Source organism: Psittacula echo (genome assembly GCF_963264785.1).
Source record: "Psittacula echo genome assembly, chromosome: Z".
Lineage (NCBI taxonomy): Eukaryota > Metazoa > Chordata > Aves > Psittaciformes > Psittacidae > Psittacula > Psittacula echo.
In genome coordinates, this window is record NC_137742.1 from 76,247,328 (window position 1) to 76,387,963 (window position 140,636).

General features: G+C 38.9%; 1 protein-coding gene across 1 annotated transcript; it reads left to right on the forward strand.

The window, feature by feature from the left end:
* Positions 1-805: 805 nt before the first annotated feature.
* Positions 806-99,657, forward strand: VCAN (versican; the record flags this gene model as incomplete). Its single annotated transcript, XM_080638136.1, has 14 exons — positions 806-875; positions 6,896-7,267; positions 19,827-20,001; positions 20,112-20,239; positions 30,857-31,150; positions 42,668-45,847; positions 65,801-71,296; positions 73,473-73,586; positions 74,354-74,467; positions 80,153-80,311; positions 81,072-81,154; positions 97,588-97,732; positions 98,875-99,057; positions 99,527-99,657. The coding sequence occupies 14 exons, from the start codon at positions 806-808 to the stop codon at positions 99,655-99,657; spliced, it is 10,644 nt and encodes a 3,547-aa protein (XP_080494262.1).
* Positions 99,658-140,636: the final 40,979 nt, after the last annotated feature.

A 140,636-nucleotide genomic window follows, 5' to 3' on the forward strand; every position in this document is an offset into this window, starting at 1 on the left:
ATTTATAAACCCCTTACAGTAGTTGACATTTATTAGACTTGCAATACTTTTGTTAGCATACTGAAATTTTCAGGGTATTTACAGATTCAACATATGTAACTAAGAAGTGGAATAAAAATGAAGATACACTGTTATGAACATGCAAGATATTGTTATGTACATACGATATACATGGAGAACTCTTCAGCTGTTAGAAGGTGGAGCCTGTAAAGGAAGTGAGAAGCAAACCCAAAGGAAACTGACATGTCTGAGTGTCACTCTGGATTCGATAACCTGAAACACATTATGAATTCGTATTTGATAGGCACACATTGTCATTCTAACAAGTTCCTACTGTAAAATATTATATGGAGAAATCTTGATAGCAGGAAGTTATCTGGCAACTTGCAGTGGGAAGGGTCATACTGTGGATGTCGACTCACCATCGAAATTCGTGAAAAGTTTGTAATGGGAAATCCCTTCTGACATGAACCAGGTTGTTAGCTCTTGACAAATGACTGGGTAATTTGTGTGACAGACATATAACTACCCAGAGGTTGGATCTGAACTAGTAACACCACATCAGGAAAAAGTAATCAGATTGTACTCATACATTGCCACCACTATATGGGAATAAATTAGAAACAGTGAATAAAATGGCAAAAGATCAATATATTAAGAATTATTCTCTGTCCCAATGAGCTTCTTTTTTAAGAAGATGAATGATTTTAATATCAGTGACAAATACTGAGGTACTGAGTTACAACGTTTGGTAAGGACACAATACAACATTAACTATGTCTTTGTTCTTTATTTGTAGGTCAAGATGTTGTTAAGTATAAAAACTATCTTATGGATGTACTCTACGTTAGTTATAACGTGTATGCTACCTAAAGGTAAGTCTGTTATACATTGAACCTTTTATTCAAATCTCTTTTAGTGGCCTAATCCGTAGGGTATTTTCCAGGATGTGGCAGATAACCAGAAGTCAGGAGATTTAGTTTCTGGTCTTTCCTCTGCCACTCTTTTTGCTGCACTGTGTAACTGACTTTGTTTCTGTGTTCCATATTGATATATTTAGAAAACTCTTGGTGTGTGGGTATGTATTTGACAAGGTTTTATGTAACTGTCTGGTGTCTCCTGAAGGTTTTTAAGGGTTGTTACTACAATTCAAGTAAAAATAAATTTCCATAGGCTTACATTGTGTAAAGCAAAATAAATTGCTTTCTCCAAATATTCAAGACTGCATTTTAATCCTTTTACTTGTGTTTCTGAAATGTGGGATCTGTTGGCCAAGCTGCTTCATGCCTTCATTTTCTATCATCCACCAAGGATCTCCTTGGACTAGATGAGGTGAGGGGTGGTGGGAGGGCGAAATTTAGTGTAGGCCAACACCTTCCATGGGAGCTTCAGCCTGGTGCCACAGAGGAGACAGTGCCAGCAACACAGGAGCAGAGCAGGTTCCTGGAAGAGACCTAGCAAGAGGTGAATGAAATGGGGGAGCTTCTGGGCTACAGGAATACAGGTTTGGCATACCTCCCAGGAAGATCCAATGTGTATGCTCATGTATGTCATGCCACAGCAGTCTTTTGGGTCTATAGGTCATCACTTGCACCCCTTCTGTGTTCAGGGTGAAACCAGTAGCCTTAGTTTATGCTTTGCTCTGTGATCTGTCAAGGAGCAACTGGGGACATGTCTCTGGAATAGGCGGTCTGGCTGCCAGCCCCCTGTTGGGGTCTGCCATGAGCTAACCTGGTGGCAGGTCGCTTGGTTGCTGAGGTCTGTAGCAAGGACATGTTAGGGCGGCTCCTGGCCTTCAGTTTGGGTGGAAAGGAAGAGCCCTTACTACTTCTTTTGGCGGTTACATGCTAACACTGAAGTATGTATTCATATGTGGTTGCCATGGCTATTTGAAAGTTTGAGTCAAACCTTCAGTAAGGAAGAGATCCACACAGCAGCTGAGACTCACAAAATTGGGATAATAGCTTTCCCAAGCCTCAGAGCAAGATTTTTCTTGATTTCCCCCCCCCACCCTTTCCATTTTCTTTTTTTTTTTTTTTTCCCCCAGAAACTCCTCAAACTGACTTTAGCCTTTGGGAAAATCAAACGCACTCATTTTTCTCCCCCCTGTTCAGTTACCAACAGTTACCAACAAAGTCTAGGTCATCCTGTAAGATGAAGAAAAACTCTGCTGTGCTTGGTTGAGCCAACTAAAAAGAAGTGTGTTGTTTTTCTTTGCTTTTTCCCGCATCAGGTTGGGAGCACCATCCATTACTGTTTCTTACCATCACCTCTTCTTTAGAACAAGTAAGGCAAAGGATTCTGACAAGAAATTTATACTTAATGTTTCTCTTAGGACCCATTGAAAGTCTCTTCATGTTTACTTAGGGCCTAGTTCCGTGGTCTGTCTAATAGCACATGTATTTCAGCACTAGATGTGATAGACCTGCCCCTTTTCCATCCCCTGGTGCTAGTTCTCACGCTTTTCTGTATGCTGATACTGGTAATTATGTGGGTATATGGCCAGCCGAAATAGGTAAGTGACTTGTCTGAAAGAGCATATGGCATTTCTTAAAGGTTATTTTTCCACTGGATCAGACCTTTGACTCAATGCCTTGATTTGAGGCAGAATTCAGGGACTGGATCAGTGGAGTGGAGTGGGGTGGATCTGTAGAGTGCTAGAAAATGGGATGGCACCTTTAGATGTCCACTGACTTACTCCACCTTTTATCACCTCTTAAATGGCTTGTGTAGTCTCCAATGTAGAATCTTTAGCCCTTAAGTAAGTTCCATATGAACATGTTGGTAAAATCTTCTCAGTAATATAGACCAGGTTCTGACTGGTTCTTATTTGCCTGAATCTTTTGGAATACATTCAGAAGACCCTTATGTTCCTAGAGTACACTGTGAGCTTTGTGGGTTTATTTTTGGAGTTAAGGGACATACTTTTGCTATACAGAGTCTTAAATATGTTCAAAGTATGGCCATGGTGAAGAAGATGAAGATGAAAAACTTTTTTGTGGATTGATCCCATAGAGTCTGTAGGATCAACTCATACCTTTCTGTTTTGTACAAATGTCAGTCAGTTTGTGTATTAACATTTTTCAGGTTTAGTGTTATGAGATTACAGACACTCTTTACAAGTACAGCTTTTGTTTAAAAAATAAATAAATAAAATGTATGTCTGCACTTCTAAGAGTTACACATTTTAAGTTTCATTTTTTTTCTTTTTAAATTCTCAATTTCAGTATAAAATTGAAGCCTTGAAAACTTTTATGAAACACAAATTCCCATGCTTGCATTCCCACAGTGTATTTGACTTAATTAAATTTAGTCACACAGTCACTTCAATCTGATGTATTGCAATATTTCCTTTAAAAAGTTTTCGGGTGAAATTGCTCTGAAAAGTTTCAAATTTTTCTTTCAAGGGTCGTGTGAGAAATTTTTCAAAATCAGCAATTATATTCAAACTGTAAATCCTGGAGTCAGTGAGTCTTAATGTTAAGTCACAGCAAAACTGAAGCTTAATTTAGAACCTCTAACCATTATTCCTGACTTTTTTTTTTTCCCTCCCTCTTCCACTCTCATCTTTGTGAATGGTCCCATTCATAAATACCTAGCATGTTTGCATGGCATGTTCATTAGATTGTAGCAACAAAAGTATTTTTTCCTTTGAGGGTAAATTGAGAATGGATTTGTGTGGTTTCTTTGAGACTTTTAATTGTCAGAAGATATGTGTCAGGAAAGCAGCAGGAAATACGGTGTAAGCTCCTGGGGTCACAAGTGTGCCCCTCTGGAAGACTTTTGCTGTTTGCTCTGGTTCATGTGAAGGACCAGTGACACAAGTTCGTGAGCAAGGTTTGCACTTACTGTTAGTGTGGCATTTACTCATTTTGAGCTAGCTGGTGTTAAGATATTTTAGCTTGCTAGCTGGACATTGTGATTATGATTAACGTTGGAGTTTATCTTACCTGTTTTAAGTGACTATTTGTCATGCCTTTAGTGAGTATGCTTTCTTGAAAGCCCTCTAATCCCAAAGACAGTAAAAATGCTCCAAAATGCAGAGTGTGATAATGTCTTTTTAAATGTATATGAATAATATATCAGTTTAAGCATCAGTTTATGTGATCATGTTTATGTTCTGTATGTGCTATAAAATACACGTATGTATGCCTATGATGTCTGCATGTTACGGTATTCTGTCATGGCTTTTTTTGTTAGTTTGTTTGCTCTATTTTCCCTCCTTAGACCTCCATTTTAAGAGTTTTGTAACATTTACGACAGAAAAATGTAAAAATTCTAGGGAAAAAAGATTTTGTTCTCAAGCAAGAAGTTCTTCAGATGCTAAACTGGTGCCAACCAGCTGAGTAATTTCAAAACTATCTTTTTGTTTAAGGGTACATGATATTACAAGTATTGTAGGTCCTGTATAATGAGATGAAGTTATGGTATAAAACAAGGTTGCCAAATGCCTGCTTTTCTCAGCTTGTGTTCCAGTTTACAAAGAGTTAAAAAATGTTTTGTTCATATTTTTGCCTGCTATGTCTGTTTTAAGAAATAGTCTATCACATACCGTTGATAGTGGGTGAAAGGGAGATGTAATGTGGGGTGTAAGCATTGAGAAAATGCTAAAGGAACAAAACGGCAATATGGATTCCTAGAAGATATTGATGCTTTCTGTGTTGGCCAGTAAATTCTGCTTGACTAACTCAGACTGCTGCAAGAAATCAAGCTTTTTGGAGCTGTTCAGGATCATCACATAATTTTATGTTTCAGTGGCAAATATTATTATTTTTTTCAATAGGGAAAAGTTTCTCCTCTTTTCTTTTTCTTTTCCCCTCTTTTTCCCCTCCTCTTGTCAAAACAGAAGGTGCTTTTATATAGTGTTTTAGAATGCTTTCTAAACATAGATGGGCATGTGTGCAGCTACATGATCTCCTATTCTTGGATGTAGCCCAATTTAGGCTAGATTTGTTTGCATATCATGATCATATGTGATGTTTGCCAAGGATTTCAGTCTGCTGATGTGAAGACAGATTTTAAAGAGAGGAAATTTCCTGAGGGTTAGTGCTGATATTCCAGATCACTCATAACCAGAAACAGTGTTCTCAAAAGTTTATTAAAATTCTGTCAGTCAGGATAATTATAACTAGGTCATTTTTCATTTAAGAAGTTCCTGTAATGTATATAAGATGACAAGGGATCATACTAAATACTAAATATTTTGAGACTGATTTTAATCTCCCACCTGTGCAATTTGGCATTAATTCCATTGCAACTGATAAGAGTGAGCGTTCATTCTGTTTCTTTATCGCTACCCCACTGTAACTTCGTGAAATTTCAAGAAACTGAAAGTGATATAAAAGGCAGTGGTGTTTCCATACTGTACATCTTCAGGATAAACACAGTTCTTTCTAGTTTTTAGCAGTCAATTGATTTGCAGGGAGTTGAGTTTTTATTTCCTTATGAACATGAAAATCCACCCCTCTGTCAATAGATTATCTTTTTTTCTCCTGAAAGTATATTCAGTCAAAGCTATTGAGCTAGTCTTTAGTCTGTACTAACTTCAGCAGGCTTGTCTTCAAACCTTGTGAATTCTCTAGTCTTCAGTTTTATATTGGATCTCCTTTTGTCTTTCCCTGTTTTACATACATATTCAACCTAATGAGCAATTTTCCTTTTCTCCCTGCTCTTCTTTTTTCTTTTTGTCTCTTTCTTCTCAAACCTTTTTGTCTTTATGGAAAGATTATATTTGTGATGATAGGTAAATAGCTAGATAATTTTCATGTGTTGGTTTCCTGTATTTAATGAATCACTCCATTGGTGGTTAGTACTTGAAATTACTGTATTTCTAAACTTTACTAAGCCTAGCTCATGTCAAATTAAGGCTCAGCATGTTCCATCTTTCAAAAAATGTTAGAGTGCAGGACAATGAAAGAGGTAAGTTAAATACTGTTATGCATCAGCTTTTAATCTTCATTAAGGCATTATATGTGATGAAATAATGTACAAAAAAAATAAATCTAACAGAAATCCTCTCTTCAGAGAGCTGCTGTGTGCAAGTTGGATGAACAGTAGTCAACTTCCCCCTCAGGATATTGTCAGATGGAAACATTTCACTGTAAAATGTTTGCAGCTGGCGATGTCATGAAAAATGATAAAGGTCCTATCATGTCAAGTCTGAGCCGACTAGGGACTTTCTGTGTGCTTTGCTTCCTTTTTTGCTTAACGTCCCGGAATACTTTATTTCTGCAATGTGTTAAAGTCCCTGAGGCCACAAGGAAATAATTTTAAAAGAATGACTCCGTGGGAGGATCTCTCTGGAAAGGCTTTTGTTTCAGCATGTATGCAATAAAAACAGTTAACCCTTGAAAGAATAATGGAGTAAGGGTTATCATGTATGCAAAGTCATGGTCTAGCTTTTACTTTTAGGACAGGAGCAAATGAACAAGCTACTGTGAGGTAAGGCAAAGTCTAAACATCAATAGCTCCCCTGTATGCATGCTTTTGGCCAACAATAGGTGTGAGGTAACTCATCATCATTCAACTCAGAATGGTCTTCCTTCTATGAAGTAAAACTCCATGACTCTTACAGTTCATCTGTCATCTGAAATATCAAAACAGTTTCTGAAGAAGGTCAATAACTTGGTGGCTATAACAAATGGAGAGAATAAGTCAGAGAACAGTGAATTAAATTTGCCCAAACACAAAAGGGCTTCATCAGCAGCCTAGGATATTGATGCAAACCTTTTTAAGCTTATACTAATCAATCCTGTTACAAATCATGTAAGGTTCATGAATTTCAGTTATTGCATGCTTTGTATTATTAAATAACTATATCTGCTTCCAATTTTGCTGTTCCACTAATGTGATTTCTCCTTTCTCTGCTTTCTCCTCCTCTCTCCCCTTTTTCTAGTTAAAGCAGAAAAAACCACCATGATAAAGGGATCCCTCTCTGGAACTTCAGTCCTGCCATGCCTCTTTTCAACCACACCCACCATATCTTCCAGCTACGCAGCTGAGTATCTTCGAATCAAATGGTCAAAGGTTGAACTGGATAAAAGTGGAAAAGATGCAAAAGAAACCACAGTCCTGGTGGCCCAGAATGGCAACATCAAAATAGGTCAAAGCTACAAAGACAGAGTGTCTGTTCCAACCCATTCAGAGGAGACCGGTGATGCTTCACTGACTTTCTCTAAGCTGCGTGCAAGTGATGCTGGAGTGTATCGCTGTGATGTTATGTATGGAGTTGAAGACACTCAAGGCATTGTATCACTGGCTGTTGAGGGTAAGGATTTGTCTATCTCATTCATAGTCAAAAGTGATTCCAGTTAAAACCGTAAAAGTTAGTAATTAAACATATAACTAGGAATGTCAAGCACAAGGGAAGAGTTTCTTTTGTTCAAGTAATAAAGCTTTGATAGATAGGAGGAAACCCATATAGCAGAAGCTGCAGGAAAACAAGCAGGGAGGTGACTGCTTATGTTCTTCCATGTGCTAAGAGTTTGCTTGACGGAGCTATAAGGAAATAGCCTTCAAAACTTTGAGGGCATGAATTGTACATGTAAAGAGACAGAAGAGGCAGGACTTTCAGAAGCATGTAAGGGGCAAAAGGAGCATCTGAGCTGTAGGTGTTTCTCTCCTGCTTATATAGCACATTAAGTACAGTGTGGAGACTGCTTCAGAGCCTGGTGCTCTATAACCCTGTCAGTCTGGTGCTGAGCCTGAGCTAACAAACTGTGCTGAAATGCAGGACATATTAGCCCAGGCTCTGTGCCATGTAAATGCCAAATCTGGACCCAAATTACTCTCTGTGCTTAGAACAACACTGTGCTGTGTGGATGTACCAGCTCTCCTGAGCCTTAGTTTGGACTCTGTCTTGCACTTCTTTGCACTTAGGTGTTTTTTGAAAGTTCAGTATTTACTCAAGTGACTGAATCCCAAAACAAACATTAATTGCTGCTGGAAATTATGGCTTTGGCTAAGATTTTTTTTTACTGTGAGTTTAATACTGCATTGTTCTTCCAATGTGCTTAAGCTAACTTGAACAGTCTTATGGCATTGATTCAACAAAAGCTTTTGAAGGTGTGGTCTTAATTTGGAAATACAATAAATTGGTGTAACCATTAATGTCTGTATAACTTCATAAACTCTTTAGTCCTAATGGCAAAAGCAAAAGAAATCCTGTTTTAAACATTACTTTTCAGTAACTAGCGTACCTGGCATTCCTTGCTCCTTTTCAAGTGCTCACTTGACTACACATATATGTATCTGCAGGAGCAGCAGATGTTTACTGCAATAAAATATGTGATGATTTATGACAATACTTTGACTTCTGTAGTTAGTGTTTCTGCAAAATGCTGACATGAGATAAGATAATCAGATTTTTATTTTTTTTTTAAATTGAAAGAAAATTTCGTACACTCCATTTTCTTTCTGCAATTGTTCTTTTCAGGAGAGTAAAAAAGCCAGATCTTGACCAAAATGAAAAATAACATTGTTAGACTGTAATTTGTGCTCTCCGTTCTCCATTTTCTGCATTAAGTAAGCAAGTGCCATTTGTCACACTCATAAGAATTTCATATGAATGTTGCTGCTCAAATCTTCTACCCTCATTTCAGTTAGGCTTTATAGTTTTTTGTGATTACAGCTTCTATTTTAAAACAAAATCACCCCCCCCAAAAAAAAATGTTAGTCCCAAATATAATTTATTTCTATTACATTAGTTTTATGAATCTGCACCCCAAATTCATAACAGTTGGAGGGACCTACACTTTTTGTAACCTCAGAGCTGAAGGCCAGCATGGTTCAGCACTGCACTTTTGTCAGTTCTCCAGTGTAGAGCAGGTGCTTGCAGGACGACCCATGAAGTAGTGCTAGAATCATCACCAGTTTTGCTAGTCTGCAAGTTTCTTGTTTATCACTAATGAAACATAAAAGGCATTTGTGTAGCACCCTCTTGAGGACTGAGCAGGTGTGTTGCTTTAGCTTTTCAGTCAATTGAAAGTATGCAGAAAAAGTGGCAACTCTGGCTCAGGTAATACTTGTTTGATCACACAGCTTAACTCTGGAGAGAAGCAGAATTGCCTTATTAAAGATAGGAAGCTTCTGCAAAATTCCCATGTGTGGCAATTTAGATATGAGAAGAAATTTTGCTAGTGCTTTAGAAAGCAACATTCTTCTGTTTAATTGCCAACACTGTTCTGTGTGTTAAGCCTAATTTAATGAACTTCTTAAAAACGGCCAAATGAAGTAGGCCAAATTTTGTCTTCAATATTCTCATGAAGTAGGTGAAATTGCTCTTTTGTTATCATAGTTATCATAATAACTTTACAGGCTTTGTATGCTGGTGGGTTTTTTGGGTATTTTGAAAGCAATTCAGGACCTGATTTCTAGATATTGTCAGTATTTCCATTTCTCATGGAAATTCCCTCACTTGAAACTTTCAAACAAAAAGCATATTCCAGCATTAATGAAGCCTAGCAGATAAGTTTAGACAGCTGTGCTGTTTGTTTTTCAAATCAACCTTTGCAAACAAGAGAATAAATAAGCTAACATGAATGAGAAAAAAAGTACTGTAATTTCTATTTCTATCCTTTCATTTAGGTATCCTAGGAATATAAAACTGCTACTGAACCCATTGTACATTAAATGACTGTATTTTACCAGTGATTGAATGTATTGTGAATGAAAAATATGATTTCTAAGAATCTTTTTCTCTGTAGCATAGTTTTTTCCAGGTTAAGCTGTACGAGCTGAACAGCTGGTATCAGTCATTGAAAGTAAACAGTAATACTTTTAATGCCTTTTTTTTGGCCTGAGCCTCAAGACCAAGACTGTCCACAGAAGATATGTATTATTGCGCGTCTATTTTTGTCTGTGTAGCTATCACAACAAATAAATTTGATAATTTGCATGTAAATGTCCAGCTAATTTGCTATGTTTACATGCCAGATGAACTGCTGAAGTTCAGAAGTCAGATTTATATATTATTAACAGCAGTGTAAATACTAGCTTTACCACGAAGATGGAATGTAAATGCAAAACTGCCCCCTTTGACCATGACAAGCCCATATTTCAGTGCTTTGACTCAGTGATTTAGCATTGAATCCTACCTTGCCATAAATATAATCAACTGTTGCCTAATTTATGGTCCTTAGAGATTAGGCCAAAACCAAACTCATGTCTTTATCATTTCAGACAAAATGTCTGTCTGTCCCAGTATCTTGTTCCAATGAAAGCAGCCACAGCTGATACCAAAAGGCAAACTTAACCATTTTTCCTTCGTATTCTATTGTTTTCAGAGACTTGTAACCCATGAACTTCCTGAGGCAGAGGCTTTATAATAGACCACAGCTAGATAAGTTAGTTATTATTCACAAGGAAGATGTGTGTATTTAATCACCCACTTTGCCTTTGTCTCTACATTGCATATTTCTACTACATCCTTTTTTTTTTTTGGCAGGTAAAATCTTTCTAAAGAATGGTAGGATCTTGGTAACTGCCATAATTCTATGCTTTTGCTTTGATTATATGCACATCCTTCACCAACCACTTCGGTATCAACAGCTGCTTATATATTGTTCATGAGGAGATAACAAACATCACCAGAATACTGTGGCTTAACATGGTATCTTATATCTGCTGAGCAGTGCTAACTTGTGTGAGCAGCAGTAGCTTGTGATAGAGGTGAAATAATTTGCTTTTAACACTGTTTAAACTGCTGAACCTAAAGCTACATCTGAACTGCCTTGTTTTTACTAAGCATTTGTGTTTGTGACTGTTGTGTGTTCAGTCCTGGGGATCTAATCTGGGAAAAGCCAGAGCAATGTAGGACTAGACAGACATGCTGGGTCACTTATTCTAGTTCTTTTGGTTTTCCAAGTGAGCATGTTACATACTGTGCTATATGACTTTATTAATCCTGAAATCAAGCGAGAGCACACATTCACACGGGTTATCTGGCTCTTTTCAGATGTCACCTCTAAGGTCAGTGGGGTTAGATTGAATTGTACCCTATATGGTGCTATTTTCATTTTACTGCTTATGAAAGTGTAAAAAGTAGGTGAGAAACACTTAATTTTAGCCCACACAGAAAGTTTCAGGGCAGCCAGATGCCTGCCCCACTTATTAGTCTCAACTGCAGTGCTGGCCCTTGAGGCAGGGGACAACACTAGTGCTGACAGGTCTACAGCCTCATGCAGAGGCAGTTTCAGCACAACAGATACGTTCTTTCCTGATACTAATAGTGGGAAATGATTTCCTTACACACTGGTTGCTGCTGAAATTGCATCGACCTCTTGGGGATATTTTACATTCAAAATGGATCTAACAGTATTGCAGTGTTATATGCTCCAACTTCTTATAAGAAGAGAAATACGGAGAACAAGTCATTAATATTCATTTTTCCTTCCGTGAATTGTCTTCCCTTCGTGTCTCTCTGAAATTTTCCCTTTTCCTCAGAAGCAACTTTTCCTTTGTCAGTTCTTGTAATTTCACCATTCTTACAGTGTTTTGAGTGTTTTATTCTGACCTTTCTTGATGTTACTAAACCCACAAGTCATGCTATCTTATGTTAGAAGTCCTTGGCCTCACAGTGTTTGAATGCTGAATGTCATAACCATTCTATGATTCAATGGTCTAGTCGGAGGTGTCCTTGCCCATTGCACAGGCGCTGGAACTGGATGATCTTAAAGTCCTTTCCAACCCAAACCATTCTATGATTCTATGATTTTGTCTTTATTCTTAGTCATTTCCTTACCACTGTGTCTTGAAAATGTCAGGTCTCAGGAGACTTCAAGTACTTGGGAGATGGTTTTATCGTCTCAGTAGTTAACACTGAGCTGCCACTTTCTTCCCACCTTAAGCTGCTTTTGAACACTGTTGGATTTTCACTGTTGGGTTTTCATTGTATCCCAGTAGAAACACTTGGGAACAAGGTGAAGGTTGATGACCTTCTGAAGATGATCCCCAAGTGTTCGCTTGCCTGCTAATAATTTACCAAGTGCTGTTTCACAATCTTCACTTGGATGCCAGGTCTGAAATCAGGAAACCTGAAGTGAGGGTGGGATTTATTTCACCTCTGATAATTTAAGGTTCCCTGCTTAGTTTAAGCTGAACGCACAGGCTGGTGCTACCTTCAGTTCCTCTGATGAGAATCTTGGGTGAAATATACTCTCTGCCAATCCATATCCCTGGTCACCAGTTAGAGAGGTCTAAATGACTAGCTTAGACTAGACTTCTAACCTTCAGGCAAATCAAACTTTGGTAAGTTGAACATCAGAAAGGATTTTATAAAAGTATTGCTATTGTCCACACTTATTTCCTCTTTCTGCTTATAACAAATCCCACTTACATAAAATAGTATTGAGATATGTTGTGAAAAGCTGACCTACAAATGCAACGTAACAGTGCTCTTCATTCTGGAACGTAATTGGATATTTAATGAAATTCTCATTTTGTGTGGTGCTATGATATTGGGCTATAAAAAATAGCATGCATGATCAAGTGTAATCAAAAAGAAAAAAATCTGAAAAACCATTCATTTAAGCTGACTTTTTGCTATTCTCCTTGGAGATTACTTGATTTAAAGAGATCAAAGTAGCAAATGGGATGCCTTCTGTTTTGCTTCTTTTTTTTTTTTTTTTTTCCATATCTTGCTAGTGAATATATTTTAAAGAGCACTTTATCCTTTTCTTACTGTTGTTTTGGGAGATCACTGTTTTCATGGGTCTCATTTTGGTAGTTTGTGTTTGACTTTGCTGCAAACCTGAGAGACTATTTTAGTCTTTATCCTTTTTTTAAAAAGACAATAAAGAAAATCCTAGACTTAAAATAGTGACCTTGTTAATGGAAACAAACCACAATTAAGGAAGCAGAGTAGATGGTAATTCGCATTTTCATTTTTATGCAAGCTCTTCTTTCTTACAAGCATTATAATGGTAATAAATGAGAGTTGTTTGCAGTGTGGGAAGCTGCCACTTGCTTGTGCTGTTAGCCCTGAGAGATTGTGTTGACAACCTAATTGATTTGTTCTCTCTACAGCCATAACTTCCCTTCATTATCTCTGACCCCATTAGAAGAGATGCTTTTATTTAATCTTTTAGATTTATCTATCCTGAAACCTTACTGCCTCTTAATGCTAAACTTCCGTACTTCTTTGCTAATGACATTAACGTGGGCTGCTGCATTTTAAGCCTGTGTTTTACTCTCCTGCATCATAGATCCCAAGGAATCTCTGACTGTAGCTGGGAAGAAGAGAGCACAATGGGTAGCAGCCATCAAACGATGGGTGAGGGAAATTGCTTCTGGGTGAGAAAGTCCCAGTGTCTATGTATGACACACAGAAACAGGGAAGCAAATGTTCTGATCAAGCTGCTGTGTCCCTCATAGAACTACAGAGTAATGTGGTTGAAAGGGACCTTCAAATGTCATCTAGTCCAACTCCACTGCAATGAGCAGGGACATCTTCAACTAGATCAGGTTGCCAGAACCACATCCAGCCTGGCCTGGAATGTCTAATGTCAGCTAATGGGCAGGCTAGTGGGATTTCTGCATCAAGTTAGGCTGAGGACCTTTGGTCCATGCAGCACATGGCATGGCTTCACATGCAGGATGCTAGAGCAGAGGCCAGTGCTAATGGCCAAACTGGTTTTATGTTGTTTCCCACCCACAAGTATGGGAACAGTTCTAAGAGACTGTGTATTTCTACATTTGTTTTTTTTTTTTTGTTTTTTTTTTTTTTTTTTTTTAAGTGATTTTTATTTAAGTAGCCTTAGCGTCAGTGAACACTTGTGTGACCTGATTTCCTTTTATGATCAGGTGACCCGCCTGGTGGATGTGAGAAGGGCTGTGGATGTTGTCTGTTTGGATTTCAGCAAGGCTTTTGATACTGTCCCCCATAACATACTCCTGGAAAAGCTAGCAGCTCACGGCTTGGACAGGAGCACTCTTTGCTGGGTCAGTAACTGGTTGGATGGCCGGGCCCAGAGGGTGATGGTGAACGGTTTTGCATCCAGCTGGCAACCAGTCACCAGTGGTGTCCCTCAGGGGTCTGTGCTGGCACCGGTGTTGTTCAATATTTTTATTGATGACATGGATGAGGGTATTGAGTCTTTCATCAGTAAGTTTGCAGATGACACTAAGCTGGGAGCTTGTGTCGATCTTCTGGAAGGAAGGAGGGCTCTGCAGAGAGACCTGGATAGGTTGGATAGATGGGCAGAATCCAATAAGATGAAATCTAATAAGTCTAAGTGCCGAGACCTACGTTTTGACCATAAAAACCCCTTGCAATGTTACAAGCTGGGGACAGTGTGGCTGGATAGTGTCCAGGTAGAAAGGGACCTGGGGGTATTGGTGGATGGCCAGCTGAATATGAGCCGGCAGTGGCCAAGAAGGCCAATGGCATCCTAGCCCGCATTAGGAATGGTGTGGCCAGCAGAAACAGGGAGGTTATTCTTCCCCTGTACTCAGCACTGGTGAGGCCACACCTTGAGTACTGTGTCCAGTTCTGGGCTCCTCAGTTTAAGAAGGACGTGGAAATGATTGAGCGCATCCAAAGGAGGGCAGCGAGGCTGGTGAGGGGCTTGGACCACAAGCCCTACGAGGAGCGACTGAGAGAGTTGGAGTTTAGCCTGGAGAAAAAGAGACTCAGAGGTGACCTTATCACTCTCTACAACTTCCTGAAAGGAGGTTGTAGACAGGTGGGAGTTGGTCTCTTTCACCAGGCAGCAACTGACAGAAAGAGAACACAGTCTCAAACTGCGCCAAGGAAGGTACAGGTTGGATATTAGGAAGAAATTTTTCACAGAAAGAATAATAAAATATTGGAACGGTCTGCCCAGGGTGGTGGTGGAGTCACCGTCCCTGGATGTGTTTAAAAAGAGATTGGATGTGGCACTTGGTGACATGGTTTAGTTGAGGTGTAGGGCATGGGTTGGACTCGATGATCTTGAAGGTCCCTTCCAACCTGGTAATTCTGACTCTGATTCTGACCTAGTATGTTGCAGTGCAGAGGCAACGGGCTGGGGCAGGTGGTCCTGCTGTGTATTCAGGGATTAATATAGATGTAGTGAAGAAGTCATCCCTCTGAGAAAAATATATATAAGTCTCAATATTAATCACTTTTCTTATCTGGATCAACTTTGCCAGAGGAGCTTGCATACACCTGCACTCAGCTGCTTTGCTCTGTGAGGGTGGACGCAAAGATTTTGCATGGAAGAGCATGGTGCGGGTTGATCTCTGAGCCCGGAGAGCGGGAGGGTTGGGACTGGCAGAGTAGAATGGTTGGTATGCACTTTCTCCACAAGCAGGAGTTCCCTGAGGCGTTTAGCAAAGGAGCTCCCGCCAAAGCCCAAGACAGGGGTCAGAAGGTGGGTGCAAAACCTCAAATGAGGGACTCAAATGAATTATTCATGCAGGAAGACGAAAATTGTGCCTTCTTGCTTCCTTTCATACAGTGCTCAGTCCTGTAGTGTTTATGTTAGCATGTATTTGTAATGTAAATTATCTTCTGCATTGAATTTGAAGAGGATCACCAAACTGTGTAGTAGCTTTGGCAGTGGGTTGGGAGTTATTTCATGGGTCTGCACCACAGTAGCTAAGGCTTGAACGTAAAAATAATCAGAATAACAACCACAACCATCATAGTATTTTTTCTTTAGATTTTCTCAGCTGTGTGAGACAACTTCTGAAATTCAGGCTGTATGTGACACCAAGAATTCATGTTGCAGCAGTGTGAGCTCAGTAGTGAAATAGCTAGTGTTATTTCTGTATAAATGTAATTTATTAGCCATACCAGGAGCCCTTCGCCTGCAGCTCCATGACATTTTGTTGCACAATATCCTGGCAAGTAATAAAGCAAAGTTGCAACCCTAAGGTTGTGAAACCACGGAACCAGGAAACCCTAGTTTTTTGAAAGTGAAATACTTTGCTTTCATTTTCTGGTCTAAGAGATAAATGATTAAAAGACATTCTCTTTGCTCTGACAGAAGTGAATTTTGGATGTTACAAATTACTTTCCTGTGAGTGCTATTTCTTGCAGAGGCTGTTACTCCTTCCTGTAATTATACTGACTTTGTTTGCCAGATGTTCAGAGACAACATTATACTGCCGTAGTCTGTTTTCCAGTTGCTTTATTTGTTCCTAAGACAGCTTCTTTCTTGCCTTTTCATTCAGAGAGGAAATAGACAAAGGGGGAAAAAACCCCTTTACAAATGTTTTAAAGTGCAAAAACTTGGAGAATGGATTTTGCCCCTTTCTCTCTGTCTAACTGAAACAATGAAAGTCCTGCACTTTAATCTTCTTAGCCCCAGGGGGTCTTCTAATTATTGCAGTTGTTGCACAGGCTTATACATACTGATGTCCTCCTTCTCATTCATCTTGGAGGCTCTTTTATGTCCATTAGCTCCTCACTGGAAATGGAAAAGTCTTCAACTCTTAAGAATAGGTGAAGTTTACCTTCTGGATCAGAATAAGGAGAACAAAGCATTCTCCAAGTTCCTTTCCAGGATTTACAAATGACCAAAGGCTATTTTCAGCACTGCAAAAGCTACTTTAAATTGTCAGTGAAATCAGCTCTTTAGTCTTGCCTTACTGAGGTATCACAGGGATACCAAACATACACCAGCTAAGAAGGGCAGTGGTTGTTTCCAATGTGGAAGAAGTGAGAGGTGAGATGATTGTTTGTGGAGAATTCTCTCATATATATAAGTAGTAGGAAGCTTTACAAAAAATACAAGTTCAGAGAAATATGTTGCCATCTCCTACTAAGTTAATTAAGCTTTTTGTGGTTGTACTGAGAAACTCTGCTCTTGTGCCCAGTTGGAGCCATATAACTTCAGTTAAGCAATCTCACAACAACAACAACAAAATCAACAAAAAAGAGGCAAATAATCTAATGTAAAATGCATTTTAATTAAGATTAAAACCACAAATGAAATCAACAAATTGCTTCACATACTTGAGGATTTGACCCTGAGTTAGTGGTGAATATTGTATACTACAGAAACACCAATGTTACCAAAAAATGTTTAAGATGTTTGCATATTTTCAACAATAACATGTAGTAAAGCTGGATGCCCATCTTGTGATTATTATTATAGGTTCATACTTATAATTCAGGGCAGATGTTTTATCTGCTTCTGTTGTAAGCCCTGTGAAGTTTGCCCATTTCTTATTTCTGGACCCAAAACACCAAGCAGGTCACGTGAACTCATGTAGTACTGTACTACTGAAATTAATAATGCTCATTTATACCAACAGGTAACTTGTTAGTGGTGTCAACCAATGTTACTAAATTCTGTATATGTCCAACATGTGCCACGTGTCCAACATATATGTCCAACAGGCATGTTGGACATGTGGTCCAGTACTGTGTTGTGTAGGGCACACAAAGCCAAAATATGTGTAAGCACACACAACCCATATAAATAAATATATATATATATATATATATATTTGCAATATATATATAAGTTTTGCACATCTTAATCCAGTGTAAAAGATATGTAAATTTGCCCTCACCAGGCAATGCAGGATGCCTTGTAACAGAGAAAGTGCAGGGATATAAGAGCTAGGTAAAGCTGTCTCTCTGATACTCCCTTTCAATCTAGCCTGATACAAATAGCCCACATTAACAAGAAAACATGCTTGGGGCTCTGCTTTGACACTGAGGCTGTCTGAAGCAGTGTGGCCCCCTCCATGCTGTTATGCTCATTTGCCTTCCAGCACACCTGAAGATGCTCACTGGAAGCAGCACACGTTAAGATGCCCGCTGGAAGCTGATCCTGGTCTTTGCTTGCTCCTGCAGTCTGTCTGCAAATTGTTTGGAATAGTGTCATGGGATCTTGGCCAAATAATAAAGTGAACTAAACTAACAGTCTAACAGTCCTGATGACTGAATTTCAGGCACCTGGTATATTTTATTTAGCTGTATTTAACATAACCACAACTTTTCAGGGTATATTCTTCACTTGTCACTTTTGCTAAGCAATGGTTGTGTCCTTTTGAAGCTAAAATTACACTGTTCTTGGAAGAAGTACTGCTTGTAATGGGTTCTCTCAGTGGTCTGAAAAGGCATTTTATGGGGACATTAGTGGTCTGTAAGCTTCCAGTTAGAGAATTCAGCTGGTCTATGACTCCATATTAAATAAGGAAATACGGGGAATCCCAGTATTTCTTCTTCCAGTTCCTGTTTCTCTTCCAGTAGATTTGATAAAACAGATGACGACTGAGGTCTACCTGTGATTAGTTTTCAGATAATGTATTCTATTCTAATTTCAGAAACTTTCTTAGTGAATCATGACAAGAACAAAAATATGTATTTTCAATTTATTGGCCATATCCAGACCTTTGACAGTTGGCAAAACTCTACTGAATTTTCCTGTATGGGAAAAAGTATTTATAATTATGTTGGAAGCCCTTGAATCAACATTTTATTATTACCTGTGTTTCTGTTTACTTGTAAATTAGCAGACTTCTTCCATCTTTCAACAACATGCTAATAACAAGGACTTGTTGCCACCATTTTCCCAAGCTGTGTTACAGTATGTTATTTCCTCATCATTAAGTACTCCAATAAAATCAGCAGAGAAAATGAATGTTTTATGGTTTATTTTTCTTGCTTTGTAGCAGTTCTGTGCAGTGGCATTATGTTCTGTAATGTTTTATGGTGCTTCAATGCTTCTGAGGCAATTAAAGTGCAATAAATGAGATTGAATGTTATTTTTTAGAGATCAAGGGACATCCTTTTGATGCTAAACTTTAAAAGACACAATAGAGGTGTGATTTTGCAAGGTGGAATATCTGTTTTCTGCCACTTAGGAGTCCATGCCCTTTATGGTTTTAGGTGTGCATGTGCAGCTGCGGCTGAATTCAGTGGGAATTATATGTAGATAGAAAACAGAATGTAGCTTCTAGGCAGATCCTGTCTTAACTAAAATCATCTTAACTCTAGGCCTTGAGCTCCAAATGTCTGATGTGCTCAAGTAACTTCTGAAATTGTCGAGATTCTTTCCAGAACCAGAAAGGTCCCAAATAAAAACAAACTTTGTTTTGTCTGTTTTTTTGTCATTTGTAGTGTTCGCAGGAAAAGATGACTGTGAAAAATGGGCCAAGAACAGCCATGTATTTATAAATGTTATATTTGTAGTAGGCTTTGATGCATAGGAGCAGGCATCTGGGACATCACTTATTAACAAATTGGCATCAAAAAGTACAATTATTTTGGTGTTCAGGTTGGTTGCATGTCTCAGTGCAGCTAGCAGACCTCAAGCACTCAGGGATCCCCCATTCCTTGGTGGCACTCCTGCATACAGTTATAGCAGAGTACTCTGGAAAGCCTATTTTTAAGCCCACTTTTTCTGAAGTCTAGATGTGCTTAGTCTTGTTGGGTCATGCAGTTTGACTCACAGTTGGATGTAAGCCAATAAGCCAACACGTCAGGTAGCGCTGTTGTCATAAACAGCCTGCAGTACAATTAGCTGACCAGCACTTGGAACTGGAGGTGTCTGGGTAACTGTGTAATGACATTGACAGATTTCAGCATTCATTCTCCCTTTTAATCACCATTTTATGTAATGCAGGAGTGAAAATACATGTATGGTTTAATAACCTTTTTTATACATGTACAGTGAATATAATTTCACTCACTATTAATAGCATGAGGTATTATAGAGTTACTGGTAGCAGCCACTAGAGGGAGAGACATCACGTATATGCCTTTTGCTATTTTCATTCTACCCATCTGTTTTCAGCATTGTAAGAATACCTAGGTAAAGTTACAGTATGATGATAGCTGCAGAAACAATGCAAAATGTGTCCCTAATGTAACGGTTTTGCCTTTTCAGGTGTTGTATTTCACTATCGTGCAGCAACCAGCAGGTATACTCTGAATTTTACACAAGCTCAGCAGACTTGTCTGGACAATGGTGCTGTCATAGCAAGCCCAGAACAACTGAAAGCAGCCTACGAAGATGGATTTGAGCAATGTGATGCTGGCTGGTTGTCTGATCAGACAGTTAGGTGAGACATTTAAAAGGCCACTTGACTCAGTTTCTCAAAATTAATATGCTTAGCCTGTACTGACTTAAGATGCTGAATTATCATAACAAATATGACATGTTCCATTTCAGGTACCCAATTAGACATCCAAGAATTGGCTGCTTTGGAGATAAAATGGGAAAGAAAGGAGTCAGAACATATGGGCGCCGTTTTCCTAATGAAACTTACGATGTGTACTGCTATGTTGAACGCATGGAAGGTAAGATAGGCCCATATTTACTATGCACTGCAAAATTTAAAAATGACTGGAGATTCTGATATGGAAAGGCAAAGAAATATGAAATTCAGTGTAAAATAAGTTTTTGGCTGTTTTGAATCTGAAGAGAATTGCTGAATGAAGTGAACATAATTTGGGGCCTGGCTGGCTTTGATTAAAGGCAAACGTGGAGTCTACAAAAAGGTTTAAAGCTGCTTTAGTTAGTGCAGTAGATCTCACAAAAGCTTCTGTTGAAGCATCTTGTTTTTTGAATGTTATGAAAGCTTTTTCAAAGAAACACATTTAAAGTTTAAGAAACTATACATACTATATATATCAAGATGTATATAGTATATATATATATCAAGATATACATATCAAGATGGATATAGTACTTGTGCTAACTGTATTATAGCTCATAAAGTATACAATAAAAGTTTTTATATGTCCATGGCATAAAATTAGACAGATCTTTAATTACAATCCAAATTTAATAATATTTAATTAAAAAGCAGGCATCTCAACATCATAAAGAAACAATCAAGCAAGAACTTTCTAGTGAAGAATCTGGATCTTCTTTAGTAAGTCTTTGCAAAAGCTGTTAATTAAATGGCTCTAATGCAGCAGAGTGATTATGATTCTGCCATGTGGTGACCTTGCATCATGGATCATATTGTGAACCACACGTTACCTTGTGATCCACGGTTAGGCTCTGTGATCAGTTTGTCGGTAAGAAGAAATATTTTCTGTGATTGGGCAATTCTAGCATGCACAAATCTCTGTATTACAGGTGTCATGTTGTAATTGTTTCTTATAATCTCTCTTCAGGAAGTGAATTTAAATGTATCTTTCAGTGATCTTATAGAGGTGTTCCAGACACCAGAAACCCTTTAGACATTACTGTAACTAGTTAAATACGTATACTTAAAATATAAACGTAGAAATGGCCTTTCCTGTGCCATAGCCTTTTTTTTTTTTTTTTTTTTTTTCTTCCATTTACGCGTTTGGTGCTGTGGTCTGATTGTGTGACACTGCTTCTGTCTTGAAGATTTTACTTCATACCAATTTTACTGTTATTTTCTAAAATAATGTTCCTAATAATAATAATGTTTCTAAAATAATTTTCCAGTTCTTTTGAGCTGATCTTTGACTGATATGCATTTAGTTTACTGCTCTTGAAGTTAGTAGAACAATAAACCAACCATGGCTCTGAGCAGGCCTCCCTTTGTATGTATACATATTTGTAAGGAACAATTGCAAATTTAAGGTGCTTATTTTGTATTCTATTTTACAGCAGAAACAACTCAGATCATGCAAAGTTTTCTCCTGCTAATGACTTAGAGAGACTTTAGTCACTGAAATCAGTAAACTTTTTTTCACTTGATCGCTGAGGATCTCCCTCAGATCATGCTCACCTTGGAAAGTTATAAAATACAAGCCATAAAAGTCTTGCAAAGACTCAAAAAACATATAAGCTTGGAAATTCTTAAAATTAAGTGACAGAATTTTGTTAGTGCTCAAAATTTTCCTAAATTTATTTATGTTCCTGCTATATCTGTCATTGAGCAGCAGTGAACCTTGAGTTCATAATATCAATCCCTGATGGAATTCAATTCTGAATCATCTCTGAATCAAGGCTCTTGAATTCAGTTTGGGTCTTTTCCTAGCTTACTAAAAGAAGTTTTGACTAATTTGTATCATTCCCGGATGAAGAGCAATGGCTTGCTCCTTTACCTCTTAAGAACAGAGAAGTGTAACTATTATGGACAAGATATGAAGAAGCTTATCCTGGATGCATGTGAGCCAGCAGTTTCTCAGGTTCTCACTGAGCTTTTAAAAATAAAAATTAATAAAAGTCAAAACTGAAGCCTTTGTCAGACTGATGCTCATGTTCTGTGCTCAGAACAGTTTGGACTCAGACCATAAGGTTCAAAGAGGTTGCAGCTACTGTGCAGTCGTCTTTGGTGAAGATGCACATGCATCATGTTTGTTTCTCATGAACATTGATTGATTCTTCTTTCTTACAAAAATTCATTACCAAGATTTATGAGCTGGCTTTCTTTCTCTGAATAGATATATGTTTCTGTCTTATTATTACAGGTGACATCCCTGTCCATGGCAGGAGGGTGGAACTAGATGATCTTAAGGTCCTTTCTAACCCTAGCCATTCTATGATTCTATTATTTTATGATACGTTTAAACATATGCATGTCTTTATGGCCTGTCAGCTGGACTGTGGTAATGTGAACTGCTTAGATATGAAAACTTCAGCATTTAAAAAATACAAGATAGTATAGAATATTGGAGAGATTTGGTCTATCAGACCCGGTAGCAATAAGCATGCTTATTTTACTTTCTTTCTTGCACAGTAATTTCCTGTGGAGAACTGATTAAAGCAAATGCCCAGTTTCAGCCTGTACCTTAGAGGCTCAAAAGAGATTGTAGTTCTGGCATGAAGACTATGACTGACTACTTCACCTTTGGATCCATTTAAACTCTCCAAGCTACCTTTGTATAGTAACAGGATATAGAGATAGGTACAGATTCAGAATGGAACTCTGCAGGAGTCAAAGATGCCTGTGAGCTTCACTGCTGTACTTCCCAAAGACTAAAGGATAAAAAGCCTTTTTCCAAATAATTCTCAGAGTATGCATTTATAAAAATGCTCTAGGATCTTCCATATTAGGGAAATAGCACTCCATCTTAGGCTTGGTACATACTGCAGTCTTTTTGCCTTTGAAGTGGTGTGAAACAAAACAATGTGATACATGATGGCTGCATGTTTTGTAATGTTAATAGAAAATGGCATTGCTACTAGAAGTACTTTACTGTGGTCTTAAGCTGAATCTGAGAAGAGAGGAGAATTCTTCTAACATTTACAATTGGCTTCAAGAAAGTAGGGCCAGGTAAACACTGAGCACATAGGATAACTCATCCTTAAGCTATTTACGTAGTAGGAAGGTCCCTTTATGAGCTGTGAAGAGATGACTGCAGTGAATGAGGTAGTTGCTAATTAGCTCTACAGCCTCAACCTACTGTATGGGGATTTTTTTTCTTATTATATTGATCAGTTTTAGTGCCAGATAATTATGATAGCTATCCAAAGATGCTCCCGTCTCTTCTTTATTATTTTTTTTTTCTTTTTCCTATTTTTTCAGAGCTGGTGTCTGAAAATTACTTCTTAAAGTCAGAAGGAGTGATGGTTTTATAAATACAGAATATAGGCATCTTATACTGACATGCAGAGATGTTAATTTATTCTGTTTGAATGAAGAGAAACAGATGCATGCTAGAAAGACACAGTACAACATCATGGTATAGTGCAGGATAAATTATTCTTCAGTGCCTCCACAGAAATCTGAGCCTATGAGCCAGATTTCATTTTTAAGATGGATCTAAGGAGCCAGGTTGTCTTTGTCTATATAACAGAAACAGTTTCTGTAACAACAAAGGTTATCTTCAAATACAGGGCTTGTTTGAAGTTACATAGCATCAGTGAGATTACACTTTGGAACCACTCATCCACAGAAGACAGAAAATTAGATAAAATGTCAATGGAAGTTATTGGAAAATGAATACTGCAGTAAACCAGATCCCATGTTTTGTTTGCTGCACTGTAACATGTTCACACATTGGTAGAAGACTTGTAGTTCAAGATTGAAGGTTATGCCAAATTTCTGATTGCCTCTGTCCAGCAAAAGCTGATTCTGCAAGATATGTTTCTCTTATAATGAGAGCTCTCAACACTACCTTAACAACAAATGACATTCATGGTACATAATACGCTGTAGAAATGTGCTTAAGCATGACCTTTTTCCATGTGAATTTGAAAATTCATATCTGCATAGCCTATTCTGATTCAATGCCAAATCTATTAGACTGACTTGCACTAAACAGGTCCTTATTTGGAGAGCCTGTGTTGATGGGATGACTATTCATGGAAGAAGATGATGCTCGATTAATGATATCAAAATCTGGGCCATAATGAGAAAATCATCATGGAAGTCATAGAACAGTTATTGGCCTGTTGGCCGCTATTAGCGTGTTACCCCAGAAGGCAATAAATGGTGGTAGGAATTCCTGTAATACATTTTTAAAGGAATGCGTATTGAATTTACAGTACTAATGTGGGTACTTGCACTGAGGATTTGTAGGAGCAGCACCATTTCAGTTTTCTTCCTTTCTGGCCATATGAAATCACAAAGCCAGAGACATGGAGTTCTCCTTGAAAAAAAAAATTATTAGCTTAAATTAAAACCAGTTATCTAGGCTAACTCTTACCATTATAAGTTAAATATTCTGAGTTCTGCTAATACACATAGAATAATAATGGGAATGATTCAAAATTTTTGAGCTCCTAGTGATAAAAATAAGATTCTGGAGTCAAAATATCATTAAATGGGTACTGGCCATGGTCTCTTATTACAAACTGATTTACGTTCCTCATATTTCATCACATATATCAGTGTACCAAGCATTAACAAAAACATTTAGGATATGTTTAACTGTGGAAAATTATTTACTAATAGAGAGTTTAATGTAAAGTGATTTGAATATGACTTTGAAATTCTCTTGACACCTCCAGCTGATGCAGTGTCTGCACCAGTGTCTTCTGTGGAATAATCTCTTGAATGGAAATGGGTGATGAGGATGGAGGGACTTCCATTGTGTTTTCAGATCAACGTGCATGTGATTGATTTGACAGTGCTGTGGTGCCAAAGTAAGATCCACTCGCCAAAGCCCACTGATGAAGTGAGGGGCTCTGAGTGTGTAGTGCAAAGCCAAAACACAAACTGCTCCATGCAGTGTTGTCTTCTAGCCAAAGCCAGTTAGAAGCCATATATGTCAAGCAAGCATATGTAATATGCAGATAGGAAATAAGAAAGTTATTTTGGGGTGGCTATGGGGAAGATTATACAGTCTGCCTTCTATGCACCTTTTCCCCCCCACAGTGAATGCAGAGAAGAAAAAGAAAAAAACAAAACCAGATGTCCTTTAAATACTTTCCACCCAGTCTTATGCAGCTTTGCTATTACGGAAATTTCTGTGAGAATGATTATTAAATAATTAATAGTCTAAAATATGGCTTCAGGTGAGAAGATTATTCTGTGTTGTAGGCAGGTAAAGATCTCCTCCAGAGCCCATTCTGTTCCTAGAGCAACAGTTAGATTTTAAAAGAGAGACACAGAACACAGAAAAAAGGGTCTTTTCTCTTAATTCCTAGTTCAAGGCCTGTGGTAGAGTCACAGCCTTTGCATTGTTTTATACTGAGTACTTCTCTAGCCTTGAATTGTGTGATCTAATGCAAGGTTGTGGATCCAAGAATTCTCAAGAGGGGTACAGAGCCCAGATAGAGTAAACAAAAAATGAAATAATACCATGGTGGTTATCAAGCTTGACATTGTATTTGAGATCACAGCATAATAAAGCTCATCTTTGGGAAGATCTGAAAACCCTGACATCTAAAGGAGTTTTGTAAGAGTAAAGCACAAAAAAAATGAAGAATCATATAGAATGTGAAGTTCATTTCATCCGCTGTATATGTAAAAGCCAGTGACACTTTCCGACTACAGCAGAGCTCTCCGAGGGTGCAGCAGTTGCCATGCTATTCTTCATGCTTGAGAGCAAGACCATGGGAAAAGTTTTGTCAAATTTAGTAAATTCCTGTTCACCTATGGTTTTGCATAGAACAGATCTAAGACATTCAGGAGAGCTTAACTACAGCATTACTGATGTGAATCAAAAGGAATCAACTAACTTGTTCTAACATGTAAGAAAAAGACTTCTTCAGCTTATCTAGCCTTCTGCTTTAAATTGGAACCCAGCTGCTCAGGTCTTTGTGGTTTTCCAGCCCTGGAAAGTGCTTCGCAGTAAGTTCTGACTTTGTTAAGTATACCTTTTTATAAGTCTGGTATGTCAGAGAACCAGCTCTTAACAGCAGCAGGATAGAGGAAGAGAATTGCAACTGGGACAAGACATTTTGTTTGTGAAGTCTGGAAAGGGCGAAGTCTGCAGCATGAGTTGTGTTTATAAGTGGCATAATTATATGAAGGCATCTGACTATGCTGAAGACAGATGAAACTTTTCAGGTCTGTCTTGGCCAAAATGTATCTATATGTTTTTTTCCAGAGTATTCAAGACAAGAGTAGTGGTCTCCATCTCAGTGGAGGGATAGATCCTCTCCGCATATGCTTGTGGAGTAGTATCTCTTCCCTCATTGGTGTACAAGCAGTCTAGTAGTCCTGTTGGTGGCTGCTGCTCCCTGTTTGTGTGGGCCTTTTAACCAAAGAGAGAAAGAGAGGAGAAGAAAATGGAAAATCCTGGGACATGTGGTCCTCAGCGTGCAAGAGTAAACATTTTAGTTTCCAAAGCACTGATAGTATTCTCGCTTCCTTGAACACTTGATCACATCCTAGAAATTAAGGTTTGGACAGATTCTATGTTTCTGAAGAAAGTAGTGATTGCAGGGTGTCATGACTGTTTGAACTTTGAACTACCACCCATCTGGCCATGACCAGATGTTTATGAGGAGCAGTAACACCAGGCTACAGCTGCAGGTGGGGAAGTGTCATTAGAATGTTCCATATAACATCAGAAAAGATATTTTCTCTCTTCTAGCCATCTTTCATACCCGACTTGCAACTGTAGTCATGGAACCCTGGAGCTCTAGCATCTCCATAAGTGCATCATTGCTCGATGAGCTTGGTGGGTTCCACTACCTCTCAGAACAATTAGTGAACAGGTCAGGAGTTCACCACAGACCCATTATGCTCAAAAAAAGAGAGCTGCCAAATTCTTTGTGAAGAATGATGTTTCTTCTCCTCAAACAAGAACACCACCAAGAACAAAAGATGGAAAGTTATTGGAGCCTTTTTGTCTTTTTTTTCTTTAAAATTATTTAAGTTGAGCATTTCCATCTATGGGAACCATTATCTTTTTGTGTATTTAATATCCCTTTTGGATATTTTTAAATCTTTCTCTAGTTGGTTCTGATGGTAGTGTAGAATCTGTGCACTCAAGCTCAAGTTAAAGCTTGTGAGTACCAGATTCTGGATGGGACAGTGGTAATGAAGGCTCTTTTGGCTCTGGAAATGTAAAATGGGTAAAAGGACTAAAAATATTACAACCAAATAAATGTATCTCCTTAGTATATGTCATTCCCTCACAGGGACTGGTAAGGACATTTTGTGGGTGGTTGACTAGCCACAATCTACAGCTGCTGGTATGTTAAGAAATGTACTAAAAGCATTCAATAGGAGACCGACAGTTTACCTCCTCCCTGCAGTTTAAGAGAATCCTTCAGACATTTGTAAAGCTGTTTTCATGGACTTGTAGCTTATTTTGTTGTGCTTGGCATGATGGGTGATGTGATATGAAGTTGAGGAGATGACGCTGTTCTCTGGAAGAAGAGTCCCACATAGTCAGGCTCAAAGATCTCCTCTAGGAAGCAGCAGCCCACCAACTCTTTGATTGTGGTTTCATTTATGGAAAAAGAAATTACTAATGAGTTCTGTGCTGGAGGACTTACATGTAGATTCACTACTTCTACCCTAGTCCACACATGTTGTGTAGTGACCCCCAGCTATGGGTATAGCCTGCCCTTATTTCTGTGCTTGCTTTTAAGATGTGTGATTCATGAAATTCACATCTACAAACATGCCCAGCTCAGTGAGATGTCTCCTGATGAGAGACAATAAGTGAATTAACCTTCAAAGGGATGAAGCTTGCTATAAAACCAGTTGATAAAACCAGTAGATCTTAAGAGTTTTCCTTGGGGGTTGTAATGAATGAGCTTTTGTCTTCAAGAAAAAAACCTGGCTTCTTCATCTGGCATGATGGTATATTTGAAAGAGAGGGAAAAAACATGACTTTCATTAGGTGTCTGTTTTAACCAAGCAAAACAAACACATATAACAGGAATTTCCTGGAGATTCATCAAGCGCTCTGACCACTGAGGCCGGATAATCAATGCGAAGCCTGATTTTAAAAAGGAGCCAGCAATAATATACATTACATTGTTGTCTGTAGTCTAAACGCTGTCATGGTCTCCATTTCATCCTCTGTTACTGTAAGACTAGTTTATCTTAATCTGCTGCTCTAGGCCCTGAGGTTTGCCTTCATAATATTGCTAAGTTATTTGGAGTGTACTCCATCTATAAAAACATTGCACATGGCTTTTAACACACACACACACACACACACACACACAGAGACACACACAAAAAACTGAATCTGCCCTGCTTTGGTGTTGGTGGCTATGTCATTTGTTTCTCATCCAGAGAGACTTTCTCTCTTAATTTCCTTGTTTCCAATGTTTTGGCTGGGAAATTAAAGTGCTTTCAGGTATTATCATAAAGACACTGTAAGAGTGTGATAGGATGAGTTCTGCTAAATATGGAACTCACTGTGCTTCCAAAAGTAGCAGTTAACTTTTAGAGACTGCATGGATTCTCTTAACTTCATCCTTAATTTTGGGGGGTTTTTGAGAAAGTTTCTGTGCAGGGGTTTCTTAGGTACTTCAAAAGTACTTAAGGATGTTTCAGCTATATCAATCAACATGCTGGAAGTCAGGATTGGGGTAAAAGTTCTTTTTCCGTGGCCTCTTGAAAGCCTCTGTCTGTTTTGAGTTTGAGTCTATGAGAGAGCTCAGCAGAACCTGAGCTGCGTTGTATGATTTTTCCCGAAGTGCTTAGTTTTGGTTTTCATATTTTATTCCAACAGTTATTATGTATAGTAAGTGTACACTCAATGACTCAGAATTTTAATTTATTTAGAGACTGGAGAGACGCACTGTGGAGTCATATCTCCTAGAATGAATGGCTGCTATTTGGAGTCTGATTTTTGCACTTTACTGGATATTTTTAAAATAAGAATTCTGGAATCATAGAAAAACATTCTTTAATACAGCAACTGCAAGCTGCCATGTTTTAATATCTTTTTACTCTTTATTTTATCACCATCATTCCTGAAATAAATTAGTATTTAGTTGGTATAAGATGGAATGCCAGTAAGGGCACTTTGCTGATTGCTCTGGCACTTTTCTGACTTCTTTGTGAATATATCATCACAAAGCCTTTAATATACTAAATAGGTGGCAAAGACTGTGAATTTGGACTTCACTTATTGGGCTGTTCTGGATAGCATGCGCTTTTCCTTAAACACATGTGGTTTTGATCATTTAGTTTTTCTGGTAAAAAAAACAAACCAAAACCATCTTTGGTAAAGATGGTATGAATATCACAGCAGCTGACTTTAAGAATTAACTGAATAGATACCGGATCAGTAAACCAGATTCAATACAAAGAAAGATATTACACCCATATTTTAAATGTTCAGTATTATATTGCACATATGACACATTCCAAGGGGAACTTAAGGCAGATTTTCATATAGAAATGTTCCTTTGCAATTTGAATAATTCTCTGCAAAGTGACCTCTCTTACACAAGTAGTGATTCAACACTGGGTTTTGAAGTCTTACAGTAAGACATAACTGTTCACTGAGTTGCTTTAACAGAGTGCAATGACAGCTCTGAAGAATTAATAAGCATAACTTTAATGAAGTTATGCATAAGCTCCTTTTGGAGGCAGTGATTCAGATCAGTTGATGGAAAAATTGCTCTGCATGTCCCATGTCAATAAACAGTGCTTTCCTGCAGCAGTGATTGTTGTGTTCTGACCTACTGTAGCTGGGGAAGAGAATTACTCTTTTGTAACATATTTTGAATTTGCACTGTTTTCTACAGCTGAACTTGTTGATTTTAGGTTTCATCAGTTTTATCTGAGCAAAAACTAGAATGAAATCAGTTTGTATTTTCATTCCCAGGACTTGAACATTAGAGCCTTGATTTTGTTATAGTGTTTGGGTGAATGAGGTAACCAAGCTGACTGTATAATGGTGATTTAGCTTGGAAGTAAAATATTAGATGTGCTATTTGTTTTGTTTCACTTTCCCACCGGAAGGCTATTATTTACAAATTGTTATTCTATGGAAACTAAACCATACTTCCAACATTCTAGGTTAATTCAGCTTTGTCACACAAAAGGGTTTTTTTTACACACAAAGGGGATATGACATGTCTGTAGCACTCCCTCACCTTTGTTTCCCCATGGGGCAAGATGAGAACTGATGGAAATATGACATTTGAAGCTGCTGTGAAGCAGCCGGTAAGGAAAACTTTCTTTTACTGTGTGTCTCAAGTGACATTCTTGTGATGACTAAACAGGTCAGGTAAGAGGCTTGCAGATGTAAAAGATTTGCTTTACTGAGAGTAAATTCTGTTGGACTTAGTGCAGTTGAGTTGTAGTGTACTCCAACAGAGGTCACAGAGGTGCTTAAAGGCTGCTGTTTTCTCTGCCTGGAGACTGAGAGAGGGACTCAATCTCCAACCACGTGCACTTCATGGTATTAGTTTTGCATATAAATGCTCATGCTTTGTGGTAGATTGATTTTTATATTCAAATCTGGGAAATTTGATTTGCTAATTTTTATTTATTTTTTTTTTTAGGAAAAAAATATTCAAGAAAATTTTGTAAAAGCCATGCAGGATGTTGACTCAAAGAAGGACTTAATGGTGAAATGTGATACTCAGTCTTTGTTATCTGTGTTTTGTTCCTCTAGATGAAGTGGTTCATGTCTCAGGCCCTGAGAAGCTCACGTTTGAGGAAGCTAAAGAGCTGTGTCGGAAAAGAGATGGCGTTCTTGCTTCTGTTGGGAACCTGTATGTGGCTTGGAGGAATGGCTTTGACCAGTGTGACTATGGCTGGCTGGCAGATGGCAGCGTTCGTTACCCAGCCTCAGTGGCAAGGCCCCAGTGTGGTGGAGGTTTACTTGGGGTGAGAACCCTGTATCGCTATGAGAACCAAACAGGCTTTCCTTACCCAGATAGCAAGTTTGATGCCTACTGCTATGAACGTAAGCTTTTTTTTCTTAGTTATAATTTTCAGTATGCTCATCATTCTAACCCTCAAAAGTGTTTCCTTTAATATGTATTTTGTTCCAGTTCTTGCAGAGAGCATGAGTTTTCAAAAAAAAAAAAAAAAAAATTATCGCTATGGCTTTACAAAAAAAAAAAGAAAAAACCAACTAAAAAGATGTCTTAAAATAATACTGGCAGTTAAAGATAGGCAAAGTTTTCAGGTAAGAGTTCAGTCTGGGTGGTGTTTTTACACAGAGTTTCACACTGTGCCTACAGTCACCCCAAGTCTGTGGACGCTACATATTTTGGTGCCCTTGGTATATTTGCATCATGTCAATGAACATAAGAACAGAAGAAATGTCCTACTTGAGTAGGTGAATAACTGTCATCTAACTTGATATTCTGTCTCCAGTGATTGCAGTAAGAGAGACTGTCTGCAGACTGCACACAAGCATGGTCGTTTTTAGGTCTCTGAGATACTAGTAATTTGAGGGCTACCTCTGGATTCCAGGCATTTTGTCCCATCATAATTTTTAGCATTCTAAAGCAGCTGTAAGTTCTGAAGCAGTTGTAAATTCTCTTCTCACTCACCAAGAGTTGTGTGTGCCAGTCAGCTGGTGCTGTGAATGGTCTAAATTGCCATATCTCCTTCACAATTGTAGCTTTCCTTTGGCTTTCTGATTACATATTCCTCTGTAACCCCTTCCATCTTCAGTGCCAGCAACCTAGCTCTGCTGTTACTATGGTGCAGCCTATCCTGGCATAAGTTCTTTTTGTCCCAAAAGGTTTCACCAGCTTCCAGTGTACCTGAGTTTCTCTTCCCTATTATGTTGTGTGTTCCAGATCCCTGCCTGTCTCCGAGACCTTCCTCAAACTGGTCACTTCATAGGCCATCACCATGGAGGTCCTGGTCTCATTTGCCTGGCCTTTTCCAGAACATCCCTCCTACATTTCCCTCTGTCATTAGTGAGGAGTACTTACTCTTTCCTTACACCTCCAGAAACCCATCCATATATCTTACGATGCTCAACATGCAATTTCTGCGTAACTCACAGATAACTGTGCCTCTTAAGAGAGGATCCATCACCTTACTTCTATTCTTTAAGTTCCTCTCCATCACAGGACTGTTCTTTGTGCAAGAGGACACTGATACTGTTCGAAGGTACATCACATCTAAGACATTAGAGTGCCTCTACCCAGCTGAAAATCTTGCTTCCCTGAGACTTGCAGCCTGCTCAGCAGCACAGAGAGGCTGGACTGCTCAGCAGTTTTCCTGCAGGACTCTCTGTTCAAGGAGACTCCTGTGGTTGCAAATAGTACAATTGACACTAACATGTAAAGGCTACTTGTGTTGAGTTAAAAGTTCAGAACTTGGTTTTTAAATATGAATATCTAGCTTTTTTGACTCAGTCCTATGACTGTAAGTCAGAACTACTTGAAATGGGCAGCTTGTACTGTCCCCATTTTTGTGGATGATGAAAAAACTGCAGCTGCAGATCTTTCCAACTTGGGCACTGAAGGCTCATTTATGAACAAACCTTACTGTTTTGAGAACAAATCCCAACATCTGGTGTAAGGTTACAGTCTGGCTGTTCTCAGACACTCTGCAATGTCTTAAAATAAGAATGTTTTTTTCCTTTATTGCTTGTGGGTAAGACGTTCCAAAACTTTGCATGTGGAAGTAGTCCTAATGGACTTCAAGGGAACAGGAATAAGGATTAGGTAAGTTCAAGAGTGTGTGCTCTAATTTGCAGAGTAGAGCTTTGTCATATCACTCATTCTGTGCCTCCCCCAAATAGTTTATGAACAGTTTTAATTGTTGTGGGTAAAACTGATTTCAATAGAGACAAAATTAATCAGTCCTTCTAAAAAGACTGAAATAATGACTGTACATTTTGCCTGTATCTACACTTTTGTTAGGACAAATTCCAATTTTCTGTTTGTGTGAATTTCACCCCTTTGAAAGTGTTCTTTCCAGAAGTTCTATTTAACTAATTCTAGTGACATACTATTTGTTCTAAAAACATCCTTGATAACTATTGGGTTGTTGCCTTTTGTATCTTGCCCTTGATACACAGAGAATAAATATTTCATCAGTTTGGAGCCCAGGAAGTATACAGTCTATGACTATCAGCCCTTTTACAAGAAAAACAAAAAAAGGCTAAATAGAACCAGCACAGTTTGGTAAGGATTGGGCTACTCTCTAGCAATTTTAATTGCAATTCACATTACATCAGAATTAATTAAACTCTACAAGCTAGGTCACTCAAGTTTTGTCAGAGACATTGGGTTTTGTGCAGGGAAATGCAGGAGTGTAATGCTGAACCAGATACCCTACATCAGGGTGCCTGTTGGACACATATTTCAGCAGTTACTGAAAGCTGGATCTCTCTCTCAGAAGGTGCTTGGGATCTCACAGGAACCAGCTGTAATTCTTTTTGTAATTCTTTTGTAATTCTAATTGGTGTCCCTGCCCATGGCAGGGGGGTTGGAACTAGATGATCTTAAGGTCCTTTCCAACCCTAACTATTCTATTTATTATTTATTATTTATCTTTTATTTATCTATCTAGTTTATTAACTATAACTATTTATGATCAATTCCAACCTTTTAATAGATATTAATGTGTCAATCTCAGGTTTTTTACAGTATCCCTGTAAAATTTCTTCTGCCTCCTGTGTAAAAACTAGTGAAGTTCCCGTTCACTCAGCTCCAAGGATAATGGCCACATGTTTCATGTTTAGTCTGAAGTGAAATGGCAGTGATGAAAGACCTGTGTCTGCCACTTTTACTCGTGCTGAGTAACAATATACTCCCTGAGTAAGGCCACCAAAACAAATGGCTTCCAGCCACAGGAAGGATGAGTTCAGTGCTTGTATTTGCTCATACTCCGAAGCAATAGATTTGTGGCAGAGCAGGCATCTGTTTTAGTCATTACAAAGACAAATTGTATATTTAAGAAAAGATATATCTCTTCCTTCAACACTGCTTAGAATCTTTTATCCTATGATTAAAAGTTTTTGATAGAAACCCTCAAAATATTAATTTTAAATTGCAGTTATAAGACATCTCAGTCAATATTTTGAACATTTTGCTTACTTCTAAGAATGAATCACATTTATTAAAATACACGAAAAACGGTAACCAGAGTGGTAACTTAAAAATGAGATGCACTAGTTTCAATAAAACAGCCAACCTGGACAACATTTAACAGTAAAGTTAAGTTCAGGATTCTAACTTCAGCAGTGTTTTGGCTAAATATTACATTATACCATGTGCCTTGACTTTATGAAAATAAAAGTGGCCTAGACTAATCACTAAATACATGATTTAAAATCTGGAAATTTTGTTAAAAAAAAACCCAAATCCTTCATCACATTGATCGCAAGTGTTTTTCACTCTATAGAAACCCCATGGCTCTGGGTTTCTGAAACATTATCTGTGTCTTTCATCTCAACCCTCCAAGACATTTTCTAGGCTTTTTTTTATGTATTTGTTTTTTGGATTGGTGTTTTTTTGTTTTTTTTTTTTTGGTTTTTTTTGTGTTTTTTTTTTTTTTTTTTGTGTTTTTTTTTTTTTTTCCCCTGAGAGGTCCCTAATCACAAATCTGGTAGGACTTGAAAAAGTTTCAGGTTAGACACTTGATTAAGTATTTGAGGATTCTTGGAGACCATCATTAGAGAAAAAGTTTTTCAGGTGTTAATATATAGAATTCATGCCATATTAACGTATTTACAAATAAAAGAAGAAAAAAGAGATCAACTGTTGCTGGAGAATTATTTTTATTTGTAAGAGAATAAAACATTACATCAGGAAAAAAAATTTTTTTTTAATGTGTACCTATTTAATAGTTCTTGCATAAAGCTATAGGGTGTTTAATTCCATCCTTCATCCCCCTAGTCTCACCAGATCTAATCCACTGCAGTTTGTGGGAAATTTGCCACAGACTTCTGCTGACTTTGGATAGGCATTTTATCTTACAGCATCTACAGAATAAATTCCACCCCCTAAGTGCACTAATCAAAATGCATACAGATTTTGTCTTGCATTCCTGCAGCAAAACTAATTTTGATGAGCTTCATACATAGAGGTGGTTGAGTGTTTGAAACATAAATCTGTTTTTTTGGTGAGAAATGCTGATATATTTAAGCTGATTTTTTTCATGGAACTGTATTGATTTAGGAGAATCTTTCAGCAAAATGTTTTTTGCTTGACTCAAAACACATGTTGACCATTTTGTTCCAGATTTGACCATTTTACTTCTGATTTTCTCTTTTGTTTTGACTTTGTTTCATGCACCCTTGTTGTTTCTCTCTGGTTACGCCACATTGGTTTGGCATTATGATTTCATTTTAGCTGAAGATCGGAAAATTTCAGTTCTGAGGCAGTGTTGCCATATGTGTTCATCAGGAATGGAGTCTACATTGTTTTAATTGTTTCAATTGTTTCAATATAGCCTCATCAGGAGTGTATCCAAGTCAATTACTGCTTGTGACTAAGGGCTTCTTTGAAGCTGCATCCTCCTAAAGCTTAAAATCAGAGTGCACTTTATAGAAGAAATACTGAAGTAGCAACCTTCATAGAATGTAGCAAGACAGGATTTTGTAAGGTGAAAGTGGAGAATGATTGTTCCTCTGCAAACCTCTCCTGTCCCCACCCCAAGAATTCTCCAACCAAACCATCTGTTTATTGGTCCAAGGCCACTTGCACACAGTGTTCCTCTATGGAGCACATTAGAGCAGGGAAAGAGGGAAAGAAAGCCCCTTCTTTGGGAGGTCCTACAGCACAAGTGACCATGATTGCAGGCTCAGAAAACATCAACTGTGCTTCACTTGTCCAGCGGCAGCAGAAAGCGTAAGATCTTTAGACATAGCCCAAAAGCTGGCAGAAGAAGTGTTGTCTTCCCTTTTGCTGCATGTGACTTAATTTGGAAAACTCTGAATAACTAAGCAGTTCTGTCCTCCACAGCAACCGCTGGTAGCTGCATATCCCAGCTATTTCCTGGATGAGGGAATTATTTCCAGCCTGATGTCAGGGACTGTATTACGGGAGATCTGTAGATTTTTTAACAGTTTGTGAATGACCTCAAATACTGAAAACATGAGGCATGGTGACACCCAGGGGCAAAAAATTGTCAATCTGAAGAAAAAGAACAACAAAAAAAGTTAACTTAGATGAAACAAAATATTGTGCTGAATGTAAGAAAGCCAACGTCCTCCATCATTTTACAGTCCAGTATCAGAATGAATAAAATGCCTTTGAGCAGCCAAACATCTCAAGGTCATGGCACTGGCCACAGTGTATACACTGTTGGTATCTCTTCATACAATTGTCTGTGTTCATGCTTCCTTCCCACTCTGTGAAGGTGAAGCTATCCAAAGGGCTTAAGCTGCCTTACTGAGGCTGCTACCACCAGAGAACAGTTCTCTAGCTTTAATTGCTTTTCTAAGAAAGCAGATCTCTCTGCTTTTCTGAGATAATGCAGTTTACCATGACCTGCATATCTGCAGAGATCTCCAGTAATATCTTGGACCAGGTGTGGGAGGAATAAATCCTTGAAGCACTCTGTTGGCTTTATAGCAGCAGGCAAAAATCACAGAGGCTGTGCATGCTAACAGCTTGCTGAATGTTTCTTATCCCACCCTGCTTCAGTGTCATGGTGAAGGAATTTTGAGAAAGGTCAGTCAGACCATGCTGAAAGTGACAGGAAGATCTCAGTCCACTTCAGTCAGTCCTATGCCATAGACATCACTAGTGTATCACACCGAGGAGGAAGAGGTGGTGGTTGGGTGCAGCTTGGCCTTGTAATGCTGTGTAAATTATGAACAGAGAGAAACTGATTTATCAATCTAACTGATGTATGTGGAGCAACTGTTTGGATCCTCAGGAAGTGGGGCTTCAGGAGGAGATGCTTTTTTTGCCAGAGAATGTGAACTTGCTTTTGTCTGAGTTATTCAAAACCACATTCCTTAACAATAGTCCCTAAGTGCAAACACTGTGCATGGACAGAGGGAAAAAGGAAAGAAGACACAGTTGAAGGCATTTTCCTTTCATTCCATCAGATCACTGAAAGGGTCAGGCAACAAGGACAGGATTAGGAGCAACAAAGTAGAGAAGTAAAAGATCCATCCCGTTAGGTGTTCAAGTACAGGAAAGATAAATTGGTTTTACTCTTTATTGCCTTTGATCACCATGGGAACTTTGATTGCAGTGGGAACTGAGTACCACTCATGGGGCATAATATGGGTAATTTGTCTCCTTTCACCCTAAGTGAGAAGAGCAAAGCAGAAAGAATTGTGTTGTCAGTTTCTGATCCAAGTTGCAATCTTGTCTCTCTTTGTTCTTCAGTTGCTTTTTGCAGTCAGGAAGCAAAGATTATTCCTTTTATTTGGTCCTGGGATAATGATTTCATTAGGAAGAACTGACTAATGAGGCTCATTGATTTCTTGTCCTCTGGCAGATCTATTATAAACAATGTGGGAAGAGAAATGTTTTTGCTATTGTTCTTTGTGGATAGATTGACAGGTTACAATTTGTTCACAGAACTACAGTTACATGGTGGGAAACCAGGAGAGAACATATCTTGCCCCCTTAAACATCTGACCTAAGAAGTTATGAAATAGCAAGTGGTTTTACTGAAGAGTGTGTTCACAGAGCTAATATAGCTACTGTCTCTGCTGTTTTGCTACCTGGAAGAAAAGGACCTTGGGCAAGGGTTTGAAAAGGATACATGACCTTTCATCATGTTTTAAGCTTTTCCTTATAAATAAGATTGACTAATAGCTTTCAAATTGTTCTTTTTTTTTTTTTTTTCAAGAATCCCATTCATTTTTTCTAATATTGCATATGTTTTGTAAGTGAAAATGGATACTTCATTTAGATTTTCAAATTATTTTTATTATTACATTTGTCTTGCATTTTGATGTCAAAATGCATTGTAGGTAAGTGGAAGTATGCACTTGGAGTTATAGAAAAACTCTTACAGCTGCAGTATCAGAGTTTGAATCCTCCTTATGCTGCCATGTGTCTCATAAGTAATGAATGACACTCCACATCCCCTGCCCATCTTTCTGCTACCTGAAAGAGTGAGAGTGGGTACTGAATCAGTGTCATAATGAGAGGTTTCTGGCTTAGGCTGTAGGCCAGAGTACCAAGTTGGGGGTTTTTTGATCTGGTTCTTTTTTTTTTTTTTTTACTGTTACACTTGTCCAGTTTGGAAGGTTCTGATAACTATTTAAACTCTAGCTGGCATAACTCTTGGAGCCAGGGGAACATTCTAGACTGTCCCCTCTGCCAGGATTGCTAGCAGGAAAGAACAGACATACGGAACAAACTCCACAAAGCAGCAAAGGAATTAACACACAAAAACATGTAAAAATTAAGCAAAGCAACCTCATGCTCTAAGTGTGCTGGAAGACGTCAAACCATTTATTTTGACTGTCTCCACACTACTGATATTTTGGAATAGTTTAATTTGGCTGTTATTCACAGAAAGAATACATTATTTCCAGGTTTTGTCCTGAGTTAAATAATTTTCTATTGTTTTGGATACTGGCAATGACTCAAACTGAAATTCTTTTTCTAACTGTAAAGTCTATGCTCTTCCAGGTTCTTAAATACATACCTAAATGTAAATATACAATCAATATTTCTGAGTGCAGTGGTTCGAGTTAGACACATGGTTAAAAACATTGTGGAACCGGTTACGCTGAAAATGCATACACATAAATTGTAATATATATATATATATATATATATATATATATATATATATAATCCTTATTTGTAAATCACAAAGTTAAACCAAGTCTAAAGTTGTGATTTCCTAGAAAAACTATTAAGTTTTAGTATTGTTCCTTTATTTTGAATCCTTATTTAAACAATGGTAGGAGAGAAGATAAATAAAATGCTGTATAGTGAAAACATACTATAAATCACCAGGGAGTGAAAAAATACAGTGAAAAGTTGTATACTCCATCCAAAATAAACTTCATGCAGGTTGTTAAATACAAAAGGAATTGATTAAAATATGACAGTATAGTCTTTGATATGAGCAGCTGTTGGTGAGATAATTTGCTTTCTTGCTGCTAATATGTTCATGAATTTTATTAGGAAAATCTGCCTCATGTCTTGCATTCAGAGAAAGGACAAAGGAGATAGCATATGCATGGATGATGCAAGGAGTACAGTAATACAAAACATCTGGGTGGAGTGGATGACAGTTGAAACTGATGTTCCATCTATTAAAAGAGCAATCTTCTTTTGGTCTAGTTTTGTGTTTTTTCTTTTTCACAGTAAAAAAAAAAAAAAAAAAAAAAAAAGCATTGATAGATTTCTCCTTGAAGAAGCAACTTCTTTTTGATCCATTCAAATAAGTCTGCAAACCTGAATGATCTGTATGAAAAATCTTATACATCATATTTATGACAAAGCAAGTTTAGAGGCACTGTATTTTGATTCTAACCAGAACTGTTTTTTGCACGCTAGTAACCCTATGTCAGTTTCCACAGGAGAAAATTTGTCTGTTTATTGATAAATTCTGAAAAAATATGTGATTTTCTGACACTAGCATATGAATTTAATATTTATTGATTCACTTATTAATAGAAGTGAATCAAATACAGTTGGTGGTTTTTTCAGGTTTACTTCAAAAATGAGTACCTATTTTATTAAGTAACTATCAGATAAACAATAAATAGCCACATCTCAGGCATAAATATATGAACTTTTGGGACTTTCAAACATTTCTTGGAAACTGGAAAGCTACATAAATGATAATGAGTAAGTGCATACAATTTCCCAGCAGTGATGAAACAAAGTTAATTCCCCCTCCCTGCCTCTGATTTTAAAATCCATTCTCGTGCCTTGATTTTTGTCTAGCTTTAGTAGAGGGTATTACTTGTTTGTATTTTAGCCAGTGATCTCTATAGTTACTTAAAGTACGGTAACTGGGGTCTGAACAAATACCTGATGTTGGCTGCGAAACGAATTCAACCTCCATTAAGGAAACTCATCGTACTGTTAGAAGGGAGAACATCACATTATGCTGTCTCCTTTCTATTTTGCCATAAAAAAAGAGCTGTTAAGACAAATTGGTGGATTCTTTGGTACAAATTTAACAACTACCAACTATCGCTCAGGAAGGATGGTGCTAATTCACTTGTGTGCACTCTTCACTCCCTAGTTGTGAAGTAAAAATCTGGAGGTTTTTTTCCAACCATCCTCTTCTAAGCAGAGAGGGAGAATAATTGTAAGCATTTGTTGATTCTTGATTGCACAAACAGCATCTCACACCTGAATCACATAGGCATTGGAAAGAGCAATAAACTCCAGGTTGTAGGACCCTAGAATACAAAAATCACTTCTGTTAAGGCTGTGTTTTGCTTAGTAGTATTTCAAGAACTGTACTCCTTGCTCCACTGAATGTTTTGGCCCACCAAAAGAGAGTATAGCCAAGTCTTTTTTTTTGTAAAACCACAGAAAGATTTAACTAACAGTAGGGAAAATAGTCCATTCCTTTTTCTGCTGCCAAAGAATGCCACCACTTCTAAACATAGCGATGTCATATTTTCTTACCCTCAGAATTTCCATTTCACTTTCACTTCCTATTCAGGAAAGCTGAAATATCAACTCTTTTCCTCTTTTCCCTACTCTGTCAATCTACTTGTTCTTTTAGAAATCCTAAGCAGACGTCATCTAGCAAAACTGCCTACTTCAAAGTAGATCAAATAGGTCTCTTGCAAAGATGGCATTTTCAAAGCTTGATGTGTGCAACTAAACAAATATTTGTGTGACCCTGACACATGCAAAATTCGTATCTACAAATATCAAAAGGGTACCTAATTAGATTTTGGTGTGTGAAAAAGACCAATTTGTGCATGCATATTGTGCACAAATATATGACTAATTTAAGTCTGAATTTTTCACTTCTTTTCTTCCTCTTGTTTGCTTATGCTGTTAGCTCCTGCGAGTCAGGATTCAGACAGAGGCTGCACCATCATCTAGAAGATCTTCTTCCTCATATACCAGGCAAAACTCTATCTCTGATATTACCTTTTTTCCTGACAACTGGTATTTGTATCTTAATTCAGTAAAGGTTCCTGATCTCTTTTAGTAACTCACAACTATAATGATGAGGCTTTAGTTTCAATATTTTCTCGTAAAATAACTGGTTTGATTTCTGCATGTTAGAGGAATATACTTTGCCTTGTTAGAAGCTGAGCAATATTTTCTTTTGGAAGAATTTATACATGTAGTTTTGTCTGTCTGGTAGGCAGTTAGTCCTCATATACACAATCTGTTTAATGCATTCTTCATATTCTTTGTGTCATTCAAAGGGCCATGTTTTGCTTTTGTATGCCTATAAGGTTTTTGACTCTCAGTCACTTAGCAATAACAGCACTGATTTAAGATATTTGCATCATTCACATGTCTGCTCCCATTGTCTTTCTGAAGATAACCAACTTGGTAGAACTGGCAGAAGGGAAGATGTTTCCACCCTGGGCTTATCCTGAGCAAATCTTGTTTTCTGAGCACAAACTCACCTTTCCATCTCAAAATCCAGTATCAAGACTCTGTAGTATCATGATTGTCAGGATGCATTTCCTTCTCAGAAAGGATGAAAATCTGGGGCTGAAGGAGCAGAGGAAGCATAAGGCAGAAGGATTCTTTAAAACATTGCAATTTGGTTCACTTGAAAGGCCTTTCTTTGTGCCTCTTTTGAATCTAGGATAGCTACCCCCTTACCCTTTCCATCATGCATTACTCTGCCTTTTCATGTTCAACACTCCCATAGAAACACTTCTGTGTGTGGAGGAGATTCAGATGTATACCTTTGAAGTGTTTTCCAAAGATCAACATCATTATAGTATTAAGTTTGCCATCTTATGGTTTGCTGTTCTCACCTTTCTCCATAATAAATTTCTCTTAGTATAATTTAAATGCAGGGCAGCAGCTTTCAGGGCATTGTAAAACAGTGCTTTCTGATGGCATGTTTATTCCTGTTGCTTCAGAATGCTCCACTCCAGTGAGGGCTCCTTTTTACAATTTGTAATTACTTGCTGAAAATAAATTACAGTGGTATTTCACTACCTTTAAATATTTGAGTGGTATGCTACAGTAAGCTTTGAAGAAAACCCACAGGTTTGCAGTACCAGTCATTCATGACATTATGAAATAAACTTTTATATTCCTTGATCAGTACTTAGCTCTCTGATGGGTACTTGTATCTTGTGAGGACTTGTAGGGGCAATTATATATACAATGAATATGAAGAATATTGCTGTTCTTCTCATGTCATCTGACTTTGTTAGGTGTTCTGCAGCTTTATAACGTGTTATTTTATGTAATATTATGTCACTCTGTTGTATGCTAAACAACTATGTAAAGCCGTTGACCTTTATACTCTTTTCTTGGTGTAGCATCTAGATTTTGTCAGGAACATTCAAACTGAAGTAACATTAGTTTGTGTTCTGACTGATTGACTCCTGAATTTTTTTTTTTTTTTTTTTAAGGTAAAAAAGTCATAACAGAGACTACAACTGTCAAGCTGATGACATCTCTGAAAACTGACAGTGTGAAATTACCACCTGCCAAAGTTACTCTTAAACCTCCTGTTACTGAGACTTCAATTACTGAAGTGATTGTCACCAAAACAGAGGTTCCTGCTTTTGAGGAAACAACCCTAGAGCCTGAAGAAGATACACAAATGACTACTGACATGGCTGAGGAAAAAAAGGAAATGGAGGTGCTCATGGAGAACATTCAGTTAACCACCCTTCTACCTCAGACTGTCACAGATGGTGAAATAAGCACTTACGATACACTGGGAAGGACTGAATATGATGTTTCACCTGCAGAGAGCACATCTGCAGCTTTGGAACTGGAGCACACTTACTCTGAAGCAGAATTGTCCGAGGAACAAGGTAGGTCTGAAAGCATTGAGGACGCTTTCTTGACCTCTATAATTTTTCAGGATAGCACAGCTGTAGCTAAGAGTTCCACTGGTTTGTGGGAAGATACTGAAACAGGAAATAAACAAAACCATGATGCTGATAATCAGACTGAACAAATAGAAGTGGGTCCCATGATGACAGCTACAGATAGCCTGTTACCAACCTCTCGGAGAGAGTTTCCCAGGACAGGGACTTCAGTTTCTCTAACAAAAGAGAGTATGTATCTTGGTGCCCACTCAACAAAAGAACCCACAAAAAAATCAATGGAGGCGAAATCTGACAAGGAATTTACAACTGTTGTAATCCCTAAAGCTTTGTTCACTGATCAGTATGATCTCACTACAGAGAGGGAGGGCAGAGAGGGCATGTACACCATTATGCCTGATAGAGTTTCTCTTGTGGTTACTGGTAGCGTCCCAGAATCAGATGTGCCTGCTGCATCAGAGACACTTGTAGATGAGAATGCAGTAACCACTGGACAATTTTCTACAGCAGATGAGTCAACTCTATTCATTAAACTTAGTTCTGCAACATTGTTCGATAATGAGGCATCAGCTCAAGGAAGCAGAGAGGACCTGAGAGATGTGCAACCTACAGTGTCATCTGGAGTACCTGTATCCTTTTCTGTGTCAGCTGTTAATCAAACAGGATCTGAGGCCATCACTCTCTTTGGAAGTACTGTTCCCCCACAAAACCTTGGAGAAGGCACCACATCTGTTATCCACTCATCTCAGCGAACGGAAGGATCAGCTGCTTTAGAGGAGCAGGATAAAACAAAGGAGGCAGAAATGAGAACAACAGGTGTTAAGATCACTCATGCCACAGCCATCATTCCTACTTCTGTTACAGCAGAATCTGAGGGACATGCTGCAAGTGAAGAGTTCACACAGGCTCCTTCAGTTTCTGGCATGTGGCTGCTGACCGATAAACATCAGGGGTATATGACAGAAGAGTCTTCTCATACTGAGAGTGCACATGAGCTAGATACAGAAGATGGTATCTCTGGAATGGAGAGTACATCATCTCCAGGGCAAATTACAGAGCATCCAGGAGCTCTGATTTCAACACTTATAGATGAAACCAAGACAAGCATGGAGACAGTGGAAGCAAAAAGTGATGAAGAAGCTGTATCAGCCAATTTTGATCAGAGTAAACATACTACAGGTGTCTCCTACACAAGCAGTTCTTCAGATTTGGAAATGATCGCAGTATCCAAACTATCAGTGGGTGAAAGCAGTGCAACAATGAAGTCTTTTAGCTCCTCAAGTGTTACTGTATTACCAACTGCTGTGCCCACAGTCATGGAGGTAACTGAACATGAAGGAGATGAAATATCAGGGTATGTTTTGGAAATATCCATTCCTACCACAGAAGCTGGACAAAGAGAGGGTACTGTGATGTTGGTGGCAACACCTACTGAAGAAGTCTTTACTGAAATGGAAGTCTCAAAATACACAGTGATAGAGGAAGGCCAGACAAGCACTGCAATGTCAACTGAGGAGTCAGTGACAACACTTCAAGACAGAAAAGGAACACCACCAGCTGGCATTGGAGAGACAAAGGAATTTATTGTATTTACAGATGTAACAGAGGTAGATACTACAGTTCCACAGAAAGAATATGATGCTTCCCCAGTTCCAGCTACTACCGAAAGTGAGATCACTAGAGATATGCCAGTTACTACTCAGAATCATTTTGTTGACATCTTTCATACAGAAGCACCAGAAGCAACTGCAAAAGGCAGTGACGTCTTCCCAGAGGACTCATCCACGAAAGATCAAGATAAGGAAGAAGATGCTGCCAGAGAGTCTACTTTATCTGTGACAACTGTGCAAATACCTGAACAAAAGACAGCACAAGGATCAGAACCCTCTCAAACAGCTGTTCAGGAAAAACAGGATGAGGCAGGTTCGGCTTATGATGAGACATATCTAGTGACAGAATTATCAGTGCCAGCAGTGAAGGTCACAGATTATGGAAGAGTCCTGGGATCTAATGAAACTAGCACCAGGACCTTGCATCTCACAGTGGCTCCAAAAGCTGAAACTGTTACTGATCAAGAAGAGGAGGTAACTGAAGTGATGCCTATAACAGTGGGTACCCAAGCGAAAACATACGAAAGCAGAGGAACCCCTGCCAGAGAAGCAGACAGTGATGTAGTGAGCTGGGAATCTGTGTTGCCCCCCTATAGGATGCCAACAGGTCATCCTACTGTGGAAGCCATTACTCATCTAACTTTGGGATCTTCTCCAAGCCAAACTCTGGAAGGTTCAGGAATATCAGAAGAACCTGGAGAAATCAAGACAGCTATATTTCCAGCTCATGCAACAGATAAGGCAACAATTCTCAGTGATGTAAAAACACCTTCTGTTAGTGCTGTAGACAAAATTCAACCTACATCAGCATCCAAACCTTCTGTTACTCCAAAGTCACCACGTATCATTCCTGAGGAAGAAGAGGAGGTAACAAGCAATGACATCATCATAATTGGTGAATCTATTTCTCCCAGTCAAGCCCCTGCTGATGACGATCTGACAGGAAAGATGTTAGAACCAGAAATTGATAAGGAATATTTCAAAGCATCAACTGCTACTGCAGTCGCACGAGCTACTGCACCACCCAAAGTAAAGGAGACCACAGAGGCTTTACAGCCTCGAGAGGTGTCTCCTTCTACTTCACATCCTGATAGTGGAAATGACATAAAATTGTACGTTATTCAAATCAGAGGCAATGATACAGGTAAGATTTTGCCTTTTAGACCTGCAGTCCAAAAGAATGGACAATTTATCATAACAAACTGGTGTACTTTAGAATATACTGCAGATGTTTCTTGGATCACTGAAGGATGTAAAGTGCAAGTTTTATTTATACAGCAACTTACTAAATATTGGTAGGTCTATTTTTCTATCCATTAAGAAAACCTCTGAAATGTGTTAAATATATGGTTTGGGGAAAGATTAATTTCTATGCAAAAGTGAGTATGAAACTGATGCATTTCCACTTATAAGTCATCATGTCTAAAGTCCAGTTTTTTTTATTTAATGCTGTCAAGTCACTGATTTAACTTCAGCTACCTGTGAAACAAGCATTTTAATTTCACAGCTTCCATTTCATGCATTACTAGCCCTAAACAAAGCACTGAATTATTTTAACATTCCATTAGTCTGTAGCAATTAACAATGCCATGTACAGTGTAGTCAGCTAAAGAAGGTTAAGGCACACTACTCTGTCTATAAGTGGACCTCCTGTGATTTGGGGGAAGGGGTTTTGCACAATTTTGTAGCATAACTTAATTTTTTTAAGCTGTTTTACAGTATCTGTGATGCAAATTGACATAGTTTTTAGTTTCATTACATTTTTTTAGCTGATGGCATTGTACATGTGTATGTTGCTTCTGTTCCATGGGTATTCAGAACAGAATATGAATATGTCTCCATAATGAAATAGCCGAAGGCTATAGATTTTTATGTTAAAGAAGCCTGTCAACTGACTATTTTTTGAGGTGTCTTGATAAAACCTTATATTTTGAAATGAAATGTAAAAGGACCGACAAAAAGGATAAAGCTGAAAATATTTATTAGGTTTGAGGGTACATTCTGTTTAATTATTTTATGGCTATTTTTAAATTATTTTATTTTTTTGAAAGAACATAGTAAAAATTCTTGTAATGTTCTATATGCCTTAACTATACACAATGCTTTTGGGTGGTTATATAAAACCCCATTTTCTCATTGTTTTTTGGCCATAATATCCATATCTTTGGAGAACTCATCCAACAGAATCTATAATTTATGGAAGTCTTTTGGTTGGTTTTGTCAGGTTTGTGCTTAGTAGAATTTAAATCAAAAATCTAAAGGCAGAAGTAGTTCCTTTGAGATGTGCCATATCAGTGTTGGACTTTTCATACAGTGATTTTTATATCTTTACTTACTTTATGCTTATTTTCCTACTTTATATTTAAAAAACTACAAAGTCGTATCGGTGACATCTTGACCTTCTATTTCAGAAAATAATAGCTCTATTATTTTAGTATTTATACACTACTTCTGTTTCTGTAGTACATTATATTTTTTTTTGAAACTTTAGATGTTGCCAGTGTCTTGGAAGTCTCAATTAAATGAGACAAGTCTGGTAAGTCAGAACAGAATGGTAATTTCTGAAGATTAGAGTGAAACAACATGTTCAGTACTTCTCTACCTATGAAAATTTGGTCAATTCAGCTTAGTAATTAATGGCTGGACTGTGTAGTAGTGAACTGGTTTTCCCAGTTACATTGTTCAGTTCTATTACAGTTTATTGCTTGTGGGAGAGTGGGTTGTTCTGGGCGGTGACATGTTCCAGGCAAATGGAAAGAAGCAGGATGGTTTGGAAGGGTGTGGAAAATTGGTGTTTTATTCAGATAGTGCAAAAAGTATATGATGCAGTATTTCTCTGCATATAGATCAAGGAGAGTCTTCTTTCACACTTTATTCAGAATGGTGTGGGTACTGTGATTCATTAAATTAGGAATTAGTTCAAGCTGGATTACCTAAAGGATGGTGAATCGATGCAGAGATGCTCTTCATTGCTACTCTTGCTTTTACTTGGATGATCAGGTCCTTTAGGATTTTCTTTCTGCATCTTCAACAGCTACGTAAAGCTGTGCATACATTTCCCAAGTATATATGAGCATACGTGTGTGTGGGGTGTTTGTATCAGAGTGAAAGCTCTACATCCTTAAAAGTCTACCTTTCAGAATGATTTAGTCTGTTGGCATAGAAAACAAAAAAAATCTTTTTCTTAAAGTATTATGAAATTATTCATATGGCAGTATCTGTATTCTATTTAACCATAAAAGGATTTATCATGCATTTAGTGTAAGGCCAAAAAGGAGTTTTCTTTATTTTCATGTGTTCAGAATCTGACAGTGGAAATTCCTCCATTTAGCTGTCCACAGAGAAAAGGCACCTTATACCTACTTACTCCAAGTTAAATTACAGCTGCCAAAGATTTATCCTGTTTGGGAATTAGGATTAGTGTTTTCTTTTCTTTATCCAGAAATGAAAAACCAGTCAAACCCAGTTTTGCTTCTCTGTTCCTCGGTCCATAAAGTTTTCTTTGTGCTGAGGAAAATGTACATAGAAAGTGCAGAAGAGGAGTGAATTTGGCAGATATCATTAATATATGCTTTTCACTAGGATATAGTTCAACTTCTTATTCTATCACTCTTTGTTTGAAAATTGATCTGCAATCATACAGGAGCTACCTATATTGTATCTTTGACTTTTTGTTGTCACCTAAGTGGGAGCAAGAAATGAAGCATTCATCATTGCATCTCTCTGATCAAACAAAGTTTTTTCCTCCCTCTGTGTTTTCAAGGCAACATGGTTTACCATTTTTAAGTAAAGTAGTCAATGGTGATTATAAGCAGAGACCTTCATGACTTTTAAGTCAAGAGTCCAAAAGTGTCTCCTAAGAAATGACAATTTGTTTACCAAAGCCCTTCAAATAATAGCTGTTTCAAACAGGAATAATAATGAGAGATTTGCTGTATAAGCAGAACTGAGTATAAATTAATGTAATATCTTTCTTTTCATGTATGCAAAAGTGTTGCAAATATATATGAGATTTAATTTCTTTTTTCATCTTTCTTTACTTCCTTGTTATTCAGATTTTTCTAGAAGAAACAGTTTAATAGTGAAGCTGTGTTCAGCAGAAATATGGTACCATGTTTTGTTTCCTATCAGCCATACCACCTAATTACAGTAAAAACTTGCTATTACACTAACACAGCTGAATATTGCTCTCTGCAACTCCATTTACCATGTAAATGTAGGCATAATAATATTTAAATGCTCTGTGGAGATGCTATTAGGCTTTGTTAGTTATGTGTAACATCTTATGCTCCATGTAGAAGAGAAGGATCCAAATGAATGGAGTTTTGACAGACTGAGACTTTTTTAGCAGTTCACATAAAGCAGGACAGAGCATATCCCTTGTAGAACAGAAGTCTCTTTGTCATCAGTGGGTGTCCTACTTCCTGTTGCTGCTCTGGGTCTGATGAGTTCACCTGTGGGCATTTTGATGGCTATGTGGAGTGGATCCACAGAAGGGCAATGGAGCTGGTGAAGGGCATGGACCACAAGTCTGATAAGAAACAGCTGAGGGAACTGAGGGGGTTTAATCTGGAGAAGAGAAGGCTCAGGGGGACTTTATCGCTCTCTACAGCTACCTGAAAGGAGGATGGAGCCAGAAGGTGGCTGGTCTCCGCTCCCAAGAGCAACTGGCAGGATGAGGAAACGGCCTCAAGCTGCACCGGGGAAGGTTTAGACTGAATATTAGGAACAATTTCTTCCCCAAAAGGGTGGTCAGGCTTTGGAACAGACTGCCCAGGGCAGTGATGGAATCACTGTTCCTTGAAGGGTTCAAACACCGTGTAGACAAGGCTCTTAGTGACATGGTTTAGTGGTGGACTTGGCAATGCTGGCGGTAAAGGTTGGACTTGATGACCTTAAAGGCCTTTAACAACATGGTTTATTGTGTGATTCTGTGATTTTATGCACTGATAGAATGAGAAATGGGAAGGATTTCTTGCACCTTTGTCAATCTCAAACCCTTGCTAAACTGGCACCAACTTCATTGGAGCGCTTTGAAGTCTTTGGCAGGAATGTGCTGTCAATATATGGAATGTGTTATGGATGTATGGAATGTGGTGGATCTTATTCTTCATTATTATTGTAGACACAAGCTGCACTTGAAAGACATTGAATGTTGCCTGGGTTAAACTCAATTAAATATAGTGAGAAGGACCTTAGGCTGTCTTACACACCCCTCACACCCCAACCTACAATATCGCAGTATACAGAACATATAACTGGAAGATATTGTTAAATAAATTCAGGGGTTTTTTAAACAATAAGCCTTTAGATTTATTAGAACAGAAAAAGCTTCTCCTAGGGGATTCATAGCTTTTAAAATGCATGCTTGCAATCAATGAAAACTTTGATAAAGGAAGTTTCAGTTACTTTTATCTAAAACCTTTACCCATGGAAACAGAAGCAATTTGGGGGCCTGGTGGAAGATCAAGCTCATTAGCTTAAGTTCTGGAAAATGTGCTCTAGTGCTGATAAGAAAGAGCACTCCGCTGAAGCTGAATGGATTAAGCTGCTTATTTGTATCAGAATACAGCAGTTTTCATTGAGAAAATGTATTGCACAACCGCCATACTTCCATGTGAGCAAATGTGTGGCAGGTGCACCAGTTAATGAGGGATCTAAGTCATGTTTTTACTGGCAGCCTGTGGCACACGGGCAGGTCTGGGGCAGGTGCTTAAATTCGTGAGGAAAATAAATGGGGAAACATCCCTTTTTATGTTACAGAAAGGCTACACACATTTCATAAAGAAGGAACTTGGGACTTCATTCACTTGAGTGGAACAACAGGCTGTTCCCTTGGGATTGTTACCATGTTGTGAAAGTGAGAAAGCAAAACAGTCCTGCACTGTGATACGTTATTGCATTAGCAGCTTTTCGTTGTATCAGATAAGATGGAAGGGTTTCTTTTTCACTGGAAAGGTGCAAAACTTGCCATCGCATGCTCTTTTATGTTCACATAGGTCCTATATATTGTAGTGGTGAGGGCTGATGCTGTTACTGGAAGGTAATGGATTAGCAGCTGAAAAAAAAACCCCAACCCAAACCTGAAGTAACTTTTCAGCTCATAAAGCTTTATGAGCTGAAAAATGCTTGTGGGGGTGTTAGTTAACAGTGGTTGAGGGGCTGCTGGAAACATAACTCCTGTCTATATCAGGAGTAATTTGCACACCTGCATTTTTTGGAGACATTTGAAAGTCTTTACTTGTAAGTTTCAAAGCGCTTATTGGACCCTGGGACTCACACCAGCTCTGTCTGGTTTCTTGTCCCCTCCAGCTTTGAACAGAATGAAATTGCAGGAACTTGTGCTTTGTAGATGTGGAATTTTATAGAAAGAGGTTACAAACCTTTGTGTTTCAACATGCAATTCTCTGACATGCATGTTTCTGTCTTAGCAGTGTAAGAGGGCATGTGGAATTTGAAAGAAATGCAGAATGGTAATGAGTCATAGTCATAAACCTTAACAAAGAAGGCAGAATAGAGTCTTTTCAGGTCTGTCTTGGGCCTTGTCTTAAAATTCACACAATCCTGTTGTTTTCACAGATCCTTCTGGAGGGCTGTCTCAGATCATCATGGCTCTCTAAGTCTGATTCTAGTATCGAGCCTGAATTGCTTCTTGGCCAGTTTATACTTATGTTTATTCTTGCCAGTATTGTCTTTTGCTTGAATAGGTCTTTTTTATTTCTGACATTTATCCCTTGATACTTTAATTTCTCTGTTAAGTTATAGAGAATAACCATGTCGTTTTAGCCTTCATTTTGCTAACTTCTGAGGGATGGGCAAGTGAAAATGTGCTGGGAGGAAAGACACTGACTCTGTTCTGGAGACTGTGAGTATCAGGATGGTGCTCTAACCAGACCAGATGATGGGGTGGAGGAAGAGGAGTGGCATGCCTTGCAACACCATTTCCAGGCAGCCTTTCACTTGCAAGAGAGCCAGTTTAAATGCATGCATCATGTAGGCTTGTATCTGTCTGCACCTGTACCCACATTATTCTCTGTTATTTTACTTATGCCCACTGGCAAATATCTATCTGGACAGTCTTTGTAATATACACACATGTGCTATGTGCAATTTTTTTTGTGTACCTTTCAAAAATTGCGTTAGAGAGACTTCTGATAAGGTGAGGAGACTTTGTCTTTTATGCACTGAAATCACCATTTGTTTTCACTTAAATGAAAAGTATATGCTACTGAAACCAATTTTTTATTCATAGGACCTATTTCAAACCAAAGTCTGTTGTAAAGGAAAGTTGCTGTGTTGTATTCACTGCATTCTGCTGCTTTATGCAGTGTCTTATAACATGCCCAAGTGGATGTGTAAGAAAAGGACTCTCCCGCTTATGCAAACTATTCAGCTCTCCCAGCAAATGTTTAGTTCTTGATATCGCTATCAGCTATTTAAGACAAGAAGAGTTACAAATTTAACTAAGCATTGTGCTGAGCCATTTAATTTCTAAGGGCATTTCAACTTGCATGCATTTGGATGTGGTGATCCTGTCCCGTCCCAAACCGTGGCCATAGTTTATTGGTACTGTGTAAACAAACTGACCTGAATTAGTTTCTGGTGGGATGATGAAGCAACAGTCAGTGGCCTGACATGGGTTGAATGAAGTTTCCATCTTATTTAATGGAAAATCTCCTATTTATTTAATGCAGGGCTGAGTATATTTCCTTATCAACTGTAATGTTCCAGCTGACATTAAAAGTATGGCAGCTCCTCATCAGCTTTGGAGGAAAACCACATTGCCTGCTGGCCTGAGTGTGCTGCAGTCACTGCACTGTGCTGCAGTGCCCAATAAGACCATATGAACATGGTCTTGTTTCAGTGTTTGGATTAGTAATGCCATCCTTCCTGGTAGTGTTTTGTTTTGAGCCCTGGGCTTCTGTGTTCAGCTAAGACAGCAAGCCACCTAGTAGTTTGGAAAGGGAGCTGACAAAAAATCTGGAGAGGGGCTTTTGACAAGGGCCTGTAAGGACAAGACAAAGGGAATGGCTTTAACTTGACAGAGGGGAGACTGAGATGAGATCTTAGGCAGAAGTTCTTCCCTGTGAGAGTGGTGGGGCCCTGGCACAGGTTGCCCAGAGAAGCTGTGGCTGCCCCATCCCTGGCAGTGTTCAAGGCCAAGTTGGACAGAGCTTGGAGCAACCTGATCTAGTGGAAGGTGTCCCTGCCTGTGGCAGGGGTTTGGAACTGTATGAGCTTTAAGGTCCCTTCCAACCCAAACCAGTCTGTGATTCTATAGTTTCAAATGAAACTGCTTTGTCAGTGTCCTATCACTACTCAAGTAATTTTCATGCCCTGAATGACCAAAATCTCTGTGTTTTCATAAAACGTGGCATAGGGAGCTACAAGTTCTTGTTTTGTCTAGAGTAACGGAAGTGTTAAATACTAAGTAACATGGCCAGGTTCTGATGTCATCTTCCCCAGTGTAATTACACCATAATAATTCCAATGATGTGATTGAGAGCAGAATTATTATGGGGATGTGGGAATGGTAGGTATCAGAATTTCTTCATAATGGTTATAACTTCTGGTTCATTCAATAACTAGATGATTTTTTGATTCAGAAGAAGTTTGTCTCATATATTTAACCCAAACTGATAGACTTATTTCTTAATTGAACTGGTTGGAATTTTCCTATATTAGAATACTCATGTTGTACTGACACTGTTTAGGGCTTTTTAAAATAGGTTGGACACCATCACATATAAATCATATTTAAAATACAATAGCAGCAATTCCCTGTTTGGATGCAAGCGCCAACAAACAAATAATTGTAATAAATTCAAGGTTTTGGTACATTGCTTTCCCAAAACAAAGGAAAAATATTCAACCCCATATCCAAAAGAACTAAAATTTGAGGCTTAGAAAGTTTCACAAGAAGGTAAGACTATGAATTAATAGGTAGTCTTTAGGCCACTATTGCTGGTTCTTCCTGAAGGCTTATTATAGAACAATAATTTATTTTTTTTCACATTCCTTTATAGGCTTCCATAGATACAAGGAACAACACTCTCACATTAAATGCTGTTCAGAAGATGCCTACATATTTCCTGCTGGTTTTGCATTGTTTCCAAGGAAACATCTCAGTTCTAGACTAGGGATTACACATTTCTAGCTTTCTTATAGCTTTTTGTTTATTCATGAGAGAAATGAAGGGATTTTACTCATAGGTACAATGTAGTTTTTCATACTTCCGTTGTGAAGGAGGGAAATCTTTTTAGAAGTTTTGTTTACACATGGATCAAGTCTTAAGAAATCCTGTTGTAGAAAAGATAAGCTGTCTTGCAGATAGAAACACATTCTGATTTAATTTTTCTTGAGGAAAGTGGTTTTCTATACCAAAGTTTTTTGGTGTCCAGAATGTAAAATATCTTACTACTTATGATGAGAATATAATCTTTTATGCCTCTTTCAGAAAACATTATCTATACCATTTTACTTTACATGAAATGATTCATTGGAGATAGTGAACCTCTGATTGAATACAGAATGTGGTCCTGGAAATGTAAATAAAAGGATATATGTAAGTGGCTCAAAGGCAAAAGATCTTAATAGAAAGGCATTCTTTTAAGATGGGTCACTTGATAATTGTTCTAAAAGCACTTCAAAAGTATCTGTAGGCTATTCTTTTTGAATATGTTTTTTAAGGGTGTCTTTTTTTGCAGCTGTGTTTTGCATGTTTTAGATTTAATTAAATTAATCATTGTTAATCCATCTAGGTTTTTTTCTATCTTTCTTTTTTTGGAAGTGTTTAGATGATAAATCCGATTAATAATATACATAAAATCCACTGGTGTCCTTCAAGATACTTGTGAATTATTTCCTGGCACAAGTCAAGATGTGTTCAGAGTGAGGGCTGCATGTTTTGTGTCACCTTAGGGAACACGGAGCTGAAGTTATCTATTTTTTGCCTATAGATTAATTCACACTTTAAAAAAAAATAACCTGCTTAATGAATTGTACTAGGACTTGTTTGACCACTCATCTATTACCAATATGTTTAAATGAGTACAAGTCAGTTAAAAAAATTACATCAAAATTTCTCTTCATTAATGATTAAAGCTAAAATCCCTAAGGAGAAGAAACACAGTTGGAATTTTGTTCTTCATCAGGGGCAATCTCATCTACCAGCTGTCTATGCCTGCTTTGGTATTACCTCTGTTGTACTTCATTACTTTTTTTAAAATCAACATTAGGTCAAATAGTGCATAAGAAACACTATTTTTTAACTTTTTTAACCATAAACTTGGATTTCCCTCATCAAGAAAGAGTTCCATAGTTTCAGTGGGAAGTTTTGGGCATTAGGAAAAGAATTTCTATATGTGTGATGATTTTTTTTTTGTTTCTCAAAATAACAGCAAAGAATATGCTTGTATGTACACAGACTAGCACCAGGATTTTTTATATGTTGTCATGAGACTTCTTACAAGGGCCTGTAGGGACAGCACAAAGAGGAATGTCTTTAACCTGACAGAGGGGAGACTGAGGTGAGATCTTAGGCAGAAGTTCTTCCCTGTGAGGGTGGTGAGGCCCTGGCACAAGGTGCCCAGAGAAGCTGTGGCTGCCTCATCCCTGACAGAGTTCAAGGCCAAGTTGGACGGAGCTTGGAGCAACCTGATCTAGTGGAAGGTGTCCCTGCCTGTGGCAGGGGGTTGGAACTGTATGAGCTTTAAGGTCCCTTCCAACCCAAACCAGTCTGTGATTCTATAGTTTCAAATGAAACTGCTTTGTCAGTATCCAATCACTTTCACTTTTTTTTTACTTTTTTCATGCCCTGAATGATCAAAAGCTCTGTGTTGGAACTTGATGAGATTGTAGATCTCTTCTAACACAAGCCAGTCTGTGATTCTACCATTCTATGATTTTATTGTGGGATTTTGTCTAAACTGTCTTATCCTTTATTAGAAATAGTGAGTGAAATGCTTCTTGGGTTATTCATGTATTTACTGCTCAGGGTTGTAGCACATTTTCAATGACATATTTGGATAAATATTAAATATTACAAGCAGAATTCTTGAATCCTTTAGAAATGATGTGTACACTTGATACAACTGACAGACAAGGGTAAAGACCACAGGTGGTTTCACGTCTGGTGAAACCAGATAGTGGTAATGGGGTTGCAATGGTAAGTGAACCTAGAAGAAGTTGTCACAGTGTCTTTTACCTTAGTTCAATTACTCCTATTCATGCTTGAAGAAAACAAAGTTAGTGTAAGCTTCCACAGAATTTCTTGGACTAATCGTCTGCACAACTAAATTTGCTTGATTTCATGTCATGAGGGAGAAAGGCATTGTCAAACTCACCATAGTTTGGAAATTACTAAATTGCAGTAGGCAATAGCTTCATTTTGCTGATTGTGGGTGCTGGATGCAGAAGTTCGGCATTGCTATGTGATAAGCACTGTTGAGCATAGTAGTGCACAGAACGGATAACAATTTAGCATAGTATGGCATAATCAGGATTACCAGATGACCTAAGAGAACATAAACTAGTTGCATACTCTACCCTACATGAAATAGGAAAACTATGAAAATCAATGAAACTGAAGTATTTCTGAGTCTCCAAAATGTTACTCAAGCATTTATCTGTTCTTACCTTAATTTAATTATTTGGCTTCTTGGGCTATTCAGCTTTTCTTATCAGCTTATTCTGTCCACATTCAGAGCCTGTCAAATGTGTGCTAATTCTGAGTCAGTAACCATATGACCAGTCTCAGTAAAGGATGGAGTTTGTGCTAATAGGTCCATAGTCAAAAGTTTGCCCTCCTGCTGTGTTTTTAGTGCTGCACCAAGCTTGCCACAGCTAGGCATCTGTTTGCAGCTGTAGTTGGGTGAAAACTTCTGTTGTCATGTATTGTCCAACAAAAATGTCTTTTTAATACATCAAGTGTTTCTAAAACTGGATTCATAATTTTCCAAAACAAATGTCACATTTTCCCAAGGGAAAACAAAACAAAATAAAATAAAACAAAACACCTAGATGGAAAACCTTCTTCTAAAAGACAAATGGAACCATTCCTCATTTTTATGTATCTGATTATATTGTAAAAAAAAAAGAAGCTCATGCTCTGTATGCATTATACAGACTTTTTCCCAGCTCTGAGCAATGGTTAAATATTTGCAGGTTAACTACAGCTTGCTCTCAGATGAGTCTTCTCCAGTTATAAGCTGATTCTAGAGTATTTTCTGCACTAGGCTTCTTTTTCTGCTCTGCTTTTCTTTCTATTTCATCTGCTGTTCACAAGTCTCTGCAGAATTTGGGAAAGTATGAGGATCAAAAGCACCCCAGAAGTTGATCCAGGTAGATATTATGTGTCAAAATACTGTTTAGCACTTAATTTTTGAAAGGCTTTCAAGCACATGGGTCTGCTCTGCTTTCCCTAATATTGTGCCTGAAAGGAGGAGTCACACTTCAGTCATTCCTCCTGTAGCAGTGGGGTTTTACAGCCTTACATTTGTTTATCTGAGAATCTGGTCTATTTCTAGGATGTTTAATTTCTGGGATGTTCTATTTCTTGGATGTTTAATACCCAAAGTAATCATGTTTGTTAACCTCTATACCTAAATTTATACCGAAATTTGCCCTCACTTCCTCCTTCCCTTCCTTGGTCTTTCCTCTTTCTTCATCTCTTTCTCTCTTTCCTCCTTTCATCCCAGATTTTTGTTGTGATCATTTTTTGTTCTCATAGGAGTGGACGTTTTTCCCATGTTAGTAGGGCCAGAACTGGTTTCTTCTTGTTCTGTCTATGCAATGGCAGAAGTATTTCAGTTTGCCTCAGTGTAACAATGGTGTAAATGTAACCAAGGGATGGTGGTGAAGTGGGATAAGAAAGGGCAAGACCTGCTGACATCTCACTCTTTCTACCTTAGTCATGGAATACCACACTGAAATAATTTTGGTGAGAAGTTGCTTTACTTCCCAGCCAGGTCTTCTGTTTACCAGCTAACCTGGTGAGTTGTCCTTGGAGTTGGACTTTTCTATATAAATATCCAAGCAGACCTGCTCATGCAGATACTGTGTGACTGTAGAATCTATTGAATCTGTCTTTTTGCATTGCTTAGGAATTCAGCTGAAGAAAATTATTTATTACTTGCCAGTTGTTTGTTTGTGGTTTTTAGCCCTGCAGAGCTTTAGGGTTGTCTTCTTGTAGGCAGTGAGTAAAAAGTTGTCATTAAGATGGTCATGTCACAAGCAGCTTAGGAGGAGCTACTGCTGCTTGGAGTGTCATTTTGTTAATGATATGTTGGAATAGGAAGGAAGTGCGAATTGCTGTGTCCTTAGAATATTGTATGACAAATATTCAGTCATTATCTAGGGAACAATATCCTGCATTTGCTGAGGCTCAGACATGACACTGCAAGGCTGCCATTTTTAACAACTTGACATTTTGCTCAATCTGGTTTTTCTTAAGAAGTTCACTGCTGCGTCAGGGAGATGAGCACAGGAAGTATTGAGTCTGAAGGAAACACCAGGGGTTGCCAGCAGTCTTCACGATATGCTTTTATAACAACACACTTCCTCAATTCCTGTCATGGTTTTCACATCATCATGTCTATCACTTTAGAATTCAGCAGGGATGTTTAAGGCCAGCCACAAAGGCCAGAGCCCTGTGCAAAGCAGATGTCTACATCAGCAACATCCACTTCCCACAGGTGTTTCTGATTATAGCCAACAACTTTGTCAAGATGGAACTTGAGGGAATGGTATAGCTGTAAAAAGGCTGCAGTTTAGGAACATGCCAGCAATTGATACGCAGGGTTTCCATGGGCCTGTATCTTGCATAGAAACAGAGACACTCAAATATGCTAAAGCAGGCTGGAAAAGCGAATTGGAGTAGGCAAGGCTGACCACCCACCTTGAATTGCTTTCAACTCCTACCCAGCCAGGTGCACAAAAATTGTTCTTTTCAAGTACTTCCTTTCAGAAATCTACTTGGGTAGTTGAGATTTTTATGCAGGGTCAATTTATATACAGGTTTTTAATTATTATTTTTACTGCTGATGAGATTTTAGAAATTCAGACTTCTCTTTTGACTGTCAGAGGGAGAAAAATACATAAAGTTTGATAAAATTTAGAATGTTAAAAAGAAAATAAAAGGCTGTTGAAATGTGTCCTGCATTGTTAAGCATTTCTAAAGGGAGCCAAAGTTAACAGAAATTTTAGAAATATATATCCAGCTGGGGAATTTTGAAGTTAACTAAATAAAACGTTTTGTTTATTTAGACTCAAAAGTAATCAAGAACTATATTTTACTACACCTCATCATACATTCTAGTCATGTTAACATGAGGTAGAAGGATTAAAATAATCAAGAATTTAATTATTTCTGGATCTTTCTTTGTTGCCTTTTTCTTAAGTGTGTATAATAGTAGCTATGTTTCTTTAATACCTTAGACCAGATCTTTGGCAATATTCCCACCTTTTCCTGACTGGGGATATGGGGTATGCCTGAAGCACTGTTGCACTTTGACTGTGCTTAGTAGGCTAATGATATTACAAGATGGCACAAGTTAGAAGAACTGTATGTACTGAAGGCTGACACTTGGAATTTTCCTTCAGCAGGAAATATCTGTATTTCAAAATCTTATTTCTTTTGAAATGAGATGAAAAGAGCAATTAAAAAATCTCTTTTCTATGAAACAAAATGGCCCAAAAGATGTTATCAGAATGTTTTATTTCTGTAAAAGTGAAGCTTTCTGTTCCAATTTAAATATAATATTTTAAGGAGGAAAAAGCCTCTAAATACAAAGATTTCAAAACAACAGCAACAGAAAAAAATTCTTTTTTTTTCAATTTGGCATGGAGACCATCCTGCCAGATCACTACTTCTTCAGTATTCTTTTAAAACAACATCTATTCAATAAGACTGGCACGTTCCTAGGGAATTGGTTGGGTTTTGTTTTGCTGGAAGAGTTTCAGCAACCTGTAGTCATAAAACTGCTTGAATCCACAAAGACTGCAAATCTGGTCCCTGGCAGAACTTAGGTTTAGAGGAGTCAGTATGTGACATAAAGCTGTTAAAGACTTTCCTTGTGCTAGTTCCTCTCACAAGCCAGATACGAGACGTTACTGGAATTTCAGAGGGTTTAAATAAAATATTTTAAACTTCTTCTATTTAGAGGACTCTTAAATATTTTCCAGATGAAACGGAGACACCTGTTGGCTTAATTTAAGTCAGCTAAATTGAAGTCAGCTGGCTGTAGCCTCGCTCTTTAGAAGTCACAAAACCCATCAAGAGTGCTCCACAGATGTGCACAGATTTTGAGATGACACATTAAAGACATTGATTTATGTTATTCAAAAAGTCTTAATCAAACACAGTGTCTGTTATTCTGTGGATTGTCTTTTTGGATGTGCTTTTCATAGCAGCTTCAACCTGCAGCAAATCGTAGAATCCTAGAGTGGTTTGTGTTGGAAGAGACCTTAAAGCTCATCCAGTTCCAAACCCCTGCCATGGGCAGGGACACCTTCCATTAGACCAGGTTGCTCCAAGCCCTGTCCAACCTGGCCTTGAACACTGCCAGGGATGGGGCAGCCAGAGCTTCTCTGGGCAACCTGTGCCAGGGCCTCACCATGTTCGTAGTGTACAAAAATAAGTAAGATAATGAATTGTGTCTTCCTTCAGTCTTCATTGCTGTCTATCTGCTTTTCATAGCATATTTTTACAATCTGTTCCTGCAACAACTTTCTCAGAGTAATGTTTTTTGAATGAGTAGGGGTCTGATCAATAGCTGTTTATGAAGCTTGAGACATCTGACTTGATTGTGCCAAGTGTTAATTATTAGGTATTTTTTACATATCTGTACAAGATATATACAGGAAAGAAAGGAAAAGAAATAAGGTGACACAATATGGAAAACAGAGTAGTTAACGTATATGCACAGGGGAAAACCCCTTGGATTTTCTCTTTTTTTTACTTAAATTATTTTTTGCTTTTCTGTCTGAACCAAACTTTTTTGTTTTCATTGCAAGTTACTGCTTTACCTTCATCAGTCACTGAATTTGCAGAAATTTGATAGAAACCCACGCATATACGATATTTTAATGTCATATATAATATATACTGTACTTTTGTTGTACCATTGTCTAAATTAACCCTGATATAATTCAGTTAAAGCTCAAACTCAAATATTTCAGTTATTGAGTGCAGGAAGAAATTTGATTAATGCAAACTATTCTGTTTTTTCATTTTAACCTGTGTTGTGGTTACCAGTTCTTGGTAGTGAATGTCATGAAGCCTGTGATAGTGTCACATTATGCAAGAAATGGATGTTTTTGAAAAGAACAGTCCAAAATGTTTTTGGCTTTTTTTTTTTTTCCTTTTTTAGATCTATTCTAATCAAAATATGCAGCCTGATTCGAAGTCTATAGAACATTTTATGAATCTTTCTGTGAATTTCAGGAGTTTATTATACTTCTAGTCCTAAAAAAGACTGAACTCTGTTACTTGTCAGAAACAGCTCACCATGTTGCTCTGAAGCAATGAATGGACAAATTGCAGGAATTTATTCTGTTACATGTAGGATGCCAAATTAGATGTTATCAGTCCCAATTTCAATGAGACTTCACGAAACTGTCCTAAATCAGTAAGTCTTTTAAATGGAATAATTTAGTTTTTGAAAGTTTTGAAAGCATCATAATCTGTGCTCTATTTAATTCTCTGTTAATTCTTCTACAGCTGCTTCTCCGAATATTTTTTTTTTTTTTTTTTTTTTTTTTTTTGTGAAAAAATGGTCTTTACTGCTTACCCTCTCAAAAATGATCTTTCTCAAGAAAGAACGTTGCTACGCATTACACTTTCTTCGGGTGTTGAGAAGTTAGCTTGTTCATCAGTAGCACAGACACAACTTCTGTATTTGACCCAGTGACAAATTAATGTGAGTTTAGAACTAACTGCCTCTATAAAGTTTGTAATGGAAATTAGTGACAAATCAGTCAGTCTCTCTGTGATGATATGTAGTAGCAGTAAAGTCTTCTTGCAGCTAAAAAGCACCCTGTAGCCAGAAGGATTTCCATTTCTTGCACATAGTTGACTGTTATTGAGATAGATGCCTATTCCATACAGGTAATTTAAGACATTTAGACATATTAAATAGATTAAGGAACACTCTAGGCTGCATATACACTCCTCCACCTATCTATTTAATTTTTTAGTGTGTGCCACATCACTTTCCTCAATAAGAGGCTTTACAGATAAATCCCCTTTCGAACTTGTTTGAATTGGCAGTCTGAAATGGCAGCCCTTGCTTTTACTACTTTTTAGCTACTTCTGTTTTACTTTCTTTTTCTTGGAGTCATAATAATAAAACATCTCTTTAAACAAGTGCTCCTTTTTGCTCGTTTGCCATGATAATTTGTGAACTATTGATAAACATATTTAGAAACCAAACTCCTTCCTGTTAAAGTCCTCATTTCATCTCTTATTAAAAATCTCAAGTCTGCATGTTTTTACCCACAGTTAGAATGGACATGAATATAATAAGGGGCAACATGTGTCAGCTGCATCCAGACAGCTTAAAACTGCTGCAAATTTTCTTGTGTCTGCCCTAAGGTCTAACAGACCAGTTCAACAGATAAGACGTTTCCCTCCTGTATTCATATTTTACAGTAGCACTTAGGTTTTTATCCTCGTGTCTTACTTATTCTTAAAGGACCAGATAATATGAGCTATATTGTTGCATAGATTCTTGGCCATCTCTGGGGTTTAGGAAATTTTCCACAACTGTTATTCCTGAGCACTGCAAACTTGATTACTAACACTGAATAATCAAAGCTCTAGAAAGGAGAAGAAATTCTAATTAAAGGAAAAAAAAAATCTATTTTTTTCATTACTACTTTTAAAAAGCTGATGGTGTGTGTTTCTTTTTTTCTTTTTTTTTTTTTTTGTTTGAAAAAGAGCCCAAACAAAAATGCTTAGTATTTAATGAAAGAGCCTTCTGAAAGTTAATTATTGGAATATCATACCTTTAGCTAATTTTCTTTAATGTGGATCTTTGTGGCATGTGAGATCTTGAAAAAGCTAACAAAGTAAAAGTAAGGTCTGATAGAGATCTTTGCGTATGTAAGAATTTGTATATGTCTTCTAAGTGAATTTTGAACAGATGTTGTTCAGTAAATTTACTACCTACCATAAATGACTTAGCGTGAGCTAGTAATTTGAGGGACTCCCAGGTGTGCACTGTTACAAAAATAATACACTGGTCAGAACTTGTTAGTCATGGTACCCTCCTACAAATTACAGCCTATTCAGATCCATCCAGGTTTTATATATTTTTTTAATATCTACTTCTGTGCAAAAGCATGCTACATGCGTTGTTCACACAATCCTAACAGCTGTGTATGAAATCATAGTTAATTCTTATGCTACATTAGCCTATATAGCAGGTTAGTTACACATATTTCCTTCTTAAGTTGTGCACACAGTAAGCCATCTTTCTTGTCCATGCACATTTCGATATATAGTACTTTGGTTCTGAATGTTGGTGCAATTATTCTATAGTGGATTTACTGAGAATCACAAGCTCTCAAAGCTGCCTAGCAGCTCTGACTTGCCATCCCCCTTTCAGTTAGTGAATTTCCATTTATTTTTGCATACACTGTTTTGAAAAGTGTATACAGTTTTCTGTATACAATATTTCTGTATACAATATTTCTGTACAGTTTTCTGTATACTGTATACAGAAAAGTGGATACATGAAAAGTGGATACATAAACAGTGTTTACAACTCTGTGTTGATTACAGCTTCTACTTCTATGAAAATATGATTCTTCAGTATGCTATTTGTTAGAATTTGTGGATTCTGAAAGTGATGTTATTAGACATACCTCCTCATATCATATTGCAGATCTTGGACAAATAACCAAATTCTTGCTTTTATGCTTGAATGAAATTTTAAAAGGAGATCTGGGCAGAATCAAGTAAATGGCTGCAGAAGATATATTTTTTTCTGCGGCATTGGGCAGCCTCTGTAAATATTTCTAACCTACTGGAGAAAGGAGCAGGGAGAAATTCTCTCTTACAAGCATTGCATAAAACAACTTACAAAACAAGCACTTGTGAGGGAGATTGTAGCTGTTTCTAGTCTATAATAGAGCTGTCATAGCACAAAGTGAACCCTAGGCTTTATTGGGGTAATATGGAATAGCCAGCCAGAAATGAGGTTAAAACCAGGTTTTTTGTATTGTGCTGGGAACACTGAACTGAGTGCCATACATACTGAATATTTTAGTGGAAATACACAATGTTGAAGGTGATTTATTCTCTGCAAGACTGGAACAGGTCTTAATTTTTCACCAAGTTGTTTAGAAATTAGATCAAACCCTTGCATTCAGAGAACCTCATTGCATGTTCTTTGTAAAACAGGTCTGAAGTTGCCATTTACTCTTCAGCGGGAGGTTTAGCAGAATGAACATTTGGTAATACTTCATGAGTTTAGCTGTAAACACAACCTAAGATATTAGAACATCAATTCTCAATAGAGTTGCAATGACCTTTTCAAGACCCACTTTGCAGCCAATTTGCACACACAAAACACCGTAAGTAAGCCAAGCCGTTCACAGTGCTGTGTGTCAGTTTAAGGTGATTTAATACATTCTTTTCCAGAGTGATCACCTGATTACTCTATCTCTGGGGGCTCAGTTGTCATAGAGGTTAAACAATGTTCTTACGTGGGGGACTTACTTCAAACTACTGAAATAGTTTACCTGTCAGCTTCTCATAATTTTATGTATTGTAAACAGTTTTAATGAGGCTGATTTGCTTACAGACGTGTGTTCTGTCATATACAGCAAATGTTCTTTGGGGAGCAATCATTGCTGACAGTGGTCTAAGAGTTCTATTGGTTTAGATTCTCTACTGACAAATGTAGACAGAGCTCCATTGGTGACATCAGTTTATACCAGCAAACAGTAATTTTCTTTTGGGAAAATGACTGTAAACATAAACCCAGAAGAAAGATATATTAATGGAATAAAGTTTCAGCACAAAGTTTCCAGCTTCAAGTCAGTTGGCCAAGCCTGAAATTTGGCCTTTTGCTGAGTCTTGTATCCTCATTCTAGTAAGGGTAGCAGCTATTGTCTAGAACAGATGGTTTGAAGTGATGTTTGTGCTGAGATATTTGAACAGTGTCTATGGAATTTGAGATCATTACTTTTGGAGGAAATTTACAAGGGCTTCTGCTGATAAAACCTTGTCTACTTAAAACTTCCTTCGTCTTCTTTACCATCTTGGCCACCTAGAAAATAATTTGAGAGCTTTGCATTCTGTGGGACTGCATAAATCGTTCAAACGGAGTAATAAGCAGAAGAAAATAGTTGGGCTTTACTCATATTACTATCTGAAAGGCAACTGATTTTGGATCTGAAATATTTTTTCTTATTTGCTTTATAATGTTTTACAGTGCCAAGTAGCAACAACTTTACAAAGTGAGACTTTATTTACTGACCTAGTGTAAACAGTAGAGCAACTGATGTACTTTTTATGGTGTTCCTAGGAATTTAAGTTACTTTATACTGACAAAAATTAGAGTTGCAGAGGCATCTTCTATAGGTCTGAATTTATTTTTTTATTTGCATTGCTTAGCTTTGTCTAAGTTGGATTTCTGGTAAATGTTAGTGAGTGTCTCATATCCATGGACGTAGTTGCTGCAGACTGGGGCCAGAGTCTTTTGGTCTTCATGTGATTTTCATCTTGTCTATTTCTTACCTCCGCTGAACAGCAAGGTAATTAGCTTATATGTGGGTTCAGGATTAAACATGCATAGCAATGGACAACATTATATGAGCAATATATTCAGTATTCACAAAGGTTTTAATTAGAAAGTTAAACACTGTGGTGGAATTTAACTTGGTGTGAATAGAGGAACCTGCTGAGTTTACTGTATTTCACTTTGAATTTTTTGGTTTTTGGTTGGTTTTGATTTTGTTGGGTTTTTGGTTTTTTGGTTTGGGGTTTTTTTTTTTTTCTCCGATGGATTGCTTGTACTTCATATACCTATTATAATGCACAACTTTTGCTGTCACTTAGGGATTATGAAAAGCTCTTTTTTTTTTGCAGATCATCCGGTGAATGAATTTTTGGATCTGTTCAGTCGCCACATGCTTCCTCACGCAGTAGATGAATCCCACATTGATGCAGAATCAGCTCAGACTGAACCCTGTACTTCAGACTCTGTGCAGGATTCATCTGAATATATAATATTGGATCCTTTCTTTCCAAATTTTGTAGAGTTTGAAGAAGAGGAAGACTGTGAAAATACTACTGATGTTACAACTCCTCCAGCTTTGCAGTTCATCAATGGAAAGCAACAAGTTACTAGCGCACCTAAGAGCACAAAAGCTGAGGAAGCGAGAAGTGATCAAATCGAAAGTGTTGCACATTCCAAAAATGTAACCTTTTCTCAAATCAATGAAACAAACACATTTATAATACCTGAAAATGAAGCATCTGGTACTATGCAACCAAGCAAAGCTGGAGAAGTGATAGGGGCATTTGAAGTTACACAACCAACAGCAGATGTTGCAATTTTAGAACCTGTTTATAGTGGTGAGTTAGAAGTTGCTACAACTGACAAATCAATAGCCATTACTTTTTCGTATGAACAGTCTCTGCAAAAAAATAAAGAGACCATAACATGGCATGGAACTGAGGAGATGTCTACTAAAGATACAAAAAACTTGCTTCTGATTACTAATGAATCTTCTGGAGATGGCTCCACTGAACCTGATTTACCCAGATCTGTCTTCTCAGAAATTGTGACAATGTCAAGAAAGCAAGACAGTGCAAAAAATTCTGGCATAACTTCTGTTCCTACTGTATTTGCTGTGGAAGGTTCTGCTGTAACTGCTTCTCTAGATACAGTTTTTAATACTGCTACAGTAGGCATAGGTATGAAAGACCTTATTTCAGAAGAGGCATCCCCAACTCCAGGAAATCATTATAAATCAACTATTAAACTTACTGCAAACTCCCCTGTTGAAAGTCTTATGGAAACAAGCAGTCATACAGCAAAGCCTGAGATGGGTGCTGCTTCTTTTATGGTTCTAGAAGGATCTGGAGATGTAGAAAAGGGCATCACTATAACTTCAACCATCAAAACGGAAACAGCAGTAACAGAAGCACTTTCAAGGCAAGATATTTCTTTGGGTTTTGAAACAGTATTGCCAACAGAAATTTCTATAACAACTTCAGGAATAACTTCTGCTTTGCCCGAAGGAATCAGCACTCTGTATTCTGCTTTTGATCAAAGTCCTGAATTAACTGTTGTCACCAATTCTGTTTATGAGTTTATTACAGAAAAAGAAGTTGCCAGATCTTTTGTAACTGAAAAGAATATAAAAAGTGAAAAAGAAGTGCAAACCACTGTTTATTCAAGTCAGGAAAACTTAGCTACTGCTGCAGAGGGAAATTCAGAGTTGAATGAGCTTGGGAGCACTACTAGTGAAGTCAGAACTGTAAGTCAAGAGCCCACCCCCATCAGAAAAACAGTGCTGGTAACAGGTACCCTGAGTTCTGAAATAAAAAAGGTCACCACCATTCCTCTGTTGAGAGAGAAACACCTTCTTATAAATGAAGGATCAGCAGAAGAACCAGCAGACATATTTTCAGGGAGTCCCACAAGAAAAGTAGTAAGTACTGACTCATCATTTACTGAGCCAGGTTCTGGAGACATAGATGTTATCGAGTCTGCTACTTTGACTTCAGTTCCAATAAGACCTATCACTGAAACACAAACAGAAAAGCATGAAGGAAAAGTTTACGGTATATATGACACTTTACTGAAGAATGCAACAACAGAATATGAAGAACATGAAAGACCAGATGAATCAGCAATATCAATTTCAAGTACTAGGTCAGACGGCTTGACAAAGGAGCCTGAATTAACAAGTCAAATGCCTCAGGATGTGTTTAGTACAGGAAACCTGGGAGAACAAAAGCAGGAAACAGAACCAGCTTACACAGCTCTTTCTGAAGTAAAATCTAGTCCTGATTCTAGAAAAGAAGTAATATCTCATGTTGCATCAGGAGTTAAAACTGAAGATTTAGAAACAACTGAGATCACACCATCTCCAGAATCAGTGGTTAGTAACAGCCCTTATGAAATGGCGACACATGGTACTGGCAGTGCAGAAGGAGTAGCAGTATCTACAGAAAGCAGAAATGCAGAAGTTAGTTCTTCAGCTGTCTCATTAGGAAAGATTCTCCTGATTGAGCATGGCTCTGGAGAAGAATTCAAAGGTGGCAGCAGCACCACAGAACTAATGTCTAATGGATCCACTAAAGAAATACTTGGAAGTCATTTCCCATTTATTGATCAGGGATCTGGGGAAGCAGACACATTCAATGAATCATTTACAAAACCAGCAGTTTCACCCCCTGGGGAACAAGAAACACAAGAAAAGTATGACAAAAAAGTTGTCAGCACACCACCTATGAATCATGCCTTCACTACTGAACCTGGCAAGCTAGTCAAAAGTCCTGAACATGAATCAACCACAATGGAAACTATAACTGACATGAGAATGGAAGAGAAAAAAATTGATGAACTGATAGTGAGAGATTATTCTACGAAGACTCCTTTGGTGGAAGATATATATTCTGGAAAAGATTTGCCACAGAAAATTTCAGCAAAAGCTGTAGAATCTTCTGAAGAAACAACAACAGACCCTTTATTTAAAAATACACAGGCTACTCATGAACATCTAGGATTTTTAAATGTTCCTACTGTCAGTCTGTATTCAGAAGAAAAGGAATTAGAAACTGAATCTGTTAAAAAAATACTTTTGCCATTTAATGATGACAGAGTAACTGAACCTGCAAAGATTGAAAGGAAATACATAAGCTCTCCAGGTACAGATACAGAGCAAAAGGAGGAGTTGGTACACAATATTTTCCCTACGAAAGATATTCCCAGTTTGTCCCTGACACCTAAAGAAGAAAAGCTATCAAATAATGAGCTCATTGGTGATGCATTATTCTCAGGACAAGGGTCAGGAGATGACCTTGCCATTATTTCTGCTGTAGTGCCATTAGCTGTCAAAGAAATCACAAGTACTTTAAGTCCTCATACATCTCATCCTGCAAATTTGGGACCCAAACTATCAACTGACAGGACACAAGACTTTGACAGAGGAAGCACTGAATCAAATGCTGAAGTTAATGAAGAAGTTACAAGTGCTGTAGCTGGGCTGCTGTTAAAAACAGAAAACCAGTTTCCCAGCTCAGTGATCACCAGTTCCTCAGCTTTAGCAGAAAAGAGTTCCAATAGCTTCACCTCTGAAGAGATTAAAGAGATGACACATTATTTTGTTGCAACTGAAAAACCTCACGAAAAGGAAACTAAATACAGGAAAGGAGAAAATGAAAGAAGTGGGACAACATCTACTTCTAAAGCTGTTTCTCGAGAGGAAACTTTACATTTACTGATTAAACATGGTGTAACTCCCATTTCCGTAATACTGAGTGGAACTCCTAATCTTGAAACAGAAAGATCGCTTGTAACCTCAACAACAAAAATGCCAGGCAGAGTGTTACCTGAAAGCTCTGGAGAAGGGTCTGGCTGGGTTGGTGATTTGGATTCGTCTTCGGATACGTTTACTGATTTGTCAATACCCCCTGTGTCAAAGGTAGAACTAAATGCTTCATCTAGTGTTCCTGGGGAAGTTTATTCTGAAGTTACAACAGAGGCACCAATAGATGGACCACAGACTGTCATCACAGGACTGGCATCCCTTTTTACAGAAGATAAAGAGATTGTGGCAAATCCATCTGCTGTTCAACCAAAGACAGCCGCATCAGAAGAGCTAACAAGTGATACTGGGATATATGAGAAAATTATCCCAGTGATTGATGATAAAAGAAGTGTTATATTGAACGTCTCTGTTTATGGTGATATTACACTAATTGAAGAGAGACTTCAAATCCCATCAGAAGAAACAATTATTATAGACATGGATCACTCTAAATCAATGCCTGAAGATATAATAAGTGTGCAGACAACGCCAAATCTTGTTATACAATCAACATATGGTGATGATGACAGCGTGACAGCTGAAGAGGAGAAATATGAATCAACACCTAAAATTTCCATAACCAAAGAGAAGACACTTGGATCTGGTGATAGTCTTCCTTCAACTACATCCAGTCAGCCAAGCAGTGAATCAATAACAGCTGGGCACAGATCAAAATCAGATGACAAGGATCTGGGTTCAGGGAATGCAAGGAAGTTTGCCTCAGAAACTCTCATTGCTACTAAAGTCTCTGAACTGGGCATTTTCCTTCCTACAGTGCCATCACTGACAAACCCTCATGTGCTTCATGAGTCTAAACATGTTGTAACAAGCACAATAGATGACAACTACAAGCTAAATACTTCAGCAAACAACCAAGCAGATCAGAGTGAAACAGTCTCTGTCTCTGGCTTTTCTGGAATGGGACAAGAAGAACTGGATGATAAGCTGCCTGTGATTCCTTCTCTTACACCAGTTTTTACTACTGAGACAGAAAGGGCTTTGGCAACTGACACGCTTGATGTAAGTATTGTCACCACACAGCGTACGTCCCAACTGACATCTGCATCATCTAGCAAAAATGATGAAAAACATCCCACAGTATACACAAACACAAAATCGGCATTGGCAGAGTATGAAGAAACAGATTCAGGCTTTTATTCAGTACATCAAACTCCTAAATCTTCAGTGACTGTTCAGCTGGTTAACGGAGTATCTGAGTACTCTGATGTAATCATTCCAAGTACATCATCTTCGAAGGATTCAGATTATCCTGATCATTCATCAGACGGAACTTTCAAAGAAGTCAGTTCTGATACTGCAGCGGCAACATATAAACCTCCCACCACTGACCTTCTCAACAGGACAGAATATTCTCTGCTGGGGTTTTCCCCCAAGCCTGTTTCAGAAAGCACAACTACAGAAAGTACTCCTCACTTTAACAGTTTTGTAACAGACAGAGCAGAAGAGACAGAAACCTCTGTAACTGATTTGGTTGTTGAGGAAGAAGCTACCGTTTCTGGAGATTCTCCATCACTACATGTCTTGCCTACTGCTTTTCTGAATTTCAGAGAAAGTGTGAGCACAGATGTTCCAAATGTTAGGACAGTAAAAGTTGAAGATTCCTCAGAGAGAGTGGGCAATCCTCATCAAGAAGATGACAGAAGTACTGAGAGAGAGATTCCATGGCTTTTTTCCACACCTGTTTCAAATTCACCCAATAGCATTGAAAGTGAAGTATTTAAGCCTGACCAGGAATCAGTTACAATGCTAGCTTCATCTTCACAATCTTCAGATGTAAGCACAGAAACACAATCAGCTTTGTTTGGGCAAGAGGAGATCACAACTATTTCTTCGAACATTGTAACAAACAGCCCTGGAAAGAGTCCATACCAAAATGAGCAGTCTACAATAAGCTCCGAGGAGCCAAACACTATTGAACTTGTAACTTCATCGTTTTTCCTTCGGGAGGTCACTAATGGATCAGATTTCCTGATTGGCACCAGTGTGGGTTCAGTTGAAGGCACAGCAGTGCAAATTCCAGGTAACTTCCAAATACAATCACTGTTGTATATGTTTGTTGTGATACATGTAAATGTGTGTCTTAACTCTGATAAGAGGTATGACAATCAGAGCACTGTGTGAAATAACAGCACAACTCGTGAGGCTCAAGCTTTGAAATCCACATGATTATCACCCTTACAAAATGAAGGAAGATGGGAGGACCAAATCTCAAGCTCACTGACTTTCCTGAGTTTTCTTTTCTCCTGAGCATTGTGGAGCTTTGGATCAGACTTGAGGTGACCAGCCACTTCTAAAAGACAGGAAGGTAACATTGATTGTGGTAGAGAATTCAGCTGTAAGTATTTAATTTTCCAATTTCAGAAAATTTTGTCTGATAGCTTTTCTGTGTGGGCATGGCAACAGTACTTACACAATTGGTTTATAGTTAGGATCGGTTTATAACATCTTGAAGTCGACTAAGACAGTGGATCTACTGTGTATTTTAGGATCAGAATTTTCTATAAAAAGTAATTTCTCTTAGCCTGCAAGATGACTTTTCAGACAAGAGAAAACCGAGACTTCATGTTTTCAGCCTGCCTGTAACTTTCAATGGTTGATACAGTGTCTGACTTATAAATTGAAGATCTTTTAGTTAAATGTTATTTGCCACAGTGTTTTGTTTTACGTAATGGTTATTAGGCAGCATTTCGCCAAATACACAGATGATGCAGGTAGGGTCACTTCAATTGCTTCAATTCATATTTTACCTAGATATTGTTGACAAAAGAATTGAACCAGCTTAATTTCATGTGGTTTTCTATTATTTTTCGTCAAATAATCCAGGAAGCTCTTAATTTGAAAATGTTAACTGGGAAAATATCCAGTCCATAGGAGGACAAGCAGACAGTAAATGCACAAGAAACATCCTTGGGTGCTTAACATAGCATTGTGTTTGGAACTTTCAGGAAGCAGTCCTATAGCAAACACCCTGTTTTATAGATATGATTAGAATAATTCCAAAACTTCCAAAGCAAAATCCTGGCCACTAAATTACAATTCCAAAATTACGTAGACAGGATTTTCATGTGTAGGCTTCTAATTGAACCTCTGCTCTCCCGTGACTAGATAGAGAACTTAGTACTTTAAGAAGATGTCTTTGAATGTCTAATTTGTCAAGGGTAAAATAGATGTTACTTGTCATTTATTTCGTAAACCATAGTCAGATTGTTTTGGAAAAATGTAACCAAAAATCTAAAGTTTTCTCATGTTTCTAAATTAATTTAGGGTACAGAACTCACCCATTTTTTTAAGTTTCCAAAGCCAAGGCTTTCCTTTTGTATCCCAGAAGGGCTGTCTTCCTGTCTTTTCCTCCTATCCTCTGACTCTGAGATACTCAGAAATGGTTACCTAGTGCAAACTTGTTAATAGCTCCTACGCATTCAATAAAATGCAAATACCTAGGTTTCTAAACTCAGCTGATATAAGCATCACTACAAGGCATAAAGCTCTTTAAGGAAAAACTGTTTAAATGGTAACTCCCATAACAACTGAGGATTTCACAGCAGGTAAGCATTTATCTTAGTGTTTAGTTCAGTTATGGATGTATTCTGTACCTTTGTTTGTGTTCTTGAGATGTGTTTTGAAGAAAGGTGAGAAATATGCATGTGTGAAAGTATTCTTTCAAAGAAATAAGACCTTTTGGGCGTTGATTGATTAAATATAAACAAGTGAAACAACAGCAACCAGCTAGTATGTTCTGTGTACCCAATCATTCCATATAAACTAACCCTGCTCAAAAAAAAAAAAAAAAAAAAAGGCATTTTCCATTCATTTTGCATATGTTTAACTATTTTCAGCTATAATTAATTACCACATCATACAAACTAAATCCTCAATATAATACTATATCTTTCAAATATAGTTCAAATTGCTATGAAAAAATGTAATTCTAAAAGTTATTTATACTGGTTCATAGTAAATGCCATGGTGTTAAAGTTGTTAAAGTTGAAAATAGCAATGCCTGAATATAAGTTTTACTACTATATAAAATGATCTTATTCTCCTTAGCCTATTATGTTAATAGAGTTTCTGTAACTACAGTAAAGCCTGATACATCCATGCAGAAATGAAGAACTATTTTTTCTTCCAAAAAAATCAAAAAGACACCAGTTTATTGAATCTACAGAGTCAATTTCTTTTTTCTACTCATTCAACAGGCCAAGACCCATGCAAAAGCAATCCCTGCCTTAATGGTGGCACGTGCTATCCACGTGGTTCATTTTACATCTGCACATGTTTGCCAGGTTTCAACGGCGAGCAGTGTGAATTAGGTAAGCTGATGCAATCTGGGCACTTACTGAGTATAAAACCTTCATACATGAGATCTGCAGAAGTGCAGTGTTTTGAAGTTAAAGAATACATAGACATTTGAAAAATTCTAGAGTGAGGTCTTATTAAGAAGAGAACAATAAAGTGAAGGAGGTCCACGTTTACCCCTTTTCTCTCTTCCCTTAGACTGGACAAATATGTACACACACAAATGTAAGAGTTGTAAATGAACTACATGACCTAGAATTCATTGCATTTAATTCGTTAATACATCACATAAAGCCAGATAAACATTAATATTTGGGATAGTTTTTGGGATAGTTTTTAAGAAGTCAGGAGTCAGAGTGCAGGATATAAAATTGTGGATCAGTAATGTCACATTTCCTAAGGAAACTGCTGCTTGGCTTGTGGATGAAGGTGAAGGAAGATTAGGCATAGTGAAATCAGTTATCATGCAAATGAACCATTTCCTTGGATCTTTTGCAATAATTCTGGATTATCATAGAATCATAGAATACTTAGGGCTGGAATGGACCTTAATATCATCTAGTTCCAACCCCCCTGCCATGGCCAGGGACACCTCATGCTAAACCATGTCACCCAAGGCTCTGTCCAACCTGGCTTTGAACACCACCAGGGGTGGAGGGATTGAACTGGTCCTAGTATGACTAGGTCCAGTCCTAGTCATGACTGTAGGACTAGGTCTGAAGAACATATACCTTCTAGGAAGGAGGTGGATTATGAAAACACTTTTATCTTTATGTTGTAGATATTGATGAATGCCAGTCTAACCCATGCCGGAATGGAGCCACGTGTATAGACGGCCTCAATATCTTTACTTGCTTGTGTCTGCCAAGCTATATAGGTGCTCTTTGTGAACAAGGTAAGGTGTATTCTTTAATCTATGGTGATTGAGGTCATCCCTTTCCATTTCAACACTCTTCGGGAGAAACTAGGCAAACCCTTCTGAAAATTAGAGGATGGAAGAAACAGTAAAAATGTGGTGAGTCATCAGTGGTGAGGAGAGATTACAATTTTTGAGTATGTTAGACTCCCATGATTTGTGGCTCAGGAATTTTTGCTTAGGGTTGCAACTGCACCATCTTTTGCAGATGGGTGGCAGCAAACTCTATCTAAGTGCTAACCTGACTGGAAGTAACATTACTGTTGTACCAAATATAAATGGTTGTAGTGGGGAGTTTCTGTGCCAAAATAACAGCCACACAGTTTTCAGGCGGCTCCAAGGCAAGCACAGCGTACCTCTGTTGGCTTGCACATTACAGGGAAGTCACATAACAACATTCTCTCATTACTATAGTGATGCTTGTGGGATAATGTGTGGGAGTAGAATTACTCTTTGATCAAGCTTCTCTCTTAAAAAATAATATGCGGTGTGCAAGACACATCAGAACCCATCACTTCCAACAAGCTTTACTGAAAAGTAGGAATAGTCTCTTGAATATGCTAGACTATATACTCATCCACTGGGGACCATAGCCTTGATAACTTCATCCCAGAATTTTCAAACTGATTTGTTCTGTGATTATTTTAGGGAAAGCAGGTAGAGAATCACAATTGCGAGGAAGTTGTAAAAGGCTTTCTAACTAGACATCAGAAATCAGATTAAATATCCAAGTTTCTGTAATTGTTAGAACATTACCTGTAAGAAATACCACTGTACTTGCAAGAAATATTTACAGTGCAAGATGATTACTCAATATGTTCATGTAGGGGGAAAAGTAGGGCAGGAAAATCTGTTCTGTCAGTAAAATTAATGAAGGAATTTCTATGGGAAAAATAAATGGTGCTTTAAAGGATACTTTCCAAAGCTTGTGAAAATACTTTTTTCCTTCAGCTGAATGGTTTTGGTCACAGGTGAATGAACTAGACCTTTGAAATTGTTTAATTAACATTGGGGTTTTTTTCATGTTTTTTTTCTCATCTTCGGTGAAAGGCAGTTTGCAAACTCTTCCAGCTCAGCCCATAGAGATTCATTTGCTAGAGCTGAGAACTCTTGAAGCTGATCAACTCCAGCACTTTTCAGTGTTTAACTTTTTCAGTAGACTGGCTAATCTTGTAATTTGAAAAGACTTTCCCAATCTGTTCTCCCAAATTATAAACTGACAGTGTTTTCACAACAAAAGAAATAAATGTTCTCACTCCCTTCGTCCTCCCCCTCATTCCAGCAAATCCATAATAAAAAGTAGCTCTCAGTACCATGGTAGCTTTCAGCTGCTTTTTATGACCAACCTGAAGAGTGCATTTTAGGTGGTTAATGGGAACATTTCCTCATTTGTCAATCAGAACCAGAGCCCTGCTCACTCAGCTTTGGAATTTAAATTTCCTCCACTTAAAGTCCTACAGTGGTTTGGGACTTAGGAAAAGCACTTAGTGCCAGATTTCCACTCCACCAGACAAAATAAAACAGTGTTGGCAATTCAGACATGGCTGTCTGGCAAGCAGGTTTTATTTCAAGGCACCAGTCCTGACCTCACTAGATTTAAAGACCAGCCAGGAAGACAGAATGAGTACCTCAGTGCCACAGGAAAGGTGGAGTTGAGCACGCTGAGATTATATTTCATTACTTCTGTAGTTTTATTTCTCCAATATATATACTATTTGTTTTAGAAAGCTTTAAAAAAAGTGAAGAGGAAGAGCTGCCTTAGGCACAGTGCTGAGTATTCAAAATGCCATGGGAGGCAATGATAGCAGTGAGCATGCATTGGCTCTGGAGACGAAGCTCAAAGCAGGGGACAATTCCACCACGTCTAGGTCCCACAACACTGGTGTAGAAAAAACATAGAGCTCAGAATTTTACCCTAAAGCCCCCACAAGACTTTTCTAGTCTAAGGGATCTTCAGCTGATGTGTTATGCCTATGTCAGTGTTAGAAGGGGATGTGAGAACAGGATAGTGCAGCTTCACATCAGGAAGCTCCTGCAGGAGGTACAAGTTAGAGGAGCCTTCAGGGTGATCCAAAATAGGATGAGGGAATGCAGTCCTGTGACTCAGTGAGCTGTAACTGGCTCCTTTACAGATGTTTCTCTTGCCAAGTGGAAACAGTGCAGCAGACAATCTTGGAGCCTTGGAACTTCTTCCTGAAAAGAGCTAAAGTGATCTGATACTAGAAATAGAGCAACTGAGGGTGTTTCTTTTTTAAACTAGATTAGTAACTCAGTAAGCCAGCATCACTTCTGGTTCAGACTAGATTAAAAGTAGAGTACTTCTGGGTGGATAGTACCCTTTTTTGCCCACCACATGTATCTTTTCAAAGTACAGATGCATATTTTCGTGACATTTGGTGACATTTGAACAACACTTCTTAAAATGCAGAAATATCCCAAGTATGACCGCAGGCTGCAGTAGATCTTGATGTGAATCTTCCTCTGGGAGAGTCATCAGTCTTTCCATTGTCATCCCTCTGTGAAAACCTCTAATGAGAGCTCTCAGTGTCCAGATAAATGTTCTTTATGATAACTGGATGAGCACCTGTTTAGGTTTTCCTCTTCCTTCCTTCCTTTTCTTTTTATTCCTTTTGCTATTCTGACTGGTGTCTACCTGCTCTCAAGGAACAGTGTTTATGTTTTAAACTTCAGGTTTGGCTTTCTTGGCTGCAGGATCTCTGCAGGCGCACCTAGGCTAGCCTGTTTTCCAAATGCAGCTGCATGCATGGGCTTGTGTGCCAAAATGGCACATGCGTGTTTGTTATGGGACATGCTTCTTTGGGATAATACAAACAGCTGTTCTCTTCCAGTCTCTGAAAAGAAAAAAAATTGGATGTTTCTTAAAAGCATATCAGGAAGAATGTTTCCTTACAAACCAAGTTCATGGTTCAAATGCCTGTGACTATTCCGGTCTCATTTGATTCACTTTGCTCCCAGAGAATGGTAGCTTGGGATGGAAGTATTTGAGAAGGTCTCAGCAAAGATACTTTCTGAAAACAGATGGTCTCTAATTGAGGTCTTTCAGCTGAAAAGGGTTTATTTTAAATATAGAGTAGGGAAATGGGTTTCTCCTCAAGATGTGTGGGCTAATGAGCCTTAGGCATCTGCTCGTTAGCTGAAGGCAGACAGTCAGAAAGAAAATTCACCACTGAGTAAGACTCTCATTATGTTCTAGTACCTGTGTGTTCAGTCTTTATTTTCTTTAAGACTCTTATGAAATTTCTGTAAGGACAATGGACCTATTGTCAGCAGCTTATTGCAGCTGTTAAAAAGTGTATCTATGTATTAAACTTGCAGAGATATTTTTTTCTTAATGCAGTTTTTTGAGATGTTATTATACACATACAGTTCTAGTTACCTAGAACAGAAGCTGTGTAAGTAACTCCTTGCACACATCACTAAGAAAGCCTGGAAATTGTCATAAATCTTAAGACTAGCCAGGCAACTTTTAAAACACCATAAATATGGCAAGCAGGGTTTCAGTCTTTCCATCACGTTCTGGAAAAAAGGTTACGGAAATGTGTGATTACCTCCCTGGATAAATAAATACACAATGAACATGGAGTATTGTATTGAGTAAGTCCTTGCACCTACTCTGTTCACAGGTGATTGGGTCAGAAAATTTATAGCCACATGCAATTAGACTTTATTGGTTCAGTAAAGGCATTAAAAACTTATACCCGTGTGAAGGCCTTACCTTTGTGTCACCCTTTGAGAATTTTTAATGTAATAAGATACACACACAGGATAAAGTACTGCAGAAATGAAACAGTCCCCACATTTTTATTTGCCTGTTTTGCCTTTTTCATGCCCTAGCCTCCTGACTCTCCCTTTCCTCATTAGTTTTTCCTCTCTTATCATCAATCTATCCTCTGAAAAAAAACCCAAACAAATCAACAATCCCCCCTTCAAGCCAAAATAACCCAAAGCCTTATCTTCCCTTTCTAAAATTCCTGTGTATTTTGTAGCCTTAAGACCTGCTTTTTTCTGTCTTTGTAGATTTAGGCTACAAACAGGTGCAGGAGTTAGTCAATTTTTCCCTTTTGGAAAAATAACGTGCCATATATGATAAGAGGGAGGGGTTGTACGTGCACTTCAGGGCATGACTTGCAACTAAGAGTATCTATGTCACTGTCTGGCATCTTCTACCTTAAGAAAAGAAACTTTGTTATTTATGATTCATGCTCAGGCCATTATATCTCATTCTTTGAGCTGAGTCTTCTAGCTTTCGTGTTTTCCAGCCTCTTTGCCTCCTCTGTTTGCCTTTCAGCAGATCTCCTGACTTGTGCACTTCTTCCCTAGCAGAGGTCAGGGAAAGCTTGATTAGAATAGCCTGGAAATTCTCTCTGGCCATGATTTTCTCAGCACGCAGTGCTACTTGTTATTATCTAACTTCTTTCCTGTGGCACAAAGCAGTCCCTGAATAAGATGAATAATAAAACCTTAAGAGTCTTCACGGAGGACATAGCACTGTTAGTCAACACTGTGTGGTTAAACAAATGTTCTAGAAAGCCAGAGCCAGACTAAACTTAAAAATGGCCTCGATGCCAGAGATTAAAGCATCCTGTAACTCATACAGCACACAAAGAGGTAAAAGATACAAAACTAAGAAGTTGGTAGTATAGATTTCATTCCTTTTTCAAAGCTGGGATTACTCAAAGCACAAAGAGTTTTCTACAGCTTAACTTGTTGAAGAGAGATAATAGTTGTAAGCTCTATTATGCCTTTGTATTTGGTACATTTATATCCGTGCTGATGACTTTCAGACAATGTTTTTTGATACCAGAGTCCTAAGACAATGATTTCAGTGTTATTGGCATTACCAGAAATTGTCAGAGAAATTCTGGCAAGCCTCTGAAGTGATACGTTTGCATTTTTAAACGCATTTATGTACATGTACAGTTTAGTTTTTATCTGGGAAGATTTAAGTCTTAAAAAAAATATATACATACGCTTTGTGTTTCAGGATGTGCATGTCCTCTTCCTGCGACAAATTAAGAACCAGCCTTGTGTTGTCAGAAAAATATTACACAGTTTTCTTTCAGTTGATAGCTGCTCAAACCTAAGAAATATTATTGGTAAAGAATTTGCAATCATATATCCTTGGCATGTACAGTAGTATTTAGCTTTTTCTGTCCTATATGCAGAAAGATCTTGTTTAGCCAAAACATGGTATTGGCTATTAACTATATTGACTCACTGAAAATAACAAATCCAATTTCATACCCAGAATGTATCTACACCTCTCGAAAAGTTGCTTTCAGGCATGGGTTTGTTTGGGGGTTGATGAAACTTCTTGGCTATTTCATTTATCCAGAGTTATGGACTGAAGATATCCTGAATTTGTCCACATAAAGCACAATTTTATCAGTGGAAGGTCACAAGTTGCCAGTTGCAATTATACTCCTTACATAAGTAGTGTTCTTGCAACTTGTACTAAAAGTGGTTAAATAGAACTACCTGAAAATGTAGTGAGGTCTAAAAGATGAATGTTGAAGGTTTGCATTTACACTGCTTAGTGGGTGGCTATCTTCTTGAATGTTTGCCCTGTGGAAAATCTGTCTATTTGCGTGGAACATGCCTGTGTTTCACACCCATTGACAGTGATTTATTTGCTTGTCACAGACACAGAGACCTGTGATTATGGCTGGCATAAGTTCCAAGGACAGTGCTACAAATACTTTGCCCATCGGCGTACGTGGGACACGGCTGAAAGGGAATGCCGTCTCCAGGGAGCACACTTGACAAGTATCTTGTCTCATGAGGAGCAGATCTTTGTGAACCGTATGTACTGTTAGGATTCCTCCAAACACGAGCAGGCTTTGAGGGCTCAGAGCTAGTGAAATAGCTTCCCGATCACCTAGCCTTTTACATCTCCATCTTAAAATATACTTTTAGAATGTTTAAAAGGCATACTTTGCGTTCTTCATGTTTACTTTTGCAACAAAAGCAAGCTCCCTATCACTATTAAATTATTATATGTCACATTGAAAACACTTTGGTTTTGAGGATAAGAACAAGAACTAGTGTTTTGGCATTGAAAACTGATGAAACCTTTTGTATTTTGAAGGATTTGTATAGTTTATGCACCTGATATCAATGACCACACTAGCACATATTGTATTAAGTAGGCATAAAGAAGTAGTTCCTATATGTTTTGTTGCACAATCTAAACAATACTGGTCATAGCTTAAACAAAACTTGAAAAATATAGATTAAAATTCTTGCTTTTTTTTTTTTTCCTTTTTTTTCCTTCCCCTCAAATGCACTCAGGTAGGAAACTAATCTGCCTTTTTAGGGAGGTGCCATCAGGAGAGAAGAGACCGGTTTGTTATAAACTGTTAGATAAGAATCTGTTTTATAGACACCCCAAAATAAAATTAAAAAGTTGAAAACCAGTCTGTAAATAGTTGTTTGCATAATGAGTGGGAGACCCTTAAGAACATGATCTCTGATTCATTCTGTGCAAATTCTTTTAATTTTCTTTGGTGAAATCTCTTCCATTTATGGGAAGGTTAATAAAAATATCCTTCTGGTTCCTTAGGCATTGGGCATGACTACCAGTGGATTGGCCTCAATGACAAGATGTTTGAGCGCGATTTCCGATGGACTGATGGTAGCCCACTGGTAAGATGCCTTTGAAATTAAATCAGTCGTTCATTTCTTTTTGGGGTGGCTTATCAAATTCCCACCAGCAACAAGGGAAGCTGCATGAAAAAATGCAGTCACTAAATATACACCCAAGCAAACAGCCAGCAAACTTTTGTTCTGGGATAACTACTATTTGGTGGCATAGTACTGAAATCTTATTCTTAGTTCTTACTATTTTATATGTGGGAGCTCTCAAAGCTTCCAAACAGAAAAAAAAATCAAGTCTGAGACCACAATTTAAGGATCTCTAGTAGGGCGGGCTTGTACTTTTCTGGTCCTATACAAGGACTCATGTGGCAATTCTTCTGTCTGTTCTGTATATGGAACAACAGGGTATTTTCAGATGACGATATGATATTCAAGCTCTTGTGTTTGCTGCGTCTGTGGAAGTGCACAAAGGAACTTCTCAAGTATTGCTGGAAATTGTTCTAGTCTGTATGGCAGCTCCACATCTAGAACAGAGAAGCAGCCATCCTCAGGTGGTTCAGGAGGCCTGTAACCAATAATCTTCTCATAAAAATTTAAGATGCTGTTGATACCTCTTATTGCCTTAAACAAGAAGGAAAATCAGCAGGAGAGGGAAAACATTCTCTACCCACCCTTAACTGACCTAGATAAAAGAGCTGATTGATAGAGGAAATGATTGAGCTTTTTCCAACTCAAAACAGGCTGTTTTGTAGAAGCGACAGGTGATTTGTTGCTATTTAATACCCATTGAAAAACACTACATAAAAACCCAAACAACCAAATGAACAAACTGGTCATGTTTATTATTTTCTTTTCCAGTTGTGAATTCGTCTTAAAGAAAGCATCTGGAAACACATATGCACATTCTCACACATGCACACAAAAATCATTTCTGCATGCCATGTGGCTACAACTTATGGAGAAAGACATCTAGGGCAAAACAGGCTTTGTTTATTACCATTTCATGCAAACAACCAGAGTTTTAAAGTCCTCTAAAGTGACTTGTAAAAAAGCCATTTCCTGGGGAAATTACCATGTTGTCAGGTGACAACACAGGGGAAAAGAAAAAGATAACGAAACATTTTGTTGCTCTGACTGATGGCTCAGTGCATCTGTGCTGGTACTAATGCACTCATTTGTGCTTGAAGCCACAAAGTCTTGCAGCATGTAGCAGAAGAGTTTAATTTAATCATTTTATTTTCCCTGTCCTCATGTATTTTGGGGAGCGCAAGATGGGCGACGACCTTGAACTGTACTCCTTCTGGATGAGTGATTCTCTGTCTCCTCATGAGTCTTATTACACCTCACTGGCAGTAATAGGCACCCACTTGAGCATGGTTTAGGTCTGGTTGGAGCTCAGGGATGGCTGAGGCCATCTGCAGTAGTTGATCCAGGAGTCTATGCTTCGCTAAGGGATCTGAAATTAGGTGAGATGAGTTTGGGTATAGACGTAGTGCCTGAAGTGGCAGTCCATCTTACTCTGGGAAATGTATAACAAGATACATGCTCACATATTCCAAAGATAAATTTGGTATGTCATTGAATGATTAATTCAAGGAAATTAAAATTAGGGCTGAGATTTATTTATTTATTTATTTATTTTATTGAGGCTACTGGGCAAATGTAGTACTAAATTTTTACTTCAATTTTCAATATTATGCAGATATTTAAGAACAAAGTAAGACCATCTGTCAAACAGATTTCTCATTCGATTGATCTTTTTTCCAATTTACTTTTCTTTTATTTTTGACAACTTCCCCTCTGCCTCTTCCTTTGGAAACAATTTAGGTGTCACTTGAAATCACTTATGTTCATTGCTTCAATAGCTTTTTCTCATAACTTATTCCATATGGTTTCTGGATACTATGGTCCTGAGCAGCTTCCTCATTTGCTTCTTTTCCCTAGCTTTTAACTCATATTTCATACTTTGTAACCACTCTTGTGGTTACAGTGATTTATTGCTTCTTTAGTAATTAATATGGATATCATATATTAAATATATCTGCCTCAAATGTGTTTCCCTGAATATGCCTTAAAATTCCAATGAATTTGAATGCTGTGTGTGTCAAAATTTTGCATCATTTATGTATTTGCAAGTGAAGAGCAGTCATAACAACATTAAATGCATTAATATAACTTGTGATCATAAAAATCAGAATTCACCCTACACTCAGGTTCTAACTTGAGTGTCTGAGATTAGGGGCAGCTCATGCATATAGCAAAAATCTAAATCTAAATAATGCTTGTGTTCTAGATATCAGGGCGCATCTGTAATTCAGCTGTTTCTAACTTTGTTGCCCAGCTGACGTTTTCTCCACCATTATATTGTCTGCCTATAATTCTATTCAACACTTCTGGCATGGAGGAAATTTTCTCATCTGCTAAGGATTCCCCTGATATAAGAGTTTTCTTCGAGACACTATCAGAAAAGTCATTATATTCTTAGGTGGACTGTGTCATTTAAAAGTGATATACATTCATCTTTATCTTGATACCTGTTGAGTTTTCTGCCAATACAGCTTACTTTCATCTGAAAGTCATGCTTATATGATTTTATTAGGTTTTAGAGTCAAAGAAAAAAAATAATTCTGATGCTTTGTTTTTTTGTTAAAAGATAAAAAAACAACAGCAGCAACAGCAAAACATTTTGTGGATGAAATTGTTGGCCCGGTATGTAGCTGGCCCAGTTTTTTTTCTGAACCATTAGAAAAAACCCCAAACCAACCCGAGAATTAGGAATCATTGAACCACAGGATCTACCATTGGAAATTATGGAACAAGGCTTGCATTACTTTGGTACTCATTTCCCATGGATGTAAGGGAACCCACAACTAAAACATTCAATTGAAAGGAACTCTTTTGCCAGGTGTTGGCATGCATTTTATTAGCAAATTTTGGAAAAGGGATCAAATAACTTTGTTTTCTTTTCTTTCCATCTAAAAGGTAGTTCAACCAATGAATTCAGTGGAAAGGAATTATTCATTTTTTGACATTTTCAGCTCATGCCAAGTTGTGTTTCTCGGGATTTTTTAAATTGAAGCTAAGAGCCAGACACCATCAAACACTATAGCTGGACAAACCACGTACATGAGCTCCTTAGTGGAGACCAATAAATGTACTTCCAAGTGCATTGCACATTGTCTCTAACTACAGTGAGCTATTGGGTACACATACCCACTTAGCTGCTTTAGAGTCACATGCAGCACCGGCACATAAATCTTATGCTGTCTCACTTCTTTTGGTTCCCAAAATCCAGGGAGCAGCACACTTCTTGTCAATTCATGTGAGATAAGAGTGATAAACTCACCTTTGTCATTGGCCTAGTAATGTGAGAAAACTTTAATTCTCAGATGAGGTTGTGGAAATTTCCCTTACCTCATGAATCAGGGGATGATAGTTTCACCAATCAAATAAGCAAGAACCATTCAGTTTTCTGTGCAGTGTCCAGATGAGATCAGTTCATACCCCTTCAGTGTTATGGGAAGTTTGTTTGTGTTTTAGGGCACGTGGGCAATGCAACCAAAGTGAGTATATAGAATTAAGATTCTTACTGGGAAATCTAAAATGAATATAAAGTACCCTTGATAGGCTCACAGCCCTGCTGAAAGCAGGCAATCATTTCAGGTGCCTGGTAGTGAACTATAGTGAACTAGTGACTATAGCGGAACTACAGTCAGTCACTTTTGGTATTTTGACATTCTTTTTTCTATAGAAAATCCGGCTGTTAGCAATTCATCAAAAGCAGAAGCAGTCAGAAACCCCCTCTATTCCTGCGCGTTTTTCATGTATCAACTGGAATTTATATTTAACTTGCAAAAATATTGGCAGTAAGCAAGTCTTGGAATAGGAATAAATGAAGAATGATCTCGTAAATACATGCTCTGATTCTCAGAGTTCCTCAAGGAAAATGTTGGTGTCTTGAATAATGAAGCAAGTGCAATCAGATTCAGTGAGAATGCAATGAGTTATATTTAAAACTTTTTGGTCCACATGACATTTGTTCATATCTGTCTACCTGTTTTTCACAACAGAAACTATTAAGACAAGGAAAATTTTCCTAACAAAATAGAAATGGGCATACTCCTGAATCATAGTACTGTAGGTTCTGTTCCTGCAAAAAGAACTTGAGGAGACTTTTTGATCTACAACACTGCAGTTTTTGATGCAGTTATCTGTGTGCTTTTAGGGGATTTTTGCAGATTCATTTCTTAATTGTAAAGTGGTTTTTAATTTAAAACTGCTCAGGAGTTTCCTGCCTTTCAGGCAAAATGGAATCATCTTATGCAATGGATTGAGTTGTTCTGATAAAGTCTCACCATCTCCTGGTAAATGGCACCTTTTCAGCATGCTGCACCCAAACACAGACTGGGGTTGAAAAGTGTGAAGCAACATTAATAAAGTAGCTCTGTCGTACCTCTGAAGTCAGTCCAGATGCTAGTTTTCCATATACAAATTACTTTCCAGGTAACTGATATTTTATTTCATTGAATTTTATTGGCCAGGCGAATTTGATTATATTTGTCTTTTTTGCAATTTATTAAAAAAAAACCAAATTGAGAGCTTATTGGCTAAGGTCAGAGCGCTTCTTCAAAGGAGCTCCTTGGCTAAGCTTAGGCTACCTTGTTCAATATGCAGAACAAAATAAACTATAATTATGCTAAACTGTGGAATCCATTGCTGGCCACCCATATGAAGCTAATTTGTTCTGATTTGATGTACTGTATCCCTATGGCATGAAACAGTTTTTTCTCATCTACAATGTGTTCCTGCTCTCTTTCTCTTTTTTCTCCCCCCTCCTCCTTTTTTTTTTTCTTTTTTTCATTTTATTTTTTCTGATTTTGAAAGAAATTATTTTTTAGTGTTTCCAGTGGTTGGGAGAGGTGGATTCATGTTGATGGACCACATGAAAAACACTTTGGCAGCAGCAACAGTTCCCTTTTTACATTAAGGGAAAAGAGCTGATAGCAGCTGTGTTAGTACAACATAAAAAGTGAATGCATTTTTGGGAATCCTAGATCCTCACTTGTGGTGCAACTTCAGTGAGAACTAGAGATTAGGGGTCACTGCCACAAGCATGGACGGGGAATGCCAGCAACATCCAAGATTGCATGGACCAGTAGGAAGGGAATTTGTAAGTTGAAAAGTTTAGCATATCTACCTCATCATTAACTTCAGATAATTTATCTTAAAGGTGAAGGTAGTGAGAGCAGGTACTAAAGTGTGTTCAGAGAACTCACAGCATCCCAATAATTTTAGAGCTTCATTATTCATTACTTCCTGAAATTCAAGCTAATTTCTGCTCAAGACCTTTCAAGTATGAGTACATTGACAGATGCAAGAGGCAGAAGAAAATAATATAGCATTTTAAAGAGAATATTTTGTTGGATTTCCTTTTTTTTCTGTTGTTGTGTAGTTTCTGGGCCATTCCATTGACATTTTGTGAGGGAAAGCATTAGTTTTCCTCTGATTTACAGTCTACACAAGAATGAAAATGGATATACATAAGACTTTGTTTACATTAAAAAGTTTACAGGATCAAAATTGTACTTACACTTTTATGTAGACTTTTCTCTCAGCATTTCTGTCATAGTGAACAACTCTTTAAGGATGAATCATAGACTTTTCATCCCGTAGTTATCATACAAATTTTAAGCAATAAAAGCAAATACCTTTTGGAAAAATCACAGTGATATAAGAAAAGAAAGCAAAACCTAAATCTTCACACAACTATGTGAAAAGAGGAATTTGTCTGTGCCTACTTGGATCTTTGTATACTTTGAATTTGATGTAATTCACACTACAAAATAACAAAACTTACACTATCAGTAGAGACATTTAATAATTGGCTTGATCAAAGGAAGAGTGAACAGAATGTGACATTTGAAAATATCTTAGGAAATTAAATTTAAATAATTCACTTAGTTCTGTGAATAGTAACTTTTACAGCTGTAAAGCACACCCATCCATATAGAAAAAATGTGGTGTTGCTTTTGGCAGCTTCTCCATTGTATTTGAATTGCTGGTGTTTCACTGTTAAGGACCCTTGTGAGAAGGCACAGTTGGTGAAGTAGTCCTTTGGAGCTATTCATGTTATGGATTAAGCGCATACAGCTACTTGGGGTTGTGCCTTGGGCCTCTGTCTCACAAGGGGAGTTATTCATATCCTTTGGAAAATGCTGTTGATAATTAGTGCTTTGTAGGGCGGTGAGCTCACTCCCATTACATAAGATTAGTGCTGTAATAAGGAGCTGGCTAGTGTCTGTGGCCAGATTGTCTGTCACTTGGAGAATGCTACCAGCTAGGAAAGTAATGGGGCATATTGCCACTTTCAAAACTGTCAGAGACTCTATGTTAGTTTTAATTCCCTTCGGCATAGAAGCGTTTATGCTTTGTGTTTTGCAGTGTCAGACCTCAGGTTGTCAGTGTTAGGTAGCTACATTAAAAAAAACCAAAACCAAACAACAAAACCAAGAGGAAAACAAAACAGAAGTTTAATGTTTAATTCTGGCAAAAAATAAAGCCCTCTCTTTTCCTGCATTTATTGGTCAGTGAATCAGAATGTTTTAATGCGAACAAATATGTAACTTCACCCCTCTCAGAAAGAGTAACTTTATTGAACACGAAAACCTTCAAAAGACATGTAGTATTGTAGAGAATGCGCCTGCCTCTGAGGGTTAAATAAAGCAAACAAACTGAAAAATACCGTAGTCAGCTGCAAACAAAAAGCTCATTGTGCCCATGTCCCACAGGATCCTTGGAGAAGGAGATTTTAAATTTAAAAACTTTTTGGTTTTGTGCTGCAGTGAGTCATTACAGCCTCTTCTTAAGATGCTCATTTGACATGTATTTAAATGGAGAACTATATAATGTTGTTAATGGCAGGTATATTTTTAGTTCAGTATGTCGCAGGCAGTAAGGAGAGCCTCTTGGACAAAGTGGGGTTTTGTCTCATTTTTACCAGGAGGGTCAGCAGTTACTTCAGAGACTTGTTATGGTTGGCTCTGGGCTAAAACTCTTGGACAGCTTCAAACTTGCAGTAATTATTGACATAAATGACAAAGTGCAGGATTTTCCCTTTTTCAGTGGCTCTCCTGGTAGTTGTGCACAAAAAGAATAAGTCACACCCCAACTTAATTTTCATCATATTTATAATAAGTAATTATATTAGTGTGATTTCCAAAGAGCATGTATTATACCAACCAAAACTTAACAGTCTACAATTCTTTGCTTCCACAGTAAAACACCTGCCCATTAGCAAGAGAATTTCACCAGCTTTTTGTCACTCATTTTTCAGTCTCTGTACAGCAGTGCCTTCTGACAGCCAAGCTCGCAGTATAACTACAGAATTGAATTGTACTGTGTGTGATGATGGAAGTTATTACACTAAGGAGAGTTGGTACAGAGCGGATACAAGTCAATGGATTTGTGTCCACTGACTTCAATTTGCTTTTAAAGAGTTAATAAAAGGCATATTTTCTGAAAAATTATTTTTAAACTGCTCGAAGTTAGTAGCTGGACTCAGAAGTGAGTAGACATTGCCATCTAGTGGATGTTCCTTGCTATATTTAGTGGTCTTACAGAAATGTTGTCATGCTGTGGTATTGTTTCAAATTAATGTCAAAAAGTTAGTCATCTACTCCATGACACCATCAACTCCCCTCAAAATGTGGGATTGATACTGCTTTTATGTTTCAGTTCCATCAGCTGGCCTGTTTCACTTGTGTTGTTTGTGTTCCTTAAATTTCTTTCCCAAATTTATTTTTCCTTAGATGTTACTGCTTATTCAATCTGCAATCAATCAGTGCTTGTGGATATTCATAGATATAAATGAGTTTATGTTATTTAGAGTCTTTTTTTTTTTACCAACTATTGCATAGGAAATCAAAGAGTTTTTCGATAAAACCCACTGCTCTGTTACCAAAAAAGTGAAATCTTTCACCAAGGTTGTTAGCAACGATCCTTCTGGGAGTTTGTCTTGCTCACAGTGTGCCGGGTGCCTGCCTCATCCAAATCCTGCCAGTTTCCCAAATGCCATGCAAATAAAGCTCAGATTAAGGTCTTGAGGGAAGCTATTCAACTATGATCCAAAAAATATCAGGTTCATGAGATGTGGGTTTTGTGCATACTTCTACATACGTGTGTACTTCTAGATAAGTTTAAAGATAGCAGTTGTCTTCAAATAGACTTGAATCTCTCCCAGCAAAGGTTTACCAACACATTTAGTTTAGTACCTCCTGATATGACAAGTTATTTTGTCATGTGTCTGTATGGTGCATGTGATCTACCCTATAGAGTTTAGGGCACTATGTATGTCTTTAAAGCAAGATATGTGCTTAAGCACTCACTGAATGAAGTTTTCAACCTCATGAATACTTTTAGTGAGCTCTGTCAGACTGCTGCCATTCATAAAATTAAACAGAAGAACCCTTTGAAGGGCTGGGGTGAAATTAAGTGAAGCAGAGCTTATGCTATAAGGTAGTTTCTTGCCTTCCCCAAAGTATAAACACGTTTACATACTAGGAGAACATAATGGAAATATTTCAGACATTGCCAAATCTTCACAGTAAGCTGTCTGAGTTTTTTTGTATTGAAAGGAAATGCAATCCCTTTCAAACTTCCCATGAGTGTCTCATGTAACAGAATTGGTGCTGTATAACAGGATAAGCCACAAATCAGGGTTTTCTGAACTGATCCATACACTCACTGTAACCTTGTGCTGATCTGGTAGTTGGGCCAACCTATAAAGCTGGATAATCGCCAGGACTTACTGAAAATGAGATGTAATTTTTAGCTAAGCTATCTAATTATAACAGAACCTCCACATGAGGGACTTCTTTAGGGGCTTTCCTTATAAAGACTTCTAAGAATTTGTCTCCCATTGTGAAAAAATGCACTCCTATTCATATGGAGGGTGTGAGGGGAAGGACAATAGCCAGTAAGCTTTGCAGTCATAGTTTCAGCCTGCTTAGTGATAATTATCTGGCAAAACGTGCTCCTTCACTTTAACATGAAGTGGCACAGAGAGAATCCAGTTAGCCAGTCCCTACATCTTTCCTTGGTTTTTGGTTGTTTTCTTTTTACTTGCCTCATTAGTCTTGCATTAAGAAGCAATCAGACAGGAAACCAGCCAGAATGAAAGAAAATAAAAATCAATTGGAACTAGCAAGTGCCAAAAAGTGCCAAGACAGATTTGTACTTTAAGCTTATTTAAACATGCTGAAAACGTGCTTCCTTTTCCCAGAAGGAAACCCTTAACCCTGCAAATCCAAATAGATGTATTTCTAGTAAATTATTTCATATCTTTAGTTAGGTACAAAAGGTTATTGGCCTTTAGACAATAAGGAGGTCAAGCAGTAAAGGTTTGTTTGCATCAGTAGTTTATTTTGTTGTGCTTCATTAAACACAGTTCTTGCTGACTATTTTGGAAAGACAAATCCAGGCAATTGATCTCAGCCACTTGGTGTGCCTTTTGGAGATAAAGGAATGGCTGAAATTTCCAAATGAGTTGGAAAGCCGAGACACTGCTTACTTGCAGATTCACCTTGGTGGTGCAAACATCTGAAAGAGCTGAGCAGGTTACTCATTAATAAGGAAATGAGTCCCTCAAATAAGGCCCTTATCTGAAAAGTAAAATAACAAATCTCCCACAAAGTAGGATCTTGTTCATGATGGGAAGGCCACGCTCATTCATTTTGACTGGCAACCATCTGAATGAGAAAAGCTAAGGACTAGCCAAAAAAGGTTAGCTGTTTTAGAGCTTTTGCTATAACCCTGGCTTTCTTAGATTTAATTTATGTGCAATGTCAGCCTGTCACTCAACTGGCAGATTATGGCTGTGAGTTAATTCAATGCCATGTAAGCAAATCCTCCCTCAAAATGTGAAACTTTATAAAATGCCCTCATGGACTTTTGTAACCATCATATCCAAGCTCTTCCGGTAGGCAAGAGAATAAATTGTCGCTGTTTTACAGACTGGGAATCAGCTAGCCAAGTGCATTGTCTAGTGCCACTTAGGAAGCCTGAAGAACTGAACCCCATCTCAGCTGCAGCTCCAACCCATGGACTATCCATTCTCTTTCTACAGGAAAATTTTCAGTGCTGTTTAGCAGAGAAAGCTAGAGCAAGTAAATCCAATCTGTCATGGTGGGCTTTGGTTTAGACAAACAGACAAAAAAATGCACAAGAAAAATTAACTAATTATTACAGTATAATTAAAGGCATAAAGAGCATAACAGGAGCTCCAGTTTTCAGCCTGAAATGATGGGAAGACACACAGAAGTGGTGTGCCGCTGAAAGGACCAAATGAATGTACAAAGACCAAGGCTAGGTCCTGCAGTTACCTGATTACACAGAAACTTCTTTTTTTTTTTTTTTTTTTTTAACAAAAACCACCAAACTGGTGTCTTGCCATCATGAATGTTGAAAGTTGAGCAGAATATTTGGTGCAGTGGTGTCTGCCTAAGCCTTTGGTGTGTCACTTCCAGCCTTCACTGCCCTGCACTACTTCTAACTTCCCTCCTCGCAGCCACCTCAGAAAAGCACGCTTCATAGCTGAAGGAGAAAAGTTTAGTGGGACAGACCTTTGAAGCACATTTTGAGTCATGTACTTATTAGGATTATATGTCCTAAAACAGTCTGGAAATGCTTTGCATTTTAACCAGGGGGAAAATTTCACATATGTCCTGGTGAAGTTACTTTAAAATTGAAGGTAGCAATACTTTTTAGGTGTGTCTGTGTGATCACCTAGTGTAAGTCTTTCCACTGAGGACTAAGATGGTCTTAGGACCTTTTCTTCCATGTATTAACTTAGCATTTGAATCTGTCTAGGTTTTAAGAAACGTGAGTCGCATCTTATGAACAATACATCTGAGAGCATTGGTAAAGGTATTGACTGGAGCTTGGTTGTTGGCAAAAGGGTATCTTGAGCTTGATTAATTCAAACACAGTGCTCCTTAATGCAGCTTCATTGGTCTGCTGGGACAATAACAGTTCACATGAAGACATAACTTAGCAGCAGGGTGATTGGAAATACACCAGAAGTTTTTGGCTCGTCTGTGAATATGGCTGATCTTTTTTGGATGTGATCTCGAAAACCAAACCAACCTGAATGGTGCGTGTTGCCAAGGAATTAAGTTATTTTTCCACTCATTTTGTAGAATATACTTTTCTAAAAGACAGTAATGCATTGAAATACGAGGATCTTAAATGACATAGACACTTCAGAAAGGACACTTATTCAGGATATTTTAAGCAGTGTTTCCAATGGGATAATTATGACCTGAGTATCTTAGATGCTTACTGCACTTATTGCAAGGGTAGGGGAGTCTTTACACTTAGCACACTTGCTATGAGAGATTGTAAGGGATACCTTTGGAAACAAACAATACAAATCCCTACGTGACTTAAGGGACTTGGTTCTTTCCCATTAATTTTTTGCTGGTGTAGACTTACTGGAGATAGTGCAGCCACCCCTGATTTACACTAGGGTAAGTGAAAACCAGAATCATGCTCATGGTCATGCAAAAATGTGATCTGTAAGTGGAAAGCAAAATATTAGTTTATTTGTCTAGCAACTTATTCCACTCAAACTGTGAGATTTTTTTTTGTATCATTATCCCATTATCAGTGGCTAAATAAGGAATTGAAAAACTACAGAGGAGCTGGGTGGAGACCTAAGAAAGCAATTCAGCAGTCTGGAACTTCCTCTTCTAAGCAATTCTGGCACTAAACCCAAGCAATATCAGAGTTATTCAGCCAAAATAAATCTGTGCAATGATGGTATCAGATGTGAGGTAACAGCAAGTCACGCTGGAGTATATCAGACATTCTTGAATAAACCACAGGGCCTAGATATAATCCTCTGCCATTACACAGCAGCCCTGCCAGCAAAGCAAACACAAATTTTAGAGTCATTATGGCAAGGCAAGTAAGAGCATATGGAGTGTAATATTTTGCTTAGGGTGGGAGCTGGCAAGCTGCTGATCACTTTCAGCTCACACGCCCCCAACAGCCATTAAATATCCTTCATTCCCACACTGTGATCCCTGTGGAAGCAAACTGCTCTCTAGTATTTCCACAAGAAACAGCTGCAATGCTTGTTGAAGTCTTTTGTTTGCTCTCAGGATGGTATTGATTAAACTTTTCTACCACTAGCTTTCTCTAATTTTTCTGTGTCTTTACATCTGGGCATATTCTTGAAGGAGATTGGATTGCCTTATTTTAAGAAGTTACTGCCCATCATCTGAGCCACATAACCAGCCATGCGTTACACTCATGTCTGAGGTTAGCAAATCTTTTCAGCTGTGTTGGGCACTCAGAGGTGATCACTTCTTTCTGCTCACACCACCTCTGCAACACTTCAGACTCCCCCACTTCCCTGTGGGCAACTTTTTTTGCATCCTTAACCAGACCTGCTCTAAAAAGGTGCTAGACCCTTGGCTCAGATGTCATTCCAAAATATCCTTTTGGAAAAGGGGTCCTGGAGGCCACTAAGTTACATTAATACACTCTATGCATGAGTATATTCCTTCCTCCCCCTTTTCCTTCTCCCTGTCCCAGGAGCTATGCACAGAGCTTGCTTTTCTTTTTTTGCTCTGCGTGTTGCAGGAAGCCTCCCACACCACGGATCCCATTTGAGTCACATGTTTGGTATTTGGCTACTGTGCTTGAGAAACTCAGACTCTGATTTATAAGCTAATGTGATATGCTGAATTCTGGACTTGAGTAAATGAGTTCGTACGTATTGTAGCTTATGTTAGTATGTATGTTAGTATCTATGTTATACTATAGTATGTTATACTATATGTTAGTAAGTAATGTAGGACTGCAGAGATTGAATCAAGCTGGTTCCACATAAAAAGGGGGATGTTTTACTAAAGGTAATAAATATGGTGCAGAACAAATTTATTTAGACCATGATTGTTAAATTGCTTGGATACTAAAAAACCTGTGATAGGTAAGTTGACACCTGGTAGGAAAAGGTTAAGTATTTAAGTCAGTTTTTTCATAGTTTGATTCATTGTAAAGTAAATACTACTTGTGTGGGGTATGTTAACTTTCTTTCTAAAATATGTTTGCCCAGGCAGTGAATAGGGGTTATTTCATAAAGTAAAGAAAATAGAAAACTAAACTTTTATGACATTTATATGTGCCAGCTCTAGATACAAAGATGCAAGTACTGAGGAAAATATAAGCACTATAGAAACTGTGTTATTTTGACCATACATGGGGCTAGCTGCCTGGTTAATGTCTGGCATTTATGTGAATTTTAGTTCTTTCAGATTCTATTTTTATCCTTCATTAAATTATTCTTGGATTGTCACAACAGAAATCCCAAAGAAAATTGCTAAGGATAGTTTCCCAAATCTTCTCTTGCTTTTCTTTGTATAGCATTAGGCAAATCTCAAATTTCTGTGCTTCATTTGGGATCAAGATGAAACAAAAAGTGGGACAAAGATTATCTCACCTCTGCAAGGACAGTGGGCTATATGTCCCCTACCAAGGACCACTGCATAGATTTTCAGACAGTGTGACTCTCCATTTGTTTCTATTTTTGCTGTTTATTGATTGAAAAAAGACTGAATCCCCCTTAATTTTCGTTCAAAAGTGACACTGCAATGACAAGCTTAGCCATGCTTGAAAAAGTGCACTCTGCAGTGGAATACATGTGTGTTTAGCCAGTGCATGGAGCTGTGCACAGCTTGCCAGCAGCTGGCATCTGCAGCTTTTGATAGGGACGTATCTTTAGGTAGATGCAGGTCTGAAAGTTGCAGTGCTGTGGAGCTAAATAAGTGCAGATCTGCATGTAGCCAGATTGGATCCTGATGAGCAGACTGACCAAATTGGTATGCCAGTTCAGTGGCTCAGGTGCAGTTCTAAGAAACTACATATATATATATAAAATATATATAAATATATATATTATATAATAATATAATATATAATATATAATAATTTATATTATTATATAAAATATATAATATATTATATAATAATATTAATAATATTTATATATTTATATTTATATATTTATTTATTTATATAATATATAATATATTATATATTATATAATATATTAATTATATAACATAATAATATATATAATATAATAATAAAATAAATGTGTATATATATAAAATAAATATATATATACAAAATAAATATATATATGGTAAAGATAATTTTCAGGCATTTGAAAGTTCTTTTGATTATTATTGTTTTTTCTGGTCATTTACCAACAATCAGATTTCCACTTCTAATATTAACTCACCAGTTTCTGTTTTTATTTATATGTACCCATAGATGTCTGGAACTAGTTTTTCTACAGAGGGCAGAGGGCAGAATTTGAATCATCATTTCTAAAGCTGAAAGGCTGCTGTATGTGCTCAGTCTGCCACCTAGGTCTTTTTAATGGAAATACAGATCTGCAATGATCTGGGGGCACATTCTGACACCTTTACTTACTTTACACCTAATTCTGCGTGTCATCCTATTGAATGATTTCATTAAATGAGGTCAGAGAATAAATAATCTGAGTCTGAGAGCCTGTAATTTACCATTGGGTAGATGTAGGCTAACGAGGGTTGTGTGCTGTTTACTGTATTTCCTGGCATTCCGCTTCACATCTGTGTAGAATCATAGAATCATAGAATAGTTAGGGTTGGAAAGGACCTTAAGGTCATCTAGTTCCAACCCCCCTGCCATGGGCAGAGACACCTCACACTAAACCATGTCACCCACAGTTTCGTCCAACCTTGCCTTGAGCACCGCCAGGGATGGAGCATTCACAACCTCCCTGGGCAACCCATTCCAGTGCCTCACCAACCTCACAGGGAAGAACTTCTTCCTTATATCTAACCTGAACTTCCTCTGTTTATGTTTTAACCTGTTACCCCTTGTCCTGTCACTACAGTCACTACAGTCCCTGATGAAGAGTCCCTCCCCAGCATCCTTGTAGGCCCCCTTCAGATACTGGAAGGCTGCTATGAGGTCTCCACGCAGCCTTCTCTTCTCCAGGCTGAACAGCCCCAACTTTCTCAGTCTATCTTCATACGGGAGGTGCTCCAGTCCTCTGATCACCCTCGTGGCCCTCCTCTGGACTTGGTCCAACAGTTCCATGTCCTTTTTATGTTGAGGACACCAGAACTGCACACAATACTCCTGGTGAGGTCTCACAAGAGCAGAGTAGAGGGGCAGGATCACCTCCTTCGACCTGCTGGTCACGCTCCTTTTGATGCAGCCCAGGATACGGTTGGCTTTCTGGGCTGCGAGCGCACACTGAAGCCGGCTCATGTTCATTTTCTCATAGACCAGCACCCCCAAGTCCTTCTCCACAGGTCTGCTCTGAATCACTTCTTTGCCCAACCTGTTGCTCTGCCTGGGATTGCTCCAGCCCAAGCGTAGGACCTTGCACTTGGCATGGTTAAACTTCACAAGGTTGGCATCAGCCCACCTCACAAGTTTGTCGAGGTCCCTCTGGATGGCATTCCTTCCCTCCAGCGTATCCAGAGTATCAACCGAACCACACAGCTTGGTGTCATCAGCAAACTTGCTGGGGGAGCACTCAATCCCACTGTCCATGTCACCGACAAAGATGTTGAACAAGACCGGTCCCAACACCAATCCCTGAGGGACACCACTCATTACTCTCCTCCAGCTGGATATAGAGCCCTTGACCACAACTCTTTGCGTGCGGCCATCCAGCCAGTTCTTTATCCACCGAGTGGTCCACCCATCAAATTGATGTCTCTCCAATTTAGAGACAAGGGTGTTGTGCAGGACAGTGTCAAAGGCTTTGCACAAATCTAGGTAGATGATGTCAAGTGCTCTACCCCTGTCCATCAGTTCCATAGCCCCATCATAGAAAGCCACCAAACTGGTCAGGCAGGATTTTCCCTTAATGAAGCCATGCTGGCTGTCACCAAGCACCTCCTTGTTTTTCATGTGCCTTAGCATGCCTTCCAGGAGAATCTGCTCCAAGATTTTGCCAGGCACAGAGGTGAGACTGACTGGTCTGTAATTCCCCGGGTCATCCATTTTCCCCTTCTTGAAAATGGGGGTTATATTTCCCTTTTTCCAGTCGTCGGGAACTTCACCTGACTGCCATGATTTTTCAAATATGATGGACAGAAAGAATGGTAGGAAAGAATGTGTTTCGACACACTTAGGATCAGATTTTGCTTGCCATGAATTGTGTCACTTTGTTTTGTCCACCTGACATCAGTTTACAGTAAGTGAGATCAGAATATTTTTTCCCATTGAGATAATCTGTTAATAAGAGTGGGAGGATATTATAAATCTAGATTTGCTTAGTTCATGCTTAACAGCCTGAATCAAACAATTGAGATTGTTCTTCACCAAATGTAATGTGTGCTCTTCTGTAAAGAAGAATGTAAACACACTCCAACACCTGGAATAACAGCTTTGCTCCTTTTTTCCTGCAGCAATATGAGAACTGGAGACCAAACCAGCCAGACAGCTTCTTTTCTGCTGGAGAAGACTGTGTTGTTATAATATGGCATGAGAATGGGCAGTGGAATGATGTACCATGCAATTATCACCTTACCTATACCTGCAAGAAAGGAACAGGTACAAAGTTTCCAGTAACAAGAGTGTCATTCTTTAAATCTCAGTTTTACAAAGTTAAAATGACAAATTATAGCTTATTTCAGGTGACCAGTACAGTGAGCCCTCAACTGAGTTAGCCTCACGAAGTCATCTTCTGTCCACACATTACATCTCTATCTAATCTGTTCTTGAGTCAGGCACAAAAGTGTACACACTTGAAACTCTTGGTTAAAACCAGGTAAATTTCTTCTTAGGTACAGATCTCAGCTAAAGAAGCCTTCATGTACCTGGCAGGCCTGCTTTACTTCTATACCATGAATATATTACTAACTCTTCTTTCCTCAAATGGCATCATTGTAAAGCATTTGGGATGCAGAGTATTGGTAAGCAGGCAGGCAGAGCAGGCTGCTGACCACTGGTATGTGGTTAGCTTTTCAGCTTCAGCTGTGAATACTTTTGACCCATCAAGTAATGCTGATCTTTGTCTTCCTCCTCTCCCAAATCACCTCGTTAATGGCACGGCTGGAATCTGAAAGGCTCAGTTGGTTTATACACTGTCAGAGCAGATACAGGAAACCTGGCTGACACCAGGAGTTATACAGAATAGTTTAGGAACTGCCTCTGTCTCTTCACAATGGGAAAGTAAGGGAGCAGCCAAAATCTTGTGCATGCTTCATTGTTCCCAATTACCATTTACAACATTTTGTTAACATGTTCTCTAAGCCTTGACGGATCTGTTAGTTCTAAGTGCTTTTTAAATAATCTATTGTTGAGAAAGACATGAGAGCTATTGAAAATTATACTTTTCTTTTAAATGCCTGTAATAACTTCACTAGTTTTCAGGTTTTGCGCTTTTCAGTGAAAATTGCTTCTTTGTGTGACTATGCCAATCTTTTTGGCTCAAATTTATGTCAGAAATTTAAACTGAAAAGGCAATGGTAACCATACTATCTGCTGTTTTCCAATTTTCATCATTACTGTATTTGGTCTACAAGACTGGAGAACTACAAAAAAGACTGTTCTTGCCATCCTTATTTGGCCTTGTCTCTTAGGAGTCTGAAGTTCCTTGACATCCTCCCTTAGCCAGGGTTTAAAGGTCAGTACCATATTCAGAAGTGCATTTACAAACTGATGTTTTGTGTTATGCCTTCTCTTCCTTTCAGTTGCTTGCGGTCAGCCTCCTGTTGTAGAAAATGCAAAGACCTTTGGGAAGATGAAACCCCGTTATGAGATCAACTCCCTTATTAGATATCACTGCAAAGATGGTTTCATCCAGCGTCATATTCCAACCATTCGGTGTCAAGGAAATGGAAGATGGGATATGCCTAAAATTACTTGCATGAATCGTGAGTTCTTTGAAAGCAAACCAGTGCTGGATCAGGCAACAGACTAATTTAGGATTAATAAGAAACACACATAATATTTTAAGAGAAGCGCAAATCCGGTATGATGCTATGACAGCAGCACTGCTCACTCTAGCTGCAGCAAAAAACATACAGCCTCCAAAACTAAGGGAAAATGTTCCTCTTCTGTTTTTATGGAAACCACTCCGATTCTTTTAATGTAAACAACACTCTTACAAAAACTCCTGAAACCAACATATTCCTAATAACACTAACAATTCTTTTTGCAACCATGGTCTAACTAAGTGTGAGAGATGTTTCTCCCATCTTTAATGTGATCTGGTATCCGTTAATCATTTGTTAACCCTCTAATTAATCAATAATAAATGGAATCATAATGTGAAGTGTAGCCAGCTCTTAGTCATTAAATAATTTTAAATTAATTTCCCTTTTTCCCTCCTTCTCATTGCAGCATCCACGTACCAAAGGACTTACTCTAAGAAATACTACTATAAACATTCTTCATCAGGAAAAGGAACATTGTCGAATTCATCAAAGCACTATCATCGCTGGATCAGGACGTGGCAGGACTCAAGGCGCTGAGAGCGAAATGGTGAATGGGGATCTCCACCATTTCAGCCAAAGTCATAACTTTCTGTGCCTTTTTCTATCACTTATTAGGAGTATTATCAAATTGTTTTGAAACTATGGACTGCGGTATTCACAGTGCATTTTGCAAAAACATGGTGTTTATCAGAAAATTAAAAAATAAAAAAAAAGAAGAAGTGCTTATGGGGATAAAAGGAAACCATTTCCAGCCTATAAAGATATTAGTTTTCTATATGCCATCGGTGTGGACCATTTTATGATATATACCAGCCTTCTGCAATATTTAAACAGCTCAATTTTAGCACCAATGACAATGTAAATAAGATGATTTTAATGTGTTTGATTGTGTGTTGTTTTTAAAATCTTGTATATAAAATGAAAAGTCACACTAATTTCAGGCATATTTATGGTTAGAAAGGCCTCAGAGGTCTTCAGTCATTTATGACATTGTTTTTATGTTGTTTACCTAGGCTGGAAATGGTTGAAATAACTTCACTGACTGAAATTTGTTGTTATCAGGTGAAGATAAACACACAACTGACATGAATTTATCTTTTTTTTAAATGGGAACTGTGCCAATTCCCATCCAAGGTACAGTTTGTGTCCATGTGATGCAAAGTTTAGGTAGAGCAGATAGAAGTGGCATGAAGCATGAAATAGGGACTGCAATGTGGAACATTTTTTTTTCCTGCTCTCCATTCCAGCTTCAACATTCACAAGAAAGGACTGCATGGAGGAGTTGTGTATGACAAAGCGGGCCTGTAAAAACTCCAAGTGCTAATACATTAACTTTATCAAACAGGGCCACTTTTTTAAAAAGAAAGAAAAAATGGGGAAAAAAAAATTAGAAATTACTTTCATGACATTAACCACAAGGTCTATATTACAGGTCTCTGCATTCTATAATGGAGATAGACCTGGTGTTTGGGGGATTTTTTTTTTTTTTTTTAGAAACCAACAAAAATCAAAAAAGTAAATAATTTTGTATATATAACCATTTTTTAATCTTTTTATAAAGTAATGAATGTTTGTGTATGAATGCTGCAGCTGTGAAGCGTACATAAATAAATGAAGTAAGCCATACTGATTTAATTTATTGGATGTTTTTTTACCCATGCAAAGAAGATTCAAAGAGCTCAGTAGTGCAGTATTGGCCCGTGAGCTCCAGTTTTGGAACCATCTTTCAGTTCAACTGCTATTTCCCTGGAGAACAAAATTCCTGCCAAACAGGATCATTTGTTTGCAGTTGGATGGGTGAAAACTTGTGTGACCCACAGAAAAATCAGAATCTTGGCTTTCTAGAAAGATGTGTGTGCACAAAGTGATTATAGGTTGTAGCTGGTGCAGTGTGTACGTAGGAGTTCTCTATTATGGCTTCTTACCCTGGTCATGACTGACCTGGATGTGTACAGTAAGTATAGAAGGTAACGTCTGAAATGACCTCTCTACAGGAAGGACCATTATTTCTGCAAAGTGCCTTGTACACCTTTGGGCACGGGACTAACAAAATAAAACAACAACAACAACAACAAAAAAAAAAAAAAAAAAAAAAAAAAAAAAAAAAGTGAAAATAAAAGAACAGTAAGTTCCCTATGATATACCTTTCAAAATAACATTGCAAATACAGAACACAGGCGGGAGGTTTACACCTTTGTTTTAGTGTGGGGTTATGATGCCTAAAAGTTGGAAGGGAAAGGAAAAGATTTGAAACCTGGCCAACATGTAAGTGTTTGTACGAGGTACAGCTGCCCATGGAGTAACCTTGCCACAGCTCATTGGGAACAGTAATTACAGTTCCAGATGACATCTCTTAAGGAATTGCAGTGACCACCCCATTGAGTGTACTCAACCCTTATGCACTCAGTGTGGCAGTGCTCGCTGTGTTGGCTGGTTCATTCCCCACCCCTCACCCCCAAACAATGCACATAATACTTTTCTCTATTTATATTATTATCTTGTATAGTATATAATGTGAATGTCTGGTTTTTTTTGTGAATGAAAGTCTAAAATCTTTGTAACTTTTATATCTGCTTCTGTTTCACCAAAGAAACAAGGTTTGCTATACTGTGACTTGTCTTGTTATTGCATGTCTTCCTGTTTAAATCTATGCAATGTGATTTTTTTCATATGAATACAATTAGACTGTCAGGTACTTCACAACTATCATGGGCTTAATCAAGTGCCCACTGGAGTCAAAGAGCGTCAGCTGGCTGAACTTTAATAGGTGCTGCATTTGACTTTATATGAGCAGCTCTAGGGGATATTTTAAGATATACATTGTATGTTTTGAAGTTGATTATTGCTTGTATAAGTCAAGGCTCTTTCATAAATATACAGTATTCTACACATCACTTCCCTGTACCAGAAACATACAGAACAGAAAATATATTTTAACACTTTGCAAACTTTCTCACCATATGTATAAAAACCCCTGCATAGATTTGTTGTTTTCTTGTCTACTTGTTGGATTTTAAACAATGTTGTAAGGCATTCAGATAACATTGTGATTGTAGTTTTAAATAGGTTAGAAGCAGTGCTTATATTGATTTTTTTCACCTCCTTCTATTATTCATAATAAAATAGGACTGACAACATTCCTTATTAAAAAAAAAAAAAAAAAAAAAAAAAAAACAAAAAACCCAAAAAAAAACAAAAAAAGAAAACCTGTTACTCATGCTTGTTTTTTTAGACAGAGAATGGAACTCTATTTATGCCTGGAAACTTTTTCTGATACTAATCTAAACCCCAAATGTTCCAATACCAACCCTCTGCATAATGCACCACAATGAGCACCTTGACTCGTTGATGTGGAGCATCTCCGAACTCCCATATGAAGAAGCATGTTGGAACTGCAGTAGAGGGATAGAAGACAAAAGTAGTGTCTTAAATACAGTTTTTATAAGTGAGTGTTTCTTAGGTCTGCTTTCTTGCTTATCAAGTTAAAACAGAATTCTTTTCTACCTGTTTTTCAGTTACCTTGTATATGTAGAGGAGTCAGGTTTAAATTGTGTTTTACAACTACATGCAAAACAAGCATCAGAGTGGCATTCCTGTAGTAGTTTTCCTTGTTGTGTAAGAATTAAACATTTTGTCTTTAATAACACACCCTCTGCTATTTAAAAGGATACAGAAACAACAGAAACAAGAAGAGGTGGAAAGGTTGGGAGGGGACGGGGCGTTGGTGATCAAAGTATTATCTCAAAGGAGTTCGGGTGTGCACTGCACATCTTGGGTTGCCAGCAGCACGTGGAGTACCTGGTCCCACGAAGGCTCAGACTGCAGGTTTGTGCATAGGGCTCAAAATGCCATGTAAGAGCAACTGCATTTTGTGTGCTTATGAACTACTACAGGGTAGCAATTGTTATTTCAAACACTTTCCTGTCCCTTCAGATATTGACAGTATCTGACTTCCCAGCGTGAACCTCAGTGCGCAGGGTTTACCTCCTGCAGATATTAGCATGACACAGAGTAGAAATAAGGTGGCCTGGTGGCCACCTAATCCAGTACTGCTTTTCAAACAGCAAGAGAAGGTTTTATTTTAACCACATAGTAAATGTTGACTTTCTGCATTTGAAAGAGCCATGGTTTTGTCTGCTAATAAGTCATGTTGCTGTTGTTTCTCAAAAATCCCCAGACAGTTCCTCTTCAGCATAAGGAGGGCTGCTGAAGGAGTAGTAACTGCAAATATGCTTCCTAGGGTGAACTTGAGTGGCATCTGTGGGCACAGGAGCATGAATCCCTCCGGTGTGAACTAGAGCTATTTCTTAGTCCAGATAGTAAGGGAAAAAGGGTGGTAATGTTCTTTACTTAACTAAAAAGCTTGTACCATGCTGTCCTGTCCTGGGTAGAATATGACTCAAGCTGTAGACTTCGTCTCTCCAGGTCGAAAATTCCTCGTTGACCACAAAATGTTTTAAGATGTGGCATACCAAAATGACTGAAAAAACCCTCTGGGTTCAGTGCAACAGTTAATGTACAACGGCAAATGTATTGTTTCACAGAGAAAGCACACAACTTTTATCACTGGTTGTAAGCAGTAACATGCATTGGACTCTGCAAGCTCGCTGGTTTTCCGTGACAAATGATGGAAGGGATGAAATACTGATTAAAGCTGTTAGTATGGGAAGCCAAGAAGTGTAGTGATTGTAAGGACAGAAATACCATCCAGGAAAAGGTGTATCATTTGAACAGTCCAGAAGGAGACCTGGAAGGAAACTTAAGAGCCTGTAAATCACAAATTGATGGTAAATTTTGGTTTTCACAGCAAATAAATATATTCAAGTGGGGAAGCCATCAGCTGTTTCTGCCATAGAGGCTAAGTTGCTGTGTAAACACAGATTAATAAAGAGAAATGGGACCTTGAGGTGTATTAGCAAGGAATTTATTGCAAGGAAGGGAATGGATTCATGATACTACAAAATTGCCTCCAGATTTCCAGCTGCCAATAGCCAGGAGAAATGAATTCAGGCTGGAAATGGTCCAGCAGCTTGCTTCTGGGATGGCTGGAAGGGTGGAGGAGCCATAAGGAAGGCAAATACTAGTGGCGGTCCTGGAGAGATGCAGCAGTCCTAAACAGCAATTGCATGGCTTCTGGTTTTATGCTCTAGAAGTTGTAGTGGTGAGAAGTCACTTATTAATTTAAGACAGGAGATAACCAGTTTAGGAAATGGAATAAATGGTGTGGTTTTCTTCTGTAGCAGGAGAATAGCAGGAATTTTAATCCTGTGTTTCTCACACTAAAGTGTTTGGGGTAATAATTACACTTAATATTCCTATGTGGTAGGGAAAAAACAAACGCAGAGGCTGGGCAGAGGTCAGATACAAAGATCTGAAGCAGACCCAGGCAATGGATCCATGTTTGTAAGTTCCCTGTTTCTTCATTGTGGCTTCAAAGTGTCTTTTTCCTAAGCAGGAGAGGGAATTTTTGATTCCAAGGGCAGTAGAATCCCAGGATGCTCTCTGCATGGTTAAAACAAACCTTTAACGAGATTAGAAAAGGGGGGGTGAAAGCAGCAGGAGTTGCTGGCAGTGCTATTTGCTTGCTGAACAACAGATCCTTTAATTCATGAAAACCACACCTGTTCTTCCACTGCAGCTTGCTCATCTTAAACCACGGCAGCTTACATACATGCTCAAATCCTGACCAAAATATGTGGGAGGATAATGGGACTGATGGTGGTCCAAGTACACTTTCCATGTTGAGCTCTTGGTGGGTGAAGAGGCAGCCCCCAGCTCCACGTGGCTGCAGAGATGGTGCTGTACCTGCATTACCAGCAGTGTAAGGTGCCTCAGAGGTGCAAATGCCATGCTGGAGCTAATGCCCTGTGTCTCCTAAAAGAGCATTTAAATAGAAACATGTGCTTTGTTAACAAAACCTTTGGTGTATTTCAAACCGTGCTGTGGCCAGGCTGGTATTTGCAGCTTGAAAATGGCTGATGTGCAAGGCTGAAATGTCAGCTATGCCCCTTTGCTTTTGAGGAAAATAAGGAAGTTTTCCTCCCAGTGGGCTGAACAGGTCATGCTGCTTTTCTCATGCTTTTAGGTTTTAAAGAGAATTCTAATCCCTGCACAGACTCATTGATCAACGAGATCAATTACACCCCATGGAGCCTTGCAGACACCATCTCTGTTACGTATCTCTATAACACGGTCTACAGCATGTTTCAGTAAAGGTCTGACTGCTTGAGCTGTGCCATCACTGATATGGACCAGCGGCAGACATTTCAAACATGACTGGAAGAAGTTTGGATCCCTTCTCCCCTGTGTCCTGAAGCCTGGCTCCCTCCCTATGGCCATTTTCCAGACTGACATTTTCAAAGGCAGAGTAAGAAGGATGAAAATCAACAGAAAATAATAGTGTTATGGAAGGAAATTGTGATGTCAGAGGTGAAAATGCAGAAAGAATGATGGGAGGAAAAATACATGGGTACTGATTTGAAAATGGAAAATCTATCCATGGTTAATATTGTGGAACTTGAATTTATACCAATGAATTTATACCGACCAGGCAGTGATATCCCTAGTAAGTGCACATCAGCATAATAGCTGCATATAATATACTATTGTAGTTTTTATAAACTAGCCCAAATGCATGTGCTCTTTGTTTAGTTTTTGTTTGGACTCCATGGTTTCAGACACTTTTTTAAACAGCTACTTCAATCCTTCAGGACTTCATTTACGACAGACCTTTTAGCCTGTGTTTGAGCAAGTGGGCTGCACTTTCAGTCACTCTCTAGTGCTCAAAAATTGTTAGGAAAAACGTTTTCACTTGTGAAGCAAAACTTTTGAATTCAAAACGACAGGCAATGTGGATGCAAAGATTTCTCATGTTGCCTGAAGTGACATCAAAACTGCTGATGTGAAATGACTTCTGATGATAAGAGCTTAAGACATCCAGAAATTAATGTCACTCTTGAGTGGGATATTCTTCCTGTAGAAAAGATTCCAAATGTGAAATCAAGGACAAGCTTGGAGTTCAGTCTACAGAAGTATTTTGAGCTTTACAGTATACTGGATGTTTGTTAACACATGATTATAAAGAGAAGTGAGTTTACCTTTAAGGACATAGTTTTGTAGTTGAGTATAGCAAATCTTCATTTTTCAGGGGTAAAAAGTCAGATGGGTGTATTTTGATTGACTCATTACAGTGAGTCCAAGGCATTATTAACTACATCAGGGCTAACACTAGAGGAAAAAAATATTCGTAAAATCACAGACTGGTTTGGGTCGGAAGGAACCTTAAAGTTCATCCAGTTCCAATCCCCTGCCATGGGCAGGGACACCTTCCGCTAGACCCGGTTGCTCTAAGCCCCATGTCCAACCTGGCCTTGAACACTGCCAGGGATGGGGCAGCCACAGCTTCTCTGGGCAACCTGTGCCAGGGCCTCACCACCTTCACAGGGAAGAGCTTCTTCCTTATATCTAACCTGAACTTCCCCTGTTTATGTTTTAACCCATTACCCCTTATCCTATCACTACAGTCTCTAATGAAGAGTCCCTCCCCAGCATCCTTGTAGGCCCCCTTCAGATACTGGAAGGCTGCTATGAGGTCTCCATGCAGCCTTCTCTTCTCCAGGCTGAACAGCCCCAGCTTTCCCAGCCTGTCTTCATCCGGGAGGTGCTCCAGTCCCCTGATCATCCTCGTGGCCCTCCTCTGGACTTGTTCCAACAGTTCCATGTCCTTTTTATGTTGAGGACACCAGAACTGCACACAATACTCCAAGTGAGGTCTCACGAGAGCAGAGTAGAGGGGCAGGATCACCTCCTTCGACCTGCTGGTCACACTCCTTTTGATGCAGTCCAGCACACGTTTGGTTTCTGGGCTGTGAGTGCACACTGAAGCCGGCTCATGTTCAGTTTCTCATTGACCAAGACCCCCATGTCCTCTCCAATTTAGAGACAAAGGATGTTGCGCAAGACAGTGTCAAATGCTTTGAACAAGTCCAGATAGATGATGCCAGTTTCTCTGCCCCTGTCCATCAGTTCCATGGTTCCATCATAGAGACCACCAAATTGGTCAGGCAGGATTTCCCTTAATGAAGCCATGCTGGCTGTCACCAAGCACCTCCTTGTTTTTCGTGTGCCTTAGCATGCCTTCCAGGAGAATCTGCTCCAAGATTTTGCCAGGCACGGAGGTGAGACTGACTGGTCTGTAATTCCTCGTGTCATCCATTTCCCCTTCTTGAAAATGGGGGTTATATTTCCCTTTTTCCAGTTGTCAGAAACTTCACCTGACTGCCATGATTTTTCAAATGTGCCTATTCAGGTTCTTATGCACACTCACATTCTGCTTCAAGATGCAGTATGGAAACAACCTTTGTCCAAGGATCATGAAGAAATGCTTAAGAATGAAAAGCTTGATCTTACAAGATATTAGTACCTCCTCCTACTTGTTCTTCAAGTAGATACGGGCTTGTAAAAACTAATGTTCAATACTAAATGGTTCAGTATCCCTGGGATTTGAAGCCTTGTTCCAATATTTATTAATAAAAGCATCTTATTTTGCAATAGGGTTAACATTATGCCCAGAGGCAATGTTTACAAAGGTAAAGCCAAAGACGATTAAAAGACCATTAAACTATGACTCTATGAAATAAACAGATGACGAAATATTCATGTTTTGTTCCATTGTGTGTTCAGGAGCAAGTTCAAAACAGCTGGATTAAAGGGAAGGGCTGAGAAACATGACTATCTGCAATATCAGCTATTCAGACAAAAAATGCATAATGAGGAAAATGTGTCTACCACAACCACATAGCAAAGAACTCCTGCTAATGTCTAACCTAAACTCCCCTCTTTCGATTCAGTTTAATTGAACTCAAATCAAGTTCTAACTTTGGAAATGCTGGAATGCTATTGATTCTTTATTTTTACTTCTTCTTTTTATTTTAATTTGTTTTATTTTATTTTATTTTTAGGTTTTGCTATTTCAGTGGTCTGAACATCTTCACTTTTTAATGAAGTCTGCATAGCTGTTTGGACTTGCAAATAAAACACCTTAACCCCCTGATTATTATAGGCTTGAGGTGTTAGAGTTGAATCCCAAGGCTGCTTGGGAAACAAAAGAAAGTTTGTCAGGTTATAGACAGGCACTGACACATTCAGAAGTCCCCTTTGAGGCATAAGAATTTGCACTGATAGCCACTATGTACATTTTATTAATAATGTTATGGTGAACAGACTTGGGAAATTCTAGTACCTATTAAATATAGTTTTCTTTATGGCCCTTCTCTAAGTTGCTTGAAACTGAAATGGAAAAAAATACATTATTTCCCTTCACCACTTGAGTCTTTATGGTAGTGTCATGTATCCTTATACATCTTTTTATAAAAAGCAGAAAACTCTAGTGGGAGTGTAAAAATGTGTGTTTTCCATGAATATGGTGCTTGTTCCTCTCCCTTCGTGTGTTGGCTACTTCAAAAGAAATCTGGTATTTGTTACCATATTGGGATCCATTTTCAGATTTAACCTTGAAGTAGGAGTGTGCCTCCTCTTCACTGAGAAGACTTCACAGCAACAGACTCTATGCAGTAAAGAAAGCTTTCAGCTATCAGTTTGTCCTTGTAGGACAGCAATCCTTACATATCTTTTTCATCTATGCATTTCACTGAGGTGGGATGAGGTCCACTCAAGGACCATTTGGCCAAACTTAAGTACACAGAGAGCGTACAGTAAGCCTTTCCCCTTCAGGCATAAAAAAGCAGCTGTGGTTAAGGATTTCTGCAACTGAGTTAGAGGAAAAGAAGAAACGAATTTCTGTAACGAGTCAACTGAGAAGGATTTATAGGAGAACTAATCTGTTGCCTTTGAAGCTTCTGGGTGTTTTAGCTAGGTGAGCTATGCATTTCTGAAAATCCTGGTTGTTTTATGTTAGAAATGCATGTGGCTATATAAGAGAGACAAACCTCTGGAGTATGGCATGAAAAACCTGGCATTTAGGGTCACTGCAAAGCAGAGCATGCTTAAGTCCAAAGGATAAAGAACTGGTGTGCTTTGTTGGAGGGGACATATGTGTAGAGAATCTAGGGAGAAGAGGACTTCGTTATTCTTCCATAATATCCATAACTTCGAATAAATTGGCCGGATGTGTGCTGAGGAATGGCACATTCCTCTGATTTATTTCACTGGTCAAAAAGCAATAAAGCTTAGGTAAATGAATAAAAATAGATGAAGTTTTGAGAAGCCTGTGGCAAGCTGCTGTTCGTTTGCTTATCAAAGATACCTGAGTGAGATATGTACCTTTTCTAGGTAATACATATGATAGCCTTTGTAATTTAACAGATCCCCACTGAGGATTAGTGTCCACTGATTTTGTGGCTATTACCAAGGCTATGTAGGGATAGGTCAAGAAAGAATAGCTTTAAACTGGAAAAGTAGAGGTTTAGATTAGGTCTAATCTAATCAAATAATATATAATCTAAAGTTATAACAAAATATAATCTAAGGCTGGAGGAGGCTTAGAGAAACCTGGACTAGTGGAAGGTGTCCCTGCCCATGTCAGGGTTTCGAACTGAATAAGATGTAAGGTCCCTTCCAGCCCAAACCAGACTGTGATTCTGTGATTATTATGTTATCTTTTTTTTTTAATCAGGTGTAATCAACAAAGATAAATACCAACTAAACTAAAAATAGCTGCCCTTTTGCTAGAATACACGAAGAGCAATGTCTAGGATAGATGAAAACCAATGACACTAACTACAACTAAATTTTGGTCTCCCAGTACTTGTAGCTTATAAACTCACCTTTCAGACACCATGATCAGGCCATGCAGCAAAACCTCTGCACAGTGTCTGCTGACCATGGGTAAGGTGAGAACATATTATTTATGACATCTCTAAAGTGCTGTTGGTAGCATGCAGATCAGTTTTGGGGACTTACCTTGAGAGGCAACAACAGTATATAACCCCAGAGTGGGTGGGGATTAGGGCCACAGCTACTCCTGGGTGGGATGTAACCTTTTCCCTCCACCACAGTCAGGAGAAGTGCTGGAAGCTGTCTAGGATTTCTTGTTTCCTGCTTTGTTCTTAATTGTCTTTTCCTGAAGGAGCTTGTAAGTTGTTGGCATTAAAGCTTCTGTCCTTCTGTTCTCAAGACTCTAGTCTGATGACCTCAAAAATTGTCTGCGATGGGGCCTTTTGAGTTAAATATTGGTGCTTACAAGCCAAGACTTTCTAAATTAGTTTCTTGTGCATTTGATTCCCTGTTACTTTATTAGCAGTTTTATTTTCTGTTAGTAGCTGAGACGGACAGTGTTACTTTTATTAGCTTTGTGATTAGTTACTCTCGTTTGCAGTATGAGATGTCTTTATCACAATCTGATTTGTGTTCTGGCAGTGCCAGGCCAAATCAAACTCAAGTACTCCATCTGCTGATGTTTCCAGTACAAAAGAAACGCTGACCTCATGTGGCCTATGAATAGGTGCTTTCTTACAAGGACAATGTACCACAAGCTCTCTGCAGGGATATTCTTACACGAAGCAGGAACATCCTTGAATTTTACAACAGCTTTCTGCAGTATTCTGAAGCCATGGTGGAGTACACAATAGCATTCTGAGTATCAATGGACCGCAAAAAATTAGCAATATGCAGATTCAAGCCAGACCTCCCCAGTTTGACCTAAATATTGTCTGCACTGGGGGGTGAAAAGAAAACATTGCACTCCCTGGAACTCTTTCTCAGTTTTCCTCTTGGAACAGAGGATTAGAAGGGTTTCATTTTCCCCTTTTTTATAAAAATGTCTTCTTTTCCAAAACGTATCAGTTGGAGGAATGAAAAATCCTGTATCTTCCTGTAAATTTTATTATATCCCTAGCCAACCTTGGCTAAAATAGAAAATTTAATCTTAAACCAAAAACTCTGCTTCTAATGGAAATTAAAAACCACATGTTTAAAAGCATATTCCATTTTCCTATCAGCCAGTCAACAAGAATTGCAGATTTTGCTTTTTCTCCTAAGAATAATTGATGAAGATGGGATACCAAGGAAGGTGAAAAGCTGAGTGCAAGTTTACAACAGTTATCATGAGTATTGTTTGCTTTCTGCATTATTTTTCCTTATAATTTGTTTAGGAGCTTCTGAAAATCTCTCATCTCTGCCTCATTTATTTGTGTGTCCACTGACAGGGACTGCAATTATAAATGTCAGTAACTCTGTGTACCAGTGGCTGTTATATTAGTGTCCAATTAAGGATCTAAAATACAACACTAGCATTTCTTGCAATTTGCATGGAAATTAGAGCACTAAAACTCACTCAGTGAAGTTTATTCCTTAAATGGTTTTTCGTTATGAACTGATCTTGTGTACTGTCCAGAGAATGCCTGTGAAACTCTATTTTATTCACTCTTCAGACAAAATACACTTGGTTAATTCATTTTGGGTCCAGTACTAGTATTAGTCTTGCTGGAAAGGGTAAAGCAATTTCATACCTGTTATCAAATAATTGCATCATAATGATGATCTTTTGTCCACACCTCTCTGGCATGAGTAAGTGGTTGCGACGACTGAGATGACCTTTGTAAGCTCCAGGCTCTTTCCTCCTCTTTCCTTTACAGTGTGCGTGACAGGACAGCTCCTTCCAGCACCAAGAGGGTGACCCAGAAATAGCAGTGATGGGAAAGAGCAATGATACCACCTCCTGAGCTGGGACACCCCGCCATCCCCTCTGTCCTTCACCAAGGAGAGGCTCAAGGCAGGGAATTGAATTTGCCTTAGGCTAAAATAGTCAGTTTTGGTGTGAGAGGTTTTTCCCCCCATTTTGATAACGCAGGTATATTGTCGTGGATCCCACAGGCTGTGGCTGGCGGGTGGCTGCACGGTGCTGTCTGTGCCATGATCATTCCCTCCTTAACCCCATTACAGGGGACTAATTGAGGATGTTGAGGCCCTGGCACAGGTTGCCCAGAGAAGCTGTGGCTGCCCCATCCCTGGCAGTGCTCAAGGCCAGGTTGGACACAGGGGCTTGGAGCAACCTGGTCTAATGGAAGGTGCCCCTGCCCGTGGCAGGGGGTTGGGACTGGATGAGCCTTAAGGTCCCTTCCAACACAAACCAATCTGATTCTATGATTCTGACACAAAGTGTAGCCTGCTCAAACGAAACAGAAACCAGGTGAGCAAAGTCTTGCTGAAACGAGGGTGCTGAGCGAGCACAGGGGAAGCCAGAGCTGGGCAAGTGAGGCTGCTGAGGCAGAGGTGATGCTGGGGGCTCCAGCACCCGTTCATTTCTTCTGCAAAGGGCATTCCTTCTGCAAGGCTGCATTGCTGCAAGCGTGAGGCCTGCACGGGCTTGTCCTTCGGGAAGCCACCGCTAGGTGTCACGCGGAGGAGGGTTATTACATGGGGTGTTCTGCTCCTGCTCTGGACGGGCTCTCCATGCCAGATGCGGCGGGGCTGTGGGAACAGCCTGCGAGGGAGCAGTATTTTCTGTTCTATTTTATTTTAATGTCTTTCAGCTGCAGCTGCGGGTTAACTCACGCTAGACCAGCAGCTATAAAAACTGCCACTACAGCAAATAAAACCAGTGCATTTCTTACATTTTCCAAAGCAGAATATAATCTATTCCTGTCACAGATCTGAGCTGAGATCTGAGTTCTTCATTTCCAGATTTATCTTAGATGCCTTTAAGTAAGGCATTTTTAGGATCACTTCAATTAGGTAAGCTGCCATTTGCAGGTGAAGATTACTTAAAATTGTGTTTTCAGACATTTGGGATTGTTGGTGGGATTTGCTATAGAAATGCAAATTCTTGCTGCAATTACAGACAATGGGGAAAATTCAAATGAATCCAAAGCTCTGAAGAGGTGCCTCAGATAAATCTCATACATTTCCAATACACAGAGAGCTGTCTGACTCAATTTTAACTGTTCGTATTCTCTTTTCATCAATATCCTCAGTTCTCAGGCCACATTAGGTACTGAACAGAACAGTGGCAGGTTTGGGTCTGTACATCACTCCTGTTAGCTTTTTTTTTCTGGATGTGAAGTTCAGTAGCTTTATTAGTTAATGTATGAGCCTTAAATTTTCCCCAAATCATGCAGAATTCTACAAATCATATGTGCAACCCTTTTATTACTTAATATTTGTGGGCTTTTTGGGGCAGGAGGGAATCAGTGTGTCTCTTATTTCTGTTAAAATCACTACAGTTGTTCAGTAGTGTTATGTGAATTTCCTGAAGTTTGGCTGCTTTTACTACTGAGTAATCATTTGAAGTGGTTAATTGGTGCCTGGAACTCAGACTCCAAAACATTCCAATCGTACACTTTTGTGCTCAAATCATCAGCAGAGAGAAATAGATTCCATTTCGATTGTCTGTTTAATTTTTTGAGAAAGGAATTTATCTGTGATAGGAAGAATTTAATCCAAGCAACATAGATTTGCTGGTAAAAGTGTGCTAACTTGAAAGTGTAAGGAAAAATATCCTGTGGTGTAGGCTCAGCAAGTCCACTCCATTTGCAGGCTTCTAAAATCTTTAAGGTTTCCTCCAGCAAGCTAAGCATCCTCATTTGCTTTTTTTCAAGCCCCTGCAGTGCCCATGTACATCTTTCCCTGCCACCCTACGTATCCTAGGTCTGTGAATCAGCACATGAAAAATACAAGTTCAAAGTATTTGTAGAAACAGTGGAGTCACTCCAGTAAGGTGGAAAAAACCCCAACAAACAGGTATTCTAGATTGGACTTTGTTAGAGGTCTCTGTCAACATTATATGCTAGCACAGATGCACCATCTGAGATGCAGTGGTACAGACATGTTTGTTGTGAATATAATGCTGTGAAGTTCAAGGGAGATGTACAGGCAGACTATGATTTTCCTACACAGATTTGCAAACAAATCTTCACAGGGTAGAAGTAGGAAAGTGAATACTTACTCCTGTGCCTGCTGCTGCACACAGGTCTAGTGTTAACTCAATGGTTTAGCAAAAAAGTGTGTACAGAAACATAGTGGCAATTGCTCAAGGCTGGGAGAATGACCACAGAGGGACATTGGCAAGCTCTGTATCGCTGTGAGAAGGAATGGCCAACAACCAACACTGGAGAAAGATGAATAAAGCAAACACATTTTTCATCATCTGTACAATTACCACTGAAGAGAATGGATTTTCTTTCTTGCTACTATGATGAAAAAGCTGCAAGTTTTTCTGGGAATGAAGTATTGAGCAGGAGTACATTGTACCTAGGGGAGCTTGAATGTCCTATGACAGCAGAAAGTCAGTTCCCACCAGGGCTGGCTTCACACTCATCTCTCAAGCCTGACTGTGGCATGTGGTAATCAGCTTGCAGGATGTCCCTTCTTCTTTGAAAACCAGTTTCAGTGCACCAAAAGCAGCACCCAAGAGCTGGACTTTGATGTTACATCTGGCATTGAGACCTGCAAATGGATTTTTTTAAATGATTTGTTCTCAGTTTTGGTCTTGGAAGACCTTGATGATACACACTTGTGTGTATATCATTAAACAAAAATGTTTATTACAAGTCATATCCTACAGCTGGTATACTTCAGAGACTTGCTGAGATAATCAGTTTCTTTTTTCCCTTCACAGGGCATGTATTCTTCACAAAGATATCAGAGAGTCAATGTTGTACATATGATACGTACCTAACATAAAATTAGACACTGCATAGCATGAAATAAAGCTGTCTGCATGAAGGGCAGTTAGCGTCCAGGATGGATCAATGGAAACAGAAGCACATTTCTATTTGATTTATAACTAAGTGATTTATTTTGGAACCTCTAACGATTTAAAGCTATCCTTCAGTTATTGCTTTCTTCCCTGATCAGTCAAGATTTGGGGCGTTTTGAGTAACATGCAAATTATCTTACTTTTAGTTAATCCATTGACATATTTAATGTCATAAAGCAATGACTCAAACCCTATACAATCAGTGTTCAAAGGTTGTTTTAACCTGAGTGAACTTGGAGTTAACTATCTACTTTGCTGCTAATGACTCTCTGCAGGATTTAGCATTTATCTCTCACCTAGGCACTGGTTTTAGTCCTCAGCCGCGAAGATATGGTGCCCAGAAGCAGTTCTGAGTATCAGCAGTGGTCATCCTGGGGATGCCCGATAAGCATCTTCACTCGTTGCATGAGAGTTTCCACAAAACCATTGGCAATGAAACCACGATGCGGTGGCCCTGGGCTCGTGTACAGAAGGCAAATTCCAACCAGATGGGGGTTATTTGCTCTTGTGCTCACATCAAGAACCCAGCCTCAAAACAAGTACAGTCATGGTCAAGACAGACCATTGCTGAGTTAAGAAAGAAACAGTCTTTCATAAGTTGTTGACAGTTGACAGTACTCTGACTTGTTTTGCATGTTTTATGTTTGTGTCCAGTTGGCTATATTCATATGGGATCACTTGAGGATCTTGTTGTAACTCTATCACACAGCAAATGTAACTGTCAGTGTGAATAATGGCTTGGTTGTGCTTTATTTTTTCCATCTTACACTGAAATAAAAGGCATTTGGTCTTTTTTTAATTATTATTTATTTTAGTTTATTTTTTCCTTTTTTTTTTTTTTCTTTAGGTCCAGAGTTTAAGAAAAATCCTAAAAGTTCTTGTTGGTTTGGTTGAATGTGTGGTCACATGATTAAAACCCCACTTGAGCTCAAATGTAACCCACTATTGACTGGCAATAAAAAATTGCCCAATACTAGAAACAAAACAATTATTTTCTCTTCCCTCTCTTCCAGAGTTATGCTTCAATTTTTTCCTGACTTTTGATTGCTCATGATTTTTCTAAGACATTTTGTTATTTGGAAGGCACATTTTATGTGTAGGGGTTTCTTTATGTGCACATTTTTTTATGTCTTCTTTTTTGGCTTTACCCCAGACTTTTCTTAAAACCTTGGTAGCGATATTTTTGTTAGTATAGCAGTAAACTGGCCAAGTTGGAAACAAACCCTAATTTTGGAAATACTGCAGTATTTTACCCAAATAAAGTGGCATGCAGGCATCATAGAGCAAAAGTTATCCCCAGTGGTATCTGCATAGTTTCTTGTGTCAGTGATACGGACCTCTGCAACTTTCGTATGGGTTCTTATTTCTTCTTAAATTGTTTTTAATGCTTATTTTAGGCCCATTATCCATCTCTTTCCCGTAACAGCTTTTAAGGTCCATGAAAGTTCTCCAAGAGTGTAATATGGGGTGCTTTCTGGGAGCCAGTATAGTTCAGTACTGACTGACACAAGACAGTCAAGTCTTGCTGTGTATGGTCAGGGCCAGCGTGGAAAGTGGGATCAAAGGAGGGGCTGCTGAATAAGTATTCTTCCCTTAATACCATGGGCAGCTGTGAGAGTTGGGCTTTTCCTATTTTAACTTGAAAGTGCAATAAAGTCATGAGTCTATGCTGCATTTCCAGAGTTCAGCATCTCTCCACTCAAAACTTGTCAAATAGCGTCAAAATGTGGGAAACGTATAGTTATTTGCACCTCTTAGCAAGAGGAACGTCTTTAATTGAATCCAAGTCAGCTTTCCATCTACTTTTCATTGAGTGAATAATGCAAAAGTTTGGAATAATGTTAAGCATCAAACCCAACACCTGGACGTGCCAAATGTACCAGTCTCCCAGGGACAAAGGTTATTTTGCTAGCTAAAATATCCTCCAGAGTGAAATATGTTTATCTAAACCTTGTTTACTGTGAAATGTTTGGAAGCCAATTTTATTAGATTCTTCTCTTTTTTTTTTTTTTTTAATTTGGTCAATACAAGCTCAGTTTCTTCTTCAGTCATGCAGTTAGTGGGTGAAACAAGCAAATTTCAGTAGGATTCAAATAGGAAAGAAGTGCATTTACTTTATATTTATTCAAAAGTGGCCACTTAATAAAATGTACTGATTATTGTATGAGTACATGGAAAAGAAAACCTAAGGAATGAGGGGTGTTAAATATTTCTTATGAAAATGTGGAGCCAAGGGGTGGTAGTGATAAGATCCTGGCTGTGCTCTGATGTGCTTCTCCCCCTTAACAGAGTCCCGAGCCTCCACAGACCTGGCATTTGGTCTCTGTGTTGAAAATAGCAGCTTTCACCGTTGATTAGGAGAGACCTGCACAGGTTCTCAATGCTTTCATTTGCAAGACCTTCTGGGACCTCCACTGGAAAACTCTGGCTGTACTGGAAAGAGAAAAGAGTGACCCCTTCAAAGTAAACTTGATCTCCCCTGGCACATCTTAATAAGGACATATTTCTTGTTAATCTTCACTGATTTCTTCACAGGGCGGCTGCTCACTTGTGCACTGAATCTTGGAGGCAGTGATCTCAAGGGCTTTTACTTCAGTAGCCTGGGGCCTAGAGATAGATGGTGCCACCATCACCTAAAGTTAACAGTGACATACCCTTTGAGCAGCCCTATTTAAAACAGCAAGCCTCCCCTTGCCTAAAGGAGTTGTAGCAAAGGTGTGTGATCCCATGGTGTTTTATCATGGTATCATAGAACCCCAGTCTGGTTTGTGTTGGAAGGGACCTTAAAGCTCATCCTGTTCCAACCCCCTGCCACAGGCAGGGACACCTTCCACTAGACCAGCGGCTCCAAGCCCCGTCCAACCTGGCCTTGAGCACTGCCAAGGATGGGGCAGCCACAGCTTCTCTGGGCAACCTGTGCCAGGGCCTCACCACCCTCACAGAGAAGAACTTCTGCCTAAGATCTCATCTCAATCTCCCCTCTGTCAGGTTAAAGCCATTCCCCCTTGTCCTGTCCCTACAGGCCCTTGTCAAAAGCCCCTCTCCAGGTTTCTTATAGCCCCTTCAGGCACTGGCAGCTGCTTTAAGGTCTCCCCTTAAGGAGCCTTCTCTTCTCCAGGCTGAACAAGCCCAGGTCTCTCAGCCTGTCTCCAGAGCAGAGCTGCTTCAGTCCTCTGATTTATCACTCGCTTTCCCCAGATCCTGCTGAGCAGGGAAGATTTCAGCCTTGTGACGAGACAACAGAGCTATTTCAAGTCCCATTTAACAGTAAAGGAAGTACAATTTGAAATTCACTGGCAGCTCAAAAGGATGAATGAGAAGAGCAGCAGACTAAAGGTAAGCTGCATTGCAACGCTGTGAGATGGCATTGCAGTGGAGGTGTAGCTGTGGTGGTGCGTGACGGTGGCTTGGCAGCAAAAGAGACCTGCATGCATTGTACGAAGTGCTAAACTGTGAGACAAGAATTTGGAAATGACACTTTCATGACTTCTGTGACCACATCTGTGAACTCCAGCTGAGATGCAGACAAAACTTGACGATTCCTTGGCGTGAGACAGAAAACAGCAGGGCTGTCTCTTCAAAAGACGTCTGGTCGTTTATTTTGGGGCATCCAGGCAATGAGGCTAAGTCAACACTGAAGATGAAGGGGTTAGTGATCTCTCTTTTATCTCATCTGTGGGCCTGAAGTCCCATCCCATCTGATTTATGAGTTGCTGCTGGTTTCCAAATGGCCCCTGATCCTCCCTCTGAAATCTGAGACCCAGAGAACCCTCCTGAAGGTTCTCCTTCACACTCAAGGGGAAAAAAAGTCAATTTACAAGTTTTCTGATTACAAAACATCCATTCTGATGCATCTTTTGTGCCTATCAGCCTTCTATCCTACCACTAGATATATGTTAGCAGAGGAGAGAGGCTACAGATTATTATATATCAGCTATGTCCTCTTGTAGGCATCATTCGGAATAACTTATTGTGTTGCTCTTCAGTCAGGTAACTGGGTTTATGCTTAATCTGCTGTGAGCACTGTAGTGTCTCTGTGTCTGATAACAGTCTGGATGAGGTAGGGGAAAATTATCTATATTTCACATAAGACACACACAGAAGATGCAGAAATTAGTTGTATGAGATGACAAAGGGGTTTTGTACTGAAGAAAATACTTGTATCCAGCCTGTGCAAAAATGAAGCACCCTTGCCACCTACATTAACCTCTTTTCTGCAGCTTAGCAGAGATCTTATTATAGCAGGCAGTCACAAAAAAATCAGTCCAATATGAAGTGCTCACTGAATGGCTCCCAATGAAACTTATTGCTAAGCATCTTCCTGACAGGTTTCTTGAGAATGTTCAGAGCTTGAGAGAAATTGATGGTGTTTGAAATTTTGCAGGAGGAAGTGTCAGTTGTGTATGTTCTGTTTTTCCAGGGGGTTGGTGGGGTTTTTATGGATTGGTTCTTATTATTCCTTCTATATCTTGATGCTTATTGAAGTACATTGCTGTGACTTAACATGGAAATCTTTGGCTGCTGTGATGTAGCCGAGCAATGGCATCTGATGCTCTTGGCAGGAAGGAAATGCGTGCAGTAGAGTATATGTTGCATTTGAGACATCCTTCCACTTTGCAATGAGGTTCTTTTCTTGAGCTTTGAAATCTATGTTTCAGGTCCCAGGATTAGGCAGGACAAGGAAAATATCCTGTCAGAAAAAGCTTTGTGATGCTGGGGAACTTTGTAAAAGGCTTTTGGATATCTCTGTATCTTTCTTGGGTAAGGTGCACTGGCTGGCTAGGGCAGGTCCTAGAGTCAGTTACTGGATGAAGCAGCACTGAGAAGGACTTGAGGGTGTTGGATGAGGAAAAGCTCCACATGACCCGGCTTCAGTGTGTGCTTGAGCCCAGAACCTGCCTTGTGCTGGGCTGCATCCCTAAAGTATGAGCAGCAGGTTGAGGGAGGGGATTCTCTCCCTCTGCTGTGCTCTGAGGAGACATCCACTGCAGTTCTGCATCCAGCTCTGGGGCAATGACACAAGAGGGATGTGGAGCGAGTCCAAAGGAGGCCATGGAGATGTTGTGAGGGCTGGAGCAGCTCTGCTCTGGAGACAGGCTGAGAGAGCTGGGTTTCTTCAGCCTGGAGAAGAGAAGGCTCCTTAAGGGGAGACCTTAAAGCAGCTGCCAGTGCCTGAAGGGGCTATAAGAAACCTGGAGAGGAGCTTTGGACAAGGGCCTGTAGGGACAGGACAAGGGGAATGGCTTTAACCTGACAGAGGGGAGATTGAGATGAGCTCTTATGCAGAAGTTCTTCTCTGTGAGGGTGGTGAGGCCCTGGCACAGGTTGCCCAGAGAAGCTGTGGCTGCCCCATCCTTGGCAGTGCTCAAGGCTAGGTTGGACGGGGCTTGGAGAACCTGATCTAGTGGAAGGTGTCCCTGCCTGTGGCAGGGGGTTGGAACAGGATGAGCTTTAAGGTCCCTTCCAATGCAAATCAGTCTGGGATTCTGTGAAATCCATGACCATAAAACACCAAAGGATCATGAGGCTGTGTGGCTTTTAGAAAGTCTTTGACCACATGCCATTAAATCTTGAGGATATTTGTAAGTATGGCAGCAACCTTACTGGAGGCACTGACTCTGTAATAACTTGTGACTCCTAAAGACTTTAAAGGACTTATCCAAAAAGCAGCTTGTTGTTGACTATCAAGACAAACTTAGATCTGATGGGGACTTGCTAGTGGTGTCCCTTGTCTACTATGTTGCACATCAGTAAAACTGACCAGACTAGTTGGACACATCCATTTTGTTGCTTGTTTGTATAAAAAAAAGAGTGTGTGAAACCTGAAAGCCTGATTGAAATCAGGTTTGTTTAAAACAAATACCACATTCTGCTTTGAATGTCTTGAATTTAGTTTTCTTAAGCAAATTTATACAGTGTCTTTTGGGGCCTTGTCAGCAGCGCAGCTAACACAGCATGAAGCAATAACATTTAAAAACCAGATTTCACCCTGTCTAGGACAGTGATTACTTTATCTCCTAAACTCTTGATGCTGTACTGATCAAGAAGAGAACAATGATTTCCCTACCTTTTTTTTACCCTAACTTTTGTTATGCAGTGCACTTGATACAAGATAAGCTACCTGCAGGCTCTTGTTTTGGCAGTATGAGTAATAGGAATTTTGTGGAATTTCCAAGGCTAAAAGTTTTCTTTCACAAATGGATAGTCTTTACTATCTTTCTTTGATAGGTGTCCAGTTCCTGAACACCACTACATTTTTGAAGGTGTCATACCTTAGCAGCTGGCACTTCAGAATTAAAAGCTCTGTGTTTTTTAACCAAAAGATGTGAAAAGTGCTGCATTCCTTTGCTTTCCCCCTCATTTTCTTTGTTATGATCAGTCTCAGAAATGACTTGCCATTGTCTTTTTTCATTAAATAATCTACTAAGCAAAACATCATGCAGCCAAACATAGGTGCCAATGAAAACTAAGTCACATAGACAATAAAATTAATCGTTTGGGTTCAGTTGAGACCTTGGTCTTTAGTGCTTGTAGCTCACAATGCATGACTGTGCAGCATAATGACATGCTTTGCTGTGGATTGCATTCAAGGGTGCTTACCCTCTGTGTCGGAGCAATAATATTTAGAGGACTTGCACTGTTCTGTAAAGTAAATCCAGACTAACTCAGATTTTGATGCTGTTTTTCTTAACCCAAGTCTACTGCATGTACTTGGAGCCTTCACAAGTCTACACTGAAAATATAGCAGGTGAAAATGCAAGGATCTACTACAGCCTGTGAGGCTTTGGGGAAACAGAAAGGGGATGATTCAGCCAGAAGTACAGGTATTGGACCTGGACTTTGTAAGGGCAACTGAGCTGGATGGTCCAGGCATTCAGGACAGGAAGCATGAGGCAGGAGGTCCATCCCTAAACTATTGCAGAGACCCACATATAGACCAAGACCAGAAACCTCCACATGCACCAGTCTTCCAGAGACAGAGGTTACTTTTGCTAGCTAAAATCTCTTCCAGAGTGAAATATGTTTATCTAAACCTTGTTTACTGTGAAATGTTTGGAAGCCAATTTTATTAGATTCTTCTCTTTTTTTTTTTTTTTTTAATGTGGTCAATACAAGCTCAGTTTCTTCTTCAGTCATGCAGTTAGTGGGTGAAACAGGCAAATTTCAGTAGGATTCAAATAGTAAAGAAGTGCATTTACTTTATATTTATTCAAAAGTGGCCACTTAATAAAATGTACTGATTATTGTATGAGTACACGGAAAAGAAAACCTAAGGAACGAGGGGTGTTAAATATTTCTTATGAAAAAGTGGAGCCAAGGGGTGGTAGTGATAAGATCCTGTCTGTGCTCTGATGTGCTTCTATCTGCTTCTAAAGGAACCAAAAATCATGGGCTGCATGCATCTGGGCAAGAAAACTCTGTTTCACTGTGCTGAATTTGTCTTTAAGGATGCTGTCTTTACGCAAGCTACTAACAAGTTGTCCTAGATTGTTTAGCTTAGGTTTTGTTTTGGTTTTCTGCACTCTGCCAGGGATTAGGAGCAGGCAGCCAGGCAGATGCATGTCAAATGCAACACCAAAGCTTGGCTGTCCCGTACAGCAAGATGTTGTGCAAGATGTCTGGTGAGCCCTGGGTGGTGGATCCTTAGAGCCAAAGGCACAGCGCTTTGTGAGAGCATGGCTCAGTTCTCAGAGTCAGTGGGATCTGCTTTATTAGTAAGATGCTCCATCACAGCTGATGAACCCTGTATTTCTTCAGGACCAGCCATCCTAGGAATGAGGTTGTGCTGCTTCACAAAGGTATTTCTTCACACAGATATGTTCCTTGTGCAGGAAAATATGCTCTTGAATATCCCCAGAAAAATATTTATCTCTGTGGTTGTTCCTAATTCCAGGTAAAACTGATTCAATCAGGCTTAAGGACAAGTCCATGACAAATGGCCATTATAAAAGTAGCTGCTTCAGCCATGTACATCAGCCATGCTCGTTGTGCTGTGAAATGCACTTGGCTATCCCTTTTCCTCCTCCCTCTTTTCTTTGGCACAGACATGGAGATTGCTCAACCTCCATACAGTCTGGAGCACAAAACTCTACTCGAGTGCTCCCTGGAACAGGAATGAGAGAAATTGTTTGCAGCCAGGATAAAAAATTGCACTTTCTTCTGAGTTGTTTCAAGACTGTGCAAGAATCAGGATAACAAATTTGGAGATGCCATCAAACAAAAATCTGTAGCAAACAAATACTTTTTAATGAACCAGAGAAATTACCTTTCTCCCCTTGATGATAGATTCCTAAAATGGGAAGGAAAGGAGTGAGAAATTTAGAGTTCAAAATGTTCAATTATTGCTGAAAACAGGAATTGTTGATTTGTTTTACTAAAACATGCTGGCACGTGAACCTTCACCCCTGTCCTAATCTAGTCTCTTTTTTTCCTTTCAGATTGTCCTGGCTCAGTTTTCTCTATACAGCAGTACACGTGCTGCAGCTAGAAAAGCCATTGATAAGAAACATCTACTCCGAAATTACTAGGTATGGCGACTAGGATTCAGCTTGAGTGAAACAGGCTTTACTTTGGCACTTGTATAACAGTAATGGGGCCATGTTGTGGATTCCAATCAGGCCAGTTTTCCCTGTGTCTCTATTGCAGACCTTATTTGTTATTGAGGCCCTTTCTTCTGGCCAAATCCTGATGAATTTCCACTGTTATTTTCTCTTGGTCCTTGTGGATGCTTGGTGCGGTTGGAAAGCCCCAGTGCTGGTCAGAAAGATGTCCGCTGAGAAATGTCAACTGCTTCCATTAACCATTAGGGCTATGGGGCTTTTTTAAAAATTCAGTAGGGACAATATCCAGTATCTTTCAAGCAGAATTTGGATTACAAGAAACCATAAAATTCATCTAGTGGCTTCCAGTTCTAACCCACTTATTTTTTAAGTGATATTTGTTAAGAAGTCATCTGGTCTTGATTTAAAGGCTAGGAAATTAGTGGAAACTGATGGAGAATTTCCACAAAAGACAAATCCATCAGAGTGGTTGGTCTCAATCTGATTAAAACAATACTTTAGAATATGTATGGCGTAATATTTATTCATTTGGGGAGGAAGGGAAGAATGAAGACAATATTTTTTTAAATTTTGCCTTAAAACTATGGTTTTCTACTGTCAAGTTCTCATTATAATTACTTTTTACTTTAGTAGTTGGCCAATAATTCAATATAAATGTAATATAATGAGAGCGCCAAATATGTTCAAAGTGAGGTTCTTAAATACTTATCTAAACTCATTATAAGTATGAAATGACATAGAGTTATAGCTGTGTGAGTTCAAAAATAAATTAAGCCAATAAACGAAGTGTAGGAATTAAACGACACATCCTGACTCAGTTTTTGTTCATTTTTTTATTCATTAGTCTCAGTGCATAAATCTATCATTTTCCCTCTAAATTCAGAGTGTACAATAGGTCTGGTAGCACACAGAGATCAGAGCAAAGATTGGGGCTCTGCTGTCCTTCAGGAAGGTCACAGAATTACATTGTGGTTCTGTCTAAACGATGGTTGGAGTCTGACAAGACATTGTGTCTCAGTGACAGATTCTGAACATCAGTAATGCAAAAACTATCCAGGGCAATGCAATGATCTGGCTAAAAATGGTAACAGCAAACACAGGACTTCAAAGCTACCCTGAGAGGTAGCAGAAGTAATTTGTTGTGTCATGCCATCTGGTAGTCACAATTATCAGGGTTTCTTCCCACATTCCCCTTCCATAAGTAACAGAAAAGCAACAAACCCAATTTTGAGCCCTATTTGGACGTGTCATAGTGCTGAGCTCCATAGTGACCTTGCTTTGAAGGACTTGTGTTTATCTAGTGGAAATTGCGGGACCTGAATCATTTTGGTGCCCATCTGGTTGGGTATGAGAGTAAGCCTCAGCTGAAACCTGTCCAAGAAAGTAAATGGAAAAACAGGTTAGGAGTTAAGTACAGGGACAGGAATGTCAGGATCCTGAACTTCCCAGACCTCAAGTAAAAAGTGTCCGAAATCAGCTTCTGGTTTTTCCTCCCCTTCCAGAAATGATACCTGATTGGCTCTGTGGCCTCTAGCAATGAGCTTTCCTTCCCTGTCCTTTTCTGAGAAATCGGAGAGAAACAAGCAAGAAGGAATCACTGCTTGCTACAGCACGTTACAGAATCAGCCTATTTTCCTTTTCGAGTGTGGAAACACCATTGAAAGACATTTTCCTTGTAATTGATTATGGCAGTGTTTTACTCATGTCTAGAGCTGGCTTCCTGAGCAGAAGCCATGCTTTTACAGGCAGACGTATATTTAAACTCAGAAAAAAAATTAGAGGGATCAGAGAAAATATTTTCTCCTTTAGCTTCTAAAAAAAATTGTATTTTATGGGGAATTTTTGTTTTGTTTTTTGGTTTTTTTTGGGGGGGGGAATTATTATGTTGACAAAGACTGCAGTGGATGACAGCCAGCAAGTAGGTAAAATACAAAGACTGCCCTTATCCACATGTTTAAAATGGACTACCAAAAATGCATAATTTTTTCCAACATTTTTGCTGGGTGGAGGACGGAAGGTGATTCCCCCTTTCACACCCTTACATAAATATTTAGACAGAACAGCTTTAGCCTAACCTGAAAGGAAAATTCTGAGAGTGCTTCAGAAAACCGGTGGGAGGAAATAAAAACTTAAAACAATTTCCATTAACTTGCTGGCTCTGGACACGATGTCGTGGGCTTGGCCTACATCGTGGGTTTAGAGACAAACAAATGGCTCTACAGAAAACCCTGAAGTTTTAGACTTCATCTTCACAAACTGTCTCTGTTACTTATGAACCGCTGGAAAAAGGGACGAGGAAACACTTTAATGCCTTGGGAGAGGACATTAAATAAGCTTGCTGTCCTTTTCTACCTCCTCACTGAAAAGCATAAGAATAGTGAAAGGATGCCCTATCTAACGGAAAAATAAAAATGCACACCATCACAGACGAACACAAAGGGTTCATAGGATAAGCACTTTTTTCTTTTTTAAATAAAGAGGGCTTTTGTAAGCGGATTAAAGGTTTCTATATTCTTGGTTTGTTGCAGCTGAACCAGCTCTGTCTGTGCTCTCCCCTCCTAACCCAGCAAAGGGAAAAACCAAGAGCAGGTTTAAATTCAGTACTAAGGGAACAGTACTGAGCTGAGCACTGAACTTAGACCTGTCCCTGGTTTTTCCCTTGCAGGATTAAATTAAACCTCATAATTATCAAGTGGTCCATTCCTGAGTGCTGCAGTTAAAGGTTTCAGTGGCTTGTAAAGACAGACCTGAGACTGGAAAACTATCTCAGCTGATTATCCTGCCTTGAATTTACTTTATACTTCACACGTGTGGACAACTAACATTCCCCCTCTTTAGACTGTGGTGTAATGGCACGGGCCAGCATCACTGGCCCAGGTTTGTCCATGTGCACTGGCTACAGCTCTCATGCTGCAGGTAACCCCTGAGACTTCCCTTCATCCTACTGCTGTGGCCCCCATTCACTCTATCACAAATACAGAAAGTCAAGGAAAGACCATTCTTTGCAAGGATGTGGAGGTGGCCTGTGCCACCATTCCAGTTTCATTTACAAATGATGGCAGCAGATAGCTGTGCTGTCTACTTAAAATTGTTTTGAACCACTTTAAACTGAGAACAGCTGAAACACCTAAAAGTGAACAGAGACGTGCTTTTAAACCATGTCCTTGTTGTTCAAGGAAGCTGTTGTATTTCTCTGTATTCCCAAAATCTGTGTAGTACATAGGAGAGATGTCCTCACACTGACAACCAGGGGCCTCCTCTCCTGGTTAAACAACTGAGAAAGTGATTAGTAAAGGAGAAAAGGCAAATCTTCTCATCCTATCATCGTCATTAAAACTGAAGCTGCTATTTTGATGGTGTTTTAAATCATGGATGCATAGACTTGTAGAATGTTTTAGGTTGGAAGGGACCTTAAAGCTCATTCAGTTCCAAACCCCTGCCATGGGCAGGGACACCTTCCACTAGACCAGGTTCCTCCAAGCCCCTTTCAACTTGGCCTTGAGCACTGCCAGGGATGGGGCAAACACAGCTTCTCTGGGCAACCTGTGCCAGGGCCTCACCACCCTCACAGGGAAGAACTTCTTACCTCAATCTCCCCTCTGTCAGGTTGAAGCCATTGCCTCTTGTCCTGTCCTTGTCAAAAGTCCCTCTCCAGCTTTCTTGTAGGCATGTCACAGAAGATTTTGACTAGATAACTTTGCACACCTAGGCAATCTGCAAATTGGATTTAAATATTTATTTTGTACTTCTAATATAATGCCAAGAATCATAATGCCACAAATTGTAATTCCTTATATAATTAAAGCAAAACTGCAGGAAAAGGTGCAGCAAAACACAGAGTTTTATGATGTGAGAGGTTTTCCAGAATGCTTTTCTTGATTGTGCTGGGTTTGGATGAGTGTGGAGAGACTGACAACATTAGTCTTTCTCCACATTCCCTATTTGTGTTAATCTGTAGGCACGTACTACTTCACAGTTATCTTGTTCACTCTTCCTATTAGGAAATCACAGTTCAGCATATCTGCTACCAATCAGGCCTAAATTGCTTTGTGTAATTAGATAATTAGCTGCTGGTAGTGAGCTTTAAATCATCTTCCCTCTCTGCAAGCCACTTAAATACTTGGATGTTCATAATATTGCCTCAAAAGGAGGCAACACCTTTTGTTTTATTTGAAGGTTTCTGCTCAGCGGTTCCACCCAGCCTGTGAAGCTGCACTGCAATTATCCGGAGAAATGAAACCCTCATCATGGTTCCTGGGAAAAGACTGAAATGTGATGTTGCACTGGAAGAATTGTAAGAAGGTTAAGTCTGGTTTAATGTAGCTCATTTATATTACTTTTAGGGGACTTATACCTTGAATACTTCATTTTCTTGCTCAAAAAATTGATGACTCATTCAGGACCTGAAGGAGACCAGGAGTGATTGAGTCAAAAAACATAACTTTGGGTCTATTGCTGAACAACATGGTCCATGCAAGTCTTGGCATCAAGCAGCAGCCTTGCTTGTCCCACATGGCTTTGATGGAAGTGCGAACCCTATTGTGAACACAAGCCAGGGGTGTGCACAGTGCATGTTATCTACTCTCACCCTTATCATGGGCATTGGCTGTACACCCCTTTTGGCAACACAAGCAAGTATTTGCAGAGAAGAGGATGGAGGCATCGTGGCTACCTGCCTTTGCAGTTAGCTGATGCCCGTTTCCCATGAGAGCTATGTCTAGCTGTAAAATGCAGTGTCCATCAGGTTCATCTGTTAACTTCTCCAGGCTGGGTGGCCATTTACTCCTATGCACCAGGGCTAAAATTCTAAGCAATTTGTGCAAGAATGCAATTTGGTGGGACAGAGATACCTCAGAATCTTTGTCTTTGTGTTACTGAAATGCTGAGCTTGTTTTTTTTCCCCTCAGTAAGTTAGGTCAGCTTCAGAGAAAGAAACAATGTCGTTTACATGCTGCTTTGCATTTTTAATGCTTAGATATATGCATTTACCAAATGGGCAGCGAATCTTTAAACAGCAGAACAAATGTTATAGCTTTATGACAAATCAATACAACAAATTTTTTACTGAAGAGTTCTGACAAATAAAACATTACTTTGCATTTGGGAAATGTGGTGGATTTATTAATGTGGATGTATAATCCCTGTATTTTTAATTCCTTCCTATGATGGAAATAGTGCTATTCAGATATTTGATGTCAGAGTTCTCATTCATAAATCTAAGTCACATATCCTGGATATAATTTTCAGTCTGCTAAATACAGTTTAGGCAAAGACTTTTATAGAAATGTTTATGGTTTAGGTTATGGCTTAAATGGACTTCTGCTTCAGAGTTGGGCTGAAATTATTGCCTAATTTGTAATGGAAATGAAGTTTAAAAAACTATGCAAGAGTAAATATGAATTGCTAATTGTTCATGGCCTTGTCTTCCCCCTGACATGCATAAATTTTATCTCCAGTGCAGTCACAAGGGAGACCGTTATCCTATGCATGTAAATCACTATCCTGTGGAGGGCAGGTTCTCATAATTACTTCTGAAATATACCTCTGAGCAGTGGCCTTTTCATCTCATGTGGACCTGTGAGGCTAAGGTGTGTGGCTGCAGACATAAGAAAGCGGCTGCCCCACCAGCACCTGCAAACAATGTAATTCCTTTACATCTCTTGTATGAAGTGGGTGAAGCTTGACAAGTCTAGCTACATGACCCTGGGATCTCCATTGTATTTTTGTTTTCTGTCTTGGTTTCCTGCCGTGCATTTTCTAATTTGAAAGTTTTACACAGGTTGTATGAAGAGTGTTTCAATATTTCTTGTCTTTTTGATTGAGGATGGATGTGCAGAGCTGGTGGCTTTGATAGCACCCTTTAGAACAACCCTAAACCATACCAGACTTGGTTCAGCTAACTGGCAGGCCAGGTTCTTATCTGCCACAATTTTACTCCTTGTTCTACTTAAAAAATAGTAAAGATGGACAGGCAAGCCAGACCTTTTGAAATGTGAGGGGCTGGGAATTGATAGTGGGGATAATTAGAAATTGCCAGTGCCTCTGTCTGGACAGACTTTCAACATCTTTAATGTGATTATCTGGATATTTCCTCAAAGCCATCTTTTTGTATTGATGTTCTTCCTAAGGCCTGGTCTTCATCCATCCATAGCCAAGGAAAACTATTTGGAAAAGTGTGGATAAGGCTTTATAAACATCTCTAAGACTTACCTTGAAATCTGCTTCCAGCTGGGAAACCAAGATAGAGATCGTGCTTGTCTCAAGAAAAACCTTTCAATGTAGCTGAAACTCAACCTTGTAACCACTGGTATCTTCTAACACCAAAAGAGATGAAGAGGGATGGATTTCCTCTCTAAAGCAAACTGAATGTGCTGTTGGGGAAGACCACAACTATCATAGAATCATAGAATCACAAACTGGTTTGAGTTGGAAGCTCATCCAGTTCCAACTCCCTGCCACAGGCAGGGACACCTTCCACTAGACCCGGTTGCTCCAAGCCTCATCCAACCTGGCCTTGAGCACTGCCAAGGATGGGGCAGCCACAGCTTCTCTGGGCAACCTGTGCCAGGGCCTCACCACCGTCACAGGGAAAAGCTTCTGCCTAAGAGCTCATCTAAAGTCAGGTGACAAAGGAGAGGTGAGAGAGACATGCATGCTCAGTTACATATTACAGTACATTTTGCAATGCAGGCACTGACTGTCCATGGGTTGCTGGCTGTGTTAATGGTCAACAATACTTATTTTCATGTTCAAGCAACAAAAGGTGAGTGGATGGCCCTAGGTGATGTGAATCCTGCCATAGTGATCTGTGTTAGTGAGAATTTCATCTGAATTTATGTAGTGCATTGATGTAATGTGTTAGCCCATCAGGATTTGCTGCAAAGACTTAAGCTAAGGTCATGTCTTTATATTAAAGGACAATAAGAGATAGCCTTGTGCTCATAAGCACTTCAATTTAAGCCAGCTTAGTGGAGCAGTTTGCAGTAATACCCACACAGGAATGGGGTTTTACACAGCACATCTATACTGCTGCACAGGTTGGCTGGGCTGAGTGGCTGGATGACTCTTCTCATACAAGGGGTCTTGTAATTCAGTCTCCAGTGGTCATCAGGTGTCAAAAAAGTTTAGGTTGGAGAAATACTGCATCCTTATTTCTTGCTGCAACTGCTCTTGCTGTAGTTGTATTTTAAACAAAGCCAGTGACTCATCTATCTGGATTCCAAAACAAACACAGGTTTATATTGAATATTTTTGATGAAGCTGTCTAAAATCTCTTCAGCATTTGATAGCTGACAGGTTTCTTGCTCTGTTGGTGCAGTTAGGTGGGTCTAGGGACTCAGTTTCCCCATTAGATGGAGTTTTGGAGTGCTTCTTCCCATCTTAAAATTGGCTGAAAGTTATCAAGTTATTTGTGTTGTGGATCCGTGGGGTAACTTCAGTGTGGAAAATGCATTGGAAAAATGAACACATGTTTAAGTAACATTAATAGTGATTAAGAACTGTCATGAAGAAAATCTTCTTCTTCTGTAAGGTGTGTCTTTTTTTAAAGTTTATGTACAAATTATTTTTGTTTTGTCAGAGAAGATCAAGAGATATACTATCTTTAGAATTTTTTAAATGTAGATGTAATTTTTCTGGAAGTATTCAACTTTAAAGGTCATGTCTTAAAAATTTGAAAGATGGGCTTTCCTGGTGCAATCCTTGGGGCTCTCCTGTTATGATAATTATCTTTGAGATAATTTGATATTTGGATAAGCTGTAGGAATTGAAAACCTTTTCATAGCTCTGTGTTTTCTAGCTATGTCCATTCTTTGCATTAGGATGTCACCTTTTGGTGTAATAAAAGTGAACATATTACTATAGAGAAACAATGCAGAGAAACGAAAAGAAGGGTTAAAAATATCCTGAATGTTAGTTTTGTGCCAAGTTCTGTATTTTTCAGAACTAAATATCCCAAGAATCTCCCTTGAGAGAAGCTGATGCAGAGATCTCAGCTCTACTGCAGTCAGTAACAGCATAAAATCTTAATTTAACTGGCTTTCCACACAAGCAACACTCAATGCATGCTAATAAGGCTGTGCTGCTTTGATAACTAAATAAAGAAATTTATTGTTAGTTTTCTGTGATGAATGGGCAGAAATGAGATTACCTGGATCTTTTGGATCTGATTGAGATAAAAAAGCTTGATGGAAACCTTGTGACTGCAGTTCAGTACTGTCAGGTTGGGACACAGTCTGAAAGTTACCATCAAACCTAATTTTTGTATTATCATTTTAACAGGCTGTGCACAGGTTTAGAATGTGTGTTTTTAACTTCCTGGCTCTGTGAGCGTGTTTGGGAGCTGCTTGGTTTGGTGACAAAGGAGACAGTATCCTCCATTCATATCTATGTACTAGGAGGTACACTCAGTGTCCAAGACTGATCCCACCATATTTCAAACCCAAGACCTCAGCACTGACCATCGCCAGCCCCTCCTTTTCACCCCATACCTTTTTCAGGGCATGAAAGACCCAGAGCAGAAGGAAGGACCCACTATGTGCCTCCAGCCAGGAACACCACTCAAACACAATGCATATTAAGTTTCTTCTTTTTGTGAAATTTAGATGAGAAAATATTATCCATTTCTGTATGCAAAGCTCTTGTGGGCAAAAGATACATGTAAAGTCAAAATTCTCCATAAGCCTCACTGGATATGATGGCAGCCTTGCTGACTCCACCAGGAGCTGGAGATCTGTGTTAGGAGTACAAGCATGCCACATCCAATACTGCCAGTGGCTGGCATCTAACACTGTTATGAAATACAGTTAGTCCATAATCCCTGTGGCCACATGCTTGTAAACAGCACTCCAAGCTGTCTATCTGTGCTATGTCTGCATTGGAAAGTAATTCAGCACAACAGGAGTGGTTCAGTAGGTTGGAGCAGTTACTTCTGAGTTTCCTATCTCTGCAAACTGAGTTATAGGGCTTTTTTTCATCAGACTCTCTATTAGTTTGGGCCCTGAAACAAAACACCACACTATCGATGTCATCTGAAGATGTCTGGAGGATTGAGGGTCAGTTCAAACTCCTATTTCCCTTATGGCTGTGAGGCATTTGATGTCCGCCTCAGTTTGAGCTTCCAATATAGCTTCTTCCAGTGAGAACCTAAATCATGCACGTCAAAACTCCACTCTAAAACAATGCAGAGAGCAAGAAGTGGGATGATCAGAAGATAGATACACTTCAAAACCACATAGCTGCCTTAAATTAATTGCACTGATTTGTTTTTAATGTACATGGAATGGAAGGTTACAGGCTCTTTAGAAAAGACAGGCCTGGCAGGCGGGGAGGGGGAGTTGCTATTTATGTTAGGGATAGGCTGGAGAGTATGGAACTCTGTCTGGGGACGGGTGAGCAGTCGACGGAGAGTTTGTGGGTCAAGGTTAAAGGGAGAGCAGCGATGGGGGACATTATTGTGGGGATCTGTTACAGACTGCCTGATCAAGAGGAATCTGTGGATGAAGTGCTCTATAGACAGATAGGAACAGCCTCATGCTCACAGGCCCTTGTTCTCATGGGAGACTTCAACCACCCTGATATCTGTTGGAGTGAAGGTACGGCCCGGCACAAGCAACCCAGGAGGTTCCTCGATTGTGTGGAAGACAACTTCCTTCTGCAAGTGATAGAGGAGCCGACAAGGAGAGGTGCCATGCTTGACCTTGTGCTCACCAACAGGGAAGGGCTGGTTGGAAATGTGACGCTCCAGGGCAGCCTTGGTTGCAGTGATCATGAGATGGTCGAATTCAAGATCCTTGGGACAGTGAGAAGAGCGTGCAGCAAGCTCACTGCCCTGGACTTCAAGAGAGCAGACTTTGGCCTCTTCAGGACCTTGCTTAGTAAGGTTCCATGGGATACAGCCCTAGAGGGCAGGGGGGCCCAAGACTCTTGGTTGGTATTCAAGGATCACCTGCTCCAAGCTCAGGAGTGTTGCATCCCAACTAGAAGGAAGTGCAGCAGGAGAGCCAGGAGACCTCCTTGGATGGATAAGGAGCTGCTCAGGAAAATTCAAAGGAAAAAAGAGGCTTATAGAAGGTGGAAGCAGGGACAGGCGGCCTGGGAAGAATACAGGGATGCTGTCCGGGAAGCTAGGGACCAGGTGAGGAAGGTTAAGGCCCAGTTAGAATTGAACTTGGCTAGGGATGTTAAGGATAATAGGAAGGGATTCTATAGGTACGTAGCGAGTAAAAGACAGACTAGGGACAATGTAGGCCCCCTTCGGAAGATATCGGGAAAACTGGCTACCCAGGATTTGGAGAAGGCTGAGGTTCTTAATGACTTCTTTGCCTCAGTCTTCACTGGCAAAATCTCTGACCGCACCACCCAAGTCTTGGAATGCGAACGCAGGGACTGTGAGAATGAGGACCCTAGGCCCACTGTAGGAGAGGATCTGCTTCGAGACCATCTTAAAAACCTAAACGTACACAAGTCCATGGGACCTGACGAAATCCATCTGCGGGTCCTGAAGGAGCTGGCGAATGAAGTTGCTAAGCCACTGGCCATCATATTTGAAAAATCATGGCAGTCAGGTGAAGTTCCCAATGACTGGAAAAAGGGAAATGTAACCCCCATTTTCAAGAAGGGGAAAATGGATGACCCGGGGAATTACAGACCACTCAGTCTCACCTCTGTGCCTGGCAAAATCTTGGAGCAGATTCTCCTGGAAGGCATGCTAAGGCACATGAAAAACAAGGAGGTGCTTGGTGACAGCCAGCATGGCTTCATTAAGGGAAAATCCTGCCTGACTCTTTTGGTGGCCTTCTATGATGGGGCTATGGAACTGATGGACAGGGGTAGAGCACTTGACGTCATCTACCTAGATTTGTGGAAAGACTTTGACACTGTCCCGCAGAACACCCTTGCCTCTAAATTGGAGAGACATCAATTTGATGGGTGGACCAGTCGGTGGATAAAGAACTGGCTGGATGGCCGCACGCAAAGAGTTGTGGTCAATGGCTCAGTGTCCGGCTGGAGACCGGTAACGAGTGGTGTCCCTCAGGGATCGGTGTTGGGACCGGTCTTGTTCAAAATCTTTGTTGGTGACATGGACAGTGGGATGGAGTGCGCCCTCAGCAAGTTTGCCGATGACACCAAGCTGTGCGGTTCGGTTGATACGCTGGAGGGAAGGAATGCCATCCAGAGGGACCTCGACACACTTGTGAGGTGGGCTGATGCCAACCTGATGAAGTTTAACCATGCCAAGTGCAAGGTCCTACACCTGGGTCGGAGCAATCCCAGGCACAGTTACAGGTTGGGCAGAGAAGAGATTCAGAGCAGCCCTGTGGAGAAGGACTTGGGGGTGTTGGTCAATGAGAAAATGAACATGAGCAGGCAGTGTGTGCTCACAGCCCAGAAAGCCAACCGTATCCTGGGCTGCATCAAAAGGAGCGTGACCAGCAGATCGAAGGAGGTGATCCTGCCCCTCTACTCTGCTCTCGTGAGACCTCACTTGGAGTATTGTGTACAGTTCTGGTGTCCTCTACATAAAAAGGACATGGAACTGTTGGAACAAGTCCAGAGGAGGGCCACGAGTATGATCAGGGGATTGGAGCACCTCCCGGATGGAGACAGGCTGAGAAAGTTGGGGCTGTTCAGCCAGGAGAAGAGAAGGCTGCATGGAGACCTCATAGCAGCCTTCCAGTATCTGAAGGGGGCCTACAAGGATGCTGGGAAGGGACTCTTCATCAGGTACTATAGTGATAGGACAAGGGGTAACGGGTTCAAACTTAAGCAGGGGAAGTTTAGATTGGATCTAAGGAAGAAATTCTTTACTGAGAGGGTGGTGAGGCACTGGAATGGGTTGCCCAGGGAGGTTGTGAATGCTCCATCCTTGGCGGTGTTCAAGGCCAGGTTGGATGAGGCCTTGGGTGACATGATTTAGTGTAGGGTGTCCCTGCCCATGGCAGGGGGGTTGGAACTAGATGATCTCAAGGTCCTTTCCAACCCTAACTATTCTATGATTCTATGATTCGACATGCTGCCATTTATAGCTGTGACCTTAGTCCATGCACACAGCATTTAAACTGTCATCTACGTAAAGAAATCGTTGTTATTTTTGTTATAGTCACAAATTTAGAAACACTTAGCCGGCAGATGCTTAAGTTCAAGGAAAAACTAAGCAGGGTCAGGGGAGCAGTTTAAGTATTTCTTCCACTAGAAACCACGAAAAACTTAAACACGAAAGTCAACATGATAGAAATTGTCTTGAGCATGTAGGGCACCCAGGAAGTGGCAAACCTTCAATCAAAGAAACAATGAATGTCACTCTCTGAGACCAGGAACTATGAAATTACCTGTTATTACTGTTATTTCGTTTTTCATGCTTCAGTATGATTATGAAGACATTATTGTAATCTACTGACTCAAAAGAATTCTAACAAGAATTTCCTACTTCCAGTCTGAGGCTTGACAAAGAAAAATAAGAAATCGCTTCCAAAGTCTTAATTTATTGTTAATCTGTTGGGTTTATTTTAATTATACATTTAAACTTGTGTTTAATTATTATTGGGCAAAATATAACAAAGGCAAACCCAGTGTGAAAGATCAGGAGCTGAAGAATTGATTTCTGTTGTCTTTTCTTTTTCTTCTTAAAGATTCTTTCAGGGTACCCCTGCTTTAAGGGACCATCCTTATTCATGGCATGGGAAGAGGAGTAATTATTTTTCACTAGTCATTATTAATTATTTTTCAGAAGTAATTTTTTTTCATGAGTTCATCTTGCCTTGCTTTTAAAATAAAAACTACTTTTTAGCTTGCATTTTTTGATTTGAAACCCAGAGAAATTTTGTCTCTTTATGTAGTAGATTACCTGGCACTGGAATTTTACTGCTCTGTACCATATTTGTTTAATCTTTGTACCTGCTTCTGAAAGATGGAGAAAATGGCTAACAAATGTGTAAGATTCAGTTTCTTAAAACCTTCAAGTAGAATGACCAGCTGCTGTTGTTAAACAGAAAGCTGATGGTACCCTCTGTGAACAAATGTAAGAAAGGCTAAATAGAATGGCAGCCTACTACTTCATCTATAAAGCCTTTAGGTGAAAATCTAGACATTTCTGGTTATGTGGTAGCTCCACCAAGTCTTAAATCCAGTCGCTTCCATTTGAACAGTGAGATGTCATTCAATGGGAGCTTCTACTATTAATTAAATCCCAATTATTGAGGGATTGCTTCTACAAAAGGCAGTTTTAGTTTTATGCTTTATGTTGTAGGGTGAAATTGTTATTAGTTTTAAAACTGGTTTTACTAAATTATTAGAAAATACGTAGGTTTGTCTCAATCATTTATTCATGGTAATAGATATTTCCCTTATTTTGAGTGACAAGTGTTCCTACGCTCTTTGTCATCTACTTTAAAATACACCTGATATATTGAAAACTTTTGTAAGATTATTATTTATCAGTGAAGTGGTGCAGTGTAGGTTACTTTCAGGGTTAATTCCCTGCACAGATCAATAAAACAATGCAGAAATAGTGTTAATACAGAAGCTGAAAAGCTGGCCCAGTGCCTTGGGTAACTAATACTTTGCTTGACAGTGGAAATGTTTCTCTTTGCACATTGCAAAGATTGATTTTTCTTGGCTTTTAATTTCTAAGGCCATAGGATTATATAAATAATTTCATAATTTTCCCCATACATGAAACACTGTTCTGTGTCAAATTTCTAGTCCTGCATATGCAGTGTAACACCAACCGTACAATAATAATAATAATAATAAAGCTTTTCTTATTTATGCTTTACTTTATTTTAGAAGATGGCAGAGAACACAAATAAGAATTTTTTTCTTGCATTTCTACTTCCAAAATGCTTCAAAGAAGCATAAAACAAAGACTTTGGAATACAGTTTTCTTTATTTTCATAGTAAATCATATTCACAGAGTAGGCTTTGTTTGTTGGTTTTCTGCTTCTTTTTTTTTCACTTAGTCTTGTAATCACTATGTTTACTATGGCAAAGTAAGTATTTTCATACTTTGATCTATTCCTTTCCTTTTTGTATTTTCTCGACAGAAGTACAGGAATGGCCAGTCAATAAGGAGAAATCATCATACTGAAAAGAACAATATGATTTAATTGTTGTCAATTCATGGGCATTAAGATTCAGTTACATTGTGAAATACAAGATAATGATAGAGAACATTAATTGATGGTATTGATAGAATATTTTCTAACGGACACAAAATGGCACAGACTTTTATCCAGTTCTTAAGCTGCTTTTTAAATTTTATCCAAGCACCTAGCTAGCTTAGTCGAAAATAAGAGAGCATTCTGACATTTGATATTATAAAAGGAAATGGAGTCAGTAACTGTAAGAATAAATATAATTCATGTCTTTTTGTCTATTTGTGCCCACTTCTCAGGTAATCATACACTTTTTATGTTTTGCCTTTTTTTTACCTGCTTACATTAGAACCATTTTTTTTCATACAAACATATTTTCATCAAATTATCCAATTATCAGTATCTTTTACCATAATACATAATGTTGCATATCAATACACATATCTAAATCTAGCCTGATCCCAGGGTAGACTACTGAGCTCTTTGTAAGTAACACGATGAATGCAAATTCTTATACTGTGACTCCACTACATGAACATATGATTTTTAGCAAGCAGTATCTTCAATGCAGACTTACAGGCATAACTGAACTGGTAAGTTTGGTCATCTGTGATTGTACACCAGCTCAGCATCAGTCTGGAGACCCAACTCCTTTGTTGCCTTGTGGCCTCTTTGTGCTGCCAAGCTGAGAGCTCAGGGGCTGTCCCCATAGCTGAGGGATGACCTGGGTGGTGCAGAGCCTGCTCAGCCACCAGCCCGGGGCAAGGGTGATGCACAAAGCAGGGGTGGGCTGGGGGGATGCTACACTTGGGCTGTCACGATGACAGCCCAGAGTATGGACACGGAAGGCATAAGCAAGCACAAGCCTGAGATTGCTGTGATTTAGGACCTGATCAGCCATCTCCAGGCCATTGCAAAGTTGGTGAAAGGCCGAATTCACCTTTCCCGCAGTGCTTTTGGTCTAGCAGTGAGGGCACTTCAGCCAGCCCTGCGAGTGGGTTGGATGTGTACATTTTTTTAATGCAGGCAAAATATCATCCCCAGTCCTGCAAAAAAACTGAAAGATGTGTCTGGGTGGAACCCTGTGAAGGGTTTCCCTGGAGAGGTAAAAAACTAACATAAAATTTCACGAGGGTCTCTCCACCTCTGTGCAATAGAAAAACCATGCAGCCTCCTCCAGATCCAGCAGATCCTTGGGGAGGATAGAGCCTAGAACCAGCTGCATAAAGGGCTTCCCTCTTTACAGCAACTTTGGATCTAGCTGGGGTAAGAACCGGGATATTCCCTATATCTTTTCCCATCCCATAACCTCCCTGTCCAAGCTTCAAAAAAGACAATGAAATAGTCTGAACCTTTTTTCCATGTTTCTGAAGGCTGGATGGGAGAATAAAATATGTTCTTCTTGGTTGTGGTCCAGTCTTGCATACCTCATTCCTTTTCCTGTATGCATATTTTCAATTTCTCTTTCCATTTCCATTTTTTTTTTCTCCAGGGGATTCAGAAAAAGTTCTGAATTCCCTGAGAAAATGTGTGAAATGAACACTGACTTAAAAAATTGCTGTTTGGCAAAGATTACATGGGTTTAGGGGTTTGCCCTGTAATAAGTCTCTATTTATAGCTAAGTGATAAGAGTTTCATGAAAATTCAAATCCTAGTGTATTAAGAAAAGGGGAATGGGGGTTTGGCACCAAGATTGCTTCAACTATACAATATATAAGCAAATATCCATAGTGGATGCCAATATTCTCAGAGAGATGGAAATTTTCCTCTGAGCTTGATGGGAACAATCTCCAACAAAATACCCCATATGCTATTGTATCTTTCAACTACAATCCTACCATATATTGTTCCTGGTTTATTAACAGAGTTTTAAAACAGGACCACAACCACTCCAAGAAAGAGATTTATTTACTCATTTCCATGAGAAAATCACTACACCAAACCATTCATGAAAGCACAACAATTGTGTCCTACTTGGACAAATACCACTAAATCTCATTTAGTTATTGAAACAGTGGGAAGCTATAAAACTTTGCAAAATACAAATATTGGTCCTCTGAAATCTTCGTAGTCAGCAAGCACAGAATAGGAAAAAGAGTTCTCCATTCTTAAGTGGTAGAATCAATACTGGACAGAGAACATCAAAACTGCCTAAAAGATTACTCAAGACCAAGATATTTTTAATCAGTGGTCTCGTTGTTTTTTGGACATCCAGCTTGAGACACCATAAGTGGAGTGAATTTTCAAAAAGCCTTGAGCACTTGCTCTCTGAAAAACTGGTTGCATTAAGGTATCTGAAGATGAGCACCAAGAATTGCTGCATCCAAAATCAGTCTGCATCAGAAATACAAATTCCCTCAAATTGGTATTTAGGGAGGACCTAGTGCTTTAGGCAGCTCTGAAAATCCCAGGCACCATGCACAGTGCATGTTTATCTCTGACACTGGCAGATAGAGGTAAACATCTTCCACCTAGACTGCTGCAGAGAAAAGAAGTATTTCAATAGGTTTTTTTGTTATACTTTTTTCCTGTTAAATCTATAGAGGATTAGCTAAATAATTCAGGGCTAGTGATGCTATTTTTTCATTGATAGTTTAAAAAGCAGATATACTTTTTAGATACAAATAAAACGTAAGGAAATGAAGTGTGGTTTGTTTTTTCTTTTTTTCTTCTAAACTTTAATAACTAGTTTCAGATTTTATTTAATAATTTTATTCTAAAACCTAATAATTGTAATGGGTTTTTTCTAATTTTTACTTCTTATGATGTATAAATAGTTGAGAATATTGAATATTGTAATGCTATTTTGTTAAAACAATAACATTTCAAAGGCTAATGTAAAATCAAGCTGCTAAACTTTACATTTTCTCTGTCCAGCAGTTCATTTATAAAACTGCCCTGAGTAGATGCTATATGCTGCTTAGCAAATGGCCTTTAAGAGTTTAAAAACAACTCAGTAAAGCTACTCAAAGGTAATGCAACACTTAGGCATCTTTAATAAGAGCTAAGACAAAACCAAGGTTTTCTCAATACTTAATTATTCACCCTTTCATTATAGATTTATACACAACAAAACCACAATGAAAATGTTCAGGACAACTAATTGCGCTTGTTCCTACATATAAGATTATTTTTCAGAAAGGAAAG